The sequence below is a fragment of the Phaseolus vulgaris genome, chromosome 10 (assembly GCF_051622355.1).
Source record: "Phaseolus vulgaris cultivar YP4 chromosome 10, ASM5162235v1, whole genome shotgun sequence".
In the NCBI taxonomy this organism is placed as follows: Eukaryota; Viridiplantae; Streptophyta; class Magnoliopsida; order Fabales; family Fabaceae; genus Phaseolus; species Phaseolus vulgaris.
This window is the reverse complement of record NC_143507.1, coordinates 38,393,263-38,537,441: the sequence shown is the minus strand read 5'-3', so window position 1 is coordinate 38,537,441 and position 144,179 is coordinate 38,393,263. Positions and strand designations below refer to the sequence as shown.

Here is a 144,179-nt window from a genome sequence, read left to right as displayed (position 1 = left end):
AATAATTAAATATACATGGCAAATTTAAGAACATAGACATCTTACTATTAGTTTTATTTTTGAAGTTTTTGTTATCTTTCATTCAAAACCAATAAAAACAAATATTAAAGCATTTTAGATACAAAAGACGCCAGGATAAGAGACGTGCAGTCCTCTACCACTGTCCTATTGACCGATTCGAAATAATTCATTTTTCAAGATGATAATGCTAAATTAAAATACTAAAAAAATAGTGGAGGAACAACCAAAACAAAAGAAGTAAAGTGAACAACAACAACAAAAGTTACTATTTAGTACCTGAAAGAGTTGAAACTGTTTTCAAGGCCTTCTGCTTATCCTTGTCATCATGCAAATCCAACTTGAGTACAAACTTCTGCAACCAAAATTATAAATTGATTCAAACCATATTCTATTATAATGAATCACTGAAAGAATGTTTCCAGAGCAAACAAAAATGTGAAACACTTGAAAAAAAAATTTCTATACCAACCAAAAGCTTATTATACATTAGAAAACATGTAATATAAAGCATCCCTCATGTAGACCTAGATTTCCAAACTAAATTCAAAACCAGGATTCTGGAGAAGAAAATATCAAAATCCATTTAAGGCCACCCAGATCTTTGAATCTGGAGAAAAAAAGGAGAAAACAGAGGCTGTGAAAAGAGAAAAGGAAAAAAGGGGAAGGCATAAAGCTCATGGAGAATCAACAATGAGTTAAGTTCTGAGTCAAAAGTTAAGAGGAGGAGAAAATTAACCATTTTTAGAAAATGAGTGAGTAAATAAATAACAGCATAAAAGAACCAAACTTGGCAAGTGTGAACCATACCTTCATTTTTTTTATATCTATGCAATTTTATGCAGAACAAAGGAAGAGAGAAAAGATAAATTTTTTCAAGAGAACCAGAAATAAAAATTGTGTAGATGCAGAGAGTGGTGAAGAGGGTATCTAATAATGATGGTCTGATGGAAAAGATGGAAAGGTAGGTTTGGAGAAACAAGTGTCAGAGAACGAAAGATGAGACTTGTTGTAGAAGTATTTATATGAATGTCTTCGTTTTTATTCAGCAGGTGCAAAATGATGTGTATTCCTTTCTGACGTTGTAAATTTTTAATAATTTTTAATAATTTTTAATTTAATTTTATGGGAGAAAGAAAAATAAAATTGAAAAAGGAGCCTAAAATCATAGGAAATCGTGATGATGATAACAGAAAATAAGAGAAAGAAAGTGATAGATTGGAGAGAGGATCAGATGAATGCCATCAATTTTGGACCAAATGAATTCATAATTATCAAAGACAAAGACTAAATTGAGTTTATACTTTTTTAAAAAAAATATATTCTTTCATTTCTTATTCTCAAATCAAATTTTTAAGTAATCTTAGAATATATTTTTAACATCAATAGTAAAAAAAATTTACAAAGTTAGTATGAATAGAATAAAAGTTATTTTTTTAATTGAGTTAATTAAACATTTAAATTTTCTATACAATTAATATAATTGAGTATGTGTAATGTTAGTATTTATTATGTGTGTTTATTAAATAAAGAATTAACGATGAGAATCACTAGATATTTTAAATCTTAAAAAGTAAGAAGAAAAGGGTAGAAGCTTTTCTCTCCAACCTTAATTGAATATTAAATTTAAATGTTTAATTAACTTAACTATTCATCGAGTTGAAACAAAACTAACATAAAATTATTATTTTTTGTACTAAGAGTGTATTTTCTTTTATTCTGCTAAAAAATAAATATGCAATTACTTGTATTGAATCGATTATTGATTATTTTAATTGTTTATAAATAATTCATTATTATACTATTTTTAATATTTATTTAGCTATTTTTTAATTTTAAATTTAAAAAAATTACATTAATATTTCATTACATTATATTGTATGGAAAATATATATAATAAAAATTATAAAAATGAAAAATATTTTAAATTAAAAAAATTAATTTAATTAATATTTGTTAACACATTTAAATAAAATATCTTATCCAAATCAAAAAATTATATACAACTTTTAAAAAATTATTCTCATCATCTACTAGCTAATTATAAGTTAATTTTATCAAGTAAACCATTGTTAAATATTTTTTATTTACGTTGTAAAATAACAATCCTAATTATATCACAACATATTGATAATTTAACATGTGTAATTTTTTGAAAAATCACTGATAAATTAAAATGACATAATCACCTAACAAATTAGAGATTCAAAAAGATAAACTAAAAGTATTATAGGTAATTATTCCATCTTCTAAATGACATTGCATGTTAATATATACATTTAAAATTTATTATTTTACCTATTAACGTATTTACTTGATGATGAAAGAGTAAAATATGTTTAAGTTATAAAATAATACTAAACATTTTTCTGCAAAATTCGCTTTTAATAATGCTTTTTCAATTTATAATACTATAACCCGTCAAGTAAAAATTTGAGAAAGTTCAGGAAACCATATTAAACAAGGCATAGTTTACTTTTTTTTAATAAAAAAATAAATATATAAACGTTGTCATTATTAAAGCCAAATTGATATTTTAATTGTTAATTGTGGTACAATACACATACAAGAAAATTATGTTATTTATATATTTATAAATATTTACAAAATCTAAAAGAATGAGATGTTAGTTATTTAAAGTCCATAAAAATAAAAATATAATAAAATTATGAATTTTGAGGACACTATTGATTGTAGGCCCTTGAAAAAGAAAAGAGAAAGAAATATAAAATTATTAGCAGGTGGGATTTTGACTGGCTGCTGAAGCCTCCATGGTCACCCCACCCAAAATTTTACCAAACCTTTAATTTTAAAGGTTATGTAATAAATATGTGGTCAAATATGATGAGTTAACATACTTAATAAGTTAATTGGTAGTTAATTAATTTTTAATAAATTATAAATTGATAAATTAATTTATTAAATTAAAAGTATTTGATAAACTAGATATAAAGTAACGTAAAAACATAGTTATACAAATGAAATATAGGTTTTCTAGATAAAATGTATTATTATGTAATTATAGTTTCATTTTTTAAATAAATAATTTCTGATTATGTTTTAATTTATTTAATTCTTATTTTAACTAAAATATTCACTAAATTTAATTTTTTTTTTATAAATTTAAACAACCGTTAGATTGAATTGTTTTTTTACAATGTTTACTGTAGATCATTTTTACATCATTTCATTAATAAAATATTAATTACTTTAATTAATGTTAAATTTTTAATTTAAACTATATATAATAAAAAAAATTATAATAATTAATTTTCTCAATAAAATTAAAACAAATAATAATAGATAAATAAATAAATAAGGATAAAAATATATATTAAAATATAAAAAAAAAAGTTAAATAACTTATAAATTAAAGTAATTTTCTTTATATTTTATAAATTAGTTAAATAAATTAATTAATTTATTAAACTTACTAGATATATTCGGTCTCTATTTTTAGATGTAGAATGCAATTTTTTTGTTTTGTACTTTAAACCAATCTTTTTATGTTTACTATGATGCTATTTGTATTTTTTTTTAAGATAATTTGGTTTGAATAGGGTAAAATTATTAGAAATGATAAAAAAATATTTTGAATATTTAAAGTGGTTGTATATTTTTAGAATTAGAAGAGATTTTCGTGCTAGTTTATGAAAGTGTTTCTTGATTAGGTTTAGAGAAAAACGAAAAAACTTTTTTGTAATAGAAAAGATCTGTAGTTTAATTTGAAAACATACTAATAAATATTTAAATAACATATATTGCACATTTTTATTCTTTTCTTTTTGTGGTACTACAAGGTTTTTCTTAGCCTTTGGCAGTTGCCATGGGTTTTCATAATAAACAAGAGAATGAATTTTCCAACAACTCATCTTCCATTCCAAGAACTTCAGTTAAGAGTCCTTTTGGGTCTCCCAAGAGCTATTTATACAAAAATTTCTTTTCCCAGAAACAACATTCAAACACAAAGAATGTCAAAGTAAATTCCAGAACATCACAGAGAGCTTTGACTTTTTTCTTTGAAATTTCTTCAAAAAGCTTAAAACAATGTTTTTATAATTTGTGTGGTTGTTATTTGAATAAACATAGGCCAGAGAGTTTGGTTAAAAGAAACCAAATTCTTACTTTTACCAAATAGACCAACTTAGATTTTTGTTTTAACTGTTTTTGTATCTTTTAATTATTGAAAAAATAAAAAATAAAGAACCTAATATTAAAGAGGTCTTACAGATTAATTTTTAGATAAGTATTTATTTTATGCTGATATTCAATCACAAATTTAATCTCAATAACCTAACTTATTTTTAACGCAGGTTCTTTTTATACACAAAAAAACAACTTCTAATAATTTAATTAAAACACACTCTATAAGTATTTAAAAAAAATACTTAAACGTTAATGACGTATATTTACATTATCAAAATTTTCAATATAATGGATTAAAGTATCTTTATCTTTAATACTTTTTTTTTAATTTTAAATTTTGATAAAAAGAAAGAATTTGAGTTTCTAGATTAAATTTAATAATCATATAAAAGAGAGTTTGTTCATAACTTTGTGGAAAGTGTTTAAATATTTGTGAAAAGATAGGTATCTTTATAGCTTGATTGATGAAATTACATTGGTATATGATATTGATATGGAAATGTTGAAGGTTGAAGGTCGAATGTGGTCCATAAATGTTTGAGCATGCGTCTCTATTATCATCATCAATCCACCGACAAATGTACCTTACCTACATATACCTTTTAACATGTGTATTAGAACCAAATTTTTCATCAATTTTATTCATGCCTTTCTCTATCTTATTCGTAACAAAATCAAAACTCTTCAAATCAATTATTATGGGCATTCAAATATGTAGTATAATATTAAGAACTCCAAAACTCTACTCCCTTTAGAAACCTAATTAAGAATTTTTTTTTATCAATTAAAGCAAATTCCAATAATAAATAATAATAATTAAAAAGTAGAAAAAAATATTATATTACGAAGGTAAGGTGATGTATTCCAAACTTAAAATAATATTATCGAAATTTAAAACTTTAATGACTTAATTAAGAAACCCTATACCCTAAAGCTGAAAAAATGATAAGTTTGATGAAAATCAATAACAAAGATAAATAGCTCACTCACATCTCCATAACCCAGGGTGTGTTGGCTGCACATATGCTTTTAACATACTGCCCAAATGCTTATATAAAAATTCAGAGAGATTTCTTTTGCCCAAAGGTTACCCACTGCACATTTCCCACTGCACATTCGCCATGTTTAATTCCCACTTCGGAACTGATACCATTCTAACTGCCAAATGTTTGCCTTTTTTTTGGTTAAAATTGCAAGTAAAAACTTATCTTTTCACTCTATATATAATGATGCAAATTAACTAATATAAGAAAAACTCAAATGGAATTGTAGTTATTATAGGTAGATTGGACATTTTTAAAAAAATGTAAAAAGATAAACACCAATTATAAATATAATGTTTAAAAGTATCATTACATACCCATAAATTCAACCCTTACAAATAATTATTACATTCATAGATGTCAATTTTTCATAAATATATTGAGAACCCAACAAACTCCACGCGTAAAAATGCTTGATAAAAATCTATTAGCCAAAGATAAGCCACTCACAAGAAATAGCAGCATAGTTAGGGATGAAATTAAACATAACTATTTAATTTAAGGAATAAGACATACTCATCCGAAAAATTTTCGACTAAAACAGATTGACCTAGTCTAACACTACCTAGTGGATTGACAACATTTTGAGAGCTAATTGTTACTATTACTGTAGCAACCATGCTCAAATTACCTCTCATCTCAATGAGTCATTTATCTTTCATTGTCATCCAACTTAAAATTTTGCCATTAGGTTCTTTCCACCAATTATAAATATAATGTTTAAAACCCATAAACTCAACCCTTACAAATAATTACATTCTTAGATTTCAATGTTTCATAAATATATTGAGAACTGAACCAACTACACGCGTAAGTACCAGTAATTCTATGACTGCAATTCAAACTTAAAGGATACTATAAAATATGATTTTGGTTGAATCCGAAATATGATGAGGTGTGACCATACTTGAAAGCTAATTGTTGCTATTACTGTAGCAATCATGTTCAGATTACCTCTCATCTCAATGAGCCATTTATCATTTGCTGTCATCAAACTTATAATTTTGTCTTTAGGTTCTTTCCACCATTTCTTCTCGGTTACATTTTGACCATGCTCAGATTACCTCTCATCTCAATGAGCCATTTATCATTTGCTGTCATCCAACTTATAATTTTGTCTTTAGCTTCTTTCCAAACTGTTTAATTTAAGGAATAACATCCGGAAAATTTTCGGCTAAAACAGATTGACCTGGTCTAACGCCACTTAATGGATTGACACACCCTGGTGGATTGACAACATTTTGAAAGCTAATTGTTGCTATTACTGTAGCAACCATTTATCTTTCGTTGTCATCCAACTTATAATTTTGTTTTTAAGTTCTTTCTACCATTTTTTATCGGTTACATTTTGCTCCACTGAACCGTGACTTCTTCCTCCATGCTAACCGTGACTTCTTCCTCCGCTGTAGCTGGAAATAGGTTGTGTCTCCATCTCATGTCCTTTAGGCTTTCATGTTGTGTGTAATTATGTAGGGATCCACTAATCATGAGATACTATCATTATTAAATTAATTACGTATAATTGCGTACAATAATTACATACAATAATTGCATATAATTTTCTAATTATTATTTCTTAAAACATTCCCTCTCATGTAAGTGAGCCATTTATCCTTGTTCTTGATTGTCATCCAACTTATCATTTTTGTTATAGCAACTTTCTACTATTTCTTTTCTTCGATCAACTTTTCCTCCATTGTAACCGTCACGTCTTCCTCCTTCCTCTATTGTAACTGTTATTGTCGGTTGTCTCTGGGAACAGGTTGTGACTTCATCTCATGTCCTTCACTCCTTTCATCTTGTGTGTAATTATGTAGGGATCCACTAATCATGAGATTTTATCACTATTAAATTAATTACGTATAATTGTGTACAATAATTAATTGCGCATAATTATCTAATTATTATTTTTTAAAAACATTGTTTCTCATGTGAGTGAGCCATTTATCTTTGTTCTTGATTTTCATCCAACTTATCATTTTTTTCTATAGCTTCTTTCTACCATTTCTTCTCTTCGGTCAAATTTTCCTCCATTGTTGAACGTAACACTGGTGTGGATGAAGATTTGTTGAATCAAGAAGAAAGGATTGAAACTACAAGAGTAACCTATGGTGTGTTGGCTGCACATATGCTTTTAACATACTGCCCAAATGTTTATATAAAAATTCAGAGAGGTTTCTTCTGCCCAAAGGTTACCCACTGCACATTCTGTTCCCACTGCACATTCTGTCATGTTTAATTCCCACTTCGGAACCGATACCATTCTAACTCCCAAATGTTTGGCTTTTTTTTGGTTAAAATTTTAAGTAAAAACTTATTATATTTAATGATGCAAATTAACTAATATAAGAAAAACCCAAATGGAATTATAGTTATTATAGGTATATTGGACATTTTTAAAAATGTAAAAAGATAAACACCAATTATAAATATAACCCTTATAAATAATTACATTCTTAGATGTCAATGTTTAATAAATGTATTGAGAACCCAACTAACTACACTCGTAAAAAAACTAAGTACGAGTAATCCTATGACTGCAATCCAAACGTAAAGAATTCTATAAAATATGGTTTTGGTTGAATCCCAAATATGATGAATTGTGACCATACTTAGAACAACAATGTAGGTCAAAGAGAGGGAACTTAACATCACGTACATGTCTAATGACAAAATGCTTGATAAAAATCTATTAGCCAAAGATAAGCCACTCAGTTAGGGATGAAATTAAATATAGACTGTTTAATTTAAGGAATAAGACATACTCATCCGGAAAATTTTCGGCTAAAACAGATTGACCTGATCTAACACCACCTGGTGGATTGACAACATTTTGAAAGCTAATTGTTGGTATTACTGTAGCAACCATGCTCAGATTACCTCTCATCTCAATGAGCCATTTATCTTTCGTTGTCATCCAACTTATAATTTTGTCTTTAGGTTCTTTCCATCATTTCTTCTCGATTACATTTTGCTCCACTGGAACCATGTGGGAGAGTGGAAAGTTGAGTGTGTGGGGGAGTGGAAAGTTGAGTGTGTGGGGGAAGTGGAAGTGTGAAGAAAGTGGAGAGTGTTTGGATTGAGGTATGTTTAACTGGATGTGTGAGAAAAATTTATTGAACTATGTGAGTGATGTGATCGTTGTAAGGATATTTTGAATTATTTTTAATGTTGTAAATTATAAGATTACATATTTATCCTTATGTATATAAAAAGGGAAAAAAAATTGTGTATATTTTAATTAAAATAATATGTAAAATTATAATTATAAATAAAAGAATATAAAAATAAAATAAATAAATATAATTAAAAATTTAAATATAATTATTTTTTTATTTTATTTTATTAATTTAAAATTAATTTGGTTAGTTAAATTAATGTATTTAGATAGTTTTAATATTATTTATGATTATTTAATTTATATTTTTTTAAATTATGATATTATATATTATATATTAAACAAAATCAAAATTAATAACATAAATACAAAAAGAAATTAAAAATTAAAAAAATATTGAAGTAACTAAAATTCATGTATAAAAAAAAAAGCTACTCCAAATAAATATTCAACCATCATATAACTTATTAAAATACAAAACTAAATCTACTCCATGCTCAATTTCACTCAACAATGACAAATAAACTGCAAGTGCATAGTAAAAAGTGAGGGTAAATTAGTATTTGACCTGCTGCTTACATGGACTTTCCTCGCTTCCCCCATCCATCTTCGCATCCCATAGAGGATCTCAAAATCTAATCATCCCGCAAATCCACGTTTCCAATTCTTCGTACATCTGCAGATGCAAATATGCTTGATTTCTCACTTCTTTGCTCTCCCACCCTTCCATTTGCGGATCCAAACTGTTGAATAAACTTTAATGTAATTTGTGGGTTTTAAAGTTAGAAGTTACTAGAAAAGAATAGAATGGGAGTTTGGATATGTAAAAGGTCAAAAGTTGTGAGTGGGATTTTAATTGTGTTGTTAGTGGGGTTTTAAGGCCATAATGAAGACTTTTCTAGAAGAGCTTCCTAAAGCTTATAAATAGGATGCTCTCTCAATTGTAAGATGCACCCAAAGAAAGAAATACAATAGAAAGAATTACAAAGAAGAGTGTTTCTTTAGAGAAATTCAAGTGTGAGTGATTGCTTGTTTTACACAAACAGGGGCTATAAGTCGATTTTATGAAGTTGAGTTAGGCTTAAAAGTTCACTTCTTAATATGGTATCAGAGTCATTTCGAGTTTATCCTAACGAGAATTTATTGGTCTTATCATGCCACTCGCTATCGGACCACTCATAATAAGTGGGTGCAAACTTCTTAATATGATATCAGAGTCATTTTGAGTTTATCCTAACGAAAAATTGTTGGTCTTATCAGGCCACTCGCTATCGGACCACTCATAATAAGTGGGTACAAACTTCACCTTATAAACCGGTTTGAGGTTGAGTTAAACTTAAAGTGCACTTCTTAATATCAATCATTAACTTCACTTCCTATATTTTCTTAAAAACCCGAATAACAAGTTATAAATGTTATTTAAATTATTTTATCTCTCTAAAATATAAAATTGAACATTTTTATCTAGATTTAAGAAGTTTTTTTCTCATCATTCTTTTGATAAATTTGTACGAGTTAAAAGTATAGGATAATTTGACTTAATCAAATTTTAGTTTTGAGAAATTTTTAGTTTCCTTACTATTTCTAATTTGTTATTTTTCATGCTACATTCATATATTCATATGTAATTAGTAATTTATATGATATTTGAGTTAATTAAATGAATTTATGTTGTTCTAAGTCTATGCTCATGTGTTTTGTTTGTGAGTAAGGTCCAACAAGTTAAGACTTTTTTTTAAAATAACTTTTTGAAACGCACAAAATATTTAAGGTATGGGAAAATAACTTGATTCACTATTTTTAAAAAGAAATCGATATTGTGATAACAAAATCTTAAAGAGCTAAAATCCAATGATAGTTGACACATGTGGATTTTAGTTGATGATGTTGCCGAAATTCGAATTGAGTTGTTTAATGGTTAAATTTAACTATTGTAAATTCTAATGATACAATGAGAAATATTGTTGGCAAGGATATATATAATGACACTTAATTAATCATAGGTGTATGTCATGCATGTGTTTGTGTAAACATATTTTATTTAGTGATATTGTTAGTTTTGATTGATTGTTGTTTTAATATGTGGGATGCCTTAAGTTAATATCGGAATAATAAGTTAATCTAAATTCAATTGAATTACGATAAGTATATTTTAGTAATATATTTAGGAGATTTTTTTTAATCTTTTTATTAGACATATGTGTTATTTCATGAAAAAATATTATTAAAAAAAGAAAAAAAACACAAATAAGTATGAAGATTGGGTCAAAATTCATTAGATTTAACACCTCACTCAAGTGTAGGTGTTTTAGAAAAATATAATATATGTCCAAAATTATTAAAATTGGTGTATTTAAAAAAAAATGAGAAATCTGGTCTGAGAAACCCAATTTCAAAATAAGAAGTTGTGTTTTTAAAACACTTCTACAGTAAAATATAAATCGTGTTTTGATTACACAACTTTCAAATTTTTTAAATGAAGTTTTATGCATAATGTACTATTTTAATTTTATTTTTTAGAAGTTGTGCATTAAGATCATGACTTTTCTCTTTTATTTTTAAGAACAAATAATGACCAAAATAATTACATAACTTTTGAAAACAAATTTTGGCCTTCACACGTTCTTTGTTTTTTTTCATGTTATGTTTTTATATGTTCGACGTTGCTATTGTCACATACACCATCAATAATCACAACCCATTAAGGACCCAAAAACTCTAAGCTCCAAAGATAGTAATTTTACTTTAGGGTTCTTCACCCTTTCCAAACTCCACAATATGTTGCAATTTTGTGGAAGTCTCATTCGACACTTGTATGGGTTGCTAATAGAAATCAACCACTGAGTGATTTTTAAAGAGTTGTTACATTTTTTGAAGATGACAATCTTGTGGTGCTGAATGGACAAGATCAAGTTATTTGCTCAAAATTGGTGTCAAACGCATCATCCAATACAAGTGCCCAACTTTCAAATGAGAGGAAGCTTGAACTCATGGAAACCAGAAGAGAGAACAACTTCTGGAATAGTTTTTTACAACCTTCATATACATTATTTTGACCTTCACATTTTGTCCATTATTCATTATAAATAAAAAAATTAAAAGAAAGAATATGTGCTCTTATTGCACAACTTCTAAAAGATAAAATAAAATAAAAAATTTAAAAACAAAAGTCATGCATTATGCATATGGGCTTCATTAAAAAAAAAATGGAAGTCGTGTAATTAAAACACGAGTTCTATTTTAATGTAGAAATCATGTTTTAAAATAACAACTTCTTATTTTAAAGTCGTGTTATCTCAAATACAACATGTCCCTTTTTATAATTTTTTAAAATCTTTTCATTTTGGTAAATTGGGAAAAAATTACAACATTTTTTTGAAAAACTCCTCTATTTTGAATCTAACTCATGTGACCACCCCTATTTATGAAATATTTACTCTTATTTTAGTGAAGTTCCATAAGTTGTATCGATATATAATATGATTTTTAATAAATTAAGATGTGGAATGGAAATTTGAGAATGATAATGAGTTTTTAAGGTTATTACATGTAAGTGGTTCAATGAAAAATTACATTTGGATGATTCATTGTTAAGATCATGCGTTGGTGATTGATGTGAAATTACACATGAGATTTATATAAATTTACTATTACCATGTAAGCAAAACTATGTTAATATAGTTTAAGCATTTAGTTACTTAAAAGCACATATAAATCTCATATTTTATTCATATTACTAATCATATAGATGAATATATAAGATAAGATGGTAAAGAGTTGATGGATGTTCCTGTTAACTAAGTTAGATGGAGAACAATCTAAAGCCTTTTGAGAATTTTCAAAAGTTACATTTTTGACATCTAGGTTGTTGACAATTATAGAATAGAGACACATTTAACAAAAAAGTATATAAATATGTACATATAATCCAACTAAAAACACATATGAAAGTTATAGAAATATTAAAAAATATTGTCAAAACTTGTATCAACATGCACCTAGTACAATCACAGTACAAAAAAAACCCAATCATATATAAGAAGTGAATTATTTAGAAAAACAACAATATAAAAATACCTTTCAAAATATTCATATTAAGCATGTTTTATGTGAGACTATCACAACTTTGGTCAATAACAAATATAAGAATCAAGGATGGTGATAAATTTGTTGTAGATGATATCCACTATAATAAAACCATTAAATAAAAACTAATTTTAGAGGCCAAAATAATCAATTACTATATGACTATATTAGAACCATTTTATAAACTAAAATAAATATTAATATCTAAAATAGTTTGTATTACTAGTTACCTAATTAGCTTAATGGTTGGATTACTGCTTTTCAATTTAAAGCAATTGAGTTCAAAATCTATACAAAGAGAAAGTGAGTTCAAAAAACACAAAGAGACTAAAATAGTTTCTATTATTAATAAAATTTATAAAATAGTTTCTATATCGGTATCTAACCATTATCTATTTTATAAATTTTTATTAATAATAGAAACCACTTTAAATTTTTATAAAATATTAGTATCTAATTTTTTTTTATATATAAAAGTTTTCATGTTAAATATAAATAGTATTTAATTTAGTTAATATAATGACTAATTATTTTTGTCTTTAAATTTTTATTATTATTTAATAATTTTATTGTAATAATCTATTCCCCTAAAAATTATTTAACCTGCAAATAACTCTAAATCAACTTCTCATCACCTAATATTTTAATTTACATTATTTATATCATAATTGAAAGCAATAAAAACTCTATTATACGATAATTGCTTTCCTTGACAATCACATTAAATACAATAAAAGTTAACACATAATCTATGGACATGTGACTCAAACAATATAATGAAATATAGATACCACATATCAATCATCAATATCATATTTGTAATAATTTATAACTATCCTAATGCACCTAATTAAATCAAACATGCAAAATCATAACAAAGTTCTTTCGTTGAGCCAAAAAACAATTCATTAAACGAATTTAATTTAAAAATTATTCTAACCGCTATAAGGTTTATTTTTGTCAGGTAAATTCAAAGTTGTTGTCGAATTATCACAATTCAACGTGCAATTCAAAATTCGCCAAGTAAATTAAACCTAGAATGATTCCTGGGTCTTGGTTTTAATTAGTTTTTTTTATCGGCAATAAAAAATAAATAAATAAAAACTATTTAAGGGATGATTCAACCCTTATACAAAATACAATACTTAAAGACACTTCATCTTTAAACTCGTATTGTCATACGCTTAGTATTACAAAACACTCCTGACTTAACCCAAAAATAAACACTCTAAAAACAAGCACATGAGTTAAAAGATATAGCAAGAAACCATCTTCATACCGACCAAAGATTTGAGACACCACTCGAAAAAAGAGAACAAACCAGAGAGAGACTTGGATGTAATCCAAAACTAAGCCTTCACTTGAACCAAGACAACCACTTCTAAATCATCGACAATTCCCTCATTAAAGATTAGGTTGTTTCTATGCTTCCACAACCCTCTTACCACTACCATTAGTTAGTTGGGTGAATTTAAATTCTTTATAACAATTTACCTAACTTTATTAGACAAATTTTCATTTGGTAGGCTATTTTGATGTTAAAAGAAACCTTGATTCTTTAGGGAATCTCAATTTGCCAAGCAAATTATTCAGAAGTAATACTTTCCCAAATAATGCTCCACATTATCAACGTATGGGTAAATTTGACGTATGACATTATTAACTTTAAAGTTTAAAAGAGGCATAGGATTGGCTGAAATCTTAGTTTCTATATTTTATAAATTTATTGCCCTTTTTTACAATTTTAGTTCTTTAATTTTAAAGTATCTGTAATTTTGGTTTTGGAATATTTTATACAATTTTGATTTCTTAATTTTAATAATATATAACACTTTTCTTCAATTTTCAGTTCAATCTGTCATTATTTTACTTTAAATATGATACCATGATATTGAGAGAAAAAAATGTATATACTCATAGATTAAAATCTTACTTATATCTCTTATAACAATTTTTATCAAATTTAAATACGATTATCTCTCGAAAAAATATTTGTGTTATGTAAGAATAAAGTATTGGTGCTAAAAGAATGTAAGGGTGTCTTGAGCTAAAAAAAGCTTGAGAATTTGTGTTTGTGTATATATATAAATTTATATTAAGAGTCAAAATATTCTTCTTCTTTGGATTCAATGATATAAGTCAATTATAATTGATTGATTGTAATTAGTACTATTGTTATTTCACTTTTTAGCAAACATATTGCAATTATAGAAGAAGAAAAGGTTAAACTATTTGCTGCTTATGACACAAAATGTGCATAATTAATACAATTTTATTTCTTTGTTTGTTTTGTGTTTATGGTTTTAAGTAATTGGCTTAAGATTATTTTGGCCCACTAATGCATAAGCATTTTCTGATATGCGCACGTTAGGTTGTACCAAATCAACCTTGACAAAAACTGGTAGTTGAATCATTCTCACTGCTACTCATTACCACATAACTTTTTATATCATATCTAAGACACTTTTATACTCACTTTCTCTTTCGATTGAAGAATAAAAGTTTAGAATTTGATTAAGTGGACGTCGGAAATTTGAGAGAAAAATATGAAAAAATAAGTATGTTTAAATTGGAGCATGTTAGAAGGATGTTAAAGGAAAATTTATGTATAAGGATTTAGGACATTATAATATCATATCTAAGACATTTTTATATTGTGTTTGAATTGAAGAATGATGTCTAAAGATTTGAGCGAGTGAATATGTGAGAATTTGAGAAAAACTTTGAACAAAGTGAATGTGTTTGAATTGAAAGATATGTTAGAGTGTGTGAGAAAAGTTTATTGAAATTTGTTAATGATGTAATTATTTTTAATTTTTTTAAAGATGTAAAATTTTAGATTACAAATTTAAAAAAATAAAAAACAAGTTATTTTTATGTAGATTTAAGTTAATAAAATTTGGTAAACTATTTTCAATACTGTTAGAATATTATTTTTAGAAAAAAAATACAAATTGTATAATAATATCATAACATTGAAAATTGTGATAAAAAATAATGTTATGTAAGTATATATAATTTATTGTTATATTTATAATATTTTAAAAAAATTATGAGTTATTTATTTATACATTTTAATTTCTATAATTAAAATATTATGTGTGAATAAATTTTGGAAAAAAAATATCATGTATATTTGTCAGAACACAAAAAATTGTCAGATAAAATAATTGCGTTTCAACTAAACATAAGATGATAATATTCATAATTATAATAATATGTAAAAATTGAAAATTATTAGTTAATAATAAATAATTTAAATATTCAAAATTTAAAAATATAATTAGAAAATTATTTTATATTAATTTAAATAATGATATTATTTTTATAATAATAATTTTTATATTATAAATAACTATGTATATAATATTTAATATTTTTATTTTTATTATATTGTATTGCAACACAATCGAATATGTTCTATATATATAATAATATTATTATTATAAAAAATTGATATATTTTAAAATTAATTTAATATTTAAATGTATTTGGAAAATAAAATTGCACAACAGAAAAAAAAAAACTTCACATAATCGATTACAAGTCTCGACTCTTATTTTTTAAGTCTTAATCGATTGTGGAAAACGTTATTATTTTTTGGACACAATTGATTTTTTTTAAGCCCTAATCGATTATGAAAAATATAGTTTTTTGCCAATTATTGTTTAAGCCCTAATACATAATAAATTTATTATGGAAGACGTTGTTTGTTGGACATAATCAATAAACAATGTCCTAACTGTTATGTGAGGTTTTTTTTTATACTATAATCGATTGTATATTATTTTTAATTTTAATATTAATGATTTATATTTTTGCTGAATATTTTTCCTCCGAAGTCTCAAACACTTAAAAATAGAAAGTGGTCAAGTTGAAATATTAAATTCAAGAATAAGCTTGAAAAGAAAATTTGTTTTTTTTATCTTTAATAAAATAAAAAATAATTTACTTTGTTTCTTATTTCCTGTATTCCCCTCTCTCTCTCCCTCAAAATAATAAGGATTATTGGATAAAAAATATTTTTTTATAAATAATTAAAATAATATCGCATTATTTTCTATTTTTATATCCTTAGAGGTTTGTACGAAAAAATATATTTTCATGATTTCTGATATAAGTATTTAAAATGAAATAATAATCATAATAAATTAATATTTTTATAATTATATAAAATAGAAAAAATATATTTTTAAAATAAAATAATATATTTAAGATAATGTCTATATTGGATTATTACACATGAAAACATATTACTTTTTAAGACCATCACATGCAAGAGTCTGGAATGCAATAGAGTCACTAGTTAATATTTTAACTAAATTTAATTCAACAGTGTATCAGCAATAGTTTAGATTTATACATTTTAATAACCTAAATATATAATAATTACTAATTCATTCCTATAGACTGGAAAGGTTGATATAATCAGTAAATAATTAAGCCTTTTAAAAAAATTGATTCTTAATTGCCTATTTAAAAGGGTATTGCAAAACTAAAAAAAAAATGTATTTCATTAATGCTTGAACTATAAAAGATACTACATCTAAAGTGAAAATAATGCTTCTTTGTTTTTCTATTGGAATACATATCTTTCATACTATTTAATAATTTTTAAGTTTTACATAAAAAACTCAAGTTATTAATTATTATCTTTTCTGACAGTATCTATAGATATTATTGTAATTTACATTTCTTTTTATCTATACATAATTTTATTCTTAATTTTATTTCAATTCTTGTTGAATTAATAATTTTTTTTTATACTTTTAATTTTGTATATTTCCCTTATAATTTAAATCTTAAAGTGCAGCATTTATTGAGTTGTAATATCTGATGCACATTATGTTAATCATATGTTAGATGCATAGCGGTCCGCATAACCTTAGTTGGTTTTAAGCCCATAAAAATGGGCCTACTATTTTGGGTCCCTTTCTACACAGTAGATTTGTAGTCCAGTTTGAATTCTTTCAAAAACAAATAATTCTGGACCCTGAATCATAACTAATTGGTTGAACCCTGTTAAATCCTTGCCTGATTCTCCTTACACCACCATATCAATTCTGAGATGCACCAAATATCTTTTTTAAATTCCCAAATTATCTTTGTCACTTGTATTTGAAAAAAGAAGCTGCAGAGGAGCTCGCATGGGTGGTGCTTGTTTTCAGTGGAGGTGGTGGTGTACGTTGTTTGCTGTAGTGGTGGCAGCCAATGCATTGCTAGGTGCGGTGGAGTTGTTGTTGTGTTTTGAGGTAAGCATTTCCATTTTTGCGTGGCGGAGGTAATGGTGCAAAGTTGTTTCTGGATGTCCAGAAACTGTCTTACAAATATAGATATCCAAAATTGTTGAGTGTAAATTCTGGATATCTGCATCCGAAATGTATAAAGAGACGTTTGGATGTCGTCGTTCGGAAGCCAATGTTGGGTGCGTTAAGGACATTATGGATGTTGATATCTGGAAGTCATTTATCAGTTCCAAATGAGTGGATCCGAAATTAATTATTTGTGTTGCGGAAATGAATATTTGAAATGTACACTTTAAGCTTTCTGACATGTATTTTTTTTATACAACAATGTCAATGGATACCGTAGAGTCATACATGAGAGATTGATGTGTGAGATGGATTAGATGATGTTGATATTGAGCAGTCAATATCTTATAACACATTAGATAATGAACATAGGGCATCTGAGTGTAGTGAGATGTTTACTACAAATGAGGTGAGGTCAAAGGTGTTTTACTACTAGTTGCAACCGCACAACTACAATCAAAGTAACTTTTCCAACCTCATACGTCATACAACGGGGTTCCTCTTTAGAATACTTGAACCGCACACGTCTCATGCCTGTAGAGGGGAAATGCTCATAAATCCAACCTTGCAACAAAGTCGCATAACCAATTAATTGTCTAGTCTTTGCGTAGCTACAATCTCCTAGATGCTCATACATGTGAGTTAACATGATTGTTGCCCACACATATCCCTCGTCAGCCTCAAATCTATAAAAAAAAACACCAGGTATATGACACTAACTGAAGTAGCACTCTTGTTGGCGAAGATGGTGCAACCAACAAAGTGAAGCAAATATGCTCTGACAATTGCAGTCCATTGCCTCCTAGAGCGTGCGTCCTCATACACCTATATTAACCAGCCAAGGCACACATGAGCACCCCAACAATGTCTTGTCTCTTCAGCTGCAGCTCCACGGTCAACACACGGGGAATCTACCAACAAGTCATTCGTCCCATCTGCATCTAAGGTCTAATGCAATAAAATTAGCCAACAATGGACAAATGTAACAAATTTGACACATCATCAAGCATGACGGTCATCTCCCCAATAGGTAAATGAAATGTGTTAGTCTCTGCAGGCCACCTCTCTACGAATGCACAAAGCAATCCTCTATTTGCATTCTCATAGCTTGCATGAATGAGACCACCTAAGTCATACATCTGCACTACAACCTGTATGCACTCATGTGATGCTCCCAACTTATTCACCTTTCTCCCATGACCACGATCCTACAATAATCAACAAATATCATCAACAAATACATACATAACACACTCAATTAACTAGTCATATAAAATCTTCATTACTTACCAAACTATCCCATAACTGTCTCGACATGTTTTTCATAATTAATCAATAATGACTTATTTGTCGACCCTCCTGGATAGCATTCTTCCTCAATTCCCACTATGTTCAACATTATCTTCAAAGTCCTCATTTCCAAGTGAATTACTAGGACCACCACGCTTTCTTCTCACAGATACAGTTGGTTGCACAGTCCTTGAGAAGATGTTTCTCCTCTAGTTCTCACCATGTTCCTATGCATTTCAAATATGGCCTCAAATATGAATGAAAAAAAAAATAAGACAAACAAAGTTCTAGATTTTTGTATCTGGAATGGCTACGGATATTCATATATGGGACATTTAGTGATTTCCATATCCAAAACCATTTTTCTTACATTCTTCCTATAGATTACGTCATCCATAACACCTTTGTATTTTGATATCCAAAGACCAACACATACTAAATTATAAACCGGATAACCTTATCTAGAAATCAACAATTTTCACGAAAAATTTACCTTTTTTCTCCGATGACCACTCTACCATCTCCAATGACCACCACCTATTTTCTCCCAGTCATCACATCACTCACAAACTTCAATAACCATCTTCACACATCTACTATAACATCCATCCATCCAAACAACCTCACACGTCCTCTTAAATCCTTAGAAATCCACTCTTTCTCCTCCATACAAATCCCTCTTCAACCCCACAAATCTCCTCATCAATCCAAACACAACCTTAGAGCGGATGAGTCTCAACTTTTACCATTAATTGTGGATTTTAGTATTAGTTGTGGAAAGATATTTTGTTACTTACAATATTACAATATTAGGATATAAGTAAAAAATTTATATATGTAAGTTAACTTTTTTATATTTAAATTAAATTTTTGGTAACCTTAAAGCACTCCAATCCTGCAGCACATCACTCGCCCTCCATCGCCGAGACTCACGCGCCGTCATGGACCACTGAAATCACCTGCCGCTAGAATCCGTGCTGCACCTCAGAATCTTAAGTGCTTATTTTAAATCACTAAGGACAAAACTGTAAAAGCCTATCTAACTATTAGGTGCAGGTCAAAATTAATCTGATGTAGGAGAAATAGCCTAAATCCTTTTAAGGCTTATTCTTCTTGTACTCTCACATAATTTCTATCTTCACCTCCACAACTTTCAAAATAAACATTTTAATCTTTGTAAAAGTTATTTTTGAATAACTTATTTCAGAAATAATTTGAAATAGGCTTTCCAAAATTCCCAAAACATTATTTCAGTAATAGGATCTTTAGAATAAAACTTCGAAAACAAATTTGGAGAATGCGTGAAATACATTCGAAATAATTTTTCAAAACACATATAACACTTTTTAAAAAGATTTTTCTAAAAAAAGATTTTAAAAAACACATTAAATATATTATGGATGAGCTTTCTAGAACATAATTTATGAACAAACTTCCTATAACATAAATTATAACTTTTGGAACGAGCTCTCACTCTTTTTCTTCTTTCTCTCACTGTAGTGAAGAATGGTGCGATCAACAATGCAATGACGATGATGGTGCTGCGATTTCAATAATGACAATGGTGGTGGCAACGATAATTGTAAGAGGGTGTACTGAGAAAGAGTATTTAAAGCTTTTCATATGGGTGCATAATGGAGGTGAAGGAAGAAAAATCTTTTTTAATTAAAAAATATAATAATAACAACGGCAAGGAACCAATTCTGTGTATCTCTGTCATTGAAATAAATTCTAAGCTATTCTATTGATCTCTAAATTTTTTGTTTTATATTAGGTTTCTGAAAATTTTGGTTCTTCCGAGTAGTTGCTGAAATATCATTGATTTTTTGTTGTCTTTTGGAAAAGTTTTACCACCTATTTTATACATAATGAGAATGTATCTTAGTAAAGCTAACATAACACTACAATAAAAAGTACTTTTAAAAATTAAAAATAATTAATTACCAATCAATTATTATTTAATTTGACGTTTAAAATCTTGATAACTAATTAAATACTAATATAAAAATTATTTAATAATAATAGAAACTATTTTAGATATTAATAATATTTTTAATTTTAAAACAATATCTAATTTATTAATATAATAATTAATTATTTTTAATCTTTAAAATTGATTTTTATTTAATGATATTTTTTAATATAATGATAGAAAATGAAATCTAATTCTGTTTTAGCTAACACAAATATTAGCTAGGAATATCACATTCGTGAACCATCCCTAAGCATATAGAAGTAAAAAGCAACCAGTATTGATTTTTGTATGTTTTTTAAAGAATTTATAACGTGAAGATAATTTTCAAGTGTCAAATATGATAATAATATAGTAATAACTCCAATTTTTTATTCAACCATTACAAAATTCAATATTATTATTTTAATATTTTTTCATATCATTTAATTATAAATTTATTTTTTATTACATATATTTATTTTTAAATATATCAAAAGTCGTAAAATTATCATTTTCCCAAATATATATATATACTAAATCTTTATTTGTTCTGCCTTTTTAGGTCCAAGATTGGACTGCCACTGTTGTGTAATATGTGGAAGTCTCCTCTAAGAATCTCCCTTAAATATAGTAATCTAAATTTAATATTTTAATAAAACAAAACATAACTTTGTTATTATACACATGGTTCCTACATTCTCTGACAATATACTCTTTAAACTGTCTCTTTGAGGGGAAACTGTTTTGACTTTTATTTCAGAAAATAAAATACGGCAACAACACTGAGAAAATGTTTTTGAAATATATATATATATATATATATATATATATATATATATATATATATATATCACATAGGTAATTCTGAAAGAGTTATGGGAATCTCCATATCCCATGAAGTGGTTGGTAACAGTGGACGAAGACGAACCACCCTTCTTCTTATTTGTTGGCGCTGCACCCATATTTCCCTTAAACGGGTTCTGATAATGAAGAGCACGAGAGTGATGAACCACAATGCGTACACAACGAAACCTAAAGAGTCCCAAGTGTCAGGTAGCAAGAGCAAGAGCAAGGAAATCAAGGAGAGTGAACCAAAGACGTGCATGAGGGTGTCAAAGTGATGAGCCCTAGTACCAAACTTGAGGCTACCCAAGAAGCCCAAGCAATAAAGAAGAAAGGTAGCGATGGAGATGATGGTTGTCTGTGGATGAAGTTGAAATGGGGAGGGATTTTCTGGATATCGTATTTGGATAAAACCGAGAAGTGCAAAGAAACTGAAAGCAACAAAGGCATGCAGAGGGTTGGTTTCTATTGCTAGGCTACGTACTTGTAGATAGAGGATATTGAAGGTAATTGCTTGAGTACCTCTGAAAGCACGATCCAAAGATGTGGGTCTTGGCCTCACAAGATCAGCCACTGAATTGAAACTCATGTGTTGCTTTTGTGGACTGCTCAAAGAAGCCAGAAATTGAAGAGTATATAGATGAATAGTAATGGATGGGATTGAAGATTTTATAGAAATGGAAGCAGTTTAAGACAAAAAACCAAAACCTTTTTCACTATCTGTAGCAAAGTCAATATATGCAGCAGAAGCAGCAATGCATCGACGGGAGACATGTCACTGGAGAATTATGTTTTGTAGAACCCGACATTTCGTGAGGGTGATATAGCCGAATTTTCTGACTAAACATTCACTTTGATGTGTGATAGTAAGCAGATTCTATTTGGTCATGTAACTTATTTAGGAAATTTCATCCTACGCTGATATTGGTTATAAAGAGTTAATGGTCACTGTATCATTAACTAAATAATCTGATTTATCAATAACACTACTTTATTTCCTTTTGGATGTTTCTTACTAATTAGTTAATGATATTGTTTTTTATTAGAAATAAGCTGTTAACGCAGTGCTATGGTCGATCATAAAAAGTCTTGAAAAGCGGCGTTTGCTTTGACACGTACGACGCACTTGCACATTTGATCAATATCGTGAATATTATATCTACAATGGGAAGGAAATTTTGTTCATAGGAAATTAAGAGAAACTTTCTTGATGGGCGGTTGCGTATATTGTTATGTATTCATATGAATCAATAGCTATTGCATAAGATGATTCTTGGGAAACTGCGCTGCCTGAAAGTGTATGAATGTTGTACAAATGCTATTCCACTTAATTCACGAGTCACATGCACATTTCACACGGGAAATGTAACGATCAGGATATTCCTTATGAAAAAAACTCTCATATCTTAAATTAGCACAAAGATAATAAATTATTAACTGTATGAAAATTAAAAGTATGAGATAAGATATATTGTACTTTCTGAAATATATATATCCTAGCGATGCTATCTCTCTTGTGTACTTGAGATCGGAACACATATCATGAAGAAAAGTTTTGGGAGGATAAGTCTCCTTTTAATAGATTCCCAGACTATATACACTTTCAAAAGATAAAGGCAAATTTGTGCAGGATTTGAGTGAGTGGAGTGATAATATTTGGATATATGGAACCATCTTGGAGAAGGGGAAGGTGAGTATGATAATTAGAAGAAGAGGAAGAACTAATAAAGTCATTTTTTTTTTGTTTCAGTTAAAACATAATTCTAAGGATAAATGATTATGGAAAACTGATATAGAATAAGAATTTTCTATGAGATATGCATATCACTACTCAAATTTCTACTTGATGGAGTTTTTTTTTATCAGCAAAAAAACAGATGAATAAATAAGAGGTATTTCAGGGATACCTCATCCCTTATACAAAAGACCTATCTGAGGCTCTTATCTTCTAACCTCCTTACAATAACTGAAAAACCTAAATGCAAACACCTTTTACTCATGTTAACTATCTCCTAAAAAAATTGACTCACATAATGCAAATCAGTGGCTTAAAGCACCAATTTGAATACGAAAAACTTATGCCATGCGCTTTAGACATTACCCATGACCAAGCCTTCATTTGTGCCAGAGTGAAGATTTCAATGTGATCTATCCTACCACCTCTGAAGATCCTTTGGTTCCTATGTAACCACAACTCTCCTACAACTGCTATCCACATACATCCCTATATTTGATTAACATTTTCCTTGACAGCACTCATCTTGAAGCTTTCAAAATGTTTTTTTGGCTCCCAATCATTTGTTGATGCCAACCCCAATCACTCGTAGCACTTATACCATACGAGCCAAGCGACTCTATATGTAAAAAAATATTGAGACGTGGTTTCCTCTTCCTCCTCGCACAAACAACACATATTGGTAGTCATACATATCCCCATTCTAACCCATTTTTCTTTAGACGCTATTTTGTCTTTCAAAACCCTCCATGCTGTGAAATGTGAAGATGGTTGTGCCTTCAACCTCCAAAAACCCCCCATACAACTCCCTTTCAGCCCCCTGAACCTCTTCTTTAAGAATTTTTTACGCGGATTTGACCATGAACACAACTGACTCTTTGTCTTTCCAAACCCAAGAATCCTCCTTATCCATATTACCCTCTGCTCCCCCAAAATTTGCATCAATTGTTGTTCCTAATTCCGTTCCCATACAAACAGATTCCTTCACCATTCAATCTTCCAAGTCCACTATGAATTTTGTGACCCCGATGCAAAGGATGAGGAAAGTCTCCCCCGCGTTCCAAATGGATGAATCCTTGGTGGAACAAATGGTGAATAGTCTCGGGAAAGCATCCTTAATGTTCATGTTGCCCACCCATCTATCATCCCATAACCTTATCTCCTTCCCATTCCCAACTTCCCATGAAAAATTATCCTCAAACTTTTCTTTACACTCGTCAAGAGACCAAACCTTCAAATCCCTCCACCAAAGAGAATCGGTACTACTTTTTCTTTGACTCTGGAGTTCCCTCCAACCTCCATATTTTGAATCTAGAACTTCTTTCCACAAACCCGTCTTTTCATAGCCTAATCGCCAGATCCACCTTCCTAACAAGGCAATATTAAAACGCCTTATATCGATCATATTGAGCCCTCCCTCTTCTTTTGACTCATAAACCTTTTTCCACTAAACTCACGCTATTTTCCTGTCTTTCGGCCCCATCTCCAAAAAAAGTTCCTTTGCAACCTCACTATTTCCTTCATCATCATAATCAACATTTCATACAAAGACAAGAAAAATAGAGGAAGAGCGAACAACACCGATTTAATCAAGCAAAGTTTACCTGCCATAGAAATAAACTTACCTTTCCATCTGCTTAATCTTCTTCTCACTTGTTCCACCACCTCTTCCCAAAACTTACGTCTTTTGTGACATCCACCTACCAACAAGCTCAGATATTTAAACAGAGTCTTCATCATCTCGCAATTCAAAATAGCGGCGAACTGCTGTACCAACAGAGAGTTGCATCCTACCCCTCAAACTCTACTCTTCTGAAAATTAACCTTTAAGCCTGAGTCTAATTCGAAACAATTTAGAATGACCTTGATAATGAACACACTTTGTGCTTTTGCCTTGCAGAAAAATAACGTGTCATCTGCGTACTAAAGCATATTAACCTTTATGGACTTGCCTCCGATCTCCACACTTTCTAACAAATCTTTCTCAACCGCCTCCCTTATAGCTCCAACTAAACCTTTTGCCACAATGAGGAAAAGAAATGGTGCTAGAGGATCTCCTTGTCTCAACCCCTTTCTTGGTTTGAACTCCTTAGTAGTGCTCCCGTTTACTAACACGGACACCGATGAGGACTCAAGACAAGCTCTAATCCAACCGATTCACTTGCCACAAAAACCTAGCCTCTCCAACATGTAGTAAATAAACTCCCAAACAATTGAGTTTTACGCCTTCTCGTAGTCAACCTTGAAGAACACACAACTGCTCTTTCTCCTCTTGACTCCTTCTGGTACTTCATTTGCTACTAGTACACTATCCAAAATCCCTCTGCCCTCCAGGAACATGGATTGTCTAGCATCTATAACCTTACGTAACACTTTGTTCATCCTCAGAGACAGAATTTTTGCCACAATTTTGTATAAACATCCAATCAGAGAAATAGGTCTATAGTCATTCAAATGTTGTGGATTATCGACTTTAGGAATCAAAGAAATAAAAGAGGCATTTGTCCCCCTTGGCCATCTTCCGTCATCCTCAAAATTATGGACTGCTCTTATGATATCATTCTTAATCTCTTCCCAACAAAACTTAATGAACCCAAAATTGAAGTCATCAGGACCCGGACTTTTATCACTATCACAGCTCCATAATGCCCTCTTAACTTCCTCTTCATATATCCTACCTACCAACAAGACATTGCCTTCATCTGTATTTTTGTTGAACCCTACATTATCTAACTTGACTTGTTGACATACTTCTTCAGTAAACCTTTCTTAGTATTCTTTGACCTTCTCCTTCACCACACCCTACTCATCATACCACAGGCCCTTGTCTCTCAAGCTATTCCTAATTCTTCTCCATTTAATGACCGAATGAAAGTACTTTGTATTCGAGTCTCCCTGCTTCAACCATCTAAGACAAGCCTTCTGCTATAGAATAACTTCCTGACTGTGATTATCTGAAAAATATTTCCAAATCCGAAAATATCTTCTAAATTATATAATCCATAATATTTTTTAAAAACTAAAAATTTTAATTTATGTATCTAATATGGGATGCCGCACAAATGTATTGAGATGCATGGAGAAGCAGCCTTAATTGGCTGGACCATGTTAAATCCTTTTAAGGCTTATTCTTCTTGTACTCCACAGAATTTCTAACTTCACCTCCACAACTTTTAAAATGAACATTTTAATCTTCGTAAAACTTATTTTTGGATAATCTGTTTCGGAAATATTCTAGAAATAAGCTTTCCAGAATTTCTAGAACAATATTTCTATAATAGATTTTTTGAATAAAAATTCGAAAACAAAGTTCCAAAATGCATGAAATACATTACAATTTTTTTTTCAAAGTATCTATGATACTTTTTGAAACTAGTTTATTACCAAAAAAAAGAGAGTTCAGAACACATGTATTTCGGATGAACTTTGTAGAACATATTCTCTCTTTTCTTTTGCTCTCATTTTAGTGAAGAATGGTGCGGTAACAACGAAGATGCAATGATGATGGTGTGCGATACGATGTGAAATATCAACAATGGTGATGCCCACGATGACATAAAATAGTGAGGAAGAGTATTTAAATCTTTTCATATGGGCACATAAAGGTGGTAATGGAGAAAATTCTTTTTTGATTAAAAATATAATAACAACTGCAAGGAACCAACTCTTTCTATATCTCTATCATTGAAATAAATTCTAAGCTATTCTTTTGATCTTTAATTTTTTTTCTTTATTTTCATCCCAATTTTTTTTATATTAGGTTTCTGAAAAAAATTGGTGTTGCTGAAATATCTCTTAAAATTTATTTTCTAAAATATCATTGATTTATTTTTTTCCTTGGAAAAGTTTTATCAGGTATTTTGTATATATTGGTAATGTATCAAACTATGAAGCTTAGACACTTCTTTTAAATGTCCTGTCGGTGTCGGATACACGTATCAGACCGATACTCGTATGACACTCGTAGGACATGTATCTGTGAAGTGTCCAATTCAAAAAATATTTGTTGATTTTTTTATAATTCTAACACGATTTTAATACAATTTTAAAAAAGAAAAATACATAAATTTTCTTAAACTCAAACTTATTGTATGAATCTTTATTATGATTATAAAAATAAGAAACAAATCATTTTAAACCAGTCATGAAAAATATCTTTTTGCTCAAAAAAATATCTGGAACATACTTGTGCACATAAATCTTTATTGTCAATTTATATAATTCATAATTATACAATATATAGATTTGTGTCCATTTTAGAGATTATACGTATTTTCGTGTCCGTATCAGTGTTTGTGCTACATAGGTATAAGTTAGAAAAGCACACATAATGTTAAAAAAAATTAATTTTAAAAATTAATTATTCACTAAATTATTAAATTATATATTATTTTAAAACATAAAAATTATTAATATATAAATAATTTTTAAATTAATATCTAATTAACTACTAATAATGTGTATTTAAATTAGTAACTAAAATTTGATAATAATTAAATATAAATTTAGAATTTATTTATTAATAACAGAAATTAATTTAAATATTAATAATATCTTTTACTTTTAATAGAATATTTAATTTAGTTAATATAATACTTAATTATATTAATTTTTTATAATTGATTTTTATTTAATAATTTTTTATACTTTAATAATAGAAAATGGAATCTAATTTTGTTTTAGCTAACACAAATATTAGGTGGGAATATCAAATACGTGAACCATCCCTAAACATGTAGAAGTAAAAGCAACCAATATTGATTTTTTGTATGTTTTCTTAAAGAATTTATAACGTGAAGATAATTTTCAAGTCCCAAATTTATATACTAAATCTTTATTTGTTGTGCTTTTTTAGGTCCAACATTGGAGTGCCACTGTTGTGTAATATGTGGAATGTCTCCACTAAGAATCTCCCCCAAATCTAGTAATCTATTTAATATTTTAATAAAACAAAACACAACTTTGTTATTATATACATGGTTTCCTTCATTATCTGACAACTCAACATACTCTTTAAACTGACTCTTTGAGGGGAAACTGTTTTGACTGTTATTTCAGAAAATAAAATACAACAACAACATTATATATATAATATCATAGGTAATTCGGAAAGAATTATGAGAATCTCCATATATCCCCTGAAGTGGTTGGTAACAGTGGACGAACCACCCTTCTTATTTGTTGACGCTGCACCCATATTTCCCTTAAACGGGTTCTGATAATGAAGAGCAGGAGAGTGATGAACCACAATGTGTACACAACGAAACCTAAAGAGTCCCAAGTGTCAGGTAGCAAGAGCAAAAGCAAGGAAATCAACGAGAGTGAACCAAAGACGTGCATGAGGGTGTCAAAGTGATGAGCCCTAGTACCAAACTTGAGGCTACCCAAGAAGCCCAAGCAATAAAGAAGAAAGGTAGCGATGGAGATGATGGTTGTCTTTGGATGAAGTTGAAATGGGGAGGGATTTTCTGGATATCTTATTTGGATAAAACCGAGAAGTGCAAAGAAACTGAAAGCAACAAAGACATGCAGAGGGTTGGTTTCTATTGCTATGCTACGTACTTGTAGATAGAGGATATTGAAGGTAATTGCTTGAGTACCTATGAAAGCACCATCCAAAGATGTGGGTCTTGGCCTCACAAGATCAGCCACTGAATTGAAACTCATGTGTTGCTTTTGAGGGCTGCTCAAAGAAGCCAGAAATTGAAGACAGAGAAGAGAGTATTGAGATGAATAATAATGAATGGGATTGAAGATTTTATAGCAATGGAACCAGTGTATGAATAGTCAAGAAACCACAATGGTGGTCACTATCAGTAACAAAGTCAAAAAACCACAATGATTGTCACTATCAAAGTCAATTATATGCACCAATGCACCCGGAGACGTATGCATCTCATGGGAGACATGTCCCTCGACACACAAGACATCTCCCTCGACACACAGTGTCTTGGAGTAGAGAATTGATAAATTAGATTTGAAGTGATTTGAAGGAAAATTAATTATTTGGACTGAGGTATATTAGATAGATTTATAATAGATAGATTTATAAGAAAGATCATTAAAGTTTATGAATGATTGTGAAGATTATATAAAAGTTTATGAGTAACTTGATAAATATAATAAATTAAAATAATTATAAATAATATAATATAAAAACTTTAAAATTAAAATAATTATAAATAATATAATATAACAATTTTAAAAATTAAAATTAAAATAAATTAAAAATTAATAAATAAATAAATAACATATTAATAATTAAATTTTATTACTTTTTATTTATTATTTTAATTATTCATTTTATTATAATATAAAAATATATATTAAATATTATATTATATTATATTATATTTATATTAAAACATAACTTTTATATATAATTAATTTTTAAAAAAAAAACTTTCTTCACAAATCTCTTCGGCATCATCACACCTAGGTTTCGGCCTTTTATTTATGAGCGAGTTTCGTAGAAGCTGACATTAAGAGGTAACCCTTTTGTGCTATAGCGGCATTTTTTTGACTAAGCATTCACTTTGATGTGCGACATTCTATTTATTTAGGCATATTCATGCTAGTGATATTGGTCGTAAAGAGTTAATAATGATCACTGTATCATTATCAATTACACTATTTTGTTTCCTTTTGGATGTTTCTTACTAATTAGTTAATGATATTGTTTGTTATTGATATACATATATAAGCTGTTATCAATCACAGTTGCTGTGGTCGATCATCAAAAAGTCTTGAAAAGTGCGTTGGATTGACACGTGCAGGACTCACATTTCATCATTATCGTGAATATTATATCTCCAATTGCAAGGAAGGCAAACTTTTTTTATGGGCGTTACATAGATTGTTATGTATTCATATGAATCAAATAGCTATTGCGTAAGTTGCTTCTAGGGATAAATGGTTATGATGGCAAAAATAAGAAGAAGAAAAAAACAATAATACAATGATTGAAAATAAATTAAATAACTTACACAAATATAAATTACATAACTGAAAGCAAATAATATAAATATAAATTAATATATATATATATATGACCAGTACATAACGAAAAATAGATTAAATAACATATTAATGTGTCGGACTAGTACATGAGTAAATTAAATAACATAAAATATAAATTAATGCATGAAGTTAGTGCATAATTGAAAGTAAATTAAATAACAAGAACAATTAATAGAAAAGACTAAGGTATAATGGAAATGAATTAAATAATAGAAGAATAAAAATAAATGAAGTAAAACTGATCCAATCCAAAACAAAGAAAAGGTTAATAAAATTCATATAAGTCCATTAATATTAGCATAAAAAGGGTTTAATCTCATTTCTCCATATTTTTTAGTAGTCAAACTCATAAGGAGATGATATAAGTTGTAATGTTTAAATAATTGGTAAAAAGAAGAAAGATAGAAAAGGATAAAGAAAAAGAGAGATAGTGCAAACAAAAAGAGCAAAGGACAAAAAGAAGAATTTTTTTGAAAGATGGGACTAAGGTAAGATATTATTAGAGTTTTATTATTATTAATTATTGAAAGGGGAGTGTCTAACTTGCACAACACTCCTATCTCATCTCTATTTTTTAATATAATATTATTATTTTATTTTCAAAAATGATTATGCAAGTTTTTTATTATTATCTTAAATTTATTTATTTATTTCAAATTTTAAATTTAAAAATGATTGTATTCTTATTTATTTATGTACTTATTTTAAGTTTTGAAATATTATTTCTATTTTACTTCATTATACTGTTTTTTAAAGATTACTTGATATATTTTCTGACATTCAAACTTTCTTTTAATAAAACACAAAAGTTTTAATGTGTAAACATTTAAATATCAATTTAATCATAGGAGTTAAATTATAAGATATTATAATTCTTATATTTAAAGAAAAAAATATAATAAATAATATAGTTATTTAAAAGTAAAGATATTATAAAAATTATTCTATTTTACAATTTACATGATAATCTACTATCTTAAAGGTCAAATGTGTACACTATTATATCTGGTGCATCCTTCCAACTAAACCTAATATGGAGTACTTCTTTTTGTTGTCACATAGGATAATGTTCTAACCATGTATAAGGACTAGCAAAGTAATAAGGCCTTGAAAATGTATACGACAATTGTGAATAACCATTCAACAAATTGTTGACTTTGATGAACATGAAAATGTTTAAGGACTCAAATACAAGATGAATATGTTGCCTACATTCATAACAACCAGCTAGTTTTCGACAAAGTTTTTTTCGATCGATTTTTTTTTTTTTACTTTTAAATCACACATTATTGTTTCACCATCATAAACACATTAAATATAAATTAATTTTAGAGACAAAAAAATTATATACTATTTTATAAACTAAAAAATATTAGTAACTAAAGTAGTTTATAAATTTGTATCTATTTAATTAATTGATATTTAATTAGTCATTAATTTAGAAACTAATTTATAAATTTTACTAATAATAAAAATTACTTTAGACATAAAAAGAAATTTTAGTCTCTAAACTAATATCTAATTTAGTCAATATAGTGACTAATTTTTTTTCTTTAAAATTAATTTTTATTTAATAATTTCATTGTAGTGTTTTTGTTAATACAATCTTGTGTAAATTAAGTGGATGAAACACTTTTTGTATAATAAATATAGAGAAAACTACTAATCACTATTGTGAAATATGAAAAAAAAAACATACTTTCCATTAATTTTGTTGTAGTTGAAGGTGCATGATAACCGATGTTTGAAATTTTTAAAAGAACCCTATAGAGATATATCACACTACAAAAATGGTTTGTACCTAATTTTGGTCACCACAAGTCTATCAAGATTGCATTCTTAAGACAAGAGAGTTATTGGATAAAAGAAAATTCAATACATATGTACTACATTTCACATAATGCACAAATGCAAACTTAATGAGACAATTTAATAATGAAGCACTTAAAAAGAATGTTATAAATATGTGTCAATATGGCACTTCATAACATATCATTCTCCATTTTTATTATATTCTCTCTCATCTCCAATAAATAAATAATTATATATACAGATATATGAAAATAGTTACTTGGTAGCATTTAAGAGGGCTATTTTTATTTAAAATAAAACTTGATATAAAAAAATAAGAGATTGAAAATTAAATTCTAATTAAATCAGAGCTATTAGATATGGAGAGAGAGTATATATATATGAAAGGAATGTGTATTTATTTTATAAAAAGTTATACTGTTTAGTTGAAAATTAAAAAGAAGAAAAATGAAAATATAAGCATAAAGATGATATCTTTTTGATTTCCCAGTTTTGGTATTAAAAAAAAAGGAGTAAAATGGGGTACCTTATAGAACCTGGATCATAAAGTTTTAGGTTTGAGTTCAAAAGCTTTAAAAGAAACGCGTAGGGTTAGAAAAAGGTGTTAACTGGAACCGGCTACATTCAACATCAAATATTGCTTTTAGATCATCAAATTTTTAAGTGCAACTAATTATTTTTGTTTAGTTGACAATAAGTTTGCAACCTGGATCTAACAATAAGTTTGCACCCATGTTTTATAATATGCATTTACAATCATAATATATTTACATGCTGAGTAATTACAGGTGCGCGCGCTAGAGAAAAGGTGTAGAAAAAAAATTAAGATAAATCAGACTTCTAAAATCTCTCAAATTTAATTAACATAATAATTAATTATTTTTAATTTTTAAATTAATTTATATTATTGTTAAATAATTTTTAAATTAATATCTAATTAACTATCAAGTTTTAAGTATCAATATTTAGATTCTAAATTTGGTAGCAAAATCCTTAATAGCTAATTAGAAACTAATTTTAAAATTATTTAATAATAATATAAACTAATTTAAAAACTAATTTTTTAGTCTCTAAAATGATATTTAATTTAATCAATATAACGATTAATTATTTTTTGTCTCTGTTTTTATTTAATAATTTTTTTATAGTGATATGTACACACTAGTGCAGATAAGTTAAACAAATGCGGCTATTTTAAATTTACAAATGCGGTCATAGAACCGCATTTGATCAACACGCATTTGTAAATCTGGAATTTACAAATGCGGTCCTATGACCGCATTCATAAATCACATTTACAAATGCGGTCATTTTAGGTAACCGCATTTGTATATTATTCTGAATTAGGGAGTGGGTTTGGGGTTTAGGATTTATGAATGCGGTCTTGGTAAAAACCGCATTCATAAATCACTATTTACAAATGCGGTCATTTACTAAGACCGCATTTGTAAATGCGAATTCACTATTTACAAATGCGGTCTTGGTAAATGACCGCATTTGTAAATAGTGCTTTTTTTTTTTGTACATCCTGTTTTGTGCAGAAACCATATATTTAAATAACCTGCATAATGATTAAACCCAGCCAGACAAATACAAAAATGTAGTAACCAATTGAAATCATCAAAATGTACATTTACAAGTGATCAAATTACATATAATAAAACCACTAATATAGTTTACTTATGCTAGAGTTATAAAAATTAATGAAGTATGTGGACCAAGAATCTCTAACATATGAAATGCCTTCCTCACTCATTGGTGTTTCTTCTGTGAATAACTGCATTGCAAAGTTGACATAAATTAGTTTCTAGATATATATATGTTCAAGAATTATAAAAATGATTTAACATATACCTCCTTCCAACCAGTTTTAACACCTAGTCTTATAATGGTAATCATCCATTGCATAATGTAATAGCCACACTCATAGCTTCCTGGTTGTTTATTACACTATATAATTCAATAAAAAGTAATATGTTAGTATATTGATAAACAATGATAATAGAGAAAGAAAAAAATTACAAACCTTTACTCTTATGTAGTTCAAATTATTTGAACTGGATCGACCTTTTAGGATGTTATATCCACGCCATGAACTGGTTAATACAAAAAACTCGTTAGTAGATGGTTAATTAGTAACATATACAAAGTTAAGTTTATACTATACTTACGTATCAATGATATCCTTAAATTTTGTGGGCATCTTCTTGTGTAGGGAACAGAACCACACAGCAGTCTTATCAACCATTGATAAGACAAGTAACTGTCAATGATGCCTATATGATCATTGAAAAGAGTTAGTAAATATTTAAAACATGAAATAATAATAATTGATGACATATAATTAAACTTACTCATTAATGTAAGGGCATAAATAAATTTGTTTTCCCTCTTTTTCCAGGATGTTAGTGATGTATGCTTGAGTCTCAGTTGAGTTTGGTCCAACGGGATTAGTATATGCAGGATCTACGAATCCATACATATTTTCCTTCCCCTCAGTGATACAGACTCTATGCAAAAACCTACAAGTTTTTAGTTAAAGCATAATCAATAATAATTTAACATAAAGTAAATTGAATAATAGGTAAAGATACTTACATCATAAAAAATTGAATTATACTTATATTGAGCTCCTGGTTCCCAGATATAAATTCTGATAAATCTGTGTTGTAAATCATCAGTGGCAGTTCAGTGTTGATTTGAAAAAATGTATTATCCCACGGAACTGGAAAAGGATCATTGCCAATCTGACTAGCAATGAGACGTAGGGAAGCCATAGGATCGTCAACTGGAACCTCACGCTTCTTTTTCGGACTTGGTGGCTGAAAAGGTTCCTACAAGATAAACAACATTTGTATTAAATTATATGTAATATATAAATATAAATAAAAAATAATATAATGAAACGAAATTATTACATGAGGTTCGGGCATAGATCGAATGAGCTCTCTAGGCCAGGCAACGAATGTCTGAAATGCATCGGCCACAGTGGTTACCTCATCTGAAGGTAGTGGAACACGAGCATCAGGAAATCGTACTTTTTCAACTGTTACCTTCGCCACATCAGGGGAGAGAGGAACGTTATGTAAGGTGGTGGCGTTTTTATAGACTTTTCCAAGTGCCACCACCCGAGGAAGTTTGCCGCCCACTACCTGTAGCTCACAATCCTCTGTCTGCCCATTGATATCATCCCCTGATGTTGGAGGAGCCGCACAACTCCCCTTTGTGCTCTTGGGAGTGGGACTAACAAGGGGTTCAATCGGCTCAGCACAAACTTGTTGCGATAGAAACTCTTGTCGCATTCGATCATTCTCCTTTTTCATCTCCAGCCACATCAAATCAGTCTCCTTTCTCATCTCCTCCATTATTTCTTCACGTAACTTAGTCTTCATTTGAGTTTCCTTCTTGGAGGAGGAGGATGGCTGTCATTCTGAAACTCCAAAATAAAGTTTAATTCCGACCCCTTGTCCAGCGGCACGAACACGACTAGAGTGTTCAAGTCGTCCAATTGCTTCAACCAGGATATCGTGACGACCTTCAGCAACAAATGTACCGTCGGATTCCAAGGAATCCTGCAAGAGTACACAAAAATCATATTTTCAATCATTAATATAATTAATGCTTTAAAAAAATTGAAAATAACAAAAATAACTTACAATTTTTTCGATTATAACCCCGGATTGCTCGGAACTTGGTGCACCCGACTTTTTAATTCGGGCCCTCTTCCATTTTTCATGGCGAAAAGGTGGTGGAGGAGAAGTGACCCCTGTTTCCACATTCTCAGAATACGTCCCCTGTTGAGATTTCTCCTTTTCCACCATCAGTGTTTGCTCAAGTTTTTTATACCCCGAACGAGACATAACGTGCGGGGTAAGATTCTTCAAAGCTATCTCTTGAGCTTTCTTTCGACGATCCTGTCATAATTGAAATAAACAAACTGAAATAAATAAGATAAACTTATTAATGTTATATAAACAAAAAAGTTACTTCACTTACCATCCAAGCCTCATTTTCACGGCTTTCTCTAAAAAGATGCCATGTCTCTTCATCAATATGTTGGTACTTTAAACATGGATTTTCGTCTTTAAGGTCGCCAAAAATGCATCTCGAAGTCAGTCTTGACTTAAAGGTACGAAATTTAAGTGCGATATTGGATAATATCTTTGATCGAAGCGGTTCCACATCAGGAATGTCAAAGTTTGCCTAGAAAATAACATCATCAAATTAAAATTAATTAATCAATATTAAAAAGCATTATATGATAACAATAATAATGTAAAGCTTACCAGAACATCCTCCCATAGCATGTTCCGATCAACCTCTGAAACCTCATCCCATGAATTAATCAAAATGGAGAGCCTCTCACGAGAAACAACTCCAAGATAGCTCATAAACTCATCTGCCTTAGGACCAAAAGCCACTCCAGTGTTGACGTCAATGTCAACATGTGTCTTCTCACCAGCAGCACGTCTCAATGCAAGACGCTTCAATCTAGTAGGTCCTCTACTGCCTCGTCCAGATCGAGGTCTGTCTGGAGTCTGGTCGTCATTCATGTCTCTGTTAAAAAAATTAGGTAACAAACATTAGTTAATGTGCATCGAATTAAAATCATATAAAAATAATACAAAAAATTCTAAATGTTTATTTACATGTTGCATGTGGGTTGAATGTTTATATGTAAATTCCTTCACTATGGTCTTTACGGGTTGCATGTACATCATCAAGTACATCGTCATCTTTATTAGTTATCATTGGTGTGAATGAACGAGTTTCGCCATATTCAATATCATCTATGGCTTCCCCTTGTTTTTTCCCGTGTAAAACGACATACCAATGTTCTGACGTAGGATCTTTCACATAGAAAACCTGAGATGCTTGTTGAACCATTATAAATGGCTCATCTCGATACCCTATCTTTCGAAAGTCCACTAGTGTGAATCCTGATTCATCAATTTTAACCCCACTTTTATTATCAACCCATTTACACTTGAAAACTGGAACGGAAAACTTCGTGTAGTCAATCTCCCATATCTCTTCTATAAACCCATAGTATGCCATTGATCCAAGTACTGGATTTGTATCTTTCGAAGTCGAAAACTGCATTGACTCGGCTTCAAGAGTAACACCAGAATTTTGAACTGTACTCTTTTCATCCAGGGACTTCGTGTAAAATATACAATTATTCACTTCGTACGCTGTACATGAAATGACATCAAACTTCAATCCAGCAGCCAACCAAGTCAAGGTCTCTGATGCCGTTGAATCCTTGAACACCTCATCTTTAAACCAAGGCATGAAAGTTCTATTATGTTCCATCAAGACCCATTTCTCTGCTTGTCTTGGGTTATTTGCCTTCACAATGGCTTTATGAGCTTCTATGTAAGGTACAACTTCATCTGTGTTATTCAATATGTACAAATGTGCTTGCAAGACTTCTGATCGAGATTTGCTTACAATATTCACACCACGTAAACATTTACTTGTAGAACGCCTGTGGTGCCATGAATTAGCTGGAACACCTATTGGATTTGCTTTTGTCATGTACTCTGAACAAAATTCAATACTTTCTTCAGCTATGTACCTTTCAATCATTGAAGCCTCTGGACGATAATGATTTTTCACATAACCTTTCAAAATTTTCATATACCGCTCAACAGGATACATCCATCTTAAGTACACTGGTCCACACAATCTAACCTCTCTTACCAGATGCACCACTAGATGAACCATGATGTCAAAAAAAGACGGAGGAAAAAACATTTCCAATTCACACAAGATAACAACAATTTCATTTTGAAGTTCATCTAGTTTTGAGGGATCAATGACTTTACAACAGATGGAAGAGAAGAATGAGCACAAACGGGTTATGGTGTGTCTAACATTTTTTGGTAAGATCCCACGGATAGCTACCGGCAACAACTGTTGTATCAAGATGTGACAATCATGAGACTTCAACCCAATTAACTTCAAATCTTGCATTGACACTAGACTCTTCACATTTGAGGAATGTCCTTGTGGCACTTTCACACCCTTTAGACATTGACAAAAACTAATTTTTTCATCTTTTGACATTGTGTAACAGGCTGGGGGCAAATATGTACGCTTACCCATTTGTATGGGTGCCAACTCGCCGCGTATGTTCATCTCAATCAAATCTAAACGAGCATTTAGACCATCCTTCGTCTTCCCGTTAATGTTAAGAAGTGTACCAATTAAGCTATCACACACATTCTTCTCAACATGCATTACATCTATACAATGTCTGACTTCTAACCTCGACCAGTACGGAAGATCAAAGAAGATTGATTTCTTCTTCCAAATATTTGTCACAGATGACTTTTTTTTGGACTTGCCGAAGGTGTGGTTTATGTTATTTACCTTTTCGTAAACCTCAACACCGGTTAATGGAGTTGGTGGACCACTACCCTCTTGGTGTCCATTAAAGGCTTTTTTCAACCTCCGGTAAGGATGATGACTTCTAAGAAACCTCCGATGCCGAAGATATATTGTTTTCCTTCCATGTTTCAATTGTTGAGAAGCAGTGTCTTCTTCGCATATTGGACACGCTTTGTGACCCTTAACACTATAACCTGATAAGTTACCATATGCCGGAAAGTCATTGATGGTGCAAAATAACATGGCATGAAGCTTGAAAGTTTCATTAGCAAATCCGTCAAATACTTCGACACCCTGGTCCCACATTAACTTCAAATCTTCAATTAGGGGACTTAGATAAACATCAATATCATTCTCTGGTTGTTTCGGACCGGATATCATCATAGACAACATCATGTATTTTCGCTTCATGCACAATCCAGGAGGTAAGTTGTAAATAACTAGTAATACAGGCCATGAACTGTGATTTGTACTCATATTACCAAACGGATTCATTCCGTCTGTAGCTAAACCAAGTCGGATATTTCTTGATTCTTTACCAAATTCTGGAAAGTCATCATCAAATTTCTTCCATTGAATAGAATCAGCTGGATGTCGGTACATGCCATCGCATTTCCTCTCATCTACATGCCATCTAAGATTCTTAGCATCGTCTGGGTTTGCAAACAAACGCTTCATCCTTGGAATGATGGGAAGATACCACATAACCTTCATTGGGGGTCCATGCTTTTCCATGTCATCAATAGAATCATCATCTTTTTGTTTCAACTTATAACGTGATAACCCACACCTCAGACAACTTTTCAACAATTCAAAATCTTTCCGGTATAATATACAATCATTAGGACATGCATGTATCTTTTTGTACTCCATACCCATTGGACAAAGAATCTTTTTTGCCTCGTAATTACGATTAGGTAGACTATTTCCCTCTGGAAGCATATCCTTCAACAGCTGGAGCAATTTCGTGAAGCTTTTATCAGTCCATCCGTTTATTGCCTTCAAATTCATCAATCTTAACACCGCCGACAACCGTGTGAAGTTAGTTGATCCAGGATACAAAGGAGTCTCTGCATCTTTTGACATACTTTCATATCCATGCGCTTTTGCAAAACACTCAGCTCCCACATCACGAATCATGTCCTCCAATCGATCATCATCTCCATCATCGTGTACTGCTTCATCCATGGTAGAACCCACATATTCTTCAGTTACGGAAACACGTGGTAAATTTAATAATTCACCATGCCATGTCCAAGTTGTATAAGATCGAAGAAACCCATCACATAGCAGGTGTTCCCTCATGATATTCACATCCAGTATCCTTCCATTCAAACAGTTAACGCACGGACACCTGATCTTTGCTCCATCATGACCACTAATAATCGCGTTACGCTGCACAAATTGTATAAATTCCTCTACTCCCCTTTCGTACTCATCACTTATACGAACAGCATTAATCCAACTTCGATCCATTATATATTCTGGAATATAGTTAGGATTTTCTAATAATTAGTATTCTCTTCAATCTCACACATTTGCCGAGGGTCGAACACCCCCGGACTCAATCCAAACATGATATTTCTATTCTAAAAGTAACAATAACTAACATAACATAAAACTTTTATTAAAATGTAATTAACAACTAACTAAATATGTCACTTCTAAAATTAAAATTCTAGAACAAAGTTTAATACACTATAGAATTATAATTCCATAAAGATTAATATCATATTCATTTTTATTTAAGTAAAAGTAGTTTAAAGTGACAATTATAAAAAATAAATGATGCCAGGGAAAAAAAGAAAGATATGCAAAGAGAAAGTGCAAAAAATAAAAATAATTACAAAAATAGAATTTATATATAATATAAATTTAAGAAAAATAGAAATTATATAATACAAAAATTCAAAATACACACAAATATATAAATTATTAGTTATTAGTTATACATTCCAAGTTGTATTAGTTATTAATTAAATATATATTATAATAAAAAAAATAAAAATTCAAAATATTAAATATGAATTCAAAATTTTAAATATAAATTCAAAATATTAAATAAATACAACACCAACCTTTAGGTTGATGGTGATCGGAGACGAAGACGAAGGCGTAGGCGAAGGCGGTGACGGAAGCAGTGGCGGTGGCGGAGCAGAAAAAACCAGCGAACCAATAGAACAGTAACCACCTATATCCAGAAAACGAGTAAGGAAACGAAATGACAATGCCAAGGAAGTGAATAATGACAATGACAAAAACGAAAACGAAAACAAACGTTGAAGCAGAGAGAGCTGAAACTTACAATGCAAAGCGGAGAGAGCTGAGAACGTTGAAACGAAGAGCGGAGAAGACGAAAGTGAAAGTGAAAACCAGTGGCACGCTTCTATTTTTAGGGTAAAATTGATTTACAAATGCGGTTCTAGGATAAGACCGCATTTGTAAATCAATTTAATTACAAAAATGCCACCGCATTTTTTACAAATGCGTTTAAACGCAAAGCCGCACTAAATAAATGGTCGTTGTTTTCAAATTTTGTACTAGTGACATATAATATATATTTTAACTAGTTTTATTTATTTAATAACATACGAGATTAGTGAGTCCAAATTTAACTCTTTTTTTTTTTACAAAGAATTAAATAAATTAAAGAAACACTTTAGGGTGTCCCAACTCTTATACAAACCCACTAAAAGATGAACTAAAAAAAAAAATTGTAAAGACCCTCTTAGCATATCTAACAAAACCTATGCATTCACACAATACATAAACTTGACATCAACGTAAATAAAAAAAAAAAACTTGTGAGCCCAAATTTAACTATTACTACAACATTGTCAAGATCGAAAATAAATAAAAAACAATAGAATGGGTGGACAAAATTTCAAGAAATGTGGACACTTGCATGAATGAGGGATAATATTAAGGACACATTCATCAACCTAGTTGACTCTATTAATTTGTTTTTGAAAAACACCAAAATTTTTCCTATATTTTGTTTGGTCATTTTTAGATACATAAAGTGTGACAAATTCTTCACAAAAAAAGAGAAAGAGGTGGTTACAATTATTATAGTTGGTCGTATCTACAAACAAGTGAAAAATGCATAATCAAATACAAACACTCGTAGTTCTTGATTTTGATCGATGTAGTACAATGTGAAAGAGAGAATGAATTTGAGAAAGATGCTATTGTAATATATACATAAATTTAGTCTATAAATTAAATAAAGTTTTAAAAGTGTACAATTATTTGTGTAATCGATAACCTAAGATTATCAACCTCTGTACAAGGGCTTACAAATCTATCCCAATCTATTAAAAAAAAAAGATAATAAGTCATTTACTTAACCAAATTTTCATAATTTTTTTTCAATTTTTGATTCACTGTTACGTGCTTCTCCAAAAATATTATAAACTTGTAAGTGGTAACTTTGATTTCAATGATACAAATGCTACGTAAAACAATTCAATATATAAAAAAAGTCAATGAGTCACCTACTAAGCCAACCTTCACTAAATCTATTTCTTTTTCCAATTTTGATGCACTGTTTATAAAATAAAATCCTAAATCGTACCATTGAATTCAATAACATAAAAGCTACATTAAAAAATTGTATTCACACAAAAATAACCTAGCACAATTAAAAGAAAGCCAATAAGTCACTCCATGACCATCAAAAATTGTATTAACTTAATATTGACATACTAATCAAAATATATGAGAGTGAGAAAGATGAAACCTAATCCCGATTTTTCCAACTTGAAACAATCAATTCTTTTGTCTATTTTCTTATTAATCATCGCCAACACAACCACTTTCAACACACTTTTAATTGTTGTGTTCTATATTTAGCGATTATTGTACTTGATAATTCACTGTTACTCGTGGGATTGATATTCGTCCTTAGGAACAATTATTACTTCTGACAAAGCGGTGCACTTGCCGTAAAAAGTCATCAATGACTCAGACGAAGAAAAAGAAGAGGTGAACGAAGTGGACTTAAAACAACTATAAGGAGAAGACATTGCTAACCTCTCAAAATGAATGAGAAACACCTCGCCAGAATGTGGAGCTTGGAAGTCGAAGCAAAAGAAGTAAAGGAGAGTTTGATTGAAGTGATTGAGTGAGAATAGAGAAAGAAAGACTGAGACAGTTTGATTCGAACAATACGAGAAAAAACGTGAACTGACCAACTAAAACACAATTTTGTAAGTAGAAGTTCTCTTCGTCCCTTTTTATACTAGAACATAATTAAAGCTAGAATGATTCATGGATATTGGATTTTTATTAGTTGGGTAAATTTAAATTATTTATAGTAATTTACCTAACTTTATTAGACAATTTTTCATTTGGTAGGGCAATTTGATGTTAAAATAAACCTTGATTCTTTAGGGAATCTCAATTTGCCGAGAAAATTATTCAGAAGTAATACTTTCCAATGCTCTAGATTATCAACGTGTGGGTAAATTTGAGGTATGACATTATTAATTTTCAAGTTTAAAGATACACATAGGATTGAGTGAAATATTAGCTTCTATATTTTATAAAATTGTTGTGTTTTTTTTTTTCAATTTTAGTTCTTTAATTTTAAATTATCTGTAATTTTGGTTTTTGAATATTTTATGCAATTTGAATTCTTAATTTACTTATAACACTTTTCTTCAATTTTCAGTTCAATCTGTCATTGTTTTACTTTAAAATCTTACTTATATCTCTTATAACATTTTTATCAAATTCAAATACGATTATCTCTCTCAAAAATATTTGTGTTATGTAAGAAAAAAACATTGGTAAATAAAAACTACATACTAGCTAAATATATATCTATATATATATATATATATATATATATATCACATTATATATAAAGAGTCAAAGTATTCTTGTTCTTCTTCTTGGGATTCAGTGATATAAGTTAATTATAATTAATTGTAATTAGTACTTGTTATTTCACTTTGCAGCAAACATATTGCAATTATAGAAGAAGAAAAGATTAAATTATTACTGCTGCTTGTGACACAAAATTAACGTCAAAATGTTCACACATTGTGTGCATAAATACAATTTTTTTTCTTTGTTTGTTTTGTTTATAGTTATAACAGGTAATTGAATCATTCTCAGTGCCACACATTACCACATAACTTTAGGGCATAATCATATTATTTCTAAGACACTTTTAAAGAAAACACTAATATTTCAGAAATAAATTAATGTTGATGATTTCTATTTTTGCTGAAGATTTTTCCTCCAAAGTCTCAAACACTTCAAAATAATAAGTGGATCAAGTTGAAATTTCAAATTCAAGAATAAGCTTGAAAAGAAAAATGATTTTTTTTATCTTAATAAAATAAAAATAATTTAATTTGTTTCTTCTTATTTCCTGTATTCCTCTCCCTTTCCCTCCAGATAATAAGGATCGTTGAATAAAAAAATATTTTTTTAAAAATAAATACAATAATATCGCATTATTTTTCTAATTTTATACGTTTTGTACGACAAAAGAAATATATTTTCATGATTTCTGATATAAGTATTTAAAATGAAATAATAATAATAATAAATTAATATCTTTCTAATTATATAAAATAGAAAATATTTTTTAAAAATAAAATAGCGTATTTAAGATAATGTCTATATTGGATTATTACACATGAAAAGATGTCATTAGTTTTTGAGACAATCAGATGCAATAATCTGGAATGCAATACAATCACCAGTTAATATTTTAACTAAATTTAATTCAACAGTGTATTAACCTAAATATATAATAGTTACTAATTCATTCCTATAAACTGGAAAGGTTGATATAATCAGTAACTAATTAAGCCTTTTAAACATTTGATTCTTAAATGCGTATTTAAAAGAGTATTGTAAAACGAAAAAAAAGAAAGAAATGTATTTCAGTAATGCTTGAATTGTGAAAGATATTACATCTAAAGTGAAATAATGCTTATCTTTTTGTCTATTCAAATACATATCTTTCATACTATTTAATAATTTTTAAGTTTTACTTAAAAAACTAGAGCTATTAATTATTATCTTTTCTGATCAGTATCTATAGATATTATTGTAATCTACATTTTTTTTATCTCTTAAAGAATAATATACATAATTTTATTTCAATTCTTGTTGAATTTATATTTTTATATTTTTAATTTTGTAGGTTTTCCCTTATAATTTTAAATCTTAAAGTGCAGCAATTGTAATATGGGATGCATATTCCTGTTAAAGTATGGTAGATGTATGGTGGTTTGATTTTAGGGTTTAAGATTTAAAGTTTTGAGTTTTGGGTGCATTTTTACATAGCAGATTTGTAGACGACTACTTCTTTCTCTATTTCTATATGTTCTTGCGCTACTCTCATTCAAAATGTAAAAATATTCTTTTATCCTTCTTGTGTTACTCTCATAAATTTGTAACAATTTAAATATATATTGGATTATATAATCCGGAAGTTAATTTTAGATTCATAAATAGCTTCCGGATTATGTTATCCAGAAGCTAATCTCATATTAGAAAAAGAATTCAGAAATTAATCATGCATTTGAATAAAGGCTTTTGGATTACATACTCTGGGAGTTAATCTCATATTAGAAAAGACTTCCAGATTATATAATCCGCAAACTAATAATGCATCTGAAAAAAAGACTTTCGGATTACATAATCTGGAAGCTAATTATGAATTTGAAAAAAAAAATTAAAAATTATGTAATTCAGAATATTACAGAATGACATTTTTTAAATACAGAAAATTATGGGGTGCCAGAAAAACATATGAAGGTGCAGGATGTAACATATTTTGTAGACAGGTTCTAATTCTTTCAAAAACAAATAATTTTGGACCCCTGGATACATAACTAATAGGCTTGACCATGTTAAATTCTTTAAGGCTTATTCTACTTGTACTCCCACATAATTTCTAACTTCACCTGCACAACTTTTAAAATGAACATTTTAATCTTCCTTTTGGATAATTTGTTTCAGCTGAAATAAGCTTTTCAGGATTTCTAGAACATTAGTTTTAGAACAGGATTTTTAAAATAAAAATTCAAAAACAGGCTTTCAGAAAATAAAATATATTTTGAAACAACTTTTTTTCAAAATATTTATAATAGATTTTGAAATGAGTTTTTTTTTTTAAAAATTAAAACATATTAAATGTGTTCCAGATGATGAACTTTTTAGAACATAATTTATAGAACAAATTTCTTCAAACATAAATTATAACTTCTATAACGATCTTTTTTCTATTTCTTTTGTCTTCTTTCTCTCACTTGAGTGAAGAATAGTCAACAAAGAAGAAGATGTTATGATGATGCTGCTGTTCCGATGTAATGGTGATGTCAATAATAACAATAACAAAATGATAGAAACAGACAAAAGTATTTAAATCTTTTTATCTGAGTGCACATTAAATAAATATTTTTTAATTAAAAATATGATAATAACAACTGCAAGAACCAATTATTTCTATTCTTTGTCATCGAAATAAATTCTAAGTTATTCTTCTGATCCCTATTTTTTTTTTTTTCATCCCTAAATTTTTTGTTTTATATATGTTTCTCAAATATTTTGGTTATTCCCTGTAGCTGAAATATCTTTTAAAATTTATTTTCTAAAATAACATTGAATTTTTGGTTTGAAAAGTTTTACCATGTGTTTTGTATATAAGGGTAATGTATCAAGTTACTAAAGTAAAAAATAATTATTAAATATTTGAAAATAAAAACTAATTACTCATTAAATTAACTAAATTAGATGTTAATTTAAAAAAAAAATTACTTAATAAATTAACTAAATTAGATATTAATTTAAAAATTAATATAAAATAATTTGATTATTAATAAATAATTTATAAATTAATATAAAATAATTTGATTATTAATAAATAATTTATAAATTAATATTTAAATTAATAACTAAAATCTTAATAGCTAATTAGATATTAATTTAAAAATTATTTACTAACAATACAAATAATTTTAAATATCAGTAATATTTTTAATTTTTAAAATAATATTTAATTTAATTAATATAATAATTAATTATTTTTAATCTTTATCTGATTTTTATTTAATATTTTTTTATAATGCAATGATGGAAAATGAAATCCACATTTTATTTTAGCTAACACAAATATTAGATGGGAATATCACATACGTGAACCATCCCTAAACATGTAGAAGTAAAAGCAACCAATATTGACTTTTGTGTGTTTTCTTAAAGAGTTTATAAGGTGAAGATAATTTTGAAGTCCCAAATATATATACTAAATCTTTATTTGTTGTGCTTTTTTAGGTCCAACATTGGAGTGCCACTGTTGTGTAATATGTGGAATGTCTCCACTAAGAATCTCCCCTAAATCTAGTAATCTATTTAATATTTCTTTGTTATTATATACATGGTTCCTTCATTCTCTGACAACTCAACATACTCTTTAAACTGACTCTTTGAGGGGAAACTGTTTTGACTTTTATTTCAAAAAATAAAATACAGCAACAACACTAGAAAATGTTTTTCAAATATATATATATAGAAGCACATATATCACATAGGTAATTCGGAAAGAATTATGAGAATCTCCATATCCCGTGAAGTGGTTGGTAACAGTGGACGAACCACCCTTCTTCTTATTTGTTGACGCTGCACCCATATTTCCCTTAAACGGGTTCTGATAATGAAAAGTAGGAGAGTGATGAACCACAATGTGTACACAACGAAACCTAATGACTCCCAAGTGTCAGGTAGCAAGAGCAAGAGCAAGGAAATCAAGGAGAGTGAACCAAAGACGTGCATGAGGGTGTCAAAGTGATGAACCCTAATACCAAACTTGAGGCTACCCAAGAAGCCCAAGCAGTAAAGAAGAAAGGTAGCGATGGAGATGAGGGTGGTCTTTGGATGAAGTTGAAATGGGGAGGGATTATCTGGATATCTTATTTGGATGAAACCGAGAAGTGCAAAGAAACTGAAAGCAACAAAGGCATGCAGAGGGTTGGTTTCTATTGATCCACTACTTACTTGTAGATAGAGGATATTGAAGGTAATCGTTTGAGTACCTCTGAAAGCACGATCCAAAGATGTGGGTCTTGGCCTCACAAGATCAGGGACTGAATTGAAACTCATGTGTTGCTTTTGAGGAGTGCTCAAAGAAGCCAGAAATTGAAGACAGAGTATATAGATGAATAATAATGGATGGGATTGAAGATTTTATAGAAATGGAAGCAGTTTAAGACAAAAAACCAAAACCTTTTTCACCATCTGTAACAAAGTCAATATATGCAGCCATGGGAGACATGTCGCTGAAGAATTAAGTTTTGTAGAAGCCGACATTTGGGGAGTGTGATATAGCCGAATTTTTTGACTAACATTCACTTTGATGTGTGATGGTAAGCAGATTCTATTTGGTGATGGAACTTATTTAGGAAATTTCATGCTACGCTCATATTGGTTGTGAAGAGTTAATGGTCACTGTATCAAATGATCTGATTTATCAATAACACTACTTTATTTTCTTTTGGATGTTTCGTACTAATTAGTTATTTTTTTTTTATCTGCGTACTAATTAGTTAATGATATTGTTTTTTATTGCAAATAAGCTGTTAACGCAGTGCTTTGGTCGATCATAAAAGTCTTGAAAAGCGGCGTTTGCTTGACACGTACGACTCACATGCACATTTGATCAATATCGTGAAATTATATCTCCAATGGCAAGGAAATTTTGTTCATAGGAAATTAAGAGAAAGTTTTTTTATGGGCGGTTGCATAGATTGTTATGTATTCATATGAATCAAATAGCTATTGCATAAAATGTTTCTATGGATACCTGCGCCAGCAATAGTATCTGCCTGAAAGTGTATGAATGTTGTACAATGTATTCCACTTAATCCACCAGTCACATGAACATTTCATATTCTTCCTACCAGAAATGAGTTAGAGAAGTCTAATTCGACGAGGATGAGGATATAATGTTCATCAGAAAACTAATTTTCATCCCAAATAAAAGAAGAAAGTCTATCTACAAAAACTCTCAAATGTTTAAGTGAGTATAAACACAAAGATAATAAGTTATTAACATTAGGAGAGTTAAGAGTATGAGTATAAGATAAGATAAATTGTATTTTTTGAATAATAGATATATTATAAATATATTAGGTGATCTAACCTCTAACAATGTTATCTCTAGGACTTGAGGTCAAAACACATATCATAAAAGAAAGTTTTGGGAGGATAAATTGTTAAAATATTAGAAATTTTTTTCCCTTTTTTTTTATTTTTGGGCTTTTAGGCCAGTTGGGTTTCTCCTTTCTGGTTTTCTGTTGTATACAGTGTGCCCTTTTTTCTTTTTACACCTCATGTATATAAACTTTTTTTAGGGTTTTTTATGCATTCAATTTCAGATTAATGAAACAATCTTTTCTCTTTTTCTTTCACACAGTGCTTCATCTCTCTTCTCTGTTTCTTCATATCTCGAAGCATTCTTTCTCTTTACTCTCTGTAAATGTTGCAATTACATCAAAATACTCATATGGTTTTTCTCTGTTATGGTATCAGAGCTTTTCCTTGATAAGAGCTCTGTTGCGCGCACTCTGTCTTCATCCTCTCAAGATTCTCTTTTTTTTTTTTACGTTTTATATATTCACCCTGCTTTGTATTTTCTTGTTCTTTCTAACGATTGTTTGGGTTCTTTACCATTCGTATTTTCGCACACAAATGGCTGATGAGAACAGTGACGGGAGCGAAAGCCCTAACCCTAGTAAGAACAAGAATCTTTTTCAAGGCGAAAATATTGCTGATAGTTTCTTATACCTACATCCCAGTGAAAATTCTGCTACACCCCTTGTGTCACCCGTTCTTGATTCCACAAATTACCACTCTTGGAGTCGCTCGATTTTCACGACTTTGAGCGCAAAGAATAAAGTCGAGTTTGTCAATGGCACTGCTCCCCGACCTTCAGAAGTCGATTCTTCTTTCTCATCCTAGACAAGATGCAACAACATGGTGGCGTCTTGGCTTGTACACTCGGTTTTTGTTCATATACGTCAGAGCATCTTATGGATGGATAAGGCACTGGACATATGGAATGACCTCAAGGCCCGCTTCTCACAAGGTGATTTATCACGTATCTCTGATCTTCAAATGGAAGCTTCTTCACTCAATCAAGGTGACCTTTATGTTACCGATTACTTCACTAAACTCAGGATTATTTCGGATGAATTAGATAATTTTAGGCCTGATCACATATGTTCTTGTAATGAGCCTTCTGTTATTATCCAAAGAAAAAGAGAGGATCAAGCTATGCAATTTTTATGTGGCCTTAATGACCAATACAATAATATAAAAGAACATATTCTACTCATGGAACCTGTCCCTGCTATTACAAAAAAAATTCTCTTGTTATCCAACAAGAGCGCCAGTTTAATAATGTGTTCTTGTAGCTAATGTCAAAAATGTTGCCCATGTTACCTCTGTTAACCACAATAGTACCAATACCATTACTTGTTCTTTTTGTGGAAAGTTGGGTCACAATGAGAGTGTTTGTTTTTAAGAAAAACGGCTTTCCCAACCAAGATAACAGAGGCTTAATGTTTGGTAGTAATAAAAAGGTTTGTACTTACTGCAACAAAATTGGTCATACTGTTCATATCTGCTACAAGAAACATGGATACCTTCCCGGGTATAGATCTCAGTAAGGTAAGTTTTCTCAATCCAACAACGTCTCCACTACCATTCAAGAAGAAAATTATGGAAATCAAGATCAAAACAAGCAGAATAATGGAGGAGATTTCCGCATCACTCAGCATCAATATCAATTTCTTTCAGAACTTCTGAAAAATGTTAACAATTCCAACAATCAAGTTCAAGTCAATCAGGTTGGTTCCCTCTCTACTAATCATCAAGGTCAGAATTCGGCTGTCACAGGTAATATCCAAAAGCTCAAAAATTCCAATTTTAATGAATATACTTGGATTCTGGATTCTAGTGCGACTGATCACGTTTGTTTTTCTTTGTCACACTTTACATCATATAAACATATCAAACTCATTACCATTAGGCTTGCCAATGGAAATTCTGTTATTGCTTCCTGTTCTGGCACAATTTTCTTTAATGAAAATTTTATTCTTGAAAATGTTTTGTATGTACCAGATTTCTCTTTCAATTTAATATCCATTTGTCAATTGACTGCATCACTTAAATGTGAACTTATTTTTTCTTCCACTGAGTGTCTGATACAAAAATCCAAAACCAAAGACAAGATTGGTACAGTTGATCTTGTAGTCGGACTATACGTTTTCAATAAAACTGATGGCAGAATTATGAGCTGCACTACAAAACAAAGCAGCATTTGGCACCTCAGAATGGGTCACCCCTCGGATGAAAGGTTAAAAATTCTACAAACATACTATCCTAATATTCATATTGACAAAAACTATATTTGTGATACATGTCACCAAGCCAAACAAAAGAAACTTTCTTTCTTTCCTAGCAATACTAAAAGTGTTCAACCTTTTGAATTATTGCATATTGATATCTTGGGACCCTGTTTTGTTGTTTCCATGCTTGGTTATAAGTTCTTTCTTACCATAGTTGATGATTTTACTAGATGCATTTAGGTTTTTCCCATGCACAACAAATCTGAAGTCAGGGCTAGTGTTGTTAATTTTATTGCTTATGCTAAAAATCATTTTTCTACTAAGGTTAAAATCATTCATACTGATAATGGTGTTGAATTCTCTATGCATGAATTTTTTTGCATCAAAAGGTATTATACATCAAACTACTTGTATTGAAACACCTGAGCAAAATGATATTGTTGAAAGAAAACATCAACACCTCTTAAACGTCACATGTGCCTTGCTTTTTCAATCTAATCTTCCTGTTGTTTTTTGGTGTTTACTGTACAACATGCTACCTTCCTTATTAATTGTATGCCTACTCCGCTGCTTAATAATGCTACGCCTTATGAGAGATTGCATAAAAAGCTTGTGGTATTTCTTCCCTTCGTGTTTTTTGATGTCTGTGTTATTCTTCAACTATTATTGCTCACAGAAAAAAAAAACTGGATAGTCGTGCTGCTCCAGGCGTTTTCCTTGGTTTCAAACCAAACACGAAAGGTTTTTTGTTTCTAAACCTCAAAAACCATAAGATAGATTTGTCAAGAAATGTTATTTTTTATGAAAACTCTTTTCCTTACCATTCAAATCATATTCAAAATAATGACTCAAATAGTCTTTCTTTACCCATTCCTCAACATTATACCCATACTCATGATGATATTCATATGCAAACTGAAAATATTTTTGATAATACTACTGATGATGTTTATGAGATTGACACTAATGTTGAGCAAAGTGAGCAAAGAGAGCAAAATGAGACTGCAGCAGCACCTCCTAGAAGATCTACCCGCAGTAGAAGATCCCCCATTTATCTTCAAGATTTTGATGTGTCAAACATCAACAACAGTGTTGTAAGTACAAAACACTCAATCCATTCCTTTTTAAATTATAATTTTCTATCAAAGTTTTTCAAAAAAAATACAATATTGTTAATTTCTTTTGCTGAGGAACCTCGCAACTATGAGGAAGTTGTCCAACATCCACCTTGGATTCGTGCTATGAAGGAGGAACTAAAAGTGCTTCAAGATAATGGGACATGGTCCCTGACTACTCTTCCAGTTGGTAAATCAACAATTGGGTGTAGATGGGTTTATAAGATCAAGCATCACGCAGATGGGTTTATAAGATCAAGCATCACGCAGATGGTTCCATTGAGCGTTATAAAGCCTGATTGGTAGCAAAAGGATGCAACCAAATTGAAGGTCTGGACTTCTTAAACACCTTTGCTCCTGTAGCAAAGTTGACTACCCTACGTCTACTTCTCGCTCTAGCCGCAACCCAAAATTGGACACTCAAACAGCTTGATGTGAACAATGCTTTCCTGCATGGGGACTTAGATGAAGAAGTTTACATGCAATTGCCTCAAGGCTTTCACACTTCTTCTCCCAATCTCGTATGCTGCCTAAAGAAGTCCCTCTATGGTCTTAAACAAGCATGTAGACAATGGTATGCCAAACTCTCAAATTTCTTACTTTCACACAATTATAAAATTTCCACTACTGACCACTCTTTATTTTTGAAACATGATGGCAAACACACCACGTCACTCTTGGCCTATGTGGATGACATTATTCTCACTGGGAATAATCCTATGGAGATATCTACTATCACTAGTCTGTTACACAATTTATTTCACATTAAAAACCATGGTGATTTGACTTATTTTTTGGGAATTGAAGTTGTTCGCAATGCCACTGGTATCCACTTAAGTCAGCGCAAATATGTTTTAGATCTGCTCAAAGATACTGGTATGTTGGGATGTGCCCCTGCTCCTACAGCAATATTGCACCCTGTCAAGCTCTCAACCACAAAAGGCACCCTACTTGGTGATGCAGAATCCACTGCATATAGACGATTGATTGGACGCCTTATTTATCTAACCAACACACGACCTGATATTTCCTTCTTTGTTAATCATCTCAGCCAATTTGTCTCACACCCAACTAGTGAACATCACCAAGCAGCGATGCACATCCTTCGTTATCTCAAAAGAACTCTTGGCACTGGTATCTTCTTACACAGTCAGTCTCTTATTCAATTAAAAGCTTATAGTGATTCTGATTGGGCTACATGCCCTGAAACTCGCAGATCCATAGCTGGTTTTTCTGTGTATTTGGGGGAGTCACTCGTCTCTTGGAAGTCCAAGAAACAACAAACCATATCTAGGAGCTCCTCTGAGGCAGAATATCGTGCTCTTGCTGCAACCACTTGTGAGATTCAATGGATAACATACTTGCTACAAGATTTACGCGTTCAACACCTGCAACAGCCCTTCTCTATTGTGGTAATCAAGTTGTCATCCAGATTGCAAATAACCAAGTCTTCCATGAGCGCACCAAACACATAGAGATCAACTGTCATGTTGTCAGGGAGAAACTTAATGTAGGCCTACTTAAACTGCTTCCAATCTCTTCATCTCTACAAGCAGTTGACTTCTTCACCAAGCCTTTTCCTACTGCCCAATTCAATATCCTCTTTTCCAAGCTAGGAATGAAAAACATCTACTCCTAGCTTGAGGGGGGCTATTAAAATATTATAAAGTTTTTTTTCCCTTTTTTTTATTTTTGGGCTTCTAAACCAGTTGGGCTTTCCCTTTCTGGCTTTCTGTTGTATACAGTGTGCCCTTTTTTCTTTTTACACCTCATGTATATAAACTCTTTTTAGGATTTTTTATGCATTCAATTTCAGATTAATGAAATAATCTTTTCTCTTTTTCTTTCACACAGTGCTTCATCTCTCTTCTCTGTTTCTTCATATCTCGAAGCATTCTTTCTCTTTATTCTCTGTAAATGTTGCAATTACATCAAAATACTCATATGGTTTTTCTCTGTTATAGGTTCCTAGGGCTATACACACTTTCATAATATAAAAACAAATTTGTCAAGGATTTAGATGAGTGGAGCGATAATATTTGGATATATGGAACCTATATTGGAGAAGAGGAAGGCGAGTATGAGAATTAGAAGAAAAGGGAAGAAATAAAGTACTTTTTTAGTTTCAGTTAAAACATAATTCTAAGAATAAATGGTCTGATATAAAATAAGAATTTTCTATGAGATCTACATATGACTACTCAAATTTCTACCTGATGGAGTTAAAGTTGGAAACAAAATAAGGAATGAAAATGGTCTGGATACAGTTGTATAAACAAATTAAATAAGAAAATATAGATAAATAAAAAATAAATATAGTGTTTTATTTCATTATTAAATAATTAAATAATAAGAACATAAAATAATAAAAAGATCCATATATATTATAAGTAAATTAAATAGTAAAAATGTAAATCGATAAAAACGGTCAATATATTATGGAATAAATAAGAAAATAATAATAATAATACGAATGGTCAGTATACATGATTGAAAATAAATTAAATAACTTACACTATAAATTGCATAACTGAAAGCAAATAATATAAATATAAACATAACGGAAAATAAATTAATTAACATATTACTGTATCGGACTAGTTCATAAGTAAATTAAATAAGATAAAATGTAAATTAATGCATAAAGTTAGTGCATAATTGAAAGTAAATTAAATAACAAGAACAATTAATAGAAAAGACTAAGATATAATGACCAATTAAATAATAGAAGAATAAAAATAAATGAAGTAAAACTGATCCAATCCAAAACAAAGAAAAGGTTAATAAAATTCATATAAGTCCATTAATATTAGCATAAAAAGGGTTTAATCTCACTTCTCCATATTTTTTAGTGGTCAAACTCATAAGGAGATGATATAAGTTGTAATGTTTAAATAATTGGTAAAAAGAAGAAAGATAGACAAGGATAAAGAAAAAGAGATATAACAAATAAAGAAAGAGAGTTAGTGCAAAGAAAAAGAGCAAGGGACAAAAAGAAGTTTTTTTTTTTTTTGAAAGATGGGATTAAGGTAAGATATTAATAGAGTTTTATTATTATTAATTATTGAAGGGGGAGTGTCTAACTTGCACAACACTCCTATCTCATCTCTATTTTTTAATATAATATTATTATTTTATTTTCAAAAATGATTATGCAAGTTTTTTATTATTATCTTAAATTTATTTATTTATTTCAAATTTAAAAATGATTGTATTCTTATTTATTTAGGTACTTTTAAGTTTTGAAATATTATTTCTATTTTACTTCATTATATTGTTTTTTAAAGATTACTTGATATATTTTCTGACATTCAGACTTTCTTTTAATAAAACACAAAAGTTTTAATATGTAAACATTTAAATATCAATTTAATCATATTAGGAGTTAAATTATAAGATATTATAATTCTTATATTTAAAGAAAAAAAATATAATAAATAATATAGTTATTTAAAAGTAAAGATATTATATAAATTATTCTATTTTACCATATACATGATAACCTACTATCTTAAAGGTCAAATGTGTAGAATTATATCTGGTGCATCCTTCCAACTAAACCTAATATGGAGTACTTCTTTTTGTTGTCACATAGGATAATGTTCTAACCATGTGTAAGGACTAGCAAAGTAATAAGGCATTGAAAATGTGTACTACAATTGTGAATAACCATTCAACAAATTGTTGACTTTGATGAACATGACAATGTTTAAGGACTCAAATACAAGATGAATATGTTGCTTGCATTCATAACAACCAGCTAGTTTTCGACAAAGTTTTTTTCGATCGATTATTTTTTTTACTTTTAAACCATTGTTTCACCGTCATAAAAACATTAAATATAAATTAATTTTAGAAAAAAAAATAATTAATTACTTGACTAGTTACTAAATTTTAACTATCAATATTTAAAATAAAATTTTAGTAGTTAATTATATTTTAATTTAAAAATTATTTAACAATAATAAAAACTAATTTAAAAATTAATTATTTTATATTTAAAATAATATTTAATTTAATCAGTATAACGATTAATTATTTTTATTTTTAAAATTAATTTTTATTTAATAATTTTTTTTAGTAATATATACTTATAATATATGTTTTAACTAGTTTTATTTGTTTAATAACATACGAGATTAGTGAGTACATATTTAACTATTACTACAACATTGTCAAGGTCGAAAATAAATAAAAAACAATAGAATAGGTGGACAAAATTTCAAGAAATGTGGAGACTTGCATGAATGAGGGATAATATTAAGGAAACATTCATCAACCTAGTTGACTCTATTAATTCGTTGTTGAAAAACACCAAAAAAAATACCTATATTTTGTTTGGTCATTTTTAGATACATAAAATGTAACAAATTCTTCGCAAAAAAGGGAAAGAGGTGGTTACAATTATTATAGTTGGTCATATCTACAAATAAGTGAAAAATGCATAATTAAATACAAATACTCATAGTTCTTGATTTTGATCGATGTAGTACAATGTGAAAGAGAGAATGAATTTGATGCACTGCTTATAAAATAAAATCGTAAATCATACCATTGAATTCAATAACATAAAAGCTACATTAAAAAAATTGATTTCACACAAAAACAACCTAGCACAATTAAAAAAAGCTAACAAGTCACTCACAAGACCATTTTTCATAAAATTCTCAATTTTTTTTTTTCAATTTTGATATATACTATATTTACAAGTTTATGTAAAGATATTAGAAATCCAAAAATATTGTGATTAGATTCAATTATCTAAATACTAACACAAATCTTTGAAGTCACACAAAAATAATCTTAACAGAATTGGAAAAAATAAAAAGCCAACAAGTTACTTATTTGACTAATTTTTCATAAAGTTGTTATTTTATACATTATTTAAAAGTTATTACATATACTAATTATAGACAAATAAATTATATCGGTACATTCAATGACAGAGATATTATATTATAGAATTAAGGTATAACAAAAAAAAATCTTCCCAACTTAAAAAGAGAGTTTCATAAAAGCTCTTTTAATATCCAAATTAAGACAACTTATATGAAAAATCAAACAAATTTATTATTCTTAATACTAAAATCATTACATTATTAATAATAATAATAAATAATTTATTAAGAGAAAAAACGCAGACAAGTTGCAGTGTGAGTGGTGTGTTTGGAAAATGGAGAGAGTGAGAGCGAGATGAAGCTGTAGAGTGAGTTCAGACAGAGAAACGCGTGTCTCTCTCTAATCCTTGTTCTTTTTCTCTTTGACTCTTCCCAACAATTTCTCCCTCCCTTCAGTATATTTAACATAAGCCAAAGGAAACCTTATTTTTTCCAAACCAAACACGCCCTTTGACCACCCTTCTCTTCTTCATTCATGTCTTTTCAGTTAAAACCCTATTTTTCCGCGTTTTGCCTTCTTCTTCTCATCACAATCATCATCACCTAATTCAGCGCATTTGCGAATTCCCCAACCAAACCATTCCCAATTCGCAGATTCATTGGATTCTTACATGGATCAACAACAAGAGGAAGACCCGATCGTTGCCAAAACCACGCCGTTGACGACTTTCCCTTCCCTCACCCATTCGGCGTGCCTCGAAATTCGTCTCTTCTATGTCAGAATCTCCCCCTGCCTCGTCGACACGCTCCCCGACCACCTCACGCTCTGCCACGCGCGCCGCCACGTTGCCGTCTCGCTCGTCGTTAACGCGGCCCCGGTTCCGGCCTCCACCCCCGCCACGCTCCCCCTCCGCCGAGGCCGCGTCGACCGCCATGCCGCCGAGGTCACCTACGTCGCCACCGACACCGTCAGCCTCAGCGGCAGCGCCGACTTCGAGGTCTACGAGAACGACGCGCTCTTCCTCTGCGGCTCCCTCGAGCGCCTCGACTCCGAATGGAGAAACGGGTCCGGGTCCGGGTCGGGATGGGGCATGGACTGTCATGTGGCGGCGGGGTCCGTCGGGTCAGGTTGCTCGGCGTTCTTCAGACCGCGCCTCGGGGTTTCCGCGCCGTCGATTGAGGTCTACGTTGCCGGGTGCTGCTCTGGCGTGCCGGTGATCCTGAGCAAGACTATTCAGATGAGTCCGCGGAGGAGGGTGCCGAGACATGCCACGCTTGACGCCATTCCCGAGGATGAGGAAATGATGATGGAGAAGAATCGTGTTGACGGTTTTGTTCCCAACCAGAAGTTGCGGGTATGTGGATTGAATGAATTGTTATGTAATGGTGATTATTTTTGTGAATTGTGAATGTCACCGTTTGGGGTATTGGATTCTTGAGTTCATGTTCAAGCATTTGTCCTAATGTTTAAACTCTAAGGTCTCCCTCTTTTTAAAAACTTTAGTAGTTTAGTTTTATAAATTTAGTTAAGAATGCATTTGTTGTTTTAAATCTTTTTAACACTATCATTGAATCATAAATTATTCAAATTTTCCAAGTTTTAAAAGTTATGTAGGCGATTTCTTTTGTGGGATGTGTCATTTCTGAAATTAACTTGGGTTTTCTTTGGAGTTGCATTTGTGTCTTGGAAGCAGTTAATGATTTTTTGCTAGCTGTGTAACCGTGTTTTTGATTACGCGGGATTGAATCTGCGAAGTGAATAATAGTTACTTGTTTTTTAGGGAATTTCTTAGATGTTAAACACAAAGGATTTAGGCAGAACACGAGGTGTGTATGTGACTTGTGGTTTTAGGATGGATGCAAAACCAGCTTAAGCTTTTGACATGGTTGATCGGTGATTCATGACAGTTTCTTTGTATGGAGTTATGGTCATGCCATTCTGTAGTATGTAATGTCTGCATTAAGCCCAAAATGTAGAAGACTTTGTGGTTGATTTGTGGAGGTCGTTGCTTGAGTCATGCCAAATTAACTTTGCAATGCATGTCTTCCTTATTGAACTAATAGTTAATTTAGAAAGGCTAAAAAACATAGATATTGTTAAATTTGGTTTTACTCCAGTAACGTTTTTAGGGATTATTTACAAGTGACATGTTTGTGGTATGTCAAAATTTATGAAAAGTGGTGATAGGGACCATTTTGAAAAAAATTAAAATTTGTGTGAATTAATACCAACAATTGTTGTTTTGTAAAGTACTGATGAACTGTGTACAACAAGAAAGCATTCTGATAGTTCTGAAAAGAGCCATAATTGATAGTGCTGTATCATTTCAAACCAGAGTTTGATTATTTTTCTGTATCATAGTCAGACCTCATCAAACTGATGCTTAAATGGATTTCATTTCCGTCCATTACCAGTTTAAAACATTTTTATGCCGCCATGCAATCATGTATTTTTTCAATCATTGAAATTGTTTGACTGCTGGAAGTTGGAAACACTACTGAAAGAAAGTGTAAACAACTACACCGAAATTGGATTATGTTTATATTTCATTCTGAATTAATAGCTTAAAATAAGTGTCATTCTGATGGTTTTAAAAAGAGGCTTATTTGATAGTTCTATCACCTTCCAATAGTATGATTATTTTATTGTATCAAACAATAACACATTTTGGGAAATAGGCAACCGCCTTGGTCAAGGAGGCCCTCTGTTTGGATTTCAATTAGGAATGCATAAACAGATGCTGAAGCCAATCCTCCCTCTCGCATATTTTTCTGTTCAATTGATCTGGAATGTATGCAAACAAACTTAATAGATGGATTGGTATCAAGATGATATCTGACAAGTGATAAACTAAAATTGATGTCAGGTATTGTCTGTTGAAGTGGTTCCAGTCTTCAACTATGACTACTGTTTGAACCATTGCGATTTTGAACATAAAGAAATTGTGATCTTAATTTCAGTTATTTTTTGTGTTTAATATGATGATCAACTCACCAAGGATCCGACTTGCTGCATGCAGTTATATCATACACCTTTCCAAATGCATTTATTTCTTTTCAGTACAAATGGTCAAGGGGGTAGTATTTGCAGTCTTACCTGAACCTTGTAATTTCTGAAATATAAATCGTTTTGCATTGATGATACCTTGCAGATAACAGAGTCGGAGGTTGATGATTATGATTGTGATGAGAAGATGGGGAATGGTTTCTACTCTCAAGAGATGTATCTGGGTGAGGATGGACAACTCTCATGGTTCAATGCTGGGGTTAGAGTTGGTGTTGGAATTGGCCTTGGGATGTGCGTGGGGATAGGGATTGGAGTGGGGCTGCTGATGCGTTCATACCAAACAACAACCAGGAACTTCAGGAGGAGATTTTTCTAAACTGTAATAAGGAAATTGCTACTCTAGTTTAATGGCAGGCAAGAAAATATATTGGAGCTCAATGAAGGGTGCTTGGGGCATTCCTTGAAGAGGATCCAAAAATTGAACAAGCAAAATGCATGAAGTGTAAGTTTTGTAGGTGAGTGAAGATTGTGCTTCCTGTGTTTTGTAGCTTACTCTCAGATACGTTCACGTAGCTTTGAAGATTTGCATTTCGTGTAAATTTTATCTGATCTTCCGACAACAATAGATATCAATAAAAGAGCAATTCAATACAACTGCTTTGAGGATGTGGTGTACCAGCAGGATCTGGTGTTCAGGGACCATCATAAAGTTGCCAGAGGTTTTCACTATGAGCATGTAACGAGGTTTTACTGTTTGTTTATTGCCTTGTAGATATATTTTATCATTTCAAACAATTTTTTATAAGTACATATATACCTATATGTTTCTGTTTCCATATGGTAAATGATTTTCTCAAAACTATCTTCACTTTTAATAAATGTTATTTTCGATTTGCTTCAATGATTTTAAGTTTTACTATTTGATGAAATTTCCTTGGAAAAGAAAAACCAATTTACAAGAGGAAGAAAGGTGTGCACTCTGAATATTGTCGTGTTGTGTTCTTGTTGTTTTCTCGTGTGGGAAAGAAAGGACAAAAGGTGTGTTGTGTAGTGTGGCTCGCAGTAGTACTTGTACCTGCGACTGACACGTATTCAGTGAGTGAAAGAAAAGGACTAAGAGCATGTACTTATGTCTGAAAAGACACTTTGGATTCTTTTCTGATATGGTGTCGCGTTTATGCCGAGGAAAAGACAGAGGATAGATTAATTATGGAAAGAGATTGAGTTACCAAAGAAATCGCCACTCCCCAAAAAACAATTTGAATCTCTTATGTCACTTTGATTGGTGTGATAGAATGGAAAAAAATAGGATGAAGTTAAAATGAATGGAAATTTATAAATGATTTTATCGTCATGAAAAAAATATTTTTTTATATTAATATAATTAAAAGTAATTTATAAAATGATTATAAAATAATTTAATATATTAATTATTTTAATTATTTATTTTACTATAATAGAAAGATGTAAATATTAATAATAATTAATTTTATTGAAAAATGATTGATCTTGTAAATATATAATTGATTATATATTGTTTGCATAGTAATTCTTTTGTAAATTGTCTTAATACCGTGGCAATTGCTTCGAAACCATATATCAATGCACTCAATTTTAATATGAAAAGAAAAAAATGTTCTTAAATAAAATGGGGTACATATAGAAATGCATTTCGTACCTAGAATATATTTCTGGATTTTTTTCTGGTTTTCCGGAAGATATTTTTGGGGTTTTTTTTTCTGAAACAAATTTTTTGTATTGTGAATTTTCTTATCCGGAATAGGATTTTGATTTTCAAAATATAATAATCTCTTCCGTGTCTATTTTTTGGAATCTACTATTTTCAATTTTGAATTTTCATTTTTGAAATAAAGGACATTTTTGAAAATTTAAAACTGTATTGGGTTTGGTTTAAAAAGATTGAGTGTAGGAAGAATTTGCCAATATGTATAGTTTAAGTTAAGTTTTTTTTGTCTTTCATCTCAGGAGTTTTTTACTTTTAGATCCTTGATTTTCATTTTCTTTTTTCTATCTGTATGCGCTTAGAAACAAATATGTGGTTAACTCCATTTGATAGGAAAAAAAAAAATATGTTGGACTCAGTGTTTGGTGATCGGACATCGACACCTATATCAATCATGTCAACTTGGTGGTCTGATCGTGATAATGGGCCACGTAAGTGGGCTTCACGTATGTGTGCGTTGAGGTTCATTCATATACTTAACATGTATAAGGTCTGGTCAACGAAAAAGTGCAAATGGTGTGTTTAGTACATTCGGGTCTAACACAAGTAAAATATTTTCTAAAGACACTTAAGCCCAAGAGCACTAGGATTTTGGGAAATAAGTTGCATGCATGATACGTAAAGGCTTGTATGCCTACAGTGGACAGATGGGTCCCTGATGCTGGTACACGAGTTGGTACCCTAACAGCCATGCTGTTAAGATTATGCACTCCAAGGGGAAAGATTATATGTGGTTGTCGTACTAATATTGTGCGTATTGTAACAGACTCTTCTCTTATCAAACACTTTCACTCGAGATAAGGTTCTCGTGGGAGAAGGGTTGAAGTAACCTAAAAGTAGTCTATAAAGGGACGGTAAAGGTACATCGTTTCTAAGACTGAAACTACTTGCTTACTTACTCATTGTTTTTATAAACCTTGTACTGATTTGATCGTCGGAGTACAATCAACAGGTAGGGTCCCCTCTCTTTCAGCGGAGCTGCATTCCAACACCCAAAGGAAAGAGCAAATTTCAGTAGAGACAAACAAAGTCGCAATCTGTTTTCAGAGTCAACCAACAACTAGGTCAACCGACAAGAATATATATATATATATATATATATATATATATATATATATATATATATTGGATTATTTAATTAGAGTAACAGAGTAAAAAGAAAAAAAAAATATGTTATGTGAAACCCATCTCACTTTACTATTTTTCTATATACTTTTTATTTCTTTATGTTTTTTCGCTTAAGGCACCCAGAGTGAATTGAATCTTATTTTCTCTTTAACTAGAGTGAAAAAAAAATAAGAGAAAAATAATTGAAATAAAGTAGTTTGGTTGAGAAAACTATAGATAAAAATAATAAAAATAATGGAAAAGAAGTAAAATAAAAATATAGATTACTTGATTAATGAGAAATAAAAAAAAATAACTAAGATAAAAGTTTATTTTTAAAAATAAAATTTTTATTTATCAATAATAAATCTTATCATTTATTCTATTATTACCATATTAACATTTGTCACCATCAATATAACATTTATTAAGGTTATGTCTCAAACCTCCTAATTAACCTAATTTTCTTGGGCTTAAGTGACTTCTCGTTTGGGCGTTAATGGACTCGTTTGGGCGAGTAAAACGTAAAAAGGTCCAACCTTACTGGATCAATCTCGATCAAGCGAGAATGAGCTTCCTTGAGCGAGATCCATTGGGGGCGTTTTGGCTTTTTTGCGAGTTTGGGGTAGCTTTGGTGATGTTGGTGCATTCCAACTTTTCCTTTTTAACTTTATATATTCTTCTTTTGTCCAATTATCTCCATTTTTTCTAGAATTCTAAAATTAACACAAATTTGGGAATTGGGAATAAAGCGTTCTTATTCATATAAAAATCACAAAATATGTAAAAATGTATAAATTCATAAATTAGAGGTTATTTTATATTTATTTTAGCAATTAATACTCATAAATGTCTATATTTTAAAATGGAATATTACTAAAATTTGGCACTTATCAGTCATATCTTGCTCAAAATGGTATCCACCATAGTTTAATTTGTCCTTACACCCATGAGTAGAACAAGTCTATTTGAACGTAAGCACCGTCACATAACAAATGTTGGCTTAACTGTTCTCGCTCATGCCTCTCTTCCTATCAAATATTGGGGTGAGGCCTTCACCACTGCTATGAATATTATCAATGTTTTACCATCGTCTATTATTAACTTTGATACACTATATCATTTATTTTGTAAGAAACAATCTGATTACAACTTTTATCCTCTCATTAAACTTTCATTCCTCACTGTGTTTATTCTTGGCTATAGTCCACAATACAAAGATTATGTTTGTGAATCTACATCCGATAAAGAAATACATTATTCATGTTATTTTTAATGAATATATATTATCTTATTTAACCTGTTTCATTCCATCTGATACCATTAACCCATCTTCTATGCATGATACTCTCTCTAACCATTATTTAACTGTTATAAAATCTACTTCTTCTATCTGCATCACCCTCTAGCCCCTCCCCTACTTTAACTGCTATACATCCTCTTTCTTTTGCATCACCATCAACCTTTATTCTCTCTCCATCTAATACCAACTCATCACCCCAACATCCACTTGATGATACCTCACCCACTACTCAGAACGCTCACCCCATGATTACAAGAGATAAATCTGGAATTTTTAAGCCTCGAGTTTTTAATATTGAGGTTACTGTTGTTCCTTCAACGCTTAAAGAGACCCTCCAAAATCATAACTGGGTTGCGTCGATGAAAGAAAAATATGACGCTTTACGAGCCAACCATACTTGGACCCTACCCTCACCTTACCGCCATCTGGTATTCAATCCATTAGTTGTAAATGGGTGTTCAAATATAAGTACAACGCTGATGGCTCCTTCCAACATCACAAAGTCAAGCTTGTCGCAAAAGGATTTCATCAACATGCTTGCATTGATTACTTATAAACGTTCAGCCCTATGGTCAAGCCGACAACCATCTGTATCATTTTAACCATAGCTTTGTCCAACAATGGCTTATCCACTGAATTGACATCAACAATGTTTTCATCTATGGTGATCTACAAGAATCGGTTTACATGCTTCAACTGCCAGGTTCTGAAACAAATTCCCAACTAGCATGCAAGCTTTACAAAGCAATTTAAGGGCTCAAACAAGCACCTATATCTTGGTTTCAAAAGCTAAGTCATACTCTTTCTTCACTTGGTTTTTCTTCAACAAAATCAAATTCCTCTTTATTTATCAAAACTGATACAAATGTTACATTATTTGTTTTGATTTACGTTGATGATATTTTGATCATTGGCAGTTCTCTTGATGCAATACAGTCATTGATTTTTTTGCAACAACAACATTTTGGGATCAAAGACCTTGGTCGGCTACTTTACTTCCTTATCATGAAGCTTCTTGGACTATCAATGTCTCTCTTCTTCTTTCTCAAACTAAGTACATCAAAGACCCTACAAAAATCAAGAATGTTGTCATCCAAACCACAACATATGTCAATGATATCCTCTATTCGTCTCACACACAACATTTGTAGATGATCCTTCTCTATATAGATTCATTGTTGGTTTCCTCCAATATATTCTAATCACTCGTCCTGAATTATAATGTAGTGTAAACAAATCTGTCAGTTTCTTCACCATTGGAAAGTTGTCAAACGCATATTGAGATACCTTGTAGGCACTACATCACAGGTCTCTTACTTCAGCCCTCTCCACGCTTCACCATAACTGTCTTTGCTGATGCTGACTAGGGATCCGACCCAGATGATCGAAAATCAACTTCTGACTACATGTTATATTTGGGACTCAATCCAGTAGCATGGACTTCCAACAAACAAAAGATTGTCTCTCGCAACACCACTGAATTGAAGTTGAGTACTGCGATGATAACTTATATGTCGTTTTGCTTACCGTTAATCCTATAATGCACTTAAAACTAAACATTTTGATCTCAATCTTAATTTTGTGTGTGACTCAATTCAACAACAAGAACTTCACTTTTATGCCTTCCTGACCACAAACAAATCACAGAACTTCTCACTAAGCCTTTCATTGGCATTTTTTTCGTAAATTTATGATTAAACTAATGATTGTGCCTAACCTCGTCCTTAGTTTACAGAAGGATATTACATAACATTATTGTTAGTATGTTACAACTACACTTTTGTTTATAATATTCTTTTGTTTTTTCTCTCTTTCCACTCAATCTGAAAGAAGCTAAACTAAGTTTTACTTATAATAATACTTAAATAATTATAAAAAAATTTAATTTGAACCAATTTTGAAAGTTATATAGCAGACTAAACCAAACTGAACTGATTTGTTGGATTATTATTGATAAAAAAAAGTTATGTTTAATCTATAAGTTTCTGAATCGTAATTTTTCTTACAACTTATTTTCTAAACAAACCCCTATAAGCGATTATCTGAAATTAGCAATGAGATTTTTCGTTATGTTGAATGCAAACGCAGTCTTGAACATGGTATAACGTGGTTAAATCATTCTGAGCTTTGTTTTTGTAATTATGAAATTCCATCCCAAAAATGAAAAAAATGAAGAAAAATAGGTAGTGAAGTGCACATTATGGGAGACAGGAACATTGCTTTGTCGCAAAGAATGAAGGAATAGAAAAGCGTAACAGTGAAGCATGTGCATGTGATTGGGCTTTGGACCAAAACATCATGTGCCTCACCTAAACCTCAACCCTTTTAGCTCCATGCACCATTACCCTCAAACACAAATTCCTATAAAGTATTCTAATTCTTAATCATTTTTCTGCTTTTTATAGTACTCATTATTATTCATTTTATTTTCAATTATCATAAAAAAACATCATTTTAATTAGCTGTATTTATCATGTTGGAGAACTAAAAGCATGTTAAATTTTAGGTTTTTTAAAAATAGTATAATTTTATTTTGTATTTTTTGAAATAGAAACAAAAAAATTAGTTCAAACTTGTACGTGTAAAATACAACTTTAATTCGTATATATAAAATACAATTTCAATTTAATATAAAAATTATATTAGTACATCATGACTTGTCTAATTTTAAAATAAAAAATTATCAATTTTAAAAATATTAAATAAAATTATTATTTACAGAAAAGAAAACTTATATTTTATTTGAAAGTTTATACGTTATTTCTATTTGTTATTTGGATTTATCTTATTTCAAAACAAGTAGTTGCGTAATTATTTGTAGGATTTATAAATATGACTTGTGAGATGTTTATAAGCTATTTTTAGCTTATACAATTAAATTCTCTAAAATGACTTGTAAAAATAGGGCACGGTCAAATTATATACAAAAATTAACTTTATTTTTTCTTTCAATAAAAAAGAGGTAATTAACTCATAGATACGTGTTTAAATAATAAGTTTAATTTATCAAATTATTAGTTAAGCTATTCTACCCAACAGAAAAAATAAACATAATTTACGATGTTATATTTTCATATATTTCATTTTAATTGTGAACAAACTCTAGATTTTATTAATTAATTCTTATTGAAAAAACTCAAAAACTTGTATTTCTTAATAACTAGATTTTTCCTTCTATAATTTTATTAGAGTTGATGATTATTCATTTTATGATTTTATTTTATTTTATTATATATTGATATCGTATTTTTTTCAGTACATTTCAAAATATATATTTATATAGTACTTATCAATATATAAATATTATTTACAATTAAATGTTTTAAAAATAATTTGTGTCACAAAATTCTTTTTCAATCTTGATTTGAAAAAAGAATATAATATTTAAAATAAAGGATACTTTTGCTAAGTTAATTCCTCATCAAATAATAGAAAATTATCATAATAATCACGAGTAAAACAAATATATCTTATTACAATATTTACAGTACTACATATGACATATAATTAATTATTTAATTTTGTATATTGTATGTTTAACAAATAGATTAATCATTTTTATAAACTATTAAAAAAATAAATTTTAAACATAATTCTATCTCATAAAATTGATTTATAAAGTGAATTTTGTATTCTTTTGAAATGTTTCTGATATAAGAAGTTAACTTTAAATCTAACTTAACTTCATAAAATCAAAATTTGTATCTACTTAAATAGATTTGTATCCACTTATATATTAAGAAATATCTTAATTTTTAATCGATATAAAATTTCCAATATATATTACAACAACTACTATTATGATATCAATAACATGAAATATAAACTAATAGTTTTAGAGATATCAAATATCATATCGTTATTCCAAATAATAATCAAATTAAATTGTTAGTCTTCAAAAAATACCTTTACATAAAGAAAAGAAAGTGTCCTTTATATGTAGCCTTTTTATACTATTGTCTCATTAAAAATTTATTTGTATTGGTTTAAAAAAATTATTTGCTGTTGTTGTTTATAATGTATAAATATATAATTTTTCCATTTTTAGGCATTTATACATTTTTTTTTAGAAATAGGATAATAGTGCTTGTATTTACTAATTCATGATTCTTCTTCTGGAGGAAACCAGAATTTTCCCACACAAAAGTAACTTGAGTCACATTTGCATTCTCATATATGTTTCATTTATTATATATGAATATATGATAATCACAGTCACGAGACCCAAAATCATGCTTATTTAAATAATTGTATAGACTTTCTATTTTGTAGCCTTTTGAAAAGTGTTTACCTTCCAAGGTCTAAACCTTCCACGTTTCAATCCTACAAACCCTAAAAAAATTTGTTTACCTTCTTCCACACCAAGTTGAATATAATATATATGAACACAACAAAGACTATTTTAATTTTAATGGCTTAAAATAAGTTGTTTTTTAAGCTAAGAATTCACAAACCCAAGTTAATAGTTATCCAAATCTTGTGTGCTATGTTGCCCCTTGTTTTTCACCCTAAGTTTCAATGATTGCCACCATTTTCAATTATATCCCATGACCTACCATCTTAATTATCACTTTAGATTGTAAGTACCAAAGAAGACATCATTTTGGCATAAAGCAAAGTCAACATAGGACCTTTGAAGCTACGCTTATCTTCCTGTTCCCTTAGTTTTTCCGTCACTGTTGCACTTCAATATTTATTCTCATATTAACCATCTGAACATTTAATTACATTGATTATCATCTCAAAATCTTGTGTTATACCATTTTATTCAAATACGTAATGTACCTAAAAAAAAGTTAACAATTGACATTATTATAGTGGTTATTATTCTAGTCAAATTGCTTTTAATTAAATAACGCATACCTGAATTATTATAGACAATTACATCGTCATAAATTAAAATTAAGAGAACATGAATCAGTTATTTCTTCACGAACAATTACATATAAAGAAGGGTATCACTAAGAGCACTTAATGAAAATGATAACAATGTACAAATAATTTTATTTGAATTTTTAAATTATCACATGGCAATTTATATAACAATTTATATTTATTATCCCATTTTGTTTCTCAGCAAGTGTATTAGTCGCATGTATGTGTAAATATTTCCTTAGTTACAAATTTGTAATGTTAATTAATTTCTTTTTTTCAAACTTTTTTTATTTGATTTTCTGAAAAAACAGATCCAAACGAAAACACGTTTTAAAAAACGGCAAATAATTTATATCCAGAAAAAAATGCAAATAGCATAACAAGATAACCGCCACAGAGTGGTGACTAACTATGCAGGCGCAGAAGGTGCAAGGACAGAATAGTAATTTCCGCTGCTTGTGGATGTCTATATAAAATGTTAGTTGGAATGTGAGAGATTACAGAGACGAAATTCGCGAGAGGACGAACGAAACGGAAGACAAGAGAACAGCCCCGAGTGACAGATACATAGTTGCTGGGAAACACCGAAACACTAACGGAATCGAATTGAGGGTACTGTTTCGGTCTGCTTGATGGTGTCGGTGAACCCAAACCCCGCGCAAGGGTTTTACTTCTTCGATCCTTCCAATATGACCCTTCCCGGCGTTAATTCTCTTCCGCCGCCACCGCCGCCGCCGCAGACTCCCGCCGCTTCCGTCGCCTTGGAGGATCCAAATAAGAAGATCCGGAAACCCTACACAATTACCAAGTCCAGGGAGAGCTGGACCGAGCAGGAACACGACAAATTTCTAGAAGCTCTCCAATTGTGAGTCCGTTTTTATATTTTTGTTTTTATTTTTCATGGGAATGAAATTCCTGTGCTGTAGAATTGGTGGTTTTTTTAGATTTTTGGAAAATTTGCAGTTCTGGAGGTTTCTAGATTATTCGTCAATGGTGAATTAGTTTTTTTTTTTTTTATTGGTTAAGTAATTTGTAAGGAATAGGTGGCTGCAGTGAGAATTGTTTGGGGTTATGTTTTAGATTCGTTTATTTAATTGGGGTTTTCGAAATTATTTACTTTTTTTGTAATGATTTTTTATATTGTTTGGTTGCTATTATTTCACTGATATGATTTGGGTTTTTAGTGTTGAGTAAGATGGGGTTTAAAAGGAACTTTTTTAGGACGGGAGAATTAAACTTATTTATGAGTTTTTTTTTCAATACTTGTAAGATCAATTTTATGTGCTTAAGTTCACCTCTGGTAGGGTGTGAAGTGGTTCATGTAGGGTGGGTTATTAGTTTTATAGTGAGAAGTAATTTTACTTGAAATTTAGTATGTAATCATATTGCAAACACGCAATTTTACCTTACTAACTGAAATCCTGGAAGAGCAGCATCCATACTTGAACTAGTTCGAGAACAAAGTGGTCTATGCCATTGCATGGATTGTTTCACAGGTTGACGGCTTATTTGCAACGTGTTTTGTTTAGACTTTTTCAACAATAGGTTGCCCCATTCCAATAAAGGAACGAGTGGCAGAACAGATTCTGTAGTGGAATGTTTTTTAGAGGGTAAGCCGATAGATTGTTAGAACAGTTTGTCAATACTTGGTGTATTAAATGCAGTTATGGGGGGAACACCTTATCTTATTATGCCTAAACTTTTTTTTTCCATATCTTCATTCAATTATCTACTTTTTAACAAACTTCATTACATTTACATGTAGACAGTTTTTTTGTAGCTTGCAAATTCTTTAGAAGGTTAAGAATTGAAGGAATTAGGGCTTAGAGACTCCACTGTTCTTTTAGAGAGAAGCATCGGAAAAGACCATAAAGCCATATGGTTGGTATTTTGCCATTTTGCAAGTGTGCATTATTCTCACCAAGAAATGCAATTCCATGCTTTCTGGATGAAATCACCTTTGCACTTGAAAACAAAGTTTTATTTTCCTTCTGTTGCTCGCGTGCCAAAAGCAGTATATGAAACAATTAGGATGGTTTATTAGTTATTTGTTTATTTTTGCTTATTTTCTTCTGTGTTTCTCACTTTTTCTTTACTAATTTCAGATTTGATCGGGACTGGAAAAAGATTGAAGCATTTGTTGGTTCAAAAACTGTCATCCAGGTAATTACTATAGAAGCCAAAGGAAAACAAAGAACAAGTTACTAGCGGATGCTAGCTGATTGGGTGTGTGTATTTAAAAGCAGTGAAACTTGACCTTTTCAACCATAAATTTGTTATCAATTGCACATTATTCTTGGATTTTGTATTCCATACTGGCTATTTGGTGAAATTTTCAGTGTCAAAACTGAGATACTTGAATCATAGATGAGTAAATGGCGACATGATCTTTTCCAAAAGACTGTCAATTGAAAACCCATGACCCGAGTTTGAACATTTCCATCTCTTGTATCTTCTCTAACTAGTAAATCATTTTAACTCTTGTTCATCAAATATTGTTGTCTAGATTTTGTTGCATCATAACGAAATGCAATTTATTGTGTCTTTTTCTTCAAATCTAAGGGTTGATGATGATTAAGGACATAAACTTGTAATTTGTTACTTTGCTGCATCTGTACTTACGTAGAAAAGAAATAACATAAAGTTATATAGATACTCGTCTTGGATTGTATAATGTGTATGGTGTTTATTTCATCAAATTTCTTGTAGTGAATCTCTGACATTCATTGCATGTTCCTCTCTCACTATCCTTTCTTCACCATTTTATGTACAATTCTATTTGGCAGATAAGAAGTCATGCACAGAAGTATTTTCTTAAAGTTCAGAAGAATGGAACAAGTGAACATGTTCCTCCTCCTCGGCCAAAGAGAAAAGCTACTCACCCTTACCCTCAAAAGGCTCCTAAAATCAGTTAGTATAGCAATGTCAACCACATTTAATGTTCACTGGTTTTTTCTATTGAATTATTTTTTAAATAACTTGTTTTTTATGTTTTTTTTTTTTTTTTACAATTGATCAGCTCCTACTGTATCCCAAGTTATGGGCCCACTGCAACCTTCATCTGCTTTCATTGAACCTGCATATATTTATAGCCCGGATTCTTCATCTGTTCTTGGAACTCCATTAACCAACATGCCTTTGTCGTCTTGGAACTATAATGCTAAACCACCAGTCAACGTGCCACAAGTGACTAGAGGTTCTGTTTCTCCTGAACTATAATGTCTGGTTTTACATTTTTTTGTTATTCAAATATGTATTTCGTTGAGGAAGTTTCTGTTAACCTTGAATATTTTTTGGTTTGTTAGATAACATGGGATTGACTGGAGCGGCACAAACTGTTCCTCTCAACTGTTGCTATAGCAGTAGTAATGAGAACACCCCTCCAACATGGTCAAGTAGCAAAAAAAATCATCAAGGTGGCCAAGGCAAGCCAATTAAAGGTTGGAACACTTTTTTTTTTAATTTGAACTTGATTGTCTTGAAGTTGAAATAATGGCACAATCACAAAATATTTGAACTGTAGTTTTGAATAATGGGGCACTTCTTGAGTTTTGATTGAACTAAAACAGAAAAGGAAGTCCTAAAGCTGGTACTTCCATTGTAACAAGATCATCTTTCTGAGAATTGTTGTTTAGGCATTTGCCCGATTGTCCTCACTGTCTCGTAGAGTTATTCATCTACTTGTGGATTGCTCTATAGGTATCAAATGAACTAGTAAAAGATAAAGTTTTTCATTCATTAGGATATTCACTATTGAGGAAATAGATAAAAGAAATTTTGCATCAGCTTGTTATCCATTAGAATAAACTTATTTCACCAAATCTAGAATACCATCACTGAACCTGAGCTATGCTATGCTTTGTTAAAGAAGTTGCCGTGATTTTGAAGTTCCAATCTTCTCAGAAGTTTTAGTAGTTTTGTAGCTAATTGTATAACTATGAGCAGGAGTAGTAGTGGAGAAGAGTGGGAGTTTGAAGTATTAACTTTTGGTTATTTTTAGTTCAAGTTTATTAATAATGGATGGCGGCCTATGGTGGAAGCCTTGACAAACAAAAATATTAAAAACAACAATTACTCTTGGTAATAGAGTTGAGGGTGCATGACTGATTTTGGGCGACATTGTCCTATAAGTGCAGAAGAATTGGGAACAAGGTTTAATAAATAGAGCTGAGAACAATAGAATCTAAAATTTAAAAAAAAGCAGTACAAAAATATTGAGTAGATACAAGAGCAGCAATGTAGAGAATAAGAAGAGAGAAAGCATAGAGGTAGGATATGAGGAAGAGCGTGTGAAGAAACCAAGAATAAATGAAGACAAGCAAAGAAAAAGAAAGAAATAGAAGGATGAAGAAAAAAAATGAATAAAAAACCTTCCACGTACAGGCTGATGGAAATTTTGGCCATAAGTTGAGGTTGCCAGAGTGGATGGTGCTGGATAACGCTCATCAAAGATCAGCTTCTTATCCATTGGACTTGACTTATCAATAGCTAGTATGGTGATTGATTAATTGGACTCAACTTGAGATCGAAATCTGAATGGCCTAAAATTATGAACTAAAGATATTGAAGAGTTTCATTAAGGGTCTATTTGAAAGAATTTCTCCTTAAGTCCCCTATTACAATAGAAAAATAAGAAGAAAAAAATAAAATTACCTTTTCCATAAGTTAAAATTAGCTTATACGCAAGTTATAAATAAAAATTTAGAAAAGCCTTATGAGAGAGAAAACTTATACAAAATTAACTCATGCATAAACTAATTTTAGCTCAAGCACAAGTTATGAATAAAAATTTAGAGATGCTATATAAGAGAAGAGAACTTCTGCAAATTAGCTCTTGCATAAGCTAGTTTTAGCTGGAAAAGTTTATTTCAATTTTTCTTATTTCTTTCCCAAGAAGAGGTTATGGAAAAATTTGTCCAAATAAGCTCTTAAGGTACCTAAGATCAAGAAGAAAATTTAATTATGCTACACAGGGAATATTACGGTGTTCCTTAAAGCTTTAAGTTTAAGTTTAAGGAAGTAAAAAATATGCTAAAATAACATATTCTTGAACTTTATATTTATTTATCTTCAATCATCTTCAAGTAGAGTCAGAGACCCTTAGAAACGGTTCAGAAGCAATGAAAGTAACTTGATTATACATAGAGCTATAGAGCTTCTGTATTGAGGGGACACCAGGAGTAATAGTAAAACTGTTATTTTGTGAGCTGGTACCACTGCTACATAAAATACTTCAGAGTTGGCTTATGGCAAGAGTTGAAGCTGGGTCCTTAATTCAACATATGCATTTTCATTATGAATATTAAGGAAACAAGTAGGGCGGAGCTAAAGTAGATATATTTAATCCAGCACATCTGGACCTTTCACTATGAATATTACACATTGTTCTATATTTTCTGAAATGAGTAGTATGTATGTATAAACTGTATATTTTGCCAATTTTCCTAACAATGAAGCTATAGTATTTTGTTTTATTCATTAACGTCATCCTTTTTGAACTCTTGCATCATCTTATTTTAGTATGAATAGAAATATTTATGAACAGTATTAACGTTATTAAGTTTTCTATGTTTTGCTATGTTATATATCTGGCGTTACAAGTGTGAGCATTTTTTCACTCCTATGTTCATGATTCTTGACATGCCCTTGTTGATAAGTTTGACTTGTCTGTACAGTAATGCCAGATTTTGCTCAAGTCTACAGCTTCCTTGGCAGTGTTTTTGATCCAAATTCTACTAATAACCGACAGAAACTAAGACAGATGGACCCAATAAATGTGGAAACGGTAATTAATATCAAGTCCATCATTTTCTTTTCCTCTATTTTTTGGAACGTAAAGGTCCAAAATTTTGGGTTCAAGTGCTTAGGTTGTCTACCTGAGTATTTTATATTGTTGTATTTTGCAGGTACTGTTGTTGATGAGAAATCTCTCGGTGAATTTAATGAGTCCAGAGTTTGAGGATCATGTAAGTTTGTTTCCAACAGTAAGCATTTTTTCTCTTGTTATATTCCGACTGATATATTATTGAGCCCATCATATTAGCTAGATGCCAAAATCATCTTTTAATCCTTGTTGCTTGCTTTTATTATGTAACATAACAAAGATGTGAGATGATATTAAATTGGTTTCAACTGGCTGGTGGATTATTTTAAGCGAGTAAATAATTGATCTCACTATGTTGACATTTTGTTGCTGGAAGCCTCAATGAGCCCCTATGTCTGTGATGGTTAGAGTTTTGGCTCTATCACTGGCACTGCACGTTTGTTGTTTGGCAGTGTGGATTATTTTCTAAATTAAATTTATTTTCTAGAGCATGATATGGTATTTCTGACTTTGGCTATACTCTGCTTTGGAATAAGTTGCCCAGATAATATTATTTCCACATTCTTGCTGTTGTGTTCATGCTTATAATTTTGTTTTCACATTGCACCATATTTAAATATGTATGTTTAGTAACAAGAGATCCTTATTGATTCCCATTTTTGAAGTTGTATACTTAAGCTGTTTGACATTGGGGGGTCTGTTTAGACAAACTACTCGAGAGAACGAAAAAGATTAAATTAATTTGTCCATAAAATAAAATTAATTTATTCATAAGTTAAAAATAAAAATTTGAGAAAGTTATACAAGAAAATTTCTGCAATCTAGTTTATATAAAATCTAAGGAGACAACATACAAGTGTTGTCTTATTATTCTGCGTGACAAAGTCTAGTCCTAGCTTCATTTATTTTATTTTACTCGCCATAACATGTACTTCTTCATGGTCTACTAACAAATTCCTTTTTAATGCAGAAGAAGCTGCTTTCATCCTACGATATCGATTCTGATGAGTCGAAGCTTGATAATATTTGCAGCAAATCCCTCACTGATAAATCTGAGAGTGCTATTATGTCTGCATAAGGATGTCGAGGTTGGTTTTGCACTGAAGAGTGTTTTCAATCTATTGGCTGAAATGCACGTAAAGTGGGAGCAAGAAGGTGACAAGGTTTTGCTAAAAGGAAGTGTAGCTTCTTAATATACATATATAAATATATACATACATAATATGTATATTTATATATATGTATGTATATATACCTTTTGGATTGAGTTTGTTTGTTTTTGGCACTGATTGATGGTAGATATGGTGCTGGTGTTTTGTGTATATCTTTTGAAGATGGTTAGGTCACTTCTGGAGGCTTTACTGTACAGAGTGTTGAGTGTTTTTGTGTGTTATGCTGCGAAGCTTAGAATTAGCAAGAGCGGTGTTAGGAATTAGGGGCTGCTGTTTGGCTTGTATATAAATAAAGCAATATAACAGTGTTGATAAGTTTCTCCTTTCATGCATGCATGTATATATATTATTATATTATAAAACCTCTCTTCTTACCTGGTTTCAACTATGTATATAATCCTCACTAATTATTACCATAAGACGAAGGACTCTGCATAAACATTTTCATTAGGAAATTCAAATCGATTTTGATCAAGAATTAGTGATGGTTTGATTTGGCATTTGAAGTTTGGATTTACATTTTGGATGAAAAAAAGTAAGAAAATAGATTATTTAAAATAGTTTATAAATCATTACGGGTGACTTGGTATGATCTTGAAACAAATGTCAAAATTAATTTTACTTAATGCGATGACTTCATCTGATGTCGAAACAAATATTTTATTTGGGGTGTTTTTAAATCTCAAACTAAGTAAATTGAAAAATTAATATTAAGTTTTATATCGAATTTGTTTTCCTGATAAAACACCTTAATATTAAGTAAAACTGATTCTAATATATTAATGGCCCAAATAATATGACCTTTGTACTCTATATAGGATTTTTCTTCTGAACTCCCATAATTTCTAGCTACACCTCCAAAATCTTTAAAATAATATTTTTATTCTTTATAAAAGTGATTTCTGGATTACTTATTTTAAAAACTTTCAAGAAAAAGCTTTCTATAATATTTTAAAAAAAAAATTGAAACAATTTTTTGAAATTAATTTTTCAAAAAAATACAAAACAGGCTTTTAGAGAACATATAGAATATATATTCTATAATCAGTATTTTATAACAATTTTTTTTAAAAAAAAAATACTTTAAAAATATGATATCTTACCGAACAAGTTGTCTGAAACAATTTTTTTAAATAGATTTCAGAAAGAATTAAAAATTTTAGAATAAGTTTTCTCAAATGTAAATAACAGTTTCTGAAAAGTAAAAAATTGTTTCTGATAAATATTTTGGAAAACAATCCTATCTTTCTTGTTTTTCCTCTCCAAAATAAAACGATGAGAAAGGAAGTACAGATGGAGAAAAGAAGTGTAGGTGGTGAAAATAACACTACGGTGTACTAAAAAGTGTTATTACTCTCTTTTTCTTAATAAGGGATGCTATTAGTAATTAGGGAGTGTAAGAAGTAAAAGTTTTTTATATATGACTCTATAATTCATGGCTTATTTCGACCTGAAAAAATTATTATATATATATATATATATATATATATATATATAATATAACAATTCTAACAATTTTTTTCAATATTATTTAAATAAATTATCAGACTTTATTTTAAATTTATTTATACAATGAAACGTGGTTATATAGTATTACTATTTTTAGTTATTTTATTTCAACATTTATAAAAAAAAAATTAAATTAATCAAATTAAAAATAAATAAAAAAAAAAGTCATTTTATATTGGTAAAGTGAGACTGAACTTTTAAATTTTTAAATGAGAACCGAACTTTGTAGATAGAAAATTTTGTTACGCAAAAAGTATTTATTGTAAACTTTAATATCTCAATATGCATGAGTTTCAAAACATACATTAACATATTTATTGCATTGTTGTTTAAAAGTATTTTATACAATACGTATGAATTGTGTTTATATATATATATATATATATATATAAGATAATTTATTATTATTCTTTTTATTACATAAAATTAGTTTATAAAATCTGTATTAATATTATATACATATAACGTATATACATATATTCCTACACCCTAAACCCTTAAATTATATTAATAGATTAATATTTTTAATTATTATTGTTAGAAAATATAATCTAAAGTATGTTTTTTATTTTTATTTTGCTCCAATATAAGTATAGTTTAGGTATAATTATTTTTATTTTTTTTACATTTGAGATCATTATCCAGTTTAGTCCAGTGATTTTTTTAAAAATTAATTTGGTAGGGAGGTGAAAGTGATTGTGGTGGTGGAGACAAGGGAGGGGGCGGTAGTTAGGAGGTGCCGCCAAGATGGTTGTGGGTAGCAAGAGGGGTTTTCTTTGGGCAAATGATGAAGGGGAAGTTGTCGACCATCTTCTTCTTCCAATGCCACCAGTATTGGATCTCCATCACATTATTCTCCATCTTCCATCTCATCTTCTATGTTTTGTAAACAATAGTGATTTAAAATATGAAATGTTTAATATCTAATTATATTAAAACAAATTAACCATAAAAATAAAATGTTAAACTATTTCACATATTCATATCATGCATGCTATATTAATCAAGATTCAAAAAAGTTAGTAAATTTTTTTACATAGAGAACCTTTTGAACAATAAAAGTAAAGTATAATTATCTTTTTGTCTCTATGTTTAAAGTCAATATTTAATTTAATATAGTAATTCTTTTTTAAAAAATCAATTTGGTCCTAAAGTTTTTTAAAAATGCTTAATTTGGTCTCTTCCGTCAAGTTTTCACCAACAACACTAACAATTGATGACGTGGCACACACAATGACATTGGTTTGAACATGTGGACTGAACGGAATTTTGGAGTTTGGAAATTAGGAAAAGAAGATTGAGGGAGAGGGAGGCGAAGACGGTGATGATTGTGGTGGTGGACTATAAGAAAATGACAAAAATGGTAAGAAGAAGAGATGTTTTTTATTCTCTTATGTGTATGTATATGTTACATCACTTCATTTATAGTAAATATAATATATAGGAAGTTTCTCTCCCCAAATTATAATATAATTAGGTAGGATACTAATCATGAGATTCTATCATTATTAAATTAATTGCATATAATTTGATACAATATCGTAGTACAATATTGCATATAATAATAGTATTTAATTTGATAATTATTATTTTCTTAATTTGGACCGACACCAAGGAGCGACGAATAAAAAGAATTTTAAAAATAAAAAAATATTAAGAATTTTTGAATGTTATTTTTATTTATTGATATTATACCTAATGAAACCCTTTGACCCTTTGAGTGGAAAAAAGACTTCAATGTTTTTTTTTTATTATTATTGCTCACTAATTGAAGTTAAAGTTGAGTTTTATTCAACTATGGGTAGTCGATGAGATGATCGGTAAATGTTATTTATAATAACTGGCTTGCAGGTACCTTTTTAATGAAGTTGCATTGGTATATACTATTTCAGACTAATTTTTGTTTAACTCATTCAATTGTTTTTGTTCATATAATCTTAATTTCAAATAAAATGTTAAATATTTATTGCTCATATACCTTACAATTACGGTTTGACTTATCCTCGATAATACAATCAGATGGTCATTTTTTGCATTTCACAAGGGATGTGTCAATGTTATCTTCTACTTTGTCTATAGATATACCACTGTTCATCACTCAACTATTTGCAACACCTCACAAAATACACTTCTCTGATGACAACCATTGGAGTGAGCATTTACAACTCAACAAACAACTGAAGGTATAAAATATTTTTATAGGTCATAGTTGTAAGGTCTTTCATTTACAAAATTATGTTTAGGGGCGTTTCTTAGTCGTCGCCTTTCCCTTAGCATTATCACCATAGTTGTAGTTGTCTCGCCTTCCTCTTTCTCAATTTTTTATTTTTTAATTTTCAAATCTTAAAATTTCGTTTAGTTTATACAGTGTAAACTAATGTCACTATGTGCGTCACATCATCAACAGTTAATGCCATTGGTGAAAACTTAATCGAAGGGGCCAAATTGAACTTTTTAAAAAATTTTGGGACCAAATTGATATTTAAAAAAAATCGTTATATGAAATTGAATATTAATTTTTTTTATGTGTTGTGGTGATTATAATATCGATTATTGTATTTGGAAAGTATAATTTACAATTACATTCAATAATATATTAAATAATTTATTTATAACAATATATTTAGCAAAGTAGTATATGTTTATGCAATTATGAATTTTAATTCCATATATTTATCACTTAATCTCTATTAGAAATACATTAATTATTTTAACTTATTTTAATTTAGTTATACATTATAATTATTTAATTTATACTATTCATAAATATATTCTAGAGTGACCAAATTTAAACAATTAAAATACACTTTTAATGTAATATTTATTTAAATATATAAACATAATTTATTCTATAAATATATAAATAAATATTTTCACTCAATTACATATTTTCTTACTTAATACAAAAATATTTAAAAAACATGATTATAATATCAAAATAAATAAATAGTTATAAAATATCTGATTGAATTCATTAGCTTATTATTATATTTAAATTCGATTCTAATGGAAGTATAAATACGTTGTAAAAAAAAGACAAGTATAAATAAAATAAAGAATATAAGAATTATTTTATTTATAGCATAAAAGATGTAAATATTTATTTTAAAATTAGAGAAATCTGAATATGATTTTTTTTAAAATTCTCCGAAGTGGTGAATGAAATTTTACCATAATTAAATCGCTCTTATATTTTTTAAGAAATATTTAATTTTTGTATTCTAAAATTTATTCAATGTTTCACTTGTAAATAAAATAACTTTATTAAAAACATAATATATATATATATATATATATTATTAAAATTTTAAAGAATATAAATATTATTTAATACAACATTAGAGAGGAGAATATAATTTTCTTAAGACCATCTCTTCTCCTTAAAAATGATATTTGAATAGGACAAATAACTAATTGAACTGAATTGACTATTTGTTGAACAATAAAGTTAATATTTTTAAATAATATTTATGACAATGAAGATTCTTTTCAACATTTTTTTCTTTCACAACTTTAAAAAAGAAAAAATATTAAAAGTTGTCTCGTGTATTAATCTAAGTTAAAATACAAAATGAGTTGTAGCATTAATAATCTTACCTGAATTGATAATAATATAATTATGATAAGAATTTCATATTCTTTAAACCCTTTTTTCTCACACAATAAATAAGTAAACTCATGATCCTCTTCACTTTCCTCTCTCAAATCTCTTCAATAAGCTTTCTCTAACTTCACTTTCCCACCCAAAACCAAAACCAATGCCTCCAATTTTGTAAGCACACCCATTTCTTTGCAACCATGTCAGTGTACGACGCAGCTTTCGTCGACACGGAGCTTTCCAAACGGACTTCCATCTTCGGCCTCCGTCTCTGGGTCGTCATCGGCATCCTCGTCGGATCCCTCATCGTCATAGTCCTTTTTCTCCTGTCCCTCTGCCTCACCTCCCGCCGCCGCCACCACCACCACCACCACAAAACTCCCCTCCGCCGCAGCGCCGCCGCCGTCTCCACGCCGCCCATCTCCAAGGAAATTCTGGAGATCGTTCACGTTCCCATGCCGCCAGAAGCCGTCAACCTCCCGCCTCCGAAGGCGGAGCCCCGCGCCGCCGCCGTACTGTACTCCAGTGGGGAGAGTAGGGGAACTGGGAGCTTGTGCGAAACGGCGTCGTCACTGGGGAGCGGGAGTGTGGGCCCCGAAGTGTCGCATCTGGGGTGGGGGAGGTGGTACACGCTGAGGGAACTCGAAGCTGCGACTAATGGGTTGTGTGAAGAGAACGTGATTGGTGAAGGTGGCTATGGAATCGTGTATCGTGGGTTGTTACCTGATGGAAACAAGGTTGCTGTTAAGAACCTTTTGAATAATAAGTATGTCTCTCTTCTTATTACAATCTTCAATTTCGTGTGATAATTGAATTCAGCTGAAGTGGGGTGGGGTACATGGATCGCTCTATTCATTTGACTTGGCTAAAGATCAAATTTTTAGAGGAAATTACCAGTGAATTTATTTTATTTGTTTTGAGGTTTAATTTGGGTGGCTGAAGAAAAATGGAGTTTCTGTGATCTGTGGTTGGGTCTGTGTGTGTTAAAGTAAAACTGTAAGGGGAAATTCATGTGTTTGTATGATTTTTTTTTCGTGGTTTGGGTGTCTGGGGTTGAAGTTTTCATGTGGTGTTTTTTAATGTGCATCGGAGAAAGTTTTTTTTTTTTGGTTTTTGGGTTGTGTTTTTTTTAATTTGATTTTAGTTTGTTTTGAAAAAAAAAATTGCTTGGGTTGAGCTAAATGGATGCTTGTGCTAGGTTTGGAATGTAGATTTACTTGCTTGAAGTAAACTAGTGCTTGTGGTGAACAGTGATTGACTCTTTTTTATTGCTTATGTTTTCCTTCTGTTTTACTCTTGCTACTACTGTTTTTGTAATACTTTTTAACCTGTTTTCTTTTTCGTATGTTATCCTTGTCTTCTGCTTCTGGGTGTTGTGTTGTAAAGTCGCTTACTTATGTGAAGAAAAGAATCGTTTTTCTTTTCGGCTCCTTGTTTGTTACTACTATAATGATGTCACTTTCAGGAGTTTTCCAAGTATCACACTTTGTTGGGATTTTCCATTGAATTCGTCTTTGGTTACTCACTAACTGTTGCTGTATAGTGAAAATAATTTGGTCTTGGTCTTGGGTTTGTCTTTCTCTTACAAGTGATTAATGTCTAACTCATTTACAGGGGCCAAGCTGAGAGAGAATTTAAAGTAGAGGTAGAAGTAATTGGTCGTGTGCGGCATAAGAATCTTGTAAGGTTGCTTGGATACTGTGTTGAGGGGGCGTACAGGTATTTTTTAATTTACTTTGAACATTGAAAATAGAAAGTTTGTTTGATTTGAAGGTTCGAAGGTTTGATGTATGTTTTTTATCGCAGGATGCTCGTATATGAATATGTTGACAATGGGAATCTAGAACAGTGGCTGCACGGGGATGTTGGAACTGTAAGCCCTATAACTTGGGATATCCGAATGAACATTATACTGGGCACGGCAAAAGGGTACTATATCCATGATCTAGTATGCATTCTGATATCCATTTCAGTGCTTGGAAGGTTTTGATCAAAGTGATTTCTTCTGTGTATCTTTTCAGACTGGCCTATCTTCATGAGGGTCTTGAACCCAAAGTTGTCCACCGAGACGTTAAATCGAGCAACATACTGCTTGATCGCCAATGGAACCCAAAGGTTTCTGATTTTGGGCTTGCGAAGCTTTTGTCTGCTGATCATAGTTATGTCACTACTCGAGTGATGGGCACCTTTGGGTTAGTATGGTTTAACTAAGCATTTCCCTATCTTTATTTTCTATGATAATTGGTTATTACTACCTCCATTCTCATATATAAGCAAAAAAAGCTAACTTTGTACTAATTAAGGAAAACAGTTAAGGGCATTAATTTTTACTAGTATTAGGTATTCTTCCCACAAAAATATACCATGATGGTATAACCAAAGGTCAGACAATACTTAATGTCAGGGTGTTTTAGGAAAAATATTATCAAAGGAAATAAAAGTAGTTAAAATTTGCTTATATTTAAGAACAAAAAAGTGTGAAGTTTTTTGCTTATATATGAGAACCGAGGTAGTATTACTCAAATTTAAGGTCCACAACCACAAGTAGTAATTCTCTGTTTTTTCTTCAGTTATGTTGCACCTGAGTATGCCTGCACTGGAATGCTGACTGAGAAGAGTGATGTGTATAGTTTTGGGATACTTATCATGGAAATAATTACGGGAAGAAGTCCTGTTGATTATAGTAGACCACAAGGAGAGGTTAGAAACCATCACCGACACAGTCAAAAGTTTTGAGACTGTTCATTTTATTGTTGTCAGCACAGTTCTCTCTCTCTCTCTCTCTCTTGTCTCCCCTAACTGTGGAAGTTGGAATTGTTGCAGGTTAATTTAATAGAGTGGCTGAAAAGTATGGTTGGGAATCGAAAATCTGAGGAAGTAGTTGATCCTAAGCTTGCTGAAAAGCCATCTTCAAGGGCTCTTAAACGGGTTCTTTTGGTTGCTCTTCGATGTGTCGACCCTGATGCTGCAAAGAGGCCTAAAATAGGACATGTTATCCACATGCTCGAGGCTGAGGACCTCTTATTCCGTGATGTATGTTCTCTTTCCTTATCAAACTTTTATTGTACTTGACTCAACTCAACCAACAAAAAGAAAGAGTTCAGTTGTGCTGTAATCTGATGCTTATCTCTTTTCTTTTGTCGTTCCTGTCTCTAGGAACGAAGGACTGAGGGAGAATCTTCCCGTTCTCATCGTGATTATCAACTGGAGCATAAAGGGTCTGGATTAGATAAAAGGCAGACAGGTGGAGAGATCAACAATCAGATTGAAGATGACAGTACTAGTAGTAGTAGATATCACCATCAGCCTTCTAGATGGAGATAATCGTAGCATGATAACTGAAAAGCAATGTGCCATATTATTTTTCTTCCTAGTAGTTTGCTAATATTTATTTTTACTTTAATGATGAAAGAAGCAATTAGTCCCCTATTTGCATAATGTCCCCAGTTACCTACCTCAATCTGGGGTGTTCTTTTGTATACTCTGATTCATTGCTATAAAATTCAAAATTATTTTGTGTTTCTGTTTATTAGACAAAGTAGGATAAGCATTACACAGTGGTACGCCTTCCATGTGGTCAAAATATGTTATCAACCACCTTTGTCTCCCAAATTTTGTCTCTAGCACTGCATCCTGGTCCCATCCATATGTTGGAAAACTTAGCATTTTATGAGTGTAATTGGTGGGTCCAGTTAGATGCTTCTGAGCAACAGGCCTACCATCCATCTATCTTGATGGAAACACTTTCAATCCATTAACATCATTGCCAACTTCATAATTGGAGGCTTGTGATAATGAACACGCTGGATCTGTAATCAATATCAACTGTATCTTCAATTTGCCATGAATGGCTTACATTTTCCAAATGGAATGACAGGCACTGAGAGCATGAAGTGTGCAGGAACTTGGTCATACAATTTGGTTTCATTGTCAATTCCAAACTTACCAGTACATGCTTTCTCATTGGAAAGCAACAAGCATTGATTGGTGTCTGATTATGAGTGTATCTTGGGATACCCTTTTTTGTCTCTTTCTGTATTCTTCAATGGTTAGTTACTTTCTCATGACATATGCCCCTTGAAATGCTTAAACCACTATAAGTCTTTCACACTGCTGATTTCCTTTCAAGTGTTAATTTCTCTGTTCTTTGGAACCTGACATTGACTTTGATAAGTAATTATAATTTATAACAACTAAAAAGCTGCAACATTGATTATTGACTTTTTGTCTACTGTGGACCCTTTCTGAATAAACTAACATTTATTTGTTTATCCACCCCTGAAATTTCTTATTTTGTTAGTTTCATAACCTTTCATAATATAAAATGGGCAATCATACCAAATTATTCACCTTTCCAGTCTCATAAATATCCAATTATGTGTTAGCATAGCAGCATCATTTGGAGATAAGCACTTTCATTGTTCTTTTTTGCCTTAATCTCAGAAGTCGCTTTCTTGCAGAAATTGATATATACACACTTTGCTGTTTATATGGCACACACCAGTGAAATTTGTTTCATGCCAAATGTTACCTCAATGTATCCAAATGGTGTGCCCTTCTTTTTGTTTCCTGAATTTTTATACTTTATAGTAAGATTTTTTTTAGTGTACTTGTTAGAAATTAAATATTTAAAATCACTTCCTTATTTAAAAATAGTTTCCATTTTATTTCTGAATGATACAAATATACTTTTTCATTTAAGGTTTATTCCATTCTATTAAACCATCGTTTTACCTCCTTAAAACTTTCTCTAATTCTTTTCAGTGGAGATAAAAAGAAACAACAATAAAATTAGGAAGAATGCTTTCTCAATGTATAAAGTAAAAGTATTTGAAAAGAAATTAAAAACTTCTACTGATATAGTTTTAGAAATAATTCTAAAACAAAGTAAATCTTTGTAGCAAAACTATTTTCTCTAGAATCATCTTGTTCACAAGAGACAACTATTTTAGATGATTTATAACTTTAATTTCCAGACAAAGTCATGAATAGTGGGTTGAAGAAGCTTGCATTCATGTGGTATTATTAATGGCTCTCTTTTTCTTGTGCATGCACATGAATAAATATACATCAGAACATCATAAGTTATAGTATAAATTAACTCTGATCCTATAATTATATACAACTAGTTAAGATTGTTTTAATTATTTATTTAAATATATGATTGAGATCCACTCTTTTATACTTTACATTTTATCTCTCATTTTTTTTTTACAAAATCACAGACTCAAGACTAAAATTTAAAACCTGTAAGAATCTTTGAAACAATCTCATAATAACTCATTCATGACACTTTAATATCTCATATAATATGCTAAGAGAGATAATGCCATAAAATTCAAAACTTCTAGTCAATTGAATGAGGAAAAAATATTCTCATCACATTTATTAGAACTACCATGTTTCAAATTTTGAACCACTAAAATAAATTAAGATCGTGCCAAAAAATTTCAGAAGTTGTCGGAAAGAAGAGTTTATGCAAGGGAAATATAAATAGTTACAACATCATTATATTTTTTTAGCATAAATAGTTACAACATCATTATATTTTTTTACTTTAAAAACATGCTTGTGTACATACCATGAATATGATATGATGATGCGTTTAGATATTTTTGCATTGTTTTTTCAAACTCTTCTAAAGTCACCATTCACGAGAATCTTGTATGTTCAAACTTGAGATTTAATTATATTTTTTTAAAACTAGCAATGTTCAAATATTTTCCACAAGTAGCAGATAAGAATCAATACCAAAGATACACACTCGGTTATATATATTTTTTTACACATTTTATGAGTATAAAACAATCAAGTTGAACTTATTTTTTTGAAGCCATTAAGTGCTCCAACTTGTGCATGCACATGCTTTAGCTTCTTTAAACATGTTTATTGGTAGTGAATAGTGGGAAGGGACAAAAGATTTATGTGGTTTCTACTTTCTATAATAAACAAAACACCATTTATTGATTACAAAGCATTGTCTTTAAGAAAGTACTCTATAATTATATTCTATTCAAAGTGTTCTTTTAACAGTTTTTTGTTCTTTTGTATGTGAAATTGTGATGTAACATGATGTCAAAGAAATGATGCTATATCCTTAATTGTATTCTCTTTTGACCTCTTAGTGGAAATTTAGAAACTGGTATGTGACTTTCTTGGTCTGCTCTATTCAGTTGAAACTTTTTTCAAGAAAAAGGAAAAATAATGGAGTTAGTAGTATGCTTTATTCAGTTCATAGCCAAAACCAGCCATAATGCAACTTTTTTTTTCAAGTTATTCCATCTTTAACTTGATGTTGTGACGTAAAAAGCACATTGAAGTGTTTTTTATTTCTCAAAAAATAAGAAAACAACCCCACTGATCTAAGATTTATACAGGATCATGTTTGTGGAGGTATTAAGTTAATTTAGGAGTTGTATATTATTTTTCTCTGGGGGACAAGAATAAATAAGGGTCACTGGTGTGGTCCATGTCTGAACTAGAGATTGTTCATTATCCATAAAAATCAAGAGAAAGAAAATTATAATTTGGTTAGTTTTATACTTCCTAAAGAGATTAATTTTTAACTATAGAGTTGGGTATTACCTTAGTGTGTAATTCACAAGATCACCCATGTGGTAAATAATTTGTTTTACCATTTAATTTAATATATTTTTTTAATTTTATGAAATTAATTAAAAGGATTGTAATAATGATTGGTTAATAGAAATAAATAAAAACAAAAGTCTTATTTGTTTGATTTAAATACGAAGATATTTGAACCCTAATGAAAAATGTAAAAATAGAATATGGGTGGAGCAATATTTTAGACTAGAAATATAATATTCCTTATTATTGGAGTTTTCATTATATAAAAAATTGTTATTCCATTCCATTCCGTTCAAGATTTTAAAACATTACATTTCGTTTTTTAAAATATATGTTTTTCAAAATGTTTATTCTTATTTAATATGAGACTTTATATTTAATGAGTTTTTTCCATATAGTATATCATCTATCAACTATCTTTTTATTTATGAATATTTAATGGTGACCCTTTGAATATAATCTAATTAAATACACCTACTTTTTATGCTGATTGGTTGTTTTACATTGGAAATTTTGGACTACAAACTTTGTAGAAGGACTTTTTGAGGATGAAGATCATAAGCTAAATGTGTTTCAGCATCTGTGAGTCTATAAAATATTAGTTATTTACATAGGAACAAAAAGATTAATAACTAAAAATTTGTGTCAAGCATTTCTAACCTAGTATGGATTGAAATAAAGAATAAAAAGGAAAAGAAGAGAAAATTTTATACTTTGACATTTTGGATTAGGAATCATGGGAATTGGAAACCATGTGATTAGGAATGTTACAAAAGAAGAAGAAATGTTGAGTAACAAGTAGTGTTAGGTCATCCTCCTACATTGTATTGTTCAACATGTGACATGCCATTGTCAACTATGCTTGCCACCAATGTCTTTGAACAACTTATAGAACAATTAGCACCAAAATCTAGTGGTTAGGTGGAAGACAATTAATTGTGAGCCACATTCAGTGATACTAAACTACAAATAAGTTGGTCATCTTTCACTTTCTGCTCCTAAGAATCATCTATTTCAAGATTTGGATAGGGTTTATGATTGGAGATCTTGACATTGATTACCCACTATAATCACTATTTCACTCACTTTTTTAATTTAATTTTGTTGGGCCATTAAGGATCAAGTCACTCACGTGTAGTCTCTGACCAAGATGATGCTATTGTGGTCCATTGTGGCTTCATAATTTTGGAGAATTCTTGTCAAGACTTGGCTCCTTCCATTTTAAAACTTTGCTCCTAATCAGTTGTTGATTTGGTGGGATTAAATGATCACTTAAACCAGGAGCATAATAATGCACGGAAATGTTGTCTCCTATACTTTTGGAGGAGTGTCTTGAGAAGTATATATGAGGTTTATTTAGGGTAAAATCTATTTGAAAAAAAAAATACACTTAAATCTTGTAATACGTTTATACATAATTAGGATGACTCACTCCCTTGCACAAAGTGTAAGTTTGCTTTCTTTTTCTTTTTATAAAGTTCTGTTTTCAAATTCTTAACGGAATATTTTAACACACTTGTTGACTGGTAGAAATTGAGGTTCTTTTTCTGGTTTTGCAACATCTCTCTCACATGGCAGTATTGGATTTAATTCCTAAATGATTAGATTCATTTTAATGAAGTGAGCAGTTGGAATCATTAATTAAATGGTTGATGTTTAATATTCCATAATTTATTGTTTGTTGTATACTTTGAGTCACAAACTTAACTATTAATTTTGTATTTTAGTGAATAATCTTAACTGCACGTTTATTCCTTCTAAAAAATCCACTTCAAAAGACTATGCAATCTGGCCTGGCAAGTGCATGGAAATTCGGTTCAATTTGACAGAAATAATATCCACTCATTTGACAAATATTGGACATTTCAGTTTTCCACAAAAGAGCTACTAGCATTCTTTCTAACATACTTATCAATATATTATTATTATTATTATCGTATTAAAATTTAATTCCATTAATAATCCCTTTTTCAAGTATTGATTTTAAAAACAAACAATTTTTGAAGGAGAAAAATAAATAGCAGCATAACCGGTATCCACTTTCTTGAAGCAACGCTTCTACCCTAAAAAAACGGCACATTCGCATAGAAATGAACTCCATTTTCCCCAACATTTTAAACAGTTATTCATTCCTTCGGATGGGGACTGAAAATTAACAATTCAGAGGTTCAAATTGTTTAAAGAGTCTGCTTGGTACATCCATTAGGAAATGCACAGTGGGCAATAATAAAATTTGGCAATTGGCAATAAATAGTATAAAATTTGTAACATAGCATATAAAGCAGCTACTTAAAATGTCTTGTCTTGCAAATGAAGTATATAAATTCATCCGACCTGTCTGATTCTTGTACAACAGTTACCTCAAATGTCAAATGCTAGAACTGATCATCAGCATTGACCATCCAAAGAATAATAGAACTTGTCAGTATCGCAATCTGATAACAAAAATGCTTTCACTGTTTCCCCAGACAGTCTCAGGCCCCGGCAAAGATTGGACAACTTTTCGCCAACATTGGACATGATGATACAGTCATAGCATCACATAGCAAGACTGGGCTTTGACCACGGCGTTTGAAGTCAACTTAGATCTTCAATAGTTGCTATGGCCTTAAACAAGCAACACTGCATTTATACAACCATCATTTTCTGGATTATTGGTAACCTGAGCATATTTACCTGCATTCATAGCAAATAAAACCCGTTGTGTCAATTTCAGACTTTTCGGTTGAAAATTCAGCCAACAGTGATAAAAAAGATATATATTTACCCCACACAACTTTTCCCGCTGGTGTGACAAGGCCAAGTTCACTCACATTCACCTGAATTACATTAAGAGAAATAAGTAACACAGTTTTGATAGTTATAAGTGATAAAAAAAAGTCAAATTGAGATCCACTAATAGATTAGAAGAGCATGAAATAAAAATACCTCAATTATAGTTCCCTTGGTCATGACACCAAGAGAGGTATACATAGGGCCGTTAGGGTTTTTCTTTACTCCAATTATTTCTAGATTAAACGTGCATTTAAGTTCTGGATGAGTGACATGGGCTTTGGTGAACCGCAATCCTGTTGGACGAATAAATCTCTCATACTTTGGAGGCTTCCTTGTAAAACCAGGACCAACAAATGTAGCTTTAGTAACCATCCTCTTCCATTGCTTGGCTGCAAAATGATGAATCATGCAATATCAGATGTGCTTCAGGAATGATCATTACACTTTTTGTTTAATGCTCGAATAACACTTAAAGTGCTCGTGAACTAATAGACTATAAACAATGACAGGAAGACACCTTCCTAAACAAGATAGAGATTTCTCTAATTATTTAATAAAATCACAAGAGCACGATTAAAGTAAAGATTTCATGTACTCAACAATATCCTCAACTTATTCAAGCAAATAATGCAAGAATGAACTATGAATCATACACAAGAATGGTTTGTAGAAAGATAAAGAAACAACAATAATGCGACACAACTAATACTGGAAAATAATAATTTTATACCATTTGAATCAAGTGGTACCAATAAGGTAAAAAAAAAAGACATTAAAAAACTGAAGCCGGTAATTAAGTTTAGACAGATAAATATGATACTTACTCTTTCTTTTACCAGTCCGGACCACTTTGAACATTTCATCTTCAGCCACAGGACGAACCTGAAGAAATGAAGAAGGCATACATTCATGTAAACCAAAAGGAACACAACCCCACCAGGGGCATCCTTTCCTTCAAAAAGAATACAAAAAAACTCATGGAAAAGAAATCTTATTGAATATGCTATACTTTCCATGTTGCTAAATAGGTAATACACACATGAATATTGATCAGCTGTTTTTATCATCAATTGATGCAGTTAACACTCACATGATGTCTATGTGATTTGTTTATTATATAACTTCGTTGTATGGGTGCAAACTATACAGTTTTTTGTATTCCATTCTATCTTCACTGTTAGTGTTCACTAAAAAAATTATCACCCTCTACTCAATTGTGTCCAAACTGCTGCCACCAATCACCATAGCATGACCTCGAAGTAACCTTTTCTGAACCCAAGCATCTATGTGCAGAGTTAGCTCCTTAATCGTCGTCAAAAGTTCAGGTCCTTCTTGTCACAACCACTTTCATCAACAGTGGTTATGTGCCCCCAAACAGAGGTGCCATAGCAGACAAACTGAAGATGCTATAATGGGATAGCAGGTAGCACAATGGTCTCTGTTCTAACTAATAAGAAATTTAGAATAAAAATAAAGGATAAAACTTAGAAGAGAGCACAGAATCGTGAGACAAAAAACATTCATAGATATTAAAAAAACAGAACAGAGCGAGGCAACAAAGGTCACAAATGGCCAGAAGCAGCAGCGTGTTTGCCAAAAAAGGTCACAGAAGGGATGACCAAAAACTGTGGAAAACAGAGGATGCAATGGTTGAGAAAAGCCAAAAACAGTCACAAGTGACCAGAAAGGAAGATACTGGAGATGCTGGAAATGTTGCCAGAGAAGAGTAGGTGTTCAAGGGAAAGTAGAACAGTAGGTGCTACCTCATAATACTGCGTGCAAGTGACTCAGAAAGTAGGATTTCAGTTCTGATTCATCAACAAAGGGGGATAAAATCTCAAATTTCCCTGCCAAAACAGACCTAACTGTTTCTATTTCATGGTTAAGATAGGCTATTCGCGACTCACTCAGATAGCCCCTGCTCCAGAAGGCGTTTTACATAATTTTTTCCAGTATCACAGCCAAGAAAGCTGCTCTTCAATTTTAGTAGCATGCACCAGCCCCAACACAACACAATTCAGAATAGCTCCACTATTTCACACTGTCGATCATTGACAACCACACTCAATCAAGCAGCAACCAGTAACCACAACCAATAGTTCTTCTCTTACAGTGCGTACTTATTCCCACAGCACATTTCACTTTCACTTTCTATACATCAATTGGGACTAAGTGTTTAGACTTTTCTTTAAGTGCAAAGGATAAAATAAAACTTCTTCATTAACAATTTAATCCAAAGTTTACTTAATGCATGAAGAGCACAGGTTCTGTGACAGGTGGTAAACCAATTTGAACAGAGGTCATTTAAAACCATCCACGAACAAAGTATCAAATGCAATATTACCTTGGGAAGAGGAACATCCCACTTTCCAGCCTTCTCTTTCCTCTTTTGCTTAATGGTGTTGCTGAGAACCTAAAATCAGAATTTCAATTTAGATGCTTCGGCGAAAAGAAATCACTAATCAAAACTATCATTCAACAATTTACGTGAGACATGCCTTTGCTCTCGCCGTGTTATCACGGTCCAGAAGATAAGCCGGAACGGCTCCATCTTGAACATTATCATCAGCCTTCCGCCTAGATGTTGACTCTTCATGCATGGCCAAACTGTCAACCACAACAGGTAAATCATTATTACCTCATAAACTTAACAACTACCAAGCTAGTTATCTAACATCAATCAACAAACCTTCAATAAAACACATCATTCAAAATAATCTAGCCATAACGAATCGACCACAGACATTTTTTTACATCAACGCAAAAAATGCAGCACATTAACAACTAAAACGCACCCCCCACGTCACACACGCAAAACAACATGCAGCATTAGCCAATAAAGAAAATCAGTGCACACAAAAAAAATTAAAAGCTGTAAAATGAGAAAATTCTCACGTCTTCTTCATCTGCGCCTTTTCAGCATAATTTTTCTTGGCAATCATCTTTCCCTTGATACCAAGGGCCTGTTCCACACGAATTAAAATCCAATTAGATTCGCGAAAATACAACCACACTCAAATTTCAAATAAAAAGTGGCAAAACCTTCTGAGCAATTGCGGAGCGCTTGTGAACTTGCCGAGCCTCTTTCTTGCGCTTGCGCTCGAAGTGATCGAGGCGGTAGCCATAGTCTCTTCGGTGACGCTCTATGTAATCCCCTTGCGGCTACGTTAACAGAAAAACGGAATAAGAAAATGCGTGCGAGGGATTTCGAAAAACGCGAAGAAAGTTTAACTGAAGTTGAAGAACGAACCATGGTTACGACGGTGACACGGTTTTGGAATCGGAGAAAGGATGGACCAAGGATTCAGCGTCGCCCTAAGCTGCTTGTGCTGGCGAGTAGAGGTTTATGCTTCGAAGGCGATGAGATACAGAGTTGGGTCCAAATAGATAGATTACAATAGTTGGGCTTACAATTGGGCCTTACGTGCTCTACTAAATAACCTTTGGGAGTTTCTTCCTGCACCCCTACATGGTTCGGTGGTTTTTTGGTTTTTTCGTAGTTTCATTTTTTTTTTGCGGATTTGATTCCGCACAAATCCTGGATTGAGTGATCTAAAAATCTTTCGAATTGGTGAGTCTAGAAATTTTCCAAATTCGAGAATCCATAACTTCGAGGCTTATTTTGGTCTAGCAAGTTCAGGGAAAATGTTATAATGCTAAGACTTTCACTCCTATGAGGAGGAACTCTTGAATTTGAGGATGGTAATTTTTTTTTCTTTCTCTTTTTATAAGTGAGCAACCACAGCAAAATTACCAGATAACTTGAAAATAAAAAGAAGATGCAACGTTAGGTTGTGAATTACTATTGTCGTCATATCATCACCCTTTGGTTTTCTGAAAAATGAATGATGTGGCCTTTTTCATCTACTTTAACCAATCCATAATCCGATGCAAGACTACAAAGCAGACAAGTAAATTTGTAATTTTTTTATACCACGAAGTTAGTTGTTTCTATTTACTCAACCTGTAAAGAAATTAAGCACAATATTTAATATATGATACTTGCTCCGGACCTTTTTATAAAAAAAAATTCAAATGCATCAATCTGTAATTGAAATAAAGTGTACAAATTTAATAATTCGTAAGTCAATAATTTGCTTTTAGAACATTCCCTTATCCAGAAAACAAAATTATTAATTTATAGAATAGCGAATCCATAAATTACATTTTCACTTTCTGATTGATTAGTCTGTACCACAATCCAGAATCCCGATTTCTAGAAATCACAAAAACTCTACAACCATCAAACCTCTTAAAAAAACTTAATTCTTACCTTTAAAAGTCAACCAACACTTTGTCAACGCAACTAACTCCTCCACCTTGGTCCGCAAAACTAAAATGATTCTCGACCAACGTCTTTGATGAACAAAGAAGAAGAACAGTGTCAAACCAACTCATCCATGGTACCCTTTTCAAATAAAAGGTTAAGGCTTGTTTTTAGAATTTTAAAAAATATGGGGTGCGAGAAGAAAAACATAATGGTGAGGAAGAAACTCTCATAACCTTTCCTAAAAAACTTTTACACACAAAAATAACCTTTTATGATACATTTCCTGTAAGTCGGGCTTAGTTGGTCACCCTTATAATGTTAGATTAAAATCGAATGAGCATTTCATGTTTATTGACATGACTAAGAGTTTAATGAAGCAAACATATTACTTAATTTGAAAAAGTACGATGAGAACAACATCATGACAATAAGGCAAAAATACAGTGCTAGATATGCATATAAGAGACAAAACTTAAATGCAATAGTTGATAATGTTGCTAGAGTGTGACAATTATATTCATTGGAGTATAAGTCTACATAGGTTGTTACAAATATTTTTTGAACACATCTCAATGCGGTTAAATTGGTGAACGTATTCACCATACAAAACCATCAAATATAAGTTGTCCTTGCTTGAAACAATTGGTGTGACATTCACAAGTTTGGTTTTCTCTACTTTGCATTGTTAGCAATTGAACAATAAAACAACTTTATTCGGGGCCTTCAAGGGATTTAGAATGTTGTTTTTTAGGATTAGTTGTGTTCCTTCAAGTAATTGTCAATGACAAATATCTTGCCTTAATATATTACAAAGTGGACTTTAAGCCTAACTCAACCCCATAAAACCGGCTCATGAGGTTGAGGTTTGCACCCACTTATATACAATGAAAGGCTCTGATCTCTAGTCGATGTGGGATCTCCAACATAATAAATGAAATTAACATTGTGTTTCCCAAAGTTACCAACATTTTTTGTCGATTCCACATTAATAAGAATGTTAAAGCAAAATGTAAAATGTTAGTGAACTTTGTGGAGACTTGAGAATTTGTTATGGATGCATGGGCCTCTATGATGGACTGTGTAGATCGTGATTTATTTGTGGAATGTGTGAAACATTTTGAAGTTGTTTGTTTACCATGACCAATATTTATTTACTGTGTGAATGACACATGGATCATTCCACACGAGAAAAAATTTGTTAAGGCTTGGACATATATGGTCATGCACTTGAGTAACACAACATCAAATAGGTAAATTACTTTCTATGTATTCCTTAATTATAGTTAATAAAGCAGGGTTAATAACTTGTTGATTCAACATTCATTTCGTATGGTTGAATCATTTGGGCATGAAGCAAGCACTTCAAAATAGTATGGGACACTTGTGTACTTGTCGAGACACAATGAACAACATCATTACTTAGCAACATAGTGAAATTAAGGCATGCTCTGAGAAGAGTCTACATGTTGTGGTTCATACTTTCAGTATTGATTTATATAGAAAATTAGGATTTGTTTTCAAATATGCTTTAATGCACATTTTTTAGGAGTTTGATTGAGTTAAACATATCGATATTGATAGATAATGTTGTGGTTGTATACTTAAATGCACTCACAATATACTTTGTGCATGTGAATTAGCAAGACATGACCTTAATAACATACCCTTAAATGCAATTTATGTTATGTGAACCAAACTGAGTCTTTATGACATGTCGTAAGGATTATCCTCTAAGTTGTCTATTCACCAAGAATATGTTATTTTAAATCGTTTAAAGAAATTGATATTATTAAAAAAATGAAAATTAAGATAGCCATGTAAAATAACATATTAAAACATGACATTAATGTGTGTACGAGTGGATCAAGTAAAAAAAAAAAAGAATCCCAAAAAAATTTACCAAATAGATTGATGATTTTTACAAATAATAACCCCTCATATTTGGAATATGTGTTATTCATTATTTTATAAATTCATTATTTTATAAATGATAATGAAAATAAATAATAAGAAAAAGACAATCTCCTAAAGAATTAAGAGATACCAATATTGAACCATTTTCAATCTAGTAATTACCTTACATATGTGTGATTATTGTACTTATCAATATATACATGCACCTTTGGAAAAGAAGGAATATTCATGAACACTTATCAAAATAGAATTATTTAGAAAAATTAAACAAAAATAAAATAAATAGAGTATATTATTAGGTGGCTATGAAAGATTAAACCAAACTAAAAAATAGTGATTCATGGTTATGCCATTGTGAAGCAAGAGAAGCCAGCCAGCTCCGGCTCGAAAACAAGAAGCAAAGGGATTGAGCTTTGGAAACCCTAAACTCCCATTACTCGAACAAGTAAGCAAGCTTCACCCCTCTCCTCTCTTCTCTCTCACCCGTTCTTTGCCTCCACCTCAAACCTCCTCTGATTCCGTTTCCCCAAATCCACTCCATAATTTCTCTTTTTACTTTTCGTTCCTTCTTTTTTCTGTGCTCTTTTGCCAATTAATCTGATAATCGATGATTGTCTTTGGTTTGATGCTCTGAAAGTGTTCGGTAAGCTTTACACGTTCTGACATTTTCTTTTTCCGGTTAAATTTTTTATGGTTTTCAAGGTTCCTATAATTAGTTCTATGCTAAAGGTGTTGGTCCCTCATTTATAATCTTGCCAACGTTAATTTTAACGTTTACCATTCAGCAAGACCAAAAACCGGTTTTTTTTTGGAGGTTTTCAGAAGTACTTTTTCGTTGAAGAAGTGATTCCCAATAAGGGCTTCCGTTACACTCAGATTTTCTTGCTTTCACTTCCCCTTCATTTCGGTTACTACTAGGGCTTCATGATCCTCAATGACACTCACATTTTTTACTTTCCCTTACCCTTGATTTGTTATCGCTTTCTCAGCTTTAGTTGAATCAAAATTGATGAAATTGGTTTTCTTTCTGACAAATAATGATGTATTGAATCAGATTGGCAAGGGTAGTTTTATTTAGTTATCTGCAATGATAGAAGGTAGTAGAATCCGGTTGAAGACATGGCAGCAGGCTGCTGTGGCAATGGGTTCGGCAGTGGGGGCGTTGTTGGACCCTCGAAGAGCAGATCTGATAGCGGCTCTTGGTGAGACGACTGGAAAGCCTGCTTTTGAGAAAGTTCTGCAGAGGATGAAGAGTTCCCCTGAAGGGAGGGTGAGCTGGTTTATTTTATTCTACTCTTATTTCTTTTTGGTTAATGTGGATATTCTCCTTGCCCATGTTGTTTTGGATGTTGATTTATTTAATTTACTTTTTATTGGATGTTCTATGGCAAGTACTAGCAACAACCATAGTTTATTTATTCTGGGGATTACAAAGAGTTTAGGATCCGGGGATGGTTGGCCCTTGGTCTTACTCATTGATAAAAGTGATTATAAACAGCTCTCACTTATCACTAAACAATCACTAACATTGTTATTAACTGGCATTCTTTTTTTTGGCTGTTGAAGCATCAATTATGTTACAGCAACAACCAATAATTTTCTTTTATAATTCTGGTTTATAGGCTGTGTTATTGGAGCGCCCTCGTGTTGTTTCTGCAAACGTTGGACATGCTTGGGACCTGCCGAAAAACACATTCGGTGCTGCCTATGCTAGGTTTATGGGATCTAGGAACTTTTCACCAGATGATCGACCTCCTGTGCGGTTCATGGATACAGATGAACTGGCCTATGTAACAATGAGAGCTCGTGAAGTGCATGACTTCTGGCATACCCTTTTTGACCTTCCTACTAACTTGATTGGGGAGACAGCTTTGAAGGTTATTGAGTTTGAGCAGATGGGTCTTCCTATGTGCCTGCTGTCCGTTGTAGGGGGCACTGCTAGATTCAGTGAAAAGCAGAGAAAATTGTTTTATCAGCATTACTTCCCCTGGGCTATTCGTGCTGGCATGCAATGCACTGATCTTATGTGTGTGTATTATGAGCGGCATTTTCATGAAGACTTAGAAGATGTTCGCAGAAAACTGCAAATTGTTCCTTCTCCCATTGTTCCTTAGCTGTATGTATCCTGATAAGTGGTCTTGGTGATGGCATTGTGCTAGAGTTTTGCCATCCAAATTTTGGAATAAAATCCACTGTACAACCTTTGCCTCTTATATAAAGTCAATTAGCTTTGTATTGGTTGGATTTTATCATATGATCAGTAAAATAGACTTACAATCACATCTTCTATTTTTCAACATATCCTGTTATGTTATAGTTTTATTCTTCTTGTATCAATAGGTGATTTATCAATCCATCTGATTGCAAATTTCTAATCACTGAATTTATTTATTTTACTGGCAAGGGTATGCAGAAACCACTTGTGGACCAAACCAGACTGTTAACCACACTAAATTAAAGACAAATAATCAAACTTAAAACAATTTAATTAGTAAACCACTTTTTCAAAACAGTTTGGCTACACAAACTGATTTACTTAGGTAATTTGTTGAGGTACGTGCAAATTTATAAATACTTAAATACCAAATTACATGTTTTTTTAAAGATTCTGAACTCTGTTTCAACATGTTCAAACCCTACCGTCAAATCAGAACCTTGTATATGAACCCTTTTTACTTCAGAATTTCCAAACGCTAGCCACAAATCATCATTGTGAAGTAGGAATCTTGTCTCTTCATCTCTGATCACATGAATTAAGCCTCACTGATTCAATCCTTCGAATTTGTTTGTGTTTGTGGTCCGCCCATATATCAGATTGAACGGATTTATGGACTCAGCATTCACATCCATGAAGGGCTGGTAAGAAATAATATTGTTACATTACATCGTCTTTCTTTATTCATACAAGCCTGACCTAAATCGTATATATGATTAAGTGAAATTTTTTTAATGATTAGCGGGAAATTTCTTTTGTTGCTTGGTGAAAAATGTAGTGCTTTTCTGACGTTGCAATTAACTGAAATATATGTTTCATCTTTTGCTTATGTTAATGGGTGAATATGGAATGACTATCATCAGATGGGTTATGCAAGTGGAAACCTGATTCTGTTTGTGCTATTTGAGATTTGAACAGTTAAGTACTCTTTCTGATGTGCGCATTGGTGTGTTTACTTATCTCAATTTGTGTGATTGCTTTGTGGGTGTTTATTGCATACTGTTAACGATGCTTGGATCCTAAATTTCGCAGGTCTCTTTCAAAAAGTTTCAGAAAATTGCAGGAACTATTAGCAGCTTATAATTCTGGTTCCCCTACTTCAACTGTTGTTTAGTAATATTAGTATGTGTTTTTGAACGATTGTAAACTAGATTTTTTAAAATTGACTTCGGTTAAACTTGATTTTCAAATGAAGTGAAAGTGACTTATGTTTGTTGGAGGATGTTGTTATCCTGAAACTTGCTAAGTTTGTCAATCCAGTTGAGAAGCTACTATTTATCACTCTAGTCAAATCTAGCTTTGAAGCAAAACCAATTTCACCATATTTTTTATAAAATCAAGTCTGCAATCAAAGTTAATTCTTATTATTCCCATACTGTGAAAGCAAACACAATTTCAATATATCATGCAGATATAATTGGATGTGCTGAGCCTTTTATGAAGTTCTTTGATTCGGTTTTGGGAATTTATCTCAGAGTGAATTATTTTGTTCAAAATATCACGCAGATGGAATTGGATCTGCTGAGCCTTCTCTTGATCTGAATTATTTGTTTGCATGCATGTTCAATAAATGCAAGATTTTTTAGAAAACATGATGATGGGCCCATATCATATAAAATTCTGAGTCTTGCTTCACTCATTAATGGAATCTTATCTGTTTTGTATATCAAGCTTTCGTTACTACTTTATTATGGATGGAAACAGATGAAGGTTATTAATACCCTCTGTTATATTAACCTGTCAATTGACTTGTCAAATTGCTTTAGCCTATGACAAGTCAATCTGTCTCGTTATTCAATCACTTTATCATAACCCCTGTTCTAAGTTATTCTGAAGATCTGTTTTCAGTTGATTCGTCATGATTCGTGAATTAATAATTGTCAACAATAATAGAATTTACTATCTTCACTCGTTTTTGGAAAATTATTCACTTGCCATTTTTATGTGTCACTATAATTTGTAAACTGCATACTGCATCTTTTCATAACGAAAACATATGGTCTAAAGCAACCGAAGAACTGATATTTTCAACTGTTATAGTGGCAACTTGTTAGTTTGATAGTTTCTTTATGGTTCTTCTTATTGCTGTTGTCTGCATATTATTGTTAGATTCTTTCTCAAATTCTGGACAATAACAACCACGGAATGAATGATAATGTCAATTGGATAAAAGCCTGAAGAGTATCAGAGTTTTCAGATGAACATGACATAAGCATAGGATGACAGCCTATGTTTCCGAGTCATGTCTTATGGATTTTGTCTCTATTCATTTTTGGACCACAATCTGGGAAGTTTCTATCTTTTGCAAATTCAATGTTCACACTTTGGCCAGAGATGAAAACAAGGACCCAAAACAAAAGATTAAGAACGAAACGAAGACTGACTATTTTTGCATATAAAAAAAAACACAGATTTTGATTAAAAACGAAACTTTGACTGCAAAATTTACTTATAATTTGCATCTGGTTTTCAGAGAATTCATTTCTGATAAAACCATTTTGCTCAATCTTGTAACTTTGGGTGTTCAAATTAAAGAGTAAACCACTTCCAGTTTGTGCTACGTTGACGAAGACTTGGACTTCGTGTTTGTTTGGCAAAACGTGAAACTTCATTGACTTGACTTTGATCAGTCCAAATTACTTTAACAATTTATGAAAATAAGTTAAATACAAAGTTGGTGTTTCTAAAATAGAATGACGTTTCTTATAAACTTTCTTACGTGCTCGTTACTTTACATGATGCCAAAAAAATTGTTTTAACTACAATTGAATGATACAATTTTTAAACTATGAACTGATATGCATATAAAAATTGTTAATCTGAATACTTAAATATTTTGTATCAATTTTATTTTATAAAATTAATGTTATTTTGATGTGAGAAATATAGACAATATTGATTGTGCATTATTGGAGTAATCGAAATATTTTATTTGTCGTAAATGTTTTAAATACTTCGGAACATTAGAAAAAAAAATTAAATACTGATAATATATGAAAAGCTTGTTATATATTTCCACAAATAAAAAATAATGGTCTTCATGAATATTGTTTTAATGTTTAGTTTTTTTTCAATTTTTCTATTCAATTCCATGTCACGGGTTGGAAAATAATAATAAAAGATCTTGTACCTTCATTGAAATTGCATAAACCAATTGCAAAGTTGGAGCTTTGCATTGACCAAAACAAAGAAAATGTTGGAGCTTTGCTAGCTTTTATTTCCTTTTTAAAATTAATAATACTTTACTTGAGGCAAGTAAAGTAGCATATTGATGTTTATTCATTAAGAAACAATTTATTTTAATTTTTATATGTACACCTTTTTATTTTAATTTGTAAAATTTTGTAGCATATAAATTGGAATAATTTAAAAAATATAGAAATTAGAGTAAATCAGTTGTATGTGAATTAAAAGAATAATTTTTAGATGCAATGAATAGATTTAGAATAAAATATGTAACTAAACCTATAAGAGGTAATGAAGATAGAATTATGATTTTCGAGGAAGGAAGATGAAGTTGAAGAAAAAGGGTAATGAAAATAATAATAAAATGGGGAAGAAAGGATTGGAAGTGGAAAATCACAGACAGCACACCAACGTTGATGAAAAAAAGTGAAAAGAAAAGTCAATAAGATCACGGGTTCACACATGCGTGTCCGCTAGAAAAGCCTCAGACTCATACCTCTCTTTCTCTTTCTATGTCTTGAAACCGAAGTGCCTCAAAGTTAGCTCCTTTTCCACTCTGAATCACTCTATTTATATTGGGTCTTTCCTCCAGCTCCTTCTTAATTTTTGGTATTGAATTGAGTTGAGAAGAGGTCATAGAAACAAGACATGTCTACTGTTGAGTCAGGTGACCACAACAACATCAAAGGGGTACCAACTCATGGTGGACGCTACATTCAGTACAATATCTATGGGAACCTCTTCGAAGTTTCCAGAAAGTATGTCCCTCCTATTCGGCCTGTGGGTAGAGGTGCTTATGGTATTGTTTGGTAAGTCAAAAACTCCTTCTTTTTTTTTCTGGGAGGTATTTCCTTTTGCTGAATTTATTACATTTGTTTTGTTGTTTGTTACCTTTTGTGTAAAGGGGTTTTCTTGCTTTGAGCTATGATGCTGTACTTTCATATTCTGGTCTTGGATTGGCTGACTTTAGGAGGAAGGACTAGTTTTTGTTACTGATCAAACCCCTTTTGTTAAGAATTAAGTAATTAACTTTTTTTGCTTTAGAATTTTGTCATTCTTTAATTGTGTTTGGTCTGGTTGTTGAGTGAATGAAGATTGAATTGGTTATTTTAGTTTGATGCTGAGGGAGACCGGTTTTGCGCTCAAATTGTTGCATTTTTCTTAGTTGTTTTATTTACCATTTTGCCTTGTCTTGATGGGATTCAGGAGCTGAATTGTGTGTTACTCCTTCTCAGACACTGTTTTTGTAGATTTTAAAATGTTTTCCAAGTGCGTAGACTTTCATATATCATCCGATTTTGTTTCTGTTGTTTAATTCGTTGTATTGATACTATGATTTGCTGGAGTCAAGGTGGAAAGTGAGATAGGATCATTCCTTCGCTATCTCTTGGTGCTCATGTCATACTGAAGCTGCTAATGTCATAGTTCTTGGTATTCAGTTACATGGAGTACAATGTATATGTTGTGGATTGTTTATTAAATTTGGGATCTGACTAGGAGTTCACTTTCTTGTCCACGTGACATAGATTTTCTGTTATCAAAGATGTGTGAAGAACACTAACAATATTTTTGTTTCATTCAGTGCTGCTGTAAATGCGGAGACAGGCGAGGAAGTTGCCATTAAGAAAGTTGGCAATGCATTTGACAACAGAATAGATGCCAAGAGGACCTTACGAGAAATTAAACTTCTTCGGCACATGGATCATGCAAACGTAACTTTGATGCTTTTTTACTTGCAGTCGTCTACAGCTTGTTTTCTTCCATGTTATCGTTTAGTTAATTATTTACTTCCGTGTGAGACTGTGAATTTTATTTGGCCTATTATTACTTTCTTTCTTCAGTTTATTCTTTGTTTCTTCCCTAATTTTCTGTTGTTTCGGTGTAAGCTTTGATCTGTAGCGTTTAATGTTGCATATTGAACAAGAAGGAGTGCAGCATCCTGTAATGTGATGCACTTATGCTTTTTCTATGGGTTTTTCTTATACATAATATTTTCACCTTATGCTTAGATTTGTGATCTGTTGGCCGAACATTTAACAAACTAACCAACCTAGTTAGTGCTATCTATCTATCTATCTTCATATTATTAGCAAATATTTATCGCAAGGATACTTTTGAGTTGGACTTTCTTGACATCATTGCTATAATTTTATTCAAATGCTTTTTGTATTCTTGTATGCAGATTGTGATTAGCTTTAATATGAAGGGTTTCATTTATTGAAGTCAGTTTATAGTAAAATCTTTTTATCTTAGTTGTTGAAAAGTGTAGTTCTCTAGCTATACTTGTCTTTGATTCATGAAAGGTGTTTGGTTGGGTTTTCCTCATTGAGTTTTGACTCTATGATTTTCAGTAGCATTCAACTTGCTAACTGCTTATCAATTATATTTCCAATGCAGATTATGTCCATTAGAGATATTATACGACCTCCACAGAAGGAAAACTTCAATGATGTATACCTTGTTTCAGAGTTAATGGACACAGATCTCCATCAAATAATACGTTCCAATCAACCACTAACTGATGACCATTGTCGGGTTAGCACTTTAATTAGTTTGAATATGACTTTCAATCTATGTACTTTGAAGACTTTATAGCAAACAGCTTTATTAATACACTCTCCTTTGGTTGTATAGTTACACAAACTGGAGATAAAGCCCAAAATAAAGTGCTTAGTAGATATTCTGAAGATAAATGTTTGTGGTGTTGAGTATGCTGTATTGCACATTTGTCAAGTGGTTTCATATTTGTTTAATAGGCCCGAGTTTTAGATTTTCCTGTCAACTAAATTAGTGTTTTGTTTGCAGTTCAATGTTTAGAGCTGTGACGGCTACAATAGTGTAGTTGCATTGTTCTCACTTTCTGCAATGTTTTACTTCCATTATCAAGTCAATGGCGTAAATTAATTTCTTTTAGTATGCTTTAAACTTGAGCCAACTAATGAGTTTGCAAGAGACCGGACATGAATTTGTGCCTCTACAATGATACATATCTTCTTATGGTCAGGATTGAACAATAACATTTTGTATGGATAATACCTTACCTGATTACTTTCTTTTACTTTGCATATAAACATTATATAGTTGCCACTCTCTAAAGTGTAGACCTATTATTAACTTTTATTGGAGGTATTCTTTTGCTGAAAAATTTCCCCCATTCTTCTACCTTTTTCTTTTGGTGTTGATTTGTGACTTCATCACATTGTTATTAATAAACTCAATCATTAGAAAGATTATGCTTTGGTTTTCATCTGTATTAATATTTGTGGACAAAACTTTGTTCTCCAGTTATGTGAAGAATGTAATATAAATCTGAGCTGAATGTGTATAATGTTCTTCACTTCCTCTCAACAGACTAGAGAAAATATTTTAATACGAATTTGCTTAACAATTTACATTGATATATGCTGAATTACCTTGGATTTTTCTTAGTTATTTTAATCTTCTTGCTTTTGAATTAAATTGGTTAATGCCATTCGTTGTTTTATGTATCAAATCAATAGGTAAAATGTAATTATACTTATGAACATCCTGAAGAGCCTGGAACCTTGGAAGACTGAATGAAGCTCAGTCTGTGTACTAGGTGGTGTTGGTCTCCTATTTCGCTTGTGGGGTCCACATCATCTATTACACTGCTTGGACTTAGTGTGGTCTTTAAGGCTTTCTGGCAATGTAGCTTAGCTTTTATATTTTCTTACAGTAACTCAAGATCTTTCTTTTTTCCCCAGTATTTTCTGTATCAATTGCTCCGAGGACTCAAATATGTACATTCAGCAAATGTTTTGCACCGTGACCTAAAGCCTAGCAATTTGCTATTGAATGCCAATTGTGACCTTAAGATTGCCGACTTCGGCCTTGCTAGAACTACATCCGAAACTGATTTTATGACAGAGTATGTAGTGACCAGATGGTACCGAGCTCCCGAATTGCTTCTTAATTGTTCAGAATACACTGCAGCCATTGATATATGGTCTGTTGGTTGCATACTTGGAGAAATCATAACAAGACAACCACTCTTTCCTGGCAAAGATTATGTTCATCAGCTGAGACTGGTCACAGAGGTATTAGTTTGATATCATACTTCTGATTGCTAGCATAAATCTATTGAGACTGGTTATGTTCTTATTTATTTGTATTTCTTTTGTCTCTTCTAGATCTGGAAGTTGGATCTACTTGTAAATTCGAGTTCCAACTTCTACAGCTTTATGCAATAGTAAATTTTGGGTGTCAAGCTTTTTTGAAATGCTGTTGGTACTTTGCTTATTTTGAACCTTTGGTTTATTTCCATCAAATTGACCTCTTTGACTATTTGGGGAAAATTCAAGGAAAAAACAGGCGAGTTTTTGAAGGGTTGAATATTTTAATGGTGTCTGCCAAAGGATTCATGTCTGGTGGCATAAGAATTTTATTTTGAAATAAAATAATATGAAAAGAAAAACTGTGCATCACTCATGTCACTTATTCCCAAATAATATTGCTTAGTGGTTTTACTGGTAGAGTAGACCATATAATATTGTTATTGGTAAACATCAAAGAATTGTACTCTCTATGACTACTTTTGTACCCTTGGTGTCCTTTTGCCTTTTTGAGAACCTAAGGAAATCATATATGTAAGAAATGATAATTGATTAAAATGCTTGTATAGTCATTGACTCATTCTGTTCTAGCTCATCAATAGATTCAGATTACGGTTTCCTGTAGAATGTAAATTTCCATTCTTTGATGCTCTTTAGATTTCTTGCTTAACATTTCAATGACAATTCTCATTTCTTTCGACAAGTTGATTGGTTCACCCGATGATGCAAGTCTTGGATTTCTACGAAGTGATAATGCTCGCAGATATGTAAGACAGCTTCCCCAGTATCCAAAGCAAAACTTTTCTGCTAGATTTCCCAACATGTCTCCTGGTGCGGTTGATTTGCTAGAGAAGATGCTTATCTTTGATCCTAACAGGCGTATTACAGGTATTCGGCATGCAAAACTTTTTCCCCAGTTTTATGAATATCTATGACTTTTATTGTTCCTGGAGCAGTATATGATTTGGAATGATATGGGGGAAGATGTGAAAGACCAAGTTATGACAACTTTAGCACCAACAAATGCCACAAGAAAAAATAAACGGGAAAAATAATTAACATCTGAGGTTATGAATTAAAAATCTGTTACAATTTTTTCCAATTTTGTTTCGAAGGGCACCCTTGTAAGTCTGTGTATTTGCTGGTCTACAAATCATTTCTTAGTTTAGAACAACCAGATCAATGACAAGTTTGTTTTTGGTTTTAGTGTCCTATACTTATTTTTTGTTAAAATTTGTATGTTTATCTTGAACCTGTTACTATTGGTCGTGTGTAAAAAACCTGTTACAATATCTAGCTTTTGTGGTGTGGTTCTCCCAATGTTCTTATCATAACATTAGTGTAAAACCAACTTGTTTTGTGAAGTAATTTATACTTTATTTTTTTCTCATGTTTCTTAACAACATACATACCAGAAATGATGATAATGATGATGTGGCAGTACTGTGATTTCTTATTAGATGTCTTTGTACAAATATTTTACAATGAGAGTGATTATATCTATAAATAATGAGATTCTCTTTTGTCTATATTTTTATTAATTGTATCCCATTCTTAATTATTTTCAGTTGATGAGGCACTGAGCCACCCATACATGGCACCTCTCCACGACATCAATGAGGAACCTGTTTGCACTAGACCTTTCAGTTTTGACTTTGAGCAACCGTCATTCACTGAAGAAGACATCAAGGAACTCATCTGGAGAGAATCTGTGAAGTTCAATCCTCTTCCACCAGTCTACTGAGATTTTTGTATTTGTGTTGTATATGCTTAGTGAAATACCCGATAACTAATATACGTTATGACACTACTTTGGCAAGTTGCAGAGCACCACAGAACATGAAACATATTGGACATATCTGAGATTGTTGTGAGGTTTCTTCGTTTGAGTCTCATCTCAGATTCCTAGATAATCATATTGTTGTGATGTACCGAGGAAAGGATCAGAAGATGTGCAGTTTTACTCAGTTTTCAGCTGAATATCCTTAAGCTCCAACTCCTTGTTGTACTTCTATCCTTCATTTGACTCGAGGACCCTGCACTGAACTCATCTTGCCAGTTTTTCTATCCTTTACAGCCATAAAAATACACAACTTTTCATTTGTGGGGACAGACATTATCCCATATTCCCATTGTATGACATAAAATGTAATGGTTTGTTAGTATTCCAAATTATTCAAAAAAATTCTTAAGTCATACGTGTGCAGTGGTCCTTTTAACATAACTTAACAGTCAATTTGATTCACGTAACAACATAATATGCCTAAAACCATTTCATAAACTTGTAGCAAAACGAAAATTGTTTCATTTCCATAATTTTGAAAGAAAATTGATTGTTCTACATGAGTAACGATTTATGGATTGTGGATAAGATGATGAAGACTAGCCTTGAATAAATAACTATATCAAACATTGTAACACAAGTGTAGTCATTCATGTTTAATTCGGCAATTCACATGCATATGCTTTGATGTTCTCCTGCCCTTAATCAGGTAAAGAATTGCATGGCTTAGGAGTCACCCCAATTGTGATCCCTTCAATATCAGTACATGTCCATGACTGCCATGTTAATGGTCACATTGGCAATGCAGATTCCAGTAAAAGGGTCATTGGAGATACCTTCCAACCTAGCAGCCATGGTGACATTGTCAGCCACCATATCTCTGTAGTTGATGCCTTTGATCTCAGGCAAGGCTTTAGGATCATAGTGGCTATCAGCATGGGAACCATAGGTACCAGTCCTCCAAAAAAACCAATTTCATGGTGTGCATGGTCATTCCCTTTACATATATGTCCTTCACATACCCTCCTCTCCCTACTGCTTGCAGTCTTGATTCTGTGGATGGCTGTGATGTCCTCAGCTCTGACATCTTGGATTCCACCTCAGATCTCACTTCCTAAGGCAATTGCTGCACTTTCTGGGGAAATGCATGCTAGCCTTCTCACCACCAATTGCTTTGTGGGCCATCCAAACTTTATGCCTCATCCTACCCACTTTTCACTGCCACAAAGTCATCTCCAGAAACTATGTAATAGTCCTCAATTTTTATATTTGTGCATGAGTCTAAGGCCAAAATAAGAAGTGAAACAAAGAAGTTGAAGTTGTACACAAGACTTTTTCTTAACCACATTATCAAAGTAAGAAATATATAAATTGTTGAGTTGGTTATTGATGATAATTTGTTTATAATCTACAAGTACTCTTAAAACTACTGAAATTCTATTCTCCTTTTTCGTCTAATTAATTATTGCATTTCCATGTTCAAGAGTATTTTGTTAAAAAGATAATTAGTGTGATTGAAAAATTTATAGGGACAATAATGTAAAAAGGAGGAAGGAAAAATTTCCAAAAAATCTAGTAAGAAGAGAGATAGTAATTTTGAATTCTCACTATTATACAAAATATATTTTAAGGAGAGTTGTTTTCTTTCTTGTTAGAATACATTGCTTTTCCCACTGTAAGTAAATGTTTGGCTTAAATTCTAAAACTTGATTGATACCATAAAAAATTTAAAAATTCTTTTTTGATAAAATGAGTTGTAATATTATACTAATATTGGGAGAAAAATATAATTTTGAATTTAAATTTAAAACTAGCATATCAATATAAATTAAAATAAAATTATTAAATATAAACTAATTTTAAAACTAAAATAATTAGTTACTATATTAAATAAAATAGAAATTTGATAAATTAAAAAAGTATTAATATTTAAAGTAACTTATACTATTAATAAAAATTTATAAAATAATTTTTAAATTGATGTAATCATTAATTATTTTATATTTTAAATTAATCTCTATTAATCTTAGAGATTAATTTAAAATATAAAATATTAATAACTAAAAATTTGGTAACAACATTAACTTATAAATTATTTTAAATTTTTTTGTTAATAATAAAAATTATTTTAAATATTAATAATTTTTTTTTTAATTTTTATAATAATATTTAATTTAATCAATTTGATTGTTATTTAATGTGTTGTTTTCAATGAGAGATCTCATTTCTTCTCACATAAATTAATGTTTTGACATTTTTCATTTCATTTTATCTTTTTTAATGATGCAACAGTTCCTATTATTTTCAACCTATTTTTATTTATAAATTTTACTTAAATTTAAAATTAGCCAAATAACAGATAGAGAAAAAACAGGGTAATTTTAACATACATTTGAAATATAAAATATAATTAAAATGTATAAATGATAATAAATTAAAATTAACAGGACATATAAAAATAAGATTAAAGTTTAAGGTAACATATATTATCGCAAGTGAAATATAAAGCAAGAACATGAATAAGGTTTAAAAAATTAATTATAATCATACAATAATATATATAAATCACCAAATTAATTTGATTTTGTTTTTACAGTTTTACTTTGTGTGTTCTCTATATATACATTATAGTGTCCAAATCATGAGCTGCTGCATACCTGGGTTTATGCCATGATGGTGAGGCCTTTCACAATAATATCACTGTATAGTGTTGCAGAATTTGTTATTGCAACTATTTTACTATGTCAGATAAATATTTATTAATAAACTTAAATTTATAATAAATAAATATTTTAACATTTTTTTAAATAAATGTGTTAGAAAATATAGTATTTACTCATTCTATTGGTAACCATATTTAGAGGGAAAAGATTACCTGCTATAGATTCCATGATGGAGAATTGAGGAGCGTTAGATTGGAGATTTGAATATTATCGGAGAACATTAATTCAATCAGTTACGGGCGAGTGGAGTTTAATGTTTTCGTATGATTTCTTTTTTAAAAAGTTAATTTTCTGCTATTGTTAGCAAACAAAAATCATTGATTTATGTTTACAAATCAACAAAATATTAAAACATTTATTTCAAATTTATCTCCTAATAAATTATTTGAAATATTTAAAAAATAGGCTAAATATTTTTAATTGTCTATTAAAAAATACCAATGATTAGAACTATTAAAATATTTTCATCTTAATCTTTAATTATACCTTAACATATCATATCTAACATAAATTTCTGAAAATTCGGCATCCTAAAAATGAAAATTAAAATGAAACTAAATTTTAAAATATGATGGTCATCCATTAAGAAAAACATAAAAATCCATTTAATAGATATAGGTGCAATTGTATATTTTGTAGAAACATTAACTTTATCTGAATAAAAAGTTACTAGAAATTTTTGTTACATTGCGAAGATAGTAGATAGTGTTAATGTCAGTGCATAGAAAACATATACACGAATTATAACATATACACGTGGTGTTTGTGGATAAAAAAATCAAATAACATAAACACGAATTAAAACATAAACCCGAAGCGAAGCAAAGAATATCATTATAAATATAGAGTTTAAAAATATCATTACACATTACATTCTTTGAGGTCTAGGTTTCCTCCAGTATTTAGTGATAATGGGTTGGATTGTATCTATAGCCAACATGTAGGTAGGGTGGTTAATATGATGCACATGGCTATTGAAAAAGAGGAAAATCTACTAGTTAGAGGAAAGCCTTGTCATATCTATAGCCAACATGCAGGTCATACCGAAGGTGGTTAATATGATGCACATGGCTATTGACAAGAGCCATGAGGAAAATCTACTGGTTAGAGGAAAGCCACTCAGAAGCAAGAGACAGACACTTACAGATGAAAAAAAGCATACAGTGTTTAATATAAGAAATATAACATATTCATCTGGATAAATTGCAGCTAAAATAGATTGACCTGCCCATTGCAGGTTTTCCCCCTCTGCTGGTCTAACACCACCGGGTGGATGCATAGCATTTCTATAGCTGATGAATATTGCAATTAAGCTAGCAACCAAACTCAGCTGTCTTCTCATATTGTTCTCCATTGTATTTTTTTCTTAAAAAGATTTATAATCTGAAAAATACACTCTATAAATCATATAGAAATTAAAAAAATAAATGAACAAATTACTTATTCTACTAAAATCTGAGTTGGTGTGGTGAGAGGATTATAAATTTTCCTTTTTTGCATCAAACTCTGGTTAATAAAAGCATAAAAGCAGACATGCATATGAAGAAGTTGAATAAATTACTGTATTGCTTGGTGCGAAGAAATAAAATCTTGGGGATGGTGCAGAAAAAGTAAAGTTGGTTACCACAGATAACTGTTTTTAACACTGCCAATATTTTAATACATTATATATCATTATTTTCCTACTTTATATATCATTATTATTATATTAATGGTCTGTCTATATTATCTGCATAAATATGCTAGCATTGATAGTACGGATTTTTGCCTTCTATCTGTGATTCTCATATATCACTTCTACTGCCAGAGGTTGTTATCTTTGTGCACTCCAAAACAAACCTCACTCTGCTTAATATCTTCTACTCCCTAATATCTCTCACAATCATCTCAAATCAAATCTTAAACAAAACGTGTAACGCCTGAATTAATTACTACTATTATCATATTAGTGAAATAAACACTATTACAAGTAGGGGCCCTTGGTTCAAATAGATTTGGTCCACTGAAAATCTAAACTGATTTCCCTGTGATGGATGGTTATGGAAGCTAGGGTGGGTATGGAATGGTGATTCTGGAGGGTTATGGAAGCTAGGAGGGTGGGTATGGAATGGTGATTCTGGAGGTGGTTAGTATCTGTTTAAGCAATATAGGTGGCTTTGTAATAGCTGCTGCTGGTTTTAGTAAGCTTTATAGCTGTTTCAAAAACAGCTGCCGCGTGGACTGAGGACCCAGAATTATGCAATCATTGGCAGCTGGGTTTTGTTTTTTTGCAGGTAGCTTTAGCTCTCTGTAAGTGCTGGCCTGGTGCTGGTCTCTTTAGGCTTGGATCAAAGCCAAGGGTGGTATCATGCTGCTGTGGTGATTTAACTATGCACCTATAGCAACTTTATGAAGGTCATAAAGTGTACAACTATCACGACCTTAGATGCCTCAAGCTTTGTTTTTGCTCAAATCAGGTTCAAAAGGAAGTATGCAGGTTCGGTGCAGCTATTGGCAACCTCTAAGGGAGTCATATAAGCTCACTATCATGGTTATGTAAGCCAAGAAAAGGGTGAAGTAATGGATATTAATAAAGTGTTTGAAAATGAGGGACATACATGGTGATTAATCATCTCTTATTTAAAACTCAACCATCCACTTCTTTCTCTCTCTCTCTCTCTCCCATCCCTATGTACCTTTCATTCCATATCTCTTTAAGCAACTGACTTTCAGACACAAACAAGTGAGCTAACTTCCCTGTTCCACACCAAGGACCTTTCCTTTCACTTAATCTTCTCCATTCTCTGTTTCAGAGCATTAGCATATGCCTATATGGTTTCAGATTTTGCTATGTGGTTTCAGCAGATACAATTATGCAGCATTGCATACAAGCAGACACACTTACAAGGTATATACAATGCTTCAAATAAGATGTGTTTACCATATCTGACTACAGCTAATCATAAACCCTAAACCACAAAATCAGAAAACATACCTCGCAACAAGCTGGGAACGAGAACGACTGCAGGGAGAACGAATGCGGGAAGAAGAACGAATGCCTAAATCGAGAGTGAGGAGGAAGATTTCGGTGAGAGAAAGAAAAGAGATGGTGAGTGAGGGTTTACGAAGGGAATGATTGCGGTGAGAGTGAGAGCGAGGGTTTACGAAATGGGCTGTGAAGGAAACCGAATGTGGTGAGGGTCTGAGGACCGAATGAGGAACAGAGTTGTGACGGAAAAGGAAGGTTGAGTGAAAGATATTTTGAAGAGTGAAAGATATTTTGAAGACCCTTGACATGTCATCAATCTCAGCCACGTCAAATACCTCCCAGAAAAAAAAAGAAGGAGTTTTTGACTTACCAAACAATACCATAAGCACCTCTACCCACAGGCCGAATAGGAGGGACATACTTTCTGGAAACTTCGAAGAGGTTCCCATAGATATTGTACTGAATGTAGCGTCCACCATGAGTTGGTACCCCTTTGATGTTGTTGTGGTCACCTGACTCAACAGTAGACATGTCTTGTTTCTATGACCTCTTCTCAACTCAATTCAATACCAAAAATTAAGAAGGAGCTGGAGGAAAGACCCAATATAAATAGAGTGATTCAGAGTGGAAAAGGAGCTAACTTTGAGGCACTTCGGTTTCAAGACATAGAAAGAGAAAGAGAGGTATGAGTCTGAGGCTTTTCTAGCGGACACGCATGTGTGAACCCGTGATCTTATTGACTTTTCTTTTCACTTTTTTTCATCAACGTTGGTGTGCTGTCTGTGATTTTCCACTTCCAATCCTTTCTTCCCCATTTTATTATTATTTTCATTACCCTTTTTCTTCAACTTCATCTTCCTTCCTCGAAAATCATAATTCTATCTTCATTACCTCTTATAGGTTTAGTTACATATTTTATTCTAAATCTATTCATTGCATCTAAAAATTATTCTTTTAATTCACATACAACTGATTTACTCTAATTTCTATATTTTTTAAATTATTCCAATTTATATGCTACAAAATTTTACAAATTAAAATAAAAAGGTGTACATATAAAAATTAAAATAAATTGTTTCTTAATGAATAAACATCAATATGCTACTTTACTTACCTTGTAACACCCCATAATTTACATATAACTATTACAATAAAAGTTCTACCAGTTTCTATACAAACTTGGAGTTTTTCAAAAACATTCCTAATACATGATTAGGATTTACAGAAATACAATTTACATATCCACAACTCAAAATAAGACTCTGAACCCTCTAAGGCTCTCCTGCACCTGTATGGTCATCTGCTCGTGTACATAGTACAGTCATTGCAGTTCAAACACAACAAGAAAAGCAAGGGTAAGCTAGTGAAAATAGAATTTTATAATATACACAATTAAATCAAAAGAGAAAACCAAATTACATGATCAATTTCTCAAATTATTCAACTTTCTTCAAATCTCAACATTAAAACAATCACATAGATCTCACATGGATCTACACATCCAAGATATTCAACAAACAACGTCTTCCGGAAGACCCGTATTAAGTAAGTCCTACCAGAGACTAACACCTGATCCAAAGATTACCAGCGAATCCAACAGAAAGGATCAGGGTAAGTTCAATACAACCCAAGCCGTGCATCTCATATGTCACGGTGTGCATGAACTCCTCCATCAGCTTCTCACCACCTGATATCTTAGTCTATGTGACTTAGATCATCAGTGAAGCTCGGAGATCTCTGTTACCACATAGGCATCAATACTTAATACACAACCAACATCAGTCCATACATTATCCCAAATGTATGAATTCAATTCCATACCATTCCGTCAATACAATATCATTCCAAACACGATCCACAACATTCAAAAACGTAATTAAAATAAAAAACAATACTTAAATATTAAACCATCAAAATATAATATTTTTACAAATTTAAATAACATATAAACAAACAACCCAATATATATAACACACAACATGCCTGCAAGAAAAATTGAATATTGGGACCACGTCCCTTCCGCATTCAGATCTTCTATCCTAGGGTGCTATTAAAAATTAAATTTAGCTTCCCTTACCTCAATTGCTTGCTTTCCAAGCAACTTTTAGAATTTTATTCCCCGCCGTTTGGATAAGCTTCAAGATTTACGGGCCTAATGCAAATTATCCAAACAGAACAAAATTTCAGTATATAATATAATAAGTTGAGAGGATTAAACTTCTCAACTGACCCCACCAAGATTGATGACTAAATCCTAAGGAAAAACAGAGAACAAAGGATATTTAGAGTAAAAATGAACTTACTCTGTTTGAAAATCTGATCGGGTAGAAATGTTCCTTAACTCCTCTGCTACAGCGTGGTATGATCAGATTCTAAAAAAGATGAAGTTTGGGAGAGAAAATTAGGAGAGAGGGAGAGAAAAGCATATGGAGAGAGAGAGAGAAAGAAAGAATGTGTGTGACGGGGCTGCGGCTTTTTTTTTTTTAAAAAGCGCTGTTACATACCTCAAGTAAAGTATTATTAATTTTAAAAAGGAAATAAAAGCTAGCAAAGCTCCAACATTTTCTTTGTTTTGGTCAATGCAAAGCTCCAACTTTGCAATTGGTTTATGCAATTTAATTGGTTTATGCAATTTCAATGAAGGTACAAGATCTTTTATTATTATTTTCCAACCCGTGACATGGAATTGAATAGAAAAATTGAAAAAAAACTAAACATTAAAACAATATTCATGAAGACCATTATTTTTTATTTGTGGAAATATATAACAAGCTTGTCATATATTGTCAGTATTTAATTTTTTTTCCTAATGTTCCGAAGTATTTAAAACATTTACGACAAATAAAATATTTCGATTACTCCAATAATGCACAACCAATATTGTCTATATTTCTCACATCAAAATAACCACTTAGTCTGACTAACTACATTGAAACTGAGATTAGATAATTGTACTTTGTTATCCTCCACTGAGGTCACTTTACACAACTTATTCATCACCCCAACACAATAGCAACACAACTCCAAATTTTTAAAATTACTTGATTGTGCAAAAAGTTTGTAGCAGGTCACCACGTATTCGTACATAGATCACCACTTACTGTGACTAACTACATTACCACTGAGATTAGATATCTTTTTTAGTGTTGTCCACTAAGGGTACTTTACAAACACCTCATCTACATTGAGATTTGAATATTACTGGTGATCCCTTCCTTTTTATGTGGTGACCTATGAAGAACATTATGTACTGTCATGTAACCATCCAAGTGAATGTTTGGATGTGGTTTTTTGGTGTTGTGAGGATAAGTGGTGACCTATGAAGAACTTTATGCACTGTCATGTAACCCTCAAAGTGAATGTTTGCATGTCGTTTTTTGATCCTGTGAGGATTAAGATGGGAGTCCAGTTACCTCATTGAAGGTTTGAGAAATGAATATTCTTAGGATAGCTTCAAATGTGGTGAGTAGAGGTACATGGTGACTCCTTTGTTTTTAAGTGGTGACCTATAAAGAACTTTATGCATTGTCCTGTAACCATCCAAGTGAATGTTTGCATGTTATTTTTAGGTGTTGTAAGGGTTTAGATGGAAGTCCAAAGAGGTGATTAGCGATTAGGCAATTGAATATTGTAATGGTAGCTTGAAATGTGGTGAGTAGAGATAAGTGGTAACCCTTTAAGTGGTGACCTATGAAAAAATTATTTGTATGTTCATTTTTTGTGTTATGAGGGTTGAGATGGGAGTAAAATGAGATCATTGAAGATTAGGTAATTAAATTTGTTAAGAGGAGATTAAAATGTAATGTGTGAAGGTAAAGGGTGATCCCTACCGTTTTATGTGGTAATATCTTTAGAACTTTATGCATAGTTCAATAATCATCCAAGAAATTATTTGCATAAAAAACATTGTTTTCATTTAAAAGTACAAGTCATCATTTCATGTCTAAATTTTTTTCTTTTGTACATATAATATATAACTTGATTCTTCTCCAATATTATCATTCTTGTCTTCATCATTGTCCGCAAGCTGCAAAAAATATAAAATATAGTATTAAATTTTGTAAATATTATTAAATTTTTTGATAAAAGATATATATAAGATGAAACATCAAGATATACTTGTTGATAATGTGAAAATAACTACAATAGAATTTATCATACGAAAACTATATTACACCGCAACCAAAGTCGATGTAGTTGATTAACAAAGGAAAACAAAATATTGAAGCTAGAACAGTGCTTACTTGCCACATCTTGAAAATATAGACAAACGAATTCCTTTTCATAAGTAAGAATTCTCTCGACAGCTTTCAATAGCTCTTTCTTGCTAACACCGTACTTGTTCTTTGTTAACACAATAGTGTGGCCTTTTGACATGTCAAATGGGGTAGCAAGTTCATCACCAAGTTTTCGTCCAATGTGAAATGACTGAAATGTCGTAGCTAACTCTCTAACAGTGATGAAGATGTATGGCTCATCTTTATTTGCCCAATATTGTTCTTGGTCTTTTCTTGATGTTACCTGTCATACATATAAGCATGAAGAACTGAGTGGTGTTTCTTTTAAAGATGAAAAGAGGAAAACAAGTATACGGAAGCTTAGAGTTACTTCTTGTAAAAATTCTGCAACTACTTTCCTCTTTTGACATTTGAAACCCATGTATTCAAAGAACTCAAGCACATTTTCCCTTGGAGCCTGATACACAATGTGCCCATCTGAGAGGAGAATAATATCATCAAATAACTCGTAAGTTTCTGGTGTTGGCTGGAAAAGAGAGATCACAGCTGTTCCATTCAGAATGTGGATAAATTGTCTTAGAGAATTAACCATTTGAAATGTGGTAGAACTGTCTAAACCAGTTGAAATTTCATCTATGAAAAGTGCTCTTGTCGGTCCAACTAGCATCTCACCTATAATTCATAAACACAAATAATATGGACTTTGTAATTGGTAGTCACATATAAGTTTCACAAAATATTAAAATAATTCACATTAAACAGAAAACAAGATTTTTTGTTTACCAGTTGTGACTCTCTTCTTCTGTCCGCTAGAAATACCCCGAATCATGTTATCCCCAACCATGATATCCGCACAAACTTTTAGTCCCAAAATCTGCTAAATGTTAGAAACAGGAACAACTAAGTTTCTACCTTCTGTTTTCTTCAAAATTAAAATCATCTACAATTTGCTGAATTTAATGTCATGCCTTCATTATATAATCTGTAACCACATTGGTTTCTTGGCCTTCTAGTGCTGCTGCCTGTAAATTTAGAACTTTTGGATTAGCCACGTACATTTCTAACATTCTGCCATGAGCCAAAACAAAATTATGTTGAGAAAAAATAGTTCAGTTCAGTTCCTCAACAATCCTACATACCAATTCCACAAAGGTCAACTCCCCCCTCTTACCTTCTAGGCTTGATGATTCCACTGACACCATCAAGAACTGTGATTGGCTTCTTTCGACTGGAAATAAGGTGAAGAGAACTGAGGAACCCCTTCAGAAAGAAAGAGAAAATGCACACACACGTATTTGAACTTGTCAGTGTTCTCTGCTTCACAAACAACTCTCGTGACAGCATCCAAATCTATTGTCCATTTACAATTACCTCCAACAAATTAATGCAGAAGTTAAAGATTGTGGGTAGTGCTCTGCTTCCCACATGAGCTTCTGCCTCAACATTCAAGTGCTCAAAACAGACTTCAATAGTGGGAATTTCAAGTCCAACACTGCACTTTCAACACTCATTGTAAATTTTCCGTACCTTAGTTTTAAGAGATCAAAACTAAAACATACACACCACATGTTAGTAGCTTACCGATCAATGCGGTCTCTTAACTTGAACAAAAACATCTCATTATCTTGTTATGCAATCTTGATGAGCCTCTCCACCAAGTTATACGAATCTCTGTAGGAGGTTGGCCTTCAGCCGCGATGAGAATTCCCCGAGTCATGCGTAGATACGTGGGGAGTTTCTCAATAGCAGCCCACTTAAGCTCTTCCTCATCATCAACTCTTCTTGAAGACCCTGAAAACACATCAGCATAAGAATGAATCACATAATGGAAATTAACTACTCCTAAAAGTTTACATCATGCGAATTAACACAAACGTACTTTTAATACTTCAGTAGGCATGTAAAGAAGAAGTACAAAATTATACATTTATATCAGGACCTTAACTATATGGCACAAAAGTATGTTAGATAACTTAACTCTACAATACCCACAAACTTCATAAGTTTCTCAATAGATAAGTACCAATATAATATTTAGAGCCATACCACCAGGATCACCAACAAAAATTATCACTAAATCCCAAAACAAAATAACAACCCTAAAAATCCAAAAAAAAAAAAAAACACTAATAAATCTTACCAATATTCACAACTACACGCTCTCTCTTACCACCTTCGTCCTTTCCAAATGTCTTTGTCTCTCCCTCGTTGTTTTCCAAATGCCTTTGTCTCCCCCTTCGTTGTTGAGCTTCACTTTCCTCTTCGCAAAAATTATAAACTTGTTCGTAGTTTCGTTTAGACTTCGTAGTTCCATTCGCATTTTCGCCTTCACCTTTTCTTCTCTTCGCATAGCAGAACCAAGAGAGTGCTTGGTGACGTTGTAAACCTAAATATTTCTGCTTCCACATTTTCACTATCTCCCTGTAATGACAAAAAACACCCTTCACGGTTTCCAATCTTTCAAATTTTAATTATTTTCCTACAATGACAAAAATACCCTTGACATGTCATCAATCTCAGCCACGTCAAGGTTGTATTCTGGCGCAATGAAGAAACGAGTTGTCTAAAGATCATTTTTCAAGAAAAAAATACCTCTTAATTAACCATTTTTTTCCAAACAACCACTTCACAGTTCTTTAATAATATATTCAAATGATAATAATGAATATAAATGAAATTTTAGAATAAAATAATAATATAAATAGTTTCATAATATAAAATTTGTTAAAATATCACTCTTTACAATAAATACGGATATATTCACAATCAATCACTGATACAATTAGTTATTATAATTAATTATGTATAAAATATTGTCAAAACATCATTTTTATTATTATGATTTAGTCTTTTTAGAAGGCCTAAAGAAATTCAACATAGCCAAAAATTGTGAAGTTGCTCATTTCTTGCATTTAACATTCAATACATAATAATATTACCAAAAACTAAGCAAAAAGAAGTTTATTAAAAGAAATAAAACTGCGCAAAAGCAGTCAATTCCAGTTTCATGAACCTATCCATGTCTTCCCAAAATTTAGTAGATTTCCCATTTCTAACTTCCCTTGATGCATTTTTTGAAAACCACAAACTGAACTGAACTTACCTCACGCACCATTTTACACAAGTCTTGCCACCAAACAAAATCAAGATTATCAATCCTCCTTCCCTTCGTACCCACCCACCAAAGTGCTTTGTTATCTTTTAGACAAAGTCATACCCACTTACCAAGCAAGCTAATATTAAACAACTCTATGGTTGTAACCCCAAACCTCCCCACTCTTTAGCGTTTTAGCAATGCACTTTGGCATCTTGTAGAAGGATAAGAAATATAGAGGCAAATTTGAAAGTACAGAGTATAGGAGAGTAATTCTTCCTCTGAAAGAATCCTTTTCCTTTCCAAGAAGCTAGTATCTTCTTAAAAGAGTCTACAACTGGCTGCCATGTCTTACATCCCCTAGGGTTGACACCTATTGGCAATCCGAGAAACTTGAAGGGAACATCAGCAACACCACACAAAAAATTATAGCTGCCTGCAAAAAGTGAGCATCCATAAAATTAGAAAGCCATTGATCAGACATCTCAGAGCACTGCCCATTTGGCCAACCTTTTACATACTGGCGCAGTCCTAGATTTCCAACTTATCTCTCCACTTTTCACAAATATTGGTGACTGTGACTCTGTCAGCAAGGTCATGACTGCTGCGCTTGTATTTGTAAGTGACCATCCATAAAAATAAGAAAGTCATTAGCTAATTATTTCAGAGCACTGCCCATTTGGCCTACCTTTTACCAACTGGCGCAGTCCTTGCTTTCCAACTTCACTCCAATCTTCAGAAATAGTGGCAAGGCAACTGTGACTGTATCAGCAAGGCCATGACTGCTGCACTTGTATATCAATGCGGTGCCTCCTGCTTCCTGTTATGGTTAACCGATGACTTTAAAGACAACAAGGGGAACATCTGTTATGGGTTGCTATCCTCAAGGGCTTGTAGGTAATTGATGGATCAACCACCCTTCCAGCCCAACTTGCAATACAATATCACCTAAAGTTCATACATTTCATGCATGCAGTGCAGTGACGGCAGTGTTGGTATTTTCAGCAATTGTGTTGTTTGATGAGAATGTGGTGAATTGCCTCTTTCCAGCATCCTCAGCTGAGATGCAGTAAATCCTCACAGCATTGCCATAAGGGAATTGAAGTTTTGGGCAGCATGTTCTTTGCTGCACTTCCTACAGAGACAATTTTTTTACCTATTTCAGTAAGTTAATTGGATTAATTATGTCTTGTGTCTGGAACAAATTATATACACACACATATATATATATTCTATCGAAATTCCTTAATTAAATCATATATTATTAAAAAAAGCAATACTTTTGTTTAATATATTTAAAGCTGACTAAACCAAGCACTAGAAGTTCTTGATTAATCCATTTGTTAAACCTTATAAGCACTGCCTTGATCGGGTAAGCAATAGTTTATACACCAAATCGGTTTTCTTTTCAACGGGGGATCGATTACTTAAGCAACTTTTCAACTAATTGAATCTTATTTCTCATAAGATATACAACTAGATGTATACAACAAGAAAAACTTGATAGTATTCAACAGTCAATATTCAACAAGTCAGTGATAATGATAACTCATCCTCGTTAAGTGGCTATCTAGTAGTGAATATTCCCCCCTTTATTTAACATATGTGTGTATGTGAATCCAACATTAAACGAAATTCGAACAAATTACTTCAACTGACTGAGCAACAAGTTTTCTAGGAACTGAAAACTTCAACCACGAGTAATGGGTTTGACCAAAACAAAATGATTTTGCAATTACCTGAGTTTACCTTGCCCAGACGGTCAGGATTCTTGAAAATCTTTTCCAAAAAGCATGTTCCGCATTAAAATAAATGCTGTGAAAGAGCCAAGGCAATGTTCCCAAAGAAGAGAGAAAAGGGTTGTGTGAAATATTAAGTCGGCCCCCAAGGAAAGCTTAGTTGTAAATCTTACACAGCATATTTACTTTCTCAATTTAGTGCTCAAACTATCAGGATCACAGAGACACTGATCATCAGAAAATGTCAACCATTTGAGATGAGGTGAGATAATTAATTGCAAAGACAGCACATCTTCAGTCACAAAAAAAATAGAAAAATGTTAGTTTGGATCTGCAATGTCAAAATTGTAAAAGCTAAAGATAAAACTATTTTTCCATGAAAAAAAAAAAAATCTCCAAATTTCATGATGCAACAATTTAGGCATGAACTAGTAATATTATGAAGCTCCAAAAATATAAAAGATTAGTAGAATTGAATTCCTGTCTGTTATTGTATACACTTATTAGAGCATATTTAGTTGTCCATGTAAGATCCATGTTCAGATAATAGTGACGTCAAAATTTACACAAAAGCAACTAAATGTTGCTTCCACTGATAAATGTTGAAGTTCTATGATGCGGATCAAAAGAAATGGGTAATTTAGAAACCTAGAATTCACTGAAATTCATTCGTATAACTTAAGAGTTCAAAAGATACAGCGATTGCAAGAAATCTTTTTTCTTCAACAATATCCAAGAAATCTTCTTTTTCTATTTTTTGATGGTGGAGTCACATGATGATCAAATCATTGCATTTAAAAGACAGCTAAACTATACTAGAAACAGTTAAAGATTCATTTAGCAGTTAGCACAAATAACAAACAAGCCATTAAAGGGCTCAGCACAAAATTTATCGAGACTAAATGCAATAATAAACAATAAGCAAGATTTATGCGCCTAACACATTCAATTAGCAACAAAATAACAACCTTTTAGAATAGAAAAAGGTCATGTGATACCAAAGGTTTTCAGTAAGAATGCAATGCATATGGATAATGTGTAGAAACACAGACTTCAACTTTTAGCTTCAACAAACTTCTGTCTCAGCTCAACCAGCAACAGCTCAGTGGCTTCTCTCACTTTTTTTCGGTCCCAAAGTCCACCAATTACAACATTCCATATTTGTTCATCTGGAATGCATCCATCTAACACCATCTCATCAAGAATCCGAGCAGCTTTGTGCAGGTCTCCTCTCTTACAAAAACATTTGACAAGACAATCAAAAGTGCCAACTTCAACAGAGATGCCTCTAGTACGCATGCTCAGATACAACTGAAATGCACGAGTTGGATCAACATTATTACAAAGACCCTGGACTACCATGTTATGCATCCTAACATGAAGGCTCCAACTTGCTCGATTTGGTGAGATACCACCTAGCACCATCTCATCAATGAAGTTTGCAGCTTCTTGAAAGCTGCCAGCAGCGCAGAAGCCACTTATGATTTTTCCATACAACCCTGCACTTGGTTTCAAGCCTTGAATCCTCATCCTGTCAAGAATCTCCACAGCTTCACAAAGCTTTCCTTCTTTACACAGTCCACTGATTAAAGAACTATAAGTAACCATGTTGGGTAAATGGTTCTTCCTGACCATCACTTCCAAGAACTCCATTGCTTGTGACGAATGACCTCCTTTGCATAAACCATCCATAAGAGAACTATACGTAAAAACATTTGGTTCAATGTCATTTCTTTTCATTTCTTCAAGCAATTCAATAGCTTCATCTAAATTATTAGACTGACACAAGCCATGTATCAAACTAGTATAGGTAACAACAGAAGCTGAAAAACCTTTCTGCTCCATCTCTTTGAATATTTCCTTTGCCTCAATGATATTTCCAAGTCTACACAGCCCATTAATCAATGTACCATATGTATATGAATCAGGCTGGCACCCGCGGTTGGGCATCTCCCGAAATATCTGTAAGGCAGAATCAACAGTCTCCTTGTTTTTCAAGAGGGCCTTGATCAAAATATTGAGGGAAACAACACTAGGTGGAAATCCCATTTCTCTCATCTCCCTGTAATAACCAATAGCCCTCTTTACATGGTTTTCCTCCACAAGAATATCTAGTATTGTAAGGTAAGCCTTTTGAGTGGGCCTAAGCTGAAAACCTTCCATTGTGTGGAAAACTCTGATGGCATCAAGTGGCCTATGCACGCGTCCATAACCCCTGGATATAGTTAAAAGTATGTCCTCTGTAACCTTACAGTCTTCTTGCTTCATTCTCTCAAGCATCCCTTCTGCTGTTCTAAACTGATTCACTGCGACTAACCTAGCGATCATGAGACCAAAAGTTTCATGATCATGACGAAACCCATTACTATATTCAGCAGTTGCAGTATCGAATATAGTAACAGCTTTTTGCACGTCCTTTTCTGCTTTAATTAACTGCACAACTAGAGAATTTGTGATTTGCTTTGGCCACTTGAACAGAGTTTTACTACCCATAATAACTTCAATTTACATTACAATACTTAAAAATGGTATATGTTTTGGACACTTGCTCCAATATTCAAGTTCGTTTTACTCTTATGCATTTGGTCGAATAGATCCCCTGCTATATAATGTGAGTGAACCTTGAAGTATCAACCATCCGAAAGCTGCTAACTAAGACTGAATTGAAATAAGACGAGTCAAAAATAAAAATTTAGGCCAAATAGAAAATCTCTGTTCGAAATATTTTAAATGGAAATCTAGCAAAAGTAAGGCTACCATGTTACATTGTTTTCTAGGAATGGAACACGTCTTCGGTAACAAATCTGAATCACATTTTCAGACATTCCGGTTATCAAAGGATTGTTCACCAGGCAAAACATACATACAAAACAAGATCCTTGAAAACGTTTGATAGTTAAAACTAGGACGGGTAAAGTAAAAGAAAAATCAATTAATCAAAGTATCATCTTCACAAAATTAACCATAAAGGAACTAAAATTTGAAACATATTGCTACTGTTTCAAGTTCAACCAGATACCAAGCAACTAACAACCTAGAGGGTACTCAACCATTGCAATCACAATAAGCAAAAAGAAAACCTCAAAACCAGATCATGGCTAGCAAAAATTTCACCAATACATGATATCAAATAATGCTACATCAAATGTAAACATTCAAATAAAACCCACTGTATATAAAATAAACATGGAAGAAACTCCAAACAAGCAACACATAGGAGCATGCCAAATTCCCTAAGCATCAATAAATAAGCCGAGCCATCCAAAAAAAAAAACAAGTTCGAAGCAAAAGAACCCAAAATGATACCACCAGTTAACAACCCAAATACAATGCTTAAATCTATAGCAAAAAAAAAAGACTTTGTTGGCGGCATAAGAGTTACCTTTCAATACAGAATAAAAGCTCTGATTACTAAAGATCTAGCATGAATAGGGGGAACGTGAACGCCGACGAGTTGGGATGCTGAATCTTGTGGAGAGCGCTCGAAGGTGAAAAATCGCCGGAACTTGTGGATTTTCGGTGGCGGAGAAAAAACAGTGGAATTAGGGGTTTAAGGGTTGCAGTAGTTAGAAAACAAAACAAACGCTGATTTTGCCGGGAACTTTTAGGTGGTAGATAACGTTTTACTATAATATTATATCAACAACAACAATAATAAAAAAAAAGTTAACATATTATAATTTTATAATTATTTTTCATTGTAGAGTTTATAATAATATTCTACTTATTAATTACATAACAAAATATTCTAGTAATTAAACAGACTAAGCAAAGTTGGTTTTAATAGAAAAATGAAATCAATAATAATAAATAAAATAAAAAATTCGTGAGAATATATTTTGATAATATATTACCTGAACGAATAATAAATTGACTGTGTTAGTATGTTTTTAGTTTTAATATTCATTTAAATTAATCTGATTAGGATTAAAATTTCCAGTTAATTTAATTATCAAATTGTAATGAGTACATGAATAAAAAAAAGAAAATAAATTACGAAACTATAATCGTGACTAATTTTCACAATTTTTGTATTTTATATATTTATAGTCCCTAAAATTTATATATATAATTGTCTTTAAAGTAAATTACCCAAATCTTCATTTAATAAAATTTCCTCACTAAAACAATAGTGTGTTTTTCTGTTTTCTCTATTAAATGATTAATTGTGTAATTGTTTGTGTTTGACTTAATTGATTATTTTGCATGTTAGACTTTCTAATCCACTTGACTATTATACGTGAATAATTTATTAAATATGTAATACATTTTTTTTCTAATTTCAACGTCGATTTTAATTTAATTTCTACTTATATTACATTAAACATTTGATGAATCTTTAACGAATGAAAAAAAAAATATTTAGTTTAAAAATAATAGTATTAAAATTGTAGAATTAAGTCAAATCAAAATTACAAAATTAAAGGCCTACCTAAAACTTGTTGGATGTTCCTTTTTTCACCTCTATAATTTTCATTTACATTTCCATAAAATTCAAAACGTATGGATAATCTTTCTTCTATTGTATGACAATTGAATATGCACAAAGCTGACATCTAAATAATTTTCAGGCACATCCGAGGCACACTGGATTATCTACTTAATTAATTTAATGAATGTATGACTTATACATGGAATGTGTAATAAACTATTAAAAAGAATTGCATTTAACTGAACATACCAAGTTGAATCCACCTTTTATTTTCTTTCAATAAAAAGGTTTAAAGGGTGAAAATAAATTGTCTCATTTCAGCATTAAGCAGTAGTAATATGCATTTGCTTCACCTAATTTGCTACTGATATTATCAAATACTTCATTGATATGTGTTTAAAAAAGTATCCAAGTCTTTCAAAAAAAATACAAAACCTCAATAAAAATAAAAGCATGTACAAAATAGAGACATTAGTTAAACTAAAAATGAAAGTTGTCTTGTTTCTCCATGATGTTCAAAGTTATGCCTAGCCATTAATACCTGAACAAGGACCTATTCAATTATCTGTGCAGCATATGTTTCCTTCAATTTTCAACTCAACATCATGCTTTCAATTTTTACGAATCTATGTAGTTTAGTTTTCCTGTGATTGCAAAATCAGTAGACTGCAATAACATAACAAATTAACAAAATTGATGTTTGAACATCAAAGAAAACTGTAGTTAGGTACAGCTGGAATTACACTTTTACAACACTCCTCATCATTAATGCTATAACACAATTATTTCATTTACAAAAGCATCTTCGCCTAAATGAAATATTTCTTTCCCAGATACCTTTGTTACTCTAATGATTTTTCTAAAAAGAAGTGTGAAAGAGTACAAATTAAAGATGGTGAAAAAGTCAAAATGCTCTTCTGCTTTGTCAAGGAATTGCTCTAACTAAGCATGAGCAGAAGTGGAAACTTAACCAATGTCAACATCAATGGCCATTGACTTATCCTCTGAAGCAAAGGAAGTTTCTGGAGCTGCTGCAGTCTCCGCAAACTGAGTTGAATTGGACTTTGATTCTGCGGCTGCAAATGTACTCCTCGTGTGAGCAGCAACACCAGTGTCTACTTCCATAGCAGAAGGTCTGGGAGGTGATGGTGGCTGCACCTCCACATCTGGATAAGCAGCCTTAAACCTTGCTCGCAGCCCCTCGTCAACCAACCTTACACCACTCAATTGATTACCAAGAGACATCCATCTGATGGAGAACAAGGAAGAACATAATCAACAATAAAGAACACCAACAGTCTATAATTTCTATCAACATGAATTTTAGGCCCTAAACCGACAACTAGTCTACTTCTACGTTTCTACCAGTTTAGGTTCTTCATACATTATCATGTAAACTCCGCTTACAAAGCATCAAAAACCATTTCATAATTAGACTATCCTCAACCTCAATCAAACTATTTCATGAATAACATGAAAGAAAAACTCCAAGGAAAATACACCAGTCAAGAAAACCAACCCTGCATGAGTGTTGTGCATGCGAGCAAATAGTTCTAGCTTTCTGGTTCTTGGACTTATCCTCTCCAGCATAGGATACATCTACAAGAATACATTGACAACTGTTAAAATGCTAAGAATGTGAATTATTTAATTTTAACAAAAGGAAAAGTAGAATGACATTGTTATTAGGTGAATATTATACAAACCTCATCCGGTTTACGACTTGTTTCCCTGACCTCAGCAACAATAACATCTGTGTCAATGTTCCTGTTCACTTCAGGATTACCCTTTATTCCAACAAGACAATGTTCCTTACTGTGATTGAGCCAGTGGCCCGTGCGCCCAGTTCTGATTATTCGCTGAAGTTGATTTGTTTTCACCCAAATAATCTCCTCAACACGTTTATATCCCCAAAGTTCCAAGCTGGAAGAAGCATATGGAATACAGAAAAATAAGCCATAGCACGTCCAAGTGACCCATAGAAAAATAACAATTAGCGTATAACCAAACACAAAAACAATACCATTCCCGTCCAAGTTCCATTGCACGTCCAGTGACCCATAGAAAAATAAGTCCATCAGTTTGCAAAGCGGGAACATTAAGACTGCGCATTTCATCATCAGCCATTGTTCCATAAGGCAGTTCCATGTGAATGTCCCATGGCGGATCTGCCATTATTACTCCAAATTGACCTAAAATGTCCATTCTAAAGTTACGTATATCACAGTTGATCCACTGTGGTTCACCAAGTTCCACTTCAGAACAATATTCAGCACGCTGAGGCTTTAGCGGTTTGGGAGGAGGAGGGGCACCCATCATTGTTGGAGACACATCAGGTGTTGGATCATACTCGTAGTGAACATACTTGCATGTCTGTCAAAGAACAAAAAAAAGAACAATACACAACTCAAACTAAGAATAAGGATTACCAAAATGAAAATAATTTCAAAATAAAATAAAGTCGGGAAAAAATCATGCCTTCATGTGTCTGCAAGTATCAAGAAAAGAACAGTCCCCTAAATTGATGTCAGTATGTGGAGCAATAATCCGTCTAAAATGAACCTGGCGGTAGAAGGATCATTAATGCATGTCAAGAAAGGCTAACAGAAAAGGTAAACACCAATCTTCAAGGTTAGATTCCATTTAAAACCAAATAATCAGCATATTAGTTTAAACCAACACAGATACAAAAAGTTTGAAATAAAAATTAAAAGATGAAAAAACAGTAAAATAATGTCCTTATCACTAACCTTATCACATGCTATAAAGGAACCAGTTTGACGTCGGCAGTCCTCTTTAGTCAGTAAGTCACAGTATTGCCTGACCTGGGAACCACCTTTTGTTTTGAACTAAAACAACCCATTGCAAAAGAGCCCAATTAGATTAAACTGTAGAAAATTGCATCAAAGCAGACAATAAGCATAAGGGAAAATTTAGCATAGAGCCTATAAAAGTAGGCAGTGACTTTAAACCTTGGCGGCTACAGCAGTTTCCCTTGCAGTTGGTCGGTGAATTAGGTCCAAAAGCTCCTCACCAGTTTTAGACTTTTGCAGCTCCCTGAACGACTTCTTATTCAACAAAGCCTCAAGATCTTTCATATCATCCTCTAAAGTTCTTGGTTTTTGTGACATTGCATTAGGACTACTCCCTTGTGCATTTGGCCCCAATGGGAGTCTGTGCATTGAAGGAATACTCATACCTCTATGTGTCCCCATCATGCCCATTACTCTGGGTGCTCCCCTTGGTCCACCTGAAAACATTGGCTGCAACCCTGACATATGAGGGTCCCCATGGGGTATCCACATTTCAGACATTGGCCTCAGAACTGGCCTTCCCATCCCAAGCAAACCACCATTCACATTAGTACCATTGTTAGTGATTTGTTGAACTTGATTTTGATTTACATTCCCATCTCCAGAACTTGATTCAAGCTGTTGATACTGTGCACTTTCTGGCAATTCTCTTAAAAGTCGGGTACGGTCTATATTCAAAACCATAATTCTTGCCTTGCCACTGACCACAAATTCCTCCACTTCAACACCACCATTATCATCTGCCATTGACCTTAAAGCTATCTCCACTGCAAGTATTGCCCCTGAATCCCCCCCAAGCTCCTGAAGAGCTGACTTTTCTGCTGGTGTCACTGCCTGGTCATTTTCCAATTTCCTTGACACAGTGGAAGAATCAATTGGTGAGAAGGGTACTCGCCCTAATAGACAGACAGCGACCAGTGACCGAACCACTGCTAACGGACTAACCTTCTCCGAATCTACTTGAGATGCTGGGTTTGAATCGATAGATGTTTTGAGTTTTTGATTCCTGGGATTTGTCAAGTCAACTTCAGTAGAGCCATCAGCGTAGGATTCAGAATTGGAGCGGTGAGTTAGTTCAATAGGTTTTTTGGGGTTCAATTTAGGATCAGGCAGAGGCAAAGCAGGCGTAGGAGCAAAAGGACGCTGGTTGAAAGAAGACACAACCCTTAAGGAAAGGTCAAGGGATGAAACAAGATTAGGTATTACGGCTTGTATAGAAGCAAGCATCTCCATGTGAGCCTTGTGCTGGCACTCTATGCGAGCTTCAAGCTGTTGCCTCATATCTTTAATGGCAGCTATGGTGTCCTCATTACCGTCTGATTGTGTTTCCATGGATTCCTCCCTAACACCCAACTCTGCATCACATTTTCAGACATTCTGGTCATCAACTAGGATTGTTTACCAAGAAAAAATACATACAAAACACGAATCCTGAAAAGTTTGATAGTTTAAAACTACGACGGGTAAAGTAAAAGAGAAATTAATCATTCGAAGTATCATCTTCATAAACAGGAATTAAAACTTGAAGCATACTGCTACTGTTTCAAGTTCAAGCACCCACCAAGTAACTTACAACCTAGAAGGTACTCAATCCAGGCATTCACAATAACCAAAAAGAAACCTAAAAACCAGATCATGGCTAGAAAAGTTTCACCAATACATAATACCAAAATAATATTTCATCAAATGTTAACATTCAAATAACCACCATTGCATATAAATAATCATGGAAGAAACCCCAAACACTCAACAAAAGGAGTATGCCAAACTCCCAAAGCAACAATACTTATAACAAACCACCCCAAAAGCCAGTTCGAAGCAAAAAAACAAAAAACAAAATGATGCCAATAGTCAATAACCCAAATACCAAAAAGCGCTTAAATTTAAAGGAAAAATAAAACTTCGTTAGCGGCATAAGAGTTACCTTACAATACAGAATAAAAAGCCCTAAGACCTAGAACGAAAAAGAGGAACTTGAACACCGACTAGTTAGGATGCCAATCTTGCAGAGAGCATTCGAAGGTTGAGACTTGACGGTACTTCGGGTTTTTCCGGCGGCGGAGAAAGAAGAAAGGAAAGAGGGGTTTAAGGGTTGCAGCAGTGACGGAAGAAAACAAAGGCGAATTGATGTTGCTGGGAAGATTAGGTGATAGACAGCGTTTTACTGTAATGTTGTATCAATAATAATGAAATTAAAACGTTCTACTCTTTTACTTCATTTTTATTTTTCATTATTTATTTATTTATTTCACTGTAAAGTTTATAATAACATTCTATTTGTTATGTTGGTCAGTGTAGAAGAGATTACTTGTGCTCATAACTTTCACAGAAAATAATAATATGTATCGATATTTTTTACAAATAAAAATAATCTACTGCTTAATTAGATAAAAAAAATTGTTTTAATAAAAATAAAGAAATAAACAATCATAAAAATATATTATTTAATAATATATATTAACTGGATGAATTATAAATATATTTAAATTAATTTGACTGAAAATAATTTCTATATGTATATTAATTCTAATATTCATTCAATTCAATCATGATTAAATTAAATTAATTATTAATTATTTAAATAAATACAAATTCTAAATATTAATGTTTTGATTTAAATAAAATATAAAATAATTTTTTTAATATATTTAAAATAATAAATAAATAAACAAAACTCTTAAATTATTTAATATCTTATTTAAATAAAAATTATAAAAAAACTAAAATCTTAAATAAATATAAGTTCTGAATATTTAATGTTATATTTATATACAAATTTAAAATATATAAAATCCTTAAAATATTCAAAATTCTAAATTATTAAAATTTTAAATATTTAAGGTCTTATTCAAATAAAAAATGAAATATATAAAAACTTTAAAATATTAAAAATATTAAATAAATATAAATTTTAAATTATTTAATGTATTATTTAATTAAAAATTAAAAGTATATAAAATTGTTAAAATATTCAAAATTTAAATAAATACAAATCCTAATTATTTAATATTTAAATAGAAATATATATAATTCTTAAAATATTCAAAATTCTAAATAAATATAATTTGAATATATTAATGTCTTGCTTAAATAAAAAATTAAAATATACAAAATTTCTAAAATATTAAAAAATTTAAATAAATATAAATTCTAAATTATTTAATTTTTTATTAAATAAAAATATAAAATTTATAAAATATTCAAAAATTCTAAATACATACCTATCCAAAATTAGATAATATCCTATTTAAATACAAATTTAAAATATATAAAATTCTTAAAATATTCAAAATCCTAAATAAATACAAATTCTATTATTTAAATAAAAAGTATAATTACTTTTTTTCTTACCTTTAAGATCAATATCCAATTTACTATCTGGTTATTAAAAAATTTAATTTAATCTTAATATTTTTTTAAATATATTTAAGTTGGTCATTTCTGTTAATTTTGGACTAACAATTTTAAGTGTTTTTGATGTGATATAGATAAGTGTAAACATGAATTGTGATTTGTTCTACACGTAGACCTCCTCCTCAATATCACCCCACCGCCTCCCCCATGTTTCCCTCCCAAACTCGCTTAACCTTTTACTTCCTCACCTTTGTTAAGGCCACACACAAATTGTTTATAGGAGGTAGAGCGTAGTTGTTGGCGGCGCACGTGATTCAGAATTTGGTTATTGTAGGGTGGGTTAGTGCCACCATGGGGCCTCTCTTTTGGGAGTTGAAAAAATTGAATCTTTTGAAGATTTCCTGTGAGGATGAGTTAATGGGTATGGAAATGACCCAGACATGGATGGTATGAATATATAATTTAAATTACCCAAAAGTGATAGTCGAACCATGGCATCAACCAATTTACTAGACAACTGGCCCTATGTCTCGCTTCCCATCAATGGACCGATCGACACCTTGAATTCAATTACGTTCAAGCAAAATTAATCAAGCTAATCAATGGTTAAGAGCTAGGTAATGTATTCCTAAACATGATCCAAGCCCTTTAATCTAGCCCAATAAGAACCACTAAAATAATATAAATAGCACATATTCCAAGAACCAAGTACGTCATGATACAGTGCTTTGACTAATGAGTGTTGAATACTAAAACTGACTTGAGCATTGAAGTGCCTTCTGTAGGTACCATCTGAGTATGGGCTACAAGAAGACCGAGAGGTGGAACGAGTATAGGGAAGGAAAAATCTTACTTGGAGAGGAGCTACAGTGTCATCCGACCGACCGATCAAGGAAAGAGATGAGCAATTTCAATAGTTCTCTGGGCCCCAACCTTCTTTCGAGAACAATTGGCACCCACAGTGGGGTTGAGAGAATTTGTGTTTAGAAGAAAGTAGATGGTATCAACACGAAGCATGGCAAATGAGAGAATAACCGAAGTTGAGTAGATGCCATTACTAATTTCGCTACAGAGGGAGATGATTGAGATGAAAAGGAGGAATGAAGAGATCACACGAAAGAATCAGGATGAGATCCTAGCTCTCTGAAAGGAGAATGAAGAGATGAAGAAGAAGCTCCGGGAAGGGGGACCGTCTGCTGGACCGACCGACCCTGTCGGCAGGTCCTTCACCACCCCACCTACCCAGGACTGTTGAGGAGCCGAAGGACAAGGTCCACATTCAAGAGGTAGATGGTGAGTCCTGCCCAAACAAGTCGGCCCCAATGACCGAAACTCTTGATTCGGTTCGTCGGCATCCATTTACCAATTCCATAATCGGGGTACCACTGGCAAGATCTCTATAGCACTCATGAATATCAGACACATGCATGACCTAATAAGCGCAACACAACGATAACAACAAGTATTGTGGGGATGTATTGTGATTTATAAACCGCTAACACATATTAAGTGTCTTGGTTCATATAGCTTATTATACCAACTACACTGTGTGTTAAGTTCATCAATCTAAGACAGGTTCATATAGCTTGCTATACCAGATCTAATGCATTACATCTTATATGAATCCAGGATTTTCTTCTTTCTTTCTTTCTTTTTCTTTATGTTTTATCTTTTGCAATATGTAAGGGATTGTTGTAAATCGAACATGAATAGAGATATTGCAAAAGATGAAGATGTTGCCAGATCATCGCGTTGCAAAGATTCTCAAAGGACGTTGTAGAGATTCTTGGAGGTTGTGGAAGAGGTTGCGAAAATCCCGCAACATTGTGAAAATCTTGTGGAGTCTTCACTGTTGTGGGATGGGTTTCTCTTTGGATCTTCTCCTAAAGACTTGCTCCTCCGCGATCTTCGCAAGTCTTCCTCCTTATCCGACGATCGCTCCAATTCCGGCAACCAGGCCATGGAGAGGTGCCAATAAAGTAGGGTTTGAAGGTGTGACAATTTTGGTTTTCACCATCTATAAATGTTGCCTCCCTTTGCTCTGAAAATCAACACACTCACAGTTTCCAGAATTCCTCTCTTCCTCTTCACTCCTTTATTCTTTTCTTTTACTTTATAATTTTTCTGAGTTTTTTGGATTCTTACTTTAAGAGGAGTTTACTTGTTAGTTCTGATCCTTAAAATTTTTTGAGAAGTTCCTATTGTATCCTGGGGTTTTGTGCAATACACCCTGAATAAGTCCTTACGGACAATTATCACCCCGCCTCAGAAAATCAACATAATTCGTGTTTTAAAGCTATATTTACTACAATTTCGATATGAAATCAAGGCACTTTTAGCAAATGAAGAAGTTCTGCACAAAGATATTTCAAGCCATAGTTGACCTAAGAGAATAAATGATAAATGATTTTATTATAAGCTTATACTAGTGGGCTACAAACATCCAACATCGAAATGGACCATATCAATATATTATTGTTTTCCTCAAAACGGGAGAAGATTCAAACTCGTCCTTCAAAACAGGGTTCCAAGTAATATCTTTGGATAACTTGTAGCATTATAAATGGCTTACAGTTAAATGAAAGTAATGAAACAGTGAAGCTATTGATTTTGCGTGAGACAGTTAAACTCAGAAATAAGCATACTGAATTATGTATTTTTTACTGGAAACTTTCAAGTTTTAGGCCAGCATCACCGTACAACACTACAAAAAAACGTGTATAATGCGGCGGTTATTTTCGTAAAAACTGGCGTTTTTAACCGCCGCATTATACGTCTGTGGCGGTACCGCATACCGCCAGAATTCTTGCCGCCACAAAGTTTAATGTGGCGGTCAATTAAGAACCGTTGTAGCAGACGCCATATTATGCATTGTATAAAGTGGCGATTTTAAGCGTGTAATTGACGTCAGTTATAAATGTCGTAATTTTAAAACTGGGTACACCAATTCTAACGTAAATAGTGGCAGTTTTAACTGCCACTTTATAACTGTAATAATTCGAATATTAAATATTTAATTTTATTTTTAATATTTATAATAATTTATTTAATTCTATTTTATAATTTGATTTCATAATATTATTTAATTTGATATTATAATTAAACTTTAATTTTATTTTTAATATTTATAATAATTTATTTAATTCTATTTTATAATTTGATTTTATAATATTAATTAATTTGATATTATGTTTCATAATATATATAATTAAGTTATAACATAAACTAATTTCATAATATATTTAAAATTGAGAAATATAATAATCAAAAGATGAGTTCATTCATTCATTGAAATAACAAAGTTGATAATGTCAAACTAATCCAAACAACAAGTAAATTAAATTGTCAAAATGTAAATTGCTTCATTTTCTAAACATATTAGAAGTAAATTCTCAATCCTAGTTTGTCTTACTCCCTCCACTTGATCTTATATTCTGGTTTGGTGATGGAGCACCACTAGCAACATCCGGTGCCTGGAATAAGTTAAAATATGTTTAAAATTAATTGACAATTTTTAAAAAATAAATGAAAACAATATTATAATAAAATTTTAAGTATAGTAATTTATACCTCATTAATAGATGCTTGTACCAAATTTGCTGCCATTGCAGCAAAATGTTCCGGCACGTCTGGTCTAGAAGCAATGTAGGCTAGCATAGTATGCATTTGGCTCCTTACAACTGCAAGTTCTGTTGCCATCTTTTCTACCTTTTCTTCAACATTTGTTGAAGACCCACCACTAGAGGAACCATTATTCATATTGCTTACCCTTGTTGTGGATTTCTTGAAAGCAAGGGTAGGACAAGCTCCATATGAAAGTCCTCTGACCCTCCCTGGATGCTCCTTTCCAAAAATGACACCAACAGGATCATTTGGAGATATATGTGATGCAGTTTCTGGATTTTCCAGCATTAACTCATCAATTTTATCCTACATAAAAATGGAAGCAACCAACTTTAATGTTCGTCTTCCCAAAACAGTCCAAGACAGTATCCAAAATAGCCCAAAACAATCCAAAACAGTCCAAAACAATATATACCCATGGTAGAGACAATATGTTCCCAAAACAGTCTAAAACAGTCCAAGACAATATCCAAAATAGCCCAAAACAATCCAAAACAGTCCAAAACAATATATACCCATGGTAGAGACAATATGTTCCCAAAACAGTCCAAGGAAGTATCCAAAATAGGCCAAAACAATCCAAAATAGTCCAAAACAATATATATCCATGATAGAGACAATATGTTCCCAAAACAATCCAAAACAGTTCAAGACAATATATACTCATGGTAGAGACAAAGTGTTCCCAAAACAATCGAAAACAATTCAAGACAGTATCCAAAATAGCTCAAAACAGTCCAAAATAGTCCAAAACAATATATAGCCATAATAGAGACAATATGTTCCCAAAACAATCCAAAATAGTTCAAGACAGTATCCAAAATAGCCTAAAACAATTCAAAACAGTCCAAAACAATATATACTCATGGTAGAGACAAAGTGTTCCCAAAACAATCGAAAACAATTCAAGACAGTATCCAAAATAGCTCAAAACAGTCCAAAATAGTATATACTCATGGCAGACACAATATGTTCCCAAAACAGTCCAAGATAGTATCCAAAATAGCCCAAAACAATCCAAAACAATCCAAAACAGTCCAAAACAATATATACCCATGGTAGAGACAATATGTTCCTAAAACAGTCCAAGACAGTGTCCAAAATAACCCAAAACAGTCTAAGACAGTATCTAAAATAGTCCAAAATAGTCTAAAACAATATCCAAATCAGTATCCAAATCCAAAATAGTATGTCTCAAAAATAGTATATACAGAAAACAATTACTCTGTTCAACATAAAGAAGAAAATGAGAGGTTCAAAACTGATATAATTAGAAGTTACCCCAATCTCCATAGCTTCATCATTAACATACGTGCCATTCTTCCTCTTGTGTGTGATCTTCCACATCTCAGCTCGGCCAATGTTCCTACCAGTCTCAATTTTCTATACATTCCAAAAAGGATAATATAATTACAAAAATACATAATATATTATAAATCAAAATATATGCCAAATTCACAAAGCTACATATATGTAAATATACCAGATTATCCCTCCTTCTTGACAATGCCATAGCTCCACCAGTGTGAGGAATAGTTTGTTTCTTTCTTATCTCTCTATTCCTGTTACACAGTTTCTACACAATAAAATGAAATCAGTTTTTGCAAATTTAAAATCAAGTTGAGTGAGAAATATATGAAATGAAAAGTATGTACCACTGTGGAAGGCTTGAGACGATAATCCACAAATATAGCCCACTGCTCCATGTTAAGACCATCTGGAACATTCTTTATTAAGTCATTTCTGCTTAACACTGGGTCATAGAATTCATTCCAGAGCTTGCATCTATACTCCCTCCACAATTTGCCAATTTTGAACATAACATCTCTCTTAGCGAGATCTTCATTTACCATGAAGCAAAAACGACTCTTCAAATAATACAATTGTTAGTCCACATATATATTCAAAAACTGAAATAAGAATGTACATATTTAATGTTTTATTGAATGTAGGGTCAATTACCTTCAGTGCACTCTCCCATATAGTATCCTTGTAAGTATCAGGCACAGATGACCAACTTTCAAAACTTATAGGCAACAATATATGATTTGCTGCTAGCTGTCCACAAACTCCAGCAAGCAAACCACATGCTTCTCCAATGGGTTGAAAGTTATCATCATAGTTGACAACCACACGTGTTCCAATGGGCAAATTATGAGCATCCCTAACCTTGAGCTTCGTTTTCTGAGTAACTCCATGCTCATCTATAAAGTATAATACATTAAGGTATCTGCAATGAAAGTAATTAAATGAAAAAGAAAAACACAACAACAAAATTAACATATGTTTACCTATAGTATCAACAAACCAATAGTGGTTTGAATGTCTGCCTTTTTTTGGTGCCACCCTTTCTGCTTCAGATTCTAATGTATGCGGTTGTGCAGATTGAGGGGTATGTGGTTGTGTAGACTCGGATGTATGTGGCAGTGTAGACTCAGATGTATGTGGTAGTGCAGAGTCAGATGTGTGTGGTTGTGCATACTCAGATGTGCCTTCAGGTTGTGCAGATTGTGAGATTGGTGGTTGAGTAGACTCAGTTTGTGGTAGCGCTGCTGATTCAAAAGTAGGTTGTAAATCTCGTGGTTGTGCAGATTTTGAGATTTGTGGTGGTGTATGTCCAGATGCTTGTGGTAATGGAGATCCAATATGTGGTTGACCAGATTTAGTTATTTGTTGACGTGTAGTTTGAGGCGTGTCATTAAGTTGAACATAGTTCCTCACAGATGTGTCTGAACTATGTCCACCAATTGCCTTAAGCAAGTTCTTAATCCTCTTAGGCTTAGGCATATCTGCACATAAAAAGGAAAGAATAAAATACAAAAACAAGATATAACAATGCATATCAAAGTACATAATCAAATAGATGTGCAACTAACAATAACCATACATGTGCAGTTTTATTAACAGACCAAGCTTATTATTACTCTGACATTGAGTCATTTTCATGAAGTTCGTGATCATTGTTGTCCTCGTTTAATAATTCATCATCTTCATCATCCCTAAACAATGGCAAATGTTCAGACTCGCTGAAAAAATGGTTTAAATCTTGTTGTGGACATGGTTCCAGTTCACAAACTTCATTATCTCCTTCTCCCATATCATACAAGTCTCGTGGTTTCAAGTGGACGACAATTTTCCAATCCTTGTTAACTTCATCATTAACATAATATACCATTTCAGCTTGTGAAGCTTCAATATATGGATCATGCTCCTCACGATCTCCCATGTGAATTAATCTTGAAAAATTAATAGAAGTAAAACCCCACGGATCCTTTCTAAGCCCCCTATCTCTTGTGGTGTCAGCCCATTTACATTTGAACAATGTCACTTTAAAACGACCATAGTAATTAAGCTCAATTATATCTTCTAATTTTCCATAGTATGCCAAATCCGCTTCCCTAATGTTTTGATCAGCCATACTTGCAACACATGATGTTGATGAAGTTAAGTAAACTCCACTGTTTTGGGTTTTTAACCCATGTTCTCGACTTTCGGTCCTAAACTTGAATCCATTTACATTGAAGGCAGAAAATCTTCTAGCATGTGGAGTCGGACCTTGAGATAGATACTTAAGATCATTTGACACTGTACTTGAAATGTCTGGGTTATTAATCTACAAAAATAAGGATTGAATGTGTGAACATATGTTACAAACTTTAATAAAACAATTATAAAAACAGTTTCTACGTACCCTTTGAGGAAACCAATTCATGAAATCCTTATTAACAATCCTTTCTATCTCTATATTTGAAATTCTTCTCCCTCTAAACCTCCTTCGCAAATGACTTTTAAATTCCCTAAGAAAATAATCATAACCAATGTGTTACTAATGATTCCATTAAGAACACATTTTGAATATAATTAAATTTATAGTTGTGTTAACACTCACTGAATGAAAGGGGTAACTTCAGGGCAATTAAATAACACATATCGATGTGCTTGAGTTCTTTGCATGGTTGACAACTCAAAAGTTGAAGAGGCACTTACTACTCTACCAATTGGTGGGAAAATGGTACTCAATTGTGGCATATTTGTATTACAAGAATCATCCACACGTGAAGGCCTGTTACTTCTTGTCTCAACCCCTTCCATATATTCAGAGGTAAAGGTCAGAACCTCTTCAGCTAGGTATCCTTCGGCAATGGAACCTTCAGGTTGTGCCTTGTTTCAAACATATGATTTTAAATGTCCCAAATACCTATAAAATAATTTTTCAATTAGGATAATCAAATATGAAGCTTAAAAAAACTTCAAAATCTATGTGTGCCAAAAACATTTACCTTTCTATGGGATACATCCAACGATAATGAACCGGGCCTCCAAGTTTGGCCTCACCAACTAAGTGACAAGTTAAGTGCACCATAACTGTAAAAAAGGTAGGAGGGAACAACATTTCCATGTGGCAAAGAGTTTCAATGATGCGGGACTGAAGTTTATCAAGTTCGATTTGGCTTAAACTTTTGCCACATAATTGTCGAAAAAATGAACATAGTTCTACTATCACTGCAGTCACATTGTTTGGTAAAACATTACGTATGGCAATGGGTAGTAAATGTTCCATAAGAATATGACAATCATGACTCTTAAGGCCAAAAATCTTTCCAGCTTTCAAATCAATACACCTTGAAATATTACTCGAGTATCCATCTGGCATTTTCACATCTTTCAGTGTTTGTAAAAACGTTTTTTTCTTTGGTTTTGACAATGAAAACACACTTGGCCGAAATCTTCCTCTTTCATCTGGCCAAAGTTCATTCCTTATACCCATTTCTTTAAGTACCTTTCGGGCTTTTAAATTATCTTTTGATTTCTTAGGGTCATTGAGTAATGTATACAAAACATTGTCACAAACATTTTTTTCAATATGCATGACATCTAGACAATGGTGTAACAAGTTCGTCTCCCAATAAGGAAGATCAAAAAATATACTTCTCTTTTTCCATTGTTCTGCTCCAACAACTTCAAGAACATTCTTTCCCCGACCCCTTTTACTTGTATCCGTAGGTTCTAATGGTTTTCCAAATGTAACATTGATACCCTCAACTTGTTTAAATATGTCTGACCCTGACAAATGTTCTGGTGCTTCCCTTAGTTCAGTTCTTCCGTCAAAAAGAGAACGACTCAATCTGAATCTATGTTCTTTATGTAAAAATCGACGGTGTCCCATAAAGCTGTATTTGCCCCTATACAACAAAGAAGACTCGGTGTCAAAGTTACAAGTTGGGCAAGCAAGACCAGTGTGCGTGTTCCATCCAGATAAATTGCCTAGGCCAGGGAAGTCACTAATTGTCCACAACAAAGCCGCTCGCAATGTAAACATTTCTTTTTTCGAATAATCAAAAGTTTGCACTCCATCGAACCAGAGCTCCTTTAATTCTTTTATGAGTGGTTGCAAGTATACATCAATGTCGTTTCCTGTCATTTGTTTTCCAGGAATTATCATGGATAGGATAAAAGAGGTTTGCTTCATACACTCCCAAGGAGGACGATTGTATGGGATGAGGACTACTGGCCATATACTATAGCTTGTACTCATGGTTCCGAAAGGGTTGAAGCCATCACTAGCTAAGCCCAGTCGTACATTTCGAGGATCATTTGCAAATTCTGGATGTAATACATCAAATGCTTTCCAAGCCTCGGAATCTCTAGGATGCCTCATCAACCCATCCTGGTTATCCTCTGATGCATGCCATGTCATAGATTCAGTTGTCTTAGAACTCATAAACAATCGTTGCAATCTTGACTTCAATGGAAAGTAACGCAAGATCTTTGCATATTGTTTCTTATCTTTATCTTTCCACTTAGACATTTTGCACCGTTTACATTCTTCTAAGCTTTCATTCTCTTCACCCCAATATAGCATGCAATCTTTTGGACAAGCTGGTATTTTGACATAATTAAGACCAAGTTTGTTAATCACATTCTTGGCCTCATAAAATGAGTTAGGAAACTTAGCATGTTCAAATGCGTCCTTTAGCAAGTTTAGAATCATGGTCATTGCTTTATCACTCATTCTACACATGCATTTTATATGATACAACTTCAACATGAATGATAACTTTGAATACTTGGTACAACCTTCATATAGTGGTTCATTATTGTCCTTCAACAACGCATCAAAGTTTGTATTTCCTTCACCATGCAACATATCATCTTGTACACCATCATCTTGAGTACCCTCATCAATGTGATCATCGTGGTGCCCCACAAACCCAAATGCATCGTTCAACATGTCTTCCATTGGATTATGAGATTCTATGACATCTTCAATGACATGCGCACTTGGAACAACCACAGACTCATTTCCACTTAGTCCTTCACCGTGCATATACCAAGTTTGGTAGTTTTGAGGAAAAGTGCTACATGTTAAGTGTTCTTGAACTACATCCCTTGTTTGCCACTTATTGAAACCACACTTTGAACACGGACACTTTATGACAAGACCATTAGCATGTCCAAATGCAAATTCCAAAAATTCATTCAAACCATTTGCATATTCAATGGTGTTTCGTGGTTTAGAAATCCAACTTTTATCAATTGGCATGACTACAAAACAAAACACCATAACAAAAAATTACTTACATAAATGTGTTAACTACATAAAATAGTTAATCAGAACCTACATTTACCAAACTAGCTTTTGGTAAATTTTATGGGTCACACAAACAAAATTTTAATTATACAACCAATCTATACACTTCAAAACAGATCTGGATGGTTGAATATAAAGTTAGATCCAAACCAATTTGCAAGTTGGTTTGGATCAATTGTTGTCTCTATGAATTTCTTAATCATTCTATAAATAATCATTATCAAATAACCATTATAAATAACCATTATCATTCTATAAGCTAACACAATGCAATCAAAATTTAAGTACGTGTAGGTCATCTTCAAATTATTGAAACTAAGTCTGTAAAGGCTAATATATAATAAAAGTTGAAGTAAGACATGAACCCTTGCTTTTTGTAGTTAACCATTCATATAAAAACCGACTCATGCTTAAGTAGAATAAAAATAAATGGCTAAACCTGTAATAAATTCCTGGGGTTGAACCTGAATTTGCAATATTATCCGGGAACAGTATGGTGTAAGAAATAAAATAGACCTGCAAGAAAACAAAAAAAAATAACACGTTACACATTGGAAAA

At 31.6% G+C, this 144,179-nt stretch overlaps 13 protein-coding genes, 2 long non-coding RNA genes and 2 pseudogenes across 24 annotated transcripts in view; 5 read left to right on the top strand and 12 right to left on the bottom strand.

Annotated features, from left to right (window-relative positions):
• Positions 1 to 1,068, bottom strand: part of LOC137818712 (heavy metal-associated isoprenylated plant protein 39) — a 2,455-nt gene extending 1,387 nt beyond the window's left edge. The window contains exons 1-2 of one of the 4 annotated variants that reach the window (XM_068622285.1): positions 829 to 1,068; positions 298 to 373 (exon numbers count right to left, since the gene is read on the bottom strand). In XM_068622285.1, coding sequence (XP_068478386.1) covers positions 298 to 373; positions 829 to 834 — 82 coding nt within the window. In that variant the 5' untranslated portion in view covers positions 835 to 1,068. The other 3 variants (XM_068622283.1, XM_068622286.1, XM_068622284.1) reach the window with 3 other exon arrangements.
• A 33,659-nt stretch (positions 1,069 to 34,727) lies between these two features.
• Positions 34,728 to 35,494, bottom strand: LOC150024785 (uncharacterized). The gene is made up of 3 exons (XM_090296159.1): positions 35,296 to 35,494; positions 34,976 to 35,211; positions 34,728 to 34,899 (listed from the first exon to the last, which is right to left on the bottom strand). The coding sequence occupies exons 1-3, from the start codon at positions 35,308 to 35,310 to the stop codon at positions 34,728 to 34,730; spliced, it is 423 nt and encodes a 140-aa protein (XP_090152285.1). The 5' UTR covers positions 35,311 to 35,494.
• An 11,829-nt stretch (positions 35,495 to 47,323) lies between these two features.
• On the bottom strand, positions 47,324 to 47,899 carry LOC150024784 (uncharacterized). The gene has a single exon (XM_090296158.1). The coding sequence runs from the start codon at positions 47,897 to 47,899 to the stop codon at positions 47,324 to 47,326; it is 576 nt and encodes a 191-aa protein (XP_090152284.1).
• A 9,504-nt stretch (positions 47,900 to 57,403) lies between these two features.
• LOC137818907 (Erythronate-4-phosphate dehydrogenase family protein) lies at positions 57,404 to 61,008 on the top strand. Its single transcript, XM_068622563.2, has 2 exons — positions 57,404 to 58,455; positions 60,253 to 61,008. Exons 1-2 carry the CDS (start codon positions 57,772 to 57,774, stop codon positions 60,481 to 60,483), a joined length of 915 nt encoding a protein of 304 aa, XP_068478664.2. The 5' UTR covers positions 57,404 to 57,771; the 3' UTR covers positions 60,484 to 61,008.
• Positions 61,009 to 69,514: 8,506 nt separating this feature from the next.
• Positions 69,515 to 76,517, top strand: LOC137818714 (protein REVEILLE 5). 2 transcript variants are annotated; one of them, XM_068622287.1, is made up of 8 exons: positions 69,515 to 70,001; positions 71,242 to 71,299; positions 71,923 to 72,046; positions 72,156 to 72,332; positions 72,442 to 72,576; positions 74,812 to 74,921; positions 75,043 to 75,102; positions 75,931 to 76,517. In XM_068622287.1, the coding sequence occupies exons 1-8, from the start codon at positions 69,769 to 69,771 to the stop codon at positions 76,036 to 76,038; spliced, it is 1,005 nt and encodes a 334-aa protein (XP_068478388.1). In that variant the 5' UTR covers positions 69,515 to 69,768; the 3' UTR covers positions 76,039 to 76,517. The 2 variants fall into 2 exon arrangements, with proteins under 2 accessions (XP_068478388.1, XP_090152689.1); XM_090296563.1 differs by lacking the exon at positions 69,515 to 70,001 and adding an exon at positions 70,917 to 71,017.
• A 4,682-nt stretch (positions 76,518 to 81,199) lies between these two features.
• On the top strand, positions 81,200 to 84,762 carry LOC137818649 (putative serine/threonine-protein kinase At1g01540). Its single transcript, XM_068622193.1, has 7 exons — positions 81,200 to 82,005; positions 82,854 to 82,958; positions 83,046 to 83,168; positions 83,261 to 83,431; positions 83,810 to 83,939; positions 84,063 to 84,272; positions 84,396 to 84,762. The coding sequence occupies exons 1-7, from the start codon at positions 81,440 to 81,442 to the stop codon at positions 84,561 to 84,563; spliced, it is 1,473 nt and encodes a 490-aa protein (XP_068478294.1). The 5' UTR covers positions 81,200 to 81,439; the 3' UTR covers positions 84,564 to 84,762.
• A 5,165-nt stretch (positions 84,763 to 89,927) lies between these two features.
• On the bottom strand, positions 89,928 to 94,005 carry LOC137818636 (uncharacterized). The gene is made up of 9 exons (XM_068622170.2): positions 93,853 to 94,005; positions 93,645 to 93,764; positions 93,498 to 93,565; positions 93,101 to 93,209; positions 92,947 to 93,015; positions 91,427 to 91,484; positions 90,756 to 90,991; positions 90,595 to 90,646; positions 89,928 to 90,503 (listed from the first exon to the last, which is right to left on the bottom strand). Exons 1-9 carry the CDS (start codon positions 93,853 to 93,855, stop codon positions 90,436 to 90,438), a joined length of 783 nt encoding a protein of 260 aa, XP_068478271.1. The 5' UTR covers positions 93,856 to 94,005; the 3' UTR covers positions 89,928 to 90,435.
• Positions 94,006 to 97,094: 3,089 nt separating this feature from the next.
• LOC137818867 (ubiquinone biosynthesis protein COQ4 homolog, mitochondrial) lies at positions 97,095 to 99,066 on the top strand. 2 transcript variants are annotated; one of them, XM_068622499.2, is made up of 3 exons: positions 97,095 to 97,231; positions 97,841 to 98,056; positions 98,409 to 99,066. In XM_068622499.2, the coding sequence occupies exons 2-3, from the start codon at positions 97,874 to 97,876 to the stop codon at positions 98,898 to 98,900; spliced, it is 675 nt and encodes a 224-aa protein (XP_068478600.1). In that variant the 5' UTR covers positions 97,095 to 97,231; positions 97,841 to 97,873; the 3' UTR covers positions 98,901 to 99,066. The 2 variants fall into 2 exon arrangements, with proteins under 2 accessions (XP_068478600.1, XP_068478601.1); XM_068622500.1 differs by having other exon boundaries at positions 97,107 to 97,429.
• Positions 99,067 to 102,501: 3,435 nt separating this feature from the next.
• Positions 102,502 to 108,456, top strand: LOC137819758 (mitogen-activated protein kinase homolog MMK2). Its single transcript, XM_068623739.1, has 6 exons — positions 102,502 to 102,996; positions 103,770 to 103,899; positions 104,585 to 104,722; positions 105,913 to 106,245; positions 106,965 to 107,148; positions 107,829 to 108,456. Exons 1-6 carry the CDS (start codon positions 102,836 to 102,838, stop codon positions 108,002 to 108,004), a joined length of 1,122 nt encoding a protein of 373 aa, XP_068479840.1. The 5' UTR covers positions 102,502 to 102,835; the 3' UTR covers positions 108,005 to 108,456.
• A 156-nt stretch (positions 108,457 to 108,612) lies between these two features.
• On the bottom strand, positions 108,613 to 109,522 carry LOC137819759 (putative polygalacturonase pseudogene; annotated as a pseudogene).
• Positions 109,523 to 111,564: 2,042 nt separating this feature from the next.
• Positions 111,565 to 114,447, bottom strand: LOC137819760 (uncharacterized). The gene is made up of 2 exons (XR_011082387.2): positions 113,741 to 114,447; positions 111,565 to 112,149 (listed from the first exon to the last, which is right to left on the bottom strand). It is a non-coding gene; the product is annotated as an uncharacterized LOC137819760 (long non-coding RNA).
• A 414-nt stretch (positions 114,448 to 114,861) lies between these two features.
• Positions 114,862 to 116,174, bottom strand: LOC150024783 (uncharacterized). Its single transcript, XR_016516434.1, has 3 exons — positions 116,038 to 116,174; positions 115,812 to 115,886; positions 114,862 to 115,034 (listed from the first exon to the last, which is right to left on the bottom strand). It is a non-coding gene; the product is annotated as an uncharacterized LOC150024783 (long non-coding RNA).
• Positions 116,175 to 117,566: 1,392 nt separating this feature from the next.
• LOC137818587 (pleiotropic drug resistance protein 1) lies at positions 117,567 to 120,400 on the bottom strand. 3 transcript variants are annotated; one of them, XR_016516345.1, is made up of 10 exons: positions 120,113 to 120,400; positions 119,554 to 119,763; positions 119,344 to 119,464; positions 119,144 to 119,232; positions 118,941 to 119,040; positions 118,756 to 118,846; positions 118,562 to 118,644; positions 118,343 to 118,449; positions 117,979 to 118,255; positions 117,567 to 117,761 (listed from the first exon to the last, which is right to left on the bottom strand). XR_016516345.1 is itself a non-coding variant. In XM_068622106.2 (9 exons), the coding sequence occupies exons 2-9, from the start codon at positions 119,586 to 119,588 to the stop codon at positions 117,748 to 117,750; spliced, it is 1,029 nt and encodes a 342-aa protein (XP_068478207.1). In that variant the 5' UTR covers positions 119,589 to 119,763; positions 120,113 to 120,400; the 3' UTR covers positions 117,567 to 117,747. The 3 variants fall into 3 exon arrangements, 2 of the variants coding, with proteins under 2 accessions (XP_068478207.1, XP_090152694.1); XM_068622106.2 differs by having other exon boundaries at positions 118,343 to 118,644; XM_090296568.1 differs by lacking the exons at positions 119,344 to 119,464; positions 119,554 to 119,763; positions 120,113 to 120,400 and having other exon boundaries at positions 118,343 to 118,644; positions 118,941 to 118,994; positions 119,144 to 119,278.
• A 507-nt stretch (positions 120,401 to 120,907) lies between these two features.
• On the bottom strand, positions 120,908 to 126,415 carry LOC137818586 (Pentatricopeptide repeat (PPR) superfamily protein). Of its 3 annotated transcripts, XM_068622105.2 has the most exons (5): positions 126,188 to 126,415; positions 123,774 to 125,463; positions 122,806 to 123,097; positions 121,755 to 122,201; positions 120,908 to 121,502 (listed from the first exon to the last, which is right to left on the bottom strand). In XM_068622105.2, the coding sequence occupies exon 2, from the start codon at positions 125,296 to 125,298 to the stop codon at positions 123,859 to 123,861; it is 1,440 nt and encodes a 479-aa protein (XP_068478206.1). In that variant the 5' UTR covers positions 125,299 to 125,463; positions 126,188 to 126,415; the 3' UTR covers positions 120,908 to 121,502; positions 121,755 to 122,201; positions 122,806 to 123,097; positions 123,774 to 123,858. The 3 variants fall into 3 exon arrangements, with proteins under 3 accessions (XP_068478206.1, XP_068478204.1, XP_090152693.1); XM_068622103.2 differs by having other exon boundaries at positions 120,908 to 122,201; XM_090296567.1 differs by having other exon boundaries at positions 120,908 to 122,201; positions 122,816 to 125,463; positions 126,188 to 126,411.
• Positions 126,416 to 127,921: 1,506 nt separating this feature from the next.
• MTA (mRNAadenosine methylase) lies at positions 127,922 to 132,267 on the bottom strand. Its single transcript, XM_068621470.2, has 8 exons — positions 131,975 to 132,267; positions 130,210 to 131,405; positions 129,988 to 130,086; positions 129,716 to 129,799; positions 129,261 to 129,610; positions 128,944 to 129,160; positions 128,757 to 128,836; positions 127,922 to 128,486 (listed from the first exon to the last, which is right to left on the bottom strand). The coding sequence occupies exons 2-8, from the start codon at positions 131,380 to 131,382 to the stop codon at positions 128,204 to 128,206; spliced, it is 2,286 nt and encodes a 761-aa protein (XP_068477571.2). The 5' UTR covers positions 131,383 to 131,405; positions 131,975 to 132,267; the 3' UTR covers positions 127,922 to 128,203.
• A 4,535-nt stretch (positions 132,268 to 136,802) lies between these two features.
• Positions 136,803 to 138,848, bottom strand: LOC137819348 (uncharacterized). Its single transcript, XM_090296157.1, has 4 exons — positions 138,684 to 138,848; positions 138,512 to 138,604; positions 136,975 to 137,334; positions 136,803 to 136,877 (listed from the first exon to the last, which is right to left on the bottom strand). Exons 1-4 carry the CDS (start codon positions 138,846 to 138,848, stop codon positions 136,803 to 136,805), a joined length of 693 nt encoding a protein of 230 aa, XP_090152283.1.
• A 1,100-nt stretch (positions 138,849 to 139,948) lies between these two features.
• On the bottom strand, positions 139,949 to 143,467 carry LOC137824744 (uncharacterized; annotated as a pseudogene).
• Between the last annotated feature and the right edge of the window lie 712 nt (positions 143,468 to 144,179).

Bases quoted from the DNA above. Each gene is read 5' to 3' on its own strand.
- LOC137818586 (XM_068622103.2), bottom strand. From the start codon at position 125,298: ATGGGTAGTAAAACTCTGTTCAAGTGGCCAAAGCAAATCACAAATTCT.
- MTA (XM_068621470.2), bottom strand. From the start codon at position 131,382: ATGGAAACACAATCAGACGGTAATGAGGACACCATAGCTGCCATTAAA. The intron at 130,087-130,209 runs GTTTAAAGTCAC...GGGTTGTTTTAG, and splicing joins AAACTGCTGTAGCCGCCAAG to TTCAAAACAAAAGGTGGTTC. The intron at 128,837-128,943 runs GTTTGTATAATA...GTATTCTTGTAG, and splicing joins CAAGTCGTAAACCGGATGAG to ATGTATCCTATGCTGGAGAG.
- LOC137818907 (XM_068622563.2), top strand. From the start codon at position 57,772: ATGGATCAACAACAAGAGGAAGACCCGATCGTTGCCAAAACCACGCCG. The intron at 58,456-60,252 runs GTATGTGGATTG...GATACCTTGCAG, and splicing joins TTCCCAACCAGAAGTTGCGG to ATAACAGAGTCGGAGGTTGA.
- LOC137818714 (XM_068622287.1), top strand. From the start codon at position 69,769: ATGGTGTCGGTGAACCCAAACCCCGCGCAAGGGTTTTACTTCTTCGAT. The intron at 72,047-72,155 runs GTTAGTATAGCA...ACAATTGATCAG, and splicing joins TCAAAAGGCTCCTAAAATCA to CTCCTACTGTATCCCAAGTT. The intron at 72,577-74,811 runs GTTGGAACACTT...TTGTCTGTACAG, and splicing joins CCAAGGCAAGCCAATTAAAG to TAATGCCAGATTTTGCTCAA.
- LOC150024784 (XM_090296158.1), bottom strand. From the start codon at position 47,899: ATGAGTTTCAATTCAGTCCCTGATCTTGTGAGGCCAAGACCCACATCT.
- LOC137819348 (XM_090296157.1), bottom strand. From the start codon at position 138,848: ATGTTCAAAATTGGCAAATTGTGGAGGGAGTATAGATGCAAGCTCTGG. The intron at 138,605-138,683 runs GTACATACTTTT...TTTATTGTGTAG, and splicing joins GTCTCAAGCCTTCCACAGTG to AAACTGTGTAACAGGAATAG. The intron at 136,878-136,974 runs GTATAAATTACT...AACTTATTCCAG, and splicing joins TACAAGCATCTATTAATGAG to GCACCGGATGTTGCTAGTGG.
- LOC137818867 (XM_068622499.2), top strand. From the start codon at position 97,874: ATGATAGAAGGTAGTAGAATCCGGTTGAAGACATGGCAGCAGGCTGCT. The intron at 98,057-98,408 runs GTGAGCTGGTTT...TCTGGTTTATAG, and splicing joins AGAGTTCCCCTGAAGGGAGG to GCTGTGTTATTGGAGCGCCC.
- LOC137818636 (XM_068622170.2), bottom strand. The intron at 93,210-93,497 runs GTGAGAATTTTC...TGTGGTTGACAG, and splicing joins AAGGCGCAGATGAAGAAGAC to TTTGGCCATGCATGAAGAGT. The intron at 91,485-92,946 runs GTAATATTGCAT...TCATTTCTTCAG, and splicing joins GGGATGTTCCTCTTCCCAAG to GTTCGTCCTGTGGCTGAAGA.
- LOC137818587 (XM_068622106.2), bottom strand. From the start codon at position 119,588: ATGTTTTTGTTCAAGTTAAGAGACCGCATTGATCG. The intron at 119,233-119,343 runs GTAATTGTAAAT...TTCTTTCTGAAG, and splicing joins TCTGCATTAATTTGTTGGAG to GGGTTCCTCAGTTCTCTTCA. The intron at 118,256-118,342 runs GTAACTCTAAGC...TATGTATGACAG, and splicing joins TTGCAGAATTTTTACAAGAA to GTAACATCAAGAAAAGACCA.
- LOC137819758 (XM_068623739.1), top strand. From the start codon at position 102,836: ATGTCTACTGTTGAGTCAGGTGACCACAACAACATCAAAGGGGTACCA. The intron at 102,997-103,769 runs GTAAGTCAAAAA...TGTTTCATTCAG, and splicing joins GGTGCTTATGGTATTGTTTG to TGCTGCTGTAAATGCGGAGA. The intron at 107,149-107,828 runs GTATTCGGCATG...AATTATTTTCAG, and splicing joins TCCTAACAGGCGTATTACAG to TTGATGAGGCACTGAGCCAC.
- LOC150024785 (XM_090296159.1), bottom strand. The intron at 34,900-34,975 runs GTAAGTATCTTT...AAAAACTTGTAG, and splicing joins ATAATTCAATTTTTTATGAT to GTTTTTGCATAGAGTCTGTA.
- LOC137818649 (XM_068622193.1), top strand. From the start codon at position 81,440: ATGTCAGTGTACGACGCAGCTTTCGTCGACACGGAGCTTTCCAAACGG. The intron at 83,169-83,260 runs GTACTATATCCA...GTATCTTTTCAG, and splicing joins ATACTGGGCACGGCAAAAGG to ACTGGCCTATCTTCATGAGG. The intron at 83,432-83,809 runs GTTAGTATGGTT...TTTTTTCTTCAG, and splicing joins CGAGTGATGGGCACCTTTGG to TTATGTTGCACCTGAGTATG.